At 38.1% G+C, this 109,130-nt stretch overlaps 6 protein-coding genes across 9 annotated transcripts in view; 2 read left to right on the top strand and 4 right to left on the bottom strand.

Annotated features, from left to right (window-relative positions):
• Positions 1-4,968, bottom strand: part of LOC117425108 (NEDD8-activating enzyme E1 regulatory subunit-like) — an 8,664-nt gene extending 3,696 nt beyond the window's left edge. The window contains exons 1-12 of the mRNA XM_034041794.3: positions 4,807-4,968; positions 4,235-4,338; positions 3,745-3,805; positions 3,102-3,132; positions 2,932-3,003; positions 2,651-2,730; positions 2,309-2,418; positions 1,910-2,019; positions 1,326-1,388; positions 1,040-1,103; positions 624-715; positions 436-495 (exon numbers count right to left, since the gene is read on the bottom strand). Of these exons, the coding sequence (XP_033897685.2) occupies positions 436-495; positions 624-715; positions 1,040-1,103; positions 1,326-1,388; positions 1,910-2,019; positions 2,309-2,418; positions 2,651-2,730; positions 2,932-3,003; positions 3,102-3,132; positions 3,745-3,805; positions 4,235-4,338; positions 4,807-4,940 (981 nt within the window). The 5' untranslated portion in view covers positions 4,941-4,968. The remainder of the gene's footprint in view (positions 1-435; positions 496-623; positions 716-1,039; positions 1,104-1,325; positions 1,389-1,909; positions 2,020-2,308; positions 2,419-2,650; positions 2,731-2,931; positions 3,004-3,101; positions 3,133-3,744; positions 3,806-4,234; positions 4,339-4,806) is intronic.
• A 2,737-nt stretch (positions 4,969-7,705) lies between these two features.
• Positions 7,706-17,092, top strand: LOC117425138 (carbonic anhydrase 7). Its single transcript, XM_034041837.3, has 7 exons — positions 7,706-7,856; positions 8,833-9,030; positions 12,460-12,578; positions 13,006-13,101; positions 13,638-13,700; positions 13,985-14,140; positions 15,402-17,092. The coding sequence occupies exons 1-7, from the start codon at positions 7,820-7,822 to the stop codon at positions 15,519-15,521; spliced, it is 789 nt and encodes a 262-aa protein (XP_033897728.3). The 5' UTR covers positions 7,706-7,819; the 3' UTR covers positions 15,522-17,092.
• A 2,777-nt stretch (positions 17,093-19,869) lies between these two features.
• On the top strand, positions 19,870-26,127 carry LOC117425137 (pyruvate dehydrogenase [acetyl-transferring]-phosphatase 2, mitochondrial-like). 2 transcript variants are annotated; one of them, XM_058993752.1, is made up of 2 exons: positions 19,870-20,049; positions 23,298-26,127. In XM_058993752.1, exon 2 carries the CDS (start codon positions 23,369-23,371, stop codon positions 24,992-24,994), a length of 1,626 nt encoding a protein of 541 aa, XP_058849735.1. In that variant the 5' UTR covers positions 19,870-20,049; positions 23,298-23,368; the 3' UTR covers positions 24,995-26,127. The 2 variants fall into 2 exon arrangements, with proteins under 2 accessions (XP_058849735.1, XP_033897727.3); XM_034041836.3 differs by lacking the exon at positions 19,870-20,049 and adding an exon at positions 22,524-22,606.
• Positions 26,128-46,411: 20,284 nt separating this feature from the next.
• LOC117425151 (cadherin-16) lies at positions 46,412-88,359 on the bottom strand. Of its 3 annotated transcripts, none has more exons than XM_058993749.1 (19): positions 88,223-88,359; positions 87,712-87,737; positions 84,162-84,216; positions 82,572-82,664; positions 77,644-77,778; positions 76,525-76,666; positions 73,206-73,364; positions 70,796-70,992; positions 63,172-63,297; positions 62,460-62,610; positions 61,602-61,826; positions 61,190-61,266; positions 60,286-60,477; positions 55,546-55,796; positions 54,090-54,223; positions 52,611-52,862; positions 50,504-50,620; positions 48,279-48,395; positions 46,412-47,554 (listed from the first exon to the last, which is right to left on the bottom strand). In XM_058993749.1, the coding sequence occupies exons 3-19, from the start codon at positions 84,201-84,203 to the stop codon at positions 47,469-47,471; spliced, it is 2,496 nt and encodes an 831-aa protein (XP_058849732.1). In that variant the 5' UTR covers positions 84,204-84,216; positions 87,712-87,737; positions 88,223-88,359; the 3' UTR covers positions 46,412-47,468. The 3 variants fall into 3 exon arrangements, with proteins under 3 accessions (XP_058849732.1, XP_058849733.1, XP_058849734.1); XM_058993750.1 differs by having other exon boundaries at positions 84,162-84,221; positions 88,223-88,354; XM_058993751.1 differs by having other exon boundaries at positions 52,611-52,859; positions 88,223-88,354.
• A 1,425-nt stretch (positions 88,360-89,784) lies between these two features.
• Positions 89,785-93,754, bottom strand: LOC117425921 (GTP-binding protein RAD). The gene is made up of 5 exons (XM_034043239.3): positions 93,592-93,754; positions 92,674-93,050; positions 91,949-92,022; positions 91,342-91,546; positions 89,785-90,622 (listed from the first exon to the last, which is right to left on the bottom strand). The coding sequence occupies exons 1-5, from the start codon at positions 93,717-93,719 to the stop codon at positions 90,345-90,347; spliced, it is 1,062 nt and encodes a 353-aa protein (XP_033899130.2). The 5' UTR covers positions 93,720-93,754; the 3' UTR covers positions 89,785-90,344.
• Positions 93,755-102,714: 8,960 nt separating this feature from the next.
• On the bottom strand, positions 102,715-105,493 carry LOC117425886 (cytosolic iron-sulfur assembly component 2B-like). The gene is made up of 5 exons (XM_034043176.3): positions 105,239-105,493; positions 104,828-104,907; positions 103,740-103,865; positions 103,361-103,406; positions 102,715-103,115 (listed from the first exon to the last, which is right to left on the bottom strand). Exons 1-5 carry the CDS (start codon positions 105,363-105,365, stop codon positions 103,018-103,020), a joined length of 477 nt encoding a protein of 158 aa, XP_033899067.2. The 5' UTR covers positions 105,366-105,493; the 3' UTR covers positions 102,715-103,017.
• Positions 105,494-109,130: the final 3,637 nt, after the last annotated feature.

The raw sequence follows: 109,130 nt of genomic DNA, 5'->3' as shown, positions 1-109,130 counted from the left end.
AAGGAAGCAAAAGGAGACCATTTATCACGCATAGCGGTTTCAACTCTGAATAGTCCACGTTTCTGTTTTTGAGTTCTACATATGATTTGCTTATCAGTCTTGCGTTTGATATTATTGAGGTATTGAGGTTTAACAATTTATTTGCATATGATTTTAAGGTACTATATATGTATTGTAAGTCACCTTGGATAATGAATAAATAAAAATAATAATAATGTTTTGAATGAACAAACCATTATGTGAACCCTGTTGTCCCCCTTTAAAAAAAAAAGATGTTGCATTTCAAGTAGTTTTAACCTGGTAAAATCTATCTATCTATCTATCTATAATATATTTGAAGCAAAATGGTAAAAAAAAGAAAAGTTTACAGCACTTTCTTGGCAGATGGTCAACATTGCTAAGCATTAGGGAGTTCGATCAATACTTTATGATCACCTGGGCTTTAATGTTTTTACTGTTCTCATCCTGCAATAGTTCTTCAACTCCACTTGAAATCTAAAAAAGAAAAAAATAAGGAAAAAAAAAATGTAAGCAATGCTGTGGATGCTATGGGAACCAAATCCCAACACTTAATTCGCATAGCCCTTCTGATTCATTAAATACAAACAAAAGTGTTCTCCTGCCTTTGTAGGGTTCAAGGCAGTGTTGACATTTTTTATGGCTTCATCAAAATTCTCTTCATCCTCTGGAACTCCGTTCTCATTTTTACGAATTCCTATTTTATTATGAAAAATAAAATAAAAATAAGTACAAGATGCTTCTTTACAAACGCTGAACAAGCATTTACAGTAACTAAATAGTTTGTGTCCTATATTTTATTACAGATGGGCATGTGTTGAGAGTTTTTTTTTTTCCTCGGTCTTCTTTAAAAAGATTTAAGCTATGATTGCAAGTACTTAAGTCCCACCAATAAAAATGCACTTGATGGTTGATGGGCTGTGCTCGATACCTTGGACAACCTGAATAACTGAAGATGACCTGTATCTGAACTGCGGTGACATGAAAATCATTGATAATTGATAGCACTGAGAAATCTTACCTTGTCGAATAAGTTCTCGAAAAGCTTCTTTTTCTTTATAGCTCTTAGGCATCTGCTTATTGTGCTGCAATAGCAAACAGAACAAACATGACATTACTATTTAGACAAATGCAGTTTTATATATAATAATATTATCTACACCAGTTAGCTGGTTCTACTACTGCCTCAATTTAACATGCCTGCTTTCTGCAATATCAACTCATAAAAGGCTTGTGGCAACAGCTTTCTCATTTTTAAGTAATGATGAAACCCAAAATGTTTCCAAGCACTTCAGGGCTCAGTTTACCTCACTGCGCCATTTTTCCAGATACTTTGCCATCACGATGATCCAAGGCGTATGGCTATGATCCTGCAGGAGATTTCACATTTTAAAACAGAAAATTATATTTATATAGAAGGCAAGAGTGTTTAGTAGATAGACTAAACATAATAAAGCATGTCTACTTGTAAAGGATTCATATATATTAGCATGTATTCTTAAAAACAAACATTTACAAAATGGTTACCTACAACTCAGTTTGGTCTTGCATTTAGTCAGTGTTCAATTTTCATGTATGACTGAGCAAAGTTATTGTCACTTTTTATTATTGCAGCAAAACCTCTCATCTGAAAGTATCGGTTTCCAGACACATCGAGTACAACAGACTTCAGTAAGAAAGGATGACATGATATACCACATTGTGAGAAGTTGCTAGCCTTAAAAATGCATTTCGATTGTGCAACTGGGGGATAAAGAGTCTCAGACATGGGCAGTTATTCCACCTGCCCCTTGCCATTGCATGACCAAAACAAGAGAGAACCCAACCTGGAATTATGCACTGTATAAAAAGCTAGTATGGATAGTGTCATTGAGGGGCTTTTCAAACATACCCTTTTTTCCATATTTTCCAAGTCGTAGGACTGAATGTGCTTTTTGAGTTCTGGAAATGGATGATCCAGCCTTAGATCCTCAAGTGCATTGTCTGGGTGGGATTCTACAACTGATTAAGAGTAAAGAAAAAAAAAAAAAACAACAACAACTCATAACATTGTTTATGAAACTTGTAGACATTGGTAAGAAACTGCATTCAATTACTTTTAACTGCGAAAAAGTTTGTTTTAGGAAAATACAAATTCATGAGAGTACACGTGGTTCCATTTTTATTTCGCTTCATCTCAGATGATGCGTTAATCGAATACAAATACAAAAAATACTCCAGTTTATTGCATTTTCCTAAAATTCCTTTCCTCAGCTACAACTTCATTGGACTGGGACCCAAGGTTACTAACCTGTGTGCTCTTTCACCACCAGTCTCATATACCCAATGAGCCCGTATGTCCTGCAGACCAGAAGTGGCACTCCAGCACCCCACACAAAAGCAGCTAAACGTAATAATGTACTACAGATGCAAATAAGAAAGAAGTTACCTCAAAAGCTATTGCAATTATGCAATTATTCAGTTTGACAATTAACAGAATCCCCATTGTCACAGCCCCCACCACCAATTTTGACATTTAGTTATCCCAGTAGCTTTTTTGACAGAAATCCAATTTAAGGCCTTAGCGTTTTGATAAGAGTGAATTCATATTAAAAGTAAGAAGACAAAGAATAAATAGAATGATTTTGCATACCTTTCAGGTAAGTGAACTGCAATCACTAAGCTAAACCTATGGAAAAAGTCAGGGTCGTTGTCCAAGAGCTGATCCGGACTCTATAAGCAATCAAACATGACAAAAGTTATGCCTAGAGCTGAACCGTGAAGCTGCAATGACATTTAATATGAGCTTTATATCAAATATTCTTCAGCACCATGTCTTACTTCAAACCTGGCCTGCAGGGGTATGCAGGGTATGTATTTACATTTTATCTGTAAGTTTAAGATCACAGGTTTGAACCCTTTTCAAATACTAACCTCCTCCACAAAATTTCCAGACACATCGCTGTTGAGCTCCTGCAATAGTTCTGTGGCAGCCTGAGCCCGATTCTACAGGGAAAATTAAAAGAAATTGATTTTTAAACTGCTGCATGCAGTACAATGTTTGAAATATTGATGAAGGCGATGTATAATTTACCAGGGCTTACCCTGCCAATGCTGCTCTTAGTAAGAAAGAAGCTGCAGACAAAAATTGACATAAAACAAGTCAGTGAGTGATTAGTTATGCATCTATACCCTTATCTCCAGTTCACTGTACACTGCAAAATGTGTTGTACAGGCACCCATATGTAGTCCAACAAGAACATGCAAGGATATACCTGTAACAAAAACCTTTACATTAAGGTTACTTAGACAAGTAGTAAGGTCCTACCCAGGGAGTGGACATTCTCCTTCCGTTAGCCTTCTCTTATTTGTTCATAGATTCAGTGACATTTTGCTTGTGGGAAGGTGGTTTGGTGCCCTTACTGGTTTTGTAGGGTGATGTTCCCAAAGGAAAGAATGGGGCCGGATCATACAGTAACATTTATTTATTTATGTGAATAAGAATCTGGCTATATATCACTGTTAAGTTGTAAGTCATTTAATAAGTTTTGCAAAACTCTATAAATAGTTAGTAGGCCCATTTCTGTCCCTGTTGCAGAAGTGTTGATCAGACCAACGTATGCATTTTCCAACGCTTCCTGAACATTGTCACCCTGTAATCCATTGCAATGGAAAGATTTACAATGCAAAAAAACAGACCAACAGTACAAAGGGTAGTTTCCAGCTATAAATTAGTAAGGAGCATACTTATTTCCAACATCCTCTCCTCTGACTTTATTTTCATCCACAATGGTGAACGCTCCAATACCTAAGAAGTGAAAAAAAAAAACATTACTGTTAAAACGTGCAGTACCTTCATATTTATTAAATACCTCATCAGTTGTCATTGAACTATTTCTAGATAATAAAAGTCTTTATTATTATGATGAAACACAGACATAAATGATCCAGCACTTTACAAAATATAAGGTACATGGCATGTACATTACCTACCGCTGAAGCAGGTGTGAGAGCAAATGACTGCACATTGAAAACCACTAAGCTTGTAGACATGTACCTGTTATGCTACATTATTTTTTGTACAGTCCTATACTGCACTTTCAAAGGGGACAAATGTAGTTGTATTTCCTGCTAGAAACCCATACATTGGTTCTGAATACCGGTATGTGATGTATGTACGAGTCTAGATGTTGACCTTTCAACTACTGGTTTGTTGTGTACTGCAGAATCCATTTACCTGGAAGTACCAGATTCTTCAGTATTTCTGTCCCTGTTGCAGAAGCGTTGATCAGACAAACGTGGGCATTTTCCAGCGCATCCTGGCCATGATCACCCCACAATCTTCATCATGCACAGGAAAATAATAACACCAATTAAGCAGAGGGTGGTTAGCTATACATTAATATTAACTGCACATATAGCTGCTGGACTTCTTTTATGCAATAAATTATTTAAATAAAGCCCAACATTTATTAAAACTGGATACAGTTCACACATAATTTATAAGATATTTTCTACCAATAACGGCTGTAATGTCTTTATGCATTACTGTATTTCATTTTACCGCGGGAAAAAAAAAAAACCATAAGCATAAAAAACACATTTCACTACGGTATCAACATTTTGAAATATAATTATTGTTTATCTTTTGGTTAAAAAGCACCAAGTGCCTGCCGGTAGAAATGGACAACAACAACATTTACACTGCTGGTATAAATAAGAACACTGCAAAAACGAATCTCAAAAAGTCATGCAGCGGTTTAAAACCCGGTTTGTTGGTCTGTGCTGTATCTGTCGTGCTTTCGGTACCTAAGCTGTCTGTCATATTTCTGCTCTTTAGTTGCTTTTCCTTTGTCGACGCTTGCCATGTCTACGCTACCCGATTTAAACTCATTCCTCTTCCTCTTCCTCTTGCACAAGGCTCGAGCAGATTCGCGAAACATCTGCTGCCCCTTAGTGGAAAGTAAATGTGCAACCATGTAAATCGATTGCACTTTCGCTAATAACAATATAAATCTTGCCGGCAGAGGGAGTAAAAAAAAATGACACAAGTCATGATGAAGGATAGAGAATTGTCTCTCCTAATTAACGTTTTATTGACATTACAAAGTTTTATATCCAAAATTCAAGTTCTTACTCACCCTTCCTATATTTACTTCTTTCAAAATATTATTGTAATTTAAACTCTCTACAAATGAGTAAAACTACATGCGCTAAAAAAAACAAACTTTTAAGAATAATTGTGTTTAACATAATTCGACTGATGTAAAAATTATTATGTAAAAATATTTATTTTTCTTACTTCCATGTGTTTTAACTCCTAGCACAATTATTGTAATAACTGTAATATGTTTTTTTTGTTTTTTTTTAATTGTATTGTTTACCTCTACTGTACTGTAGCTAAAAGTTTAAATACATTATCTTTCACCTTTTATTTAATGTACTGGGTGGTATACCTGCATCACAATCCAGTCCAGAACAATACCCTTTGCTATTTATATTTTATTTCCATGAGATTATTACCGTCCCACCACTAAGAGAGCGTGGGAAAATCACACACAAGTAAGGTGGTGAGGTAAGGTGGTGATTTATCGAGATAGTTTATTTGCAGTGTCTATCAAGAAGTCACAGTAATATGCATTAAATTACGGCTACCATTCAGCAAAAATGCAGACAATAATTTACAGCAGAGTTAAACAGAGACGAGGAGGAATGAAAGCATCACGTTTTAGAACTCCATAATGAAATTAGTGTATATAAATTAAAATATATGAAATCCTTTGGTGTGGTTCTTCATAGAGGAGTTCTCATGAATACGGTATACAGAAAGCCACTTCCAGCATATAACCTATCCGATAAGCGCACTACTAATTTGCATAAATAAAGTGGTCTGGGCGGATTGAGAAGTACATATTTCAGTATGTGAGCTCAAGATGATAGAGGGTTTCTAAGCAAAATGGCATAATTTGGGGGTAAACGGGGTACTTCTTCCCCAGAGCTATATATTTTGCAATTGAATCACACTGTTGTTGTTTGAAGGTTTACCTGTATATACAGTCAGCACTAATCTATCACCTGCTCCAGACAATGATCCCCATGGGAGAGGCACCTTGAATGCTGTTTTTTTCAGGATTCACTGTAGTTTATTTCATAATGTGTCATTATCGTACGTTATTATTATTATTATTGTTGTATGATTTATTTATTTTATTAATGTTAATTTATGTGTTAACTATATATTTTAAGTATATGCTGTGTTTAATATAGAAAGCTAGTGTTATCAGGGCAAGAAATCTACCATACCCCATGCAATAATAGCCCCCCCCCCCCCCCCTCCACCCCGGATTCCCTCAATTTTAACTGCTGGCCCACTGGCATGATCTTAAAATAACACTATTGTTCCCACGCAGTATGTTCCTGTTTTCTAACTAAATGGAAGGTTTCTGTAGGAATTTTTCTATTTCCAGATTACTATCACCTTGCTTAGCTCTTATCAATCGTGCGGCCTATTTTATAAACTGCTATGTATAGACTGCCTAGAGGCGTCTATAAATAGGTGTCCATGAACTACTTGTATCTTTCATTATCACGATTTTATAGTTATATCTTGATAACCATGAGAACGAAATGTTTATGGTCTTTATTTTATCAGTACGATGAAGAGAACGATTTAAAAAATGTTATGAGCACTCGATCAAATGCAATTGCGAGGTTTTGTAGGCTATCGATGTGTGATACATTTTTAGATAAAAGCTGAACCTGGTAAATATGTAACAAGACGTTGGTGGCGTATTTATTGATTGATTGATATTTAAAGAAGGGAATAAAACATACCACACAGTACTGTACGTGCTTTCTAATTCAGAACAGATGAGCGATGTGACAGCTTAACAGATGTGCCAAATAATGTTGCAATAAATTGTATAACCATATTGATTTTATATTTTTATTGTTTTACATTCTTTGTTTTTGAAGATCAGAGAACAAAATTAGTGCATTCACTGTAGCGGAGCAAAATACTGTCTCCGTTTACCTTTTAATGTGTGTAATGGTGTGTAGAATATGCAAATATAGTTCTCACACTTTTTTTTAGAAATATATTTATATTAATAAAGATTGTGTACTATAATATAACTAAAGTTAAGATATATGAAGGTAGAGATACTCAGCAACAGGTTCTTAAAATAATTAATAATGTATTGTATATGTTCAGAGTGCAGTTTTACTAATCACTGCAGACAATAAAAACAGTAATTGTGCGCAGATTTCTCTCTCCCGATAGAATTATACGTGAACGCTTGATGTTTCTGAAAAGTATTTACATGTAATAAAATTAAAATGTGTTTTAAAAGAAAATAAAACAGTTTTATAAGGTTACTTTTAATCAATGGTATATATGTAAATGATAAACTGATAACTAATTTAATAAGGCTTCGTCTAGTTAATTATTTAAATAGAGAGTTATCAATTACATTATTTCTTCATTACGTATTTCTAGTGATTGCTGTATGTTGTAAACGAACCTAAACGAGCAACGTCCTTATTTTTATCATGTAAATTCTACAGGCAGCTCCATTCACCTTGCTTTTCATGAATAACTGTTGCTTTCCGCTTCAAAGGGGGCGGTGTTTAATGGATACTGTAGCACCCATTCGCCGATAGCAGTTTTTTTCCACTTGTTTCATAATTAGGCAGGGCAGTGCCTTAATATAAAAAGCCTTTATAAGAGAGAAACAGATAAGACACATCAACTGCATCGTATAAAGGCGTCAGAAGCATTACGTTCAGCTTATTTTATTCGAGCTACAAAGACACATTCAGAATGCCTGGAAACCATTGGGGATACGGAGACGAAAATGGTAAGGCAATTGCAGCAGTTGTTGCTTTTATGTGCAGAATAACTATATAGCTGGTGAGCATTTTTTTCAATGGGCTCATCCAGCTGATATTTCCCGTACTGCCGGTTGACACGCGCTCATTAACACCAGCAAAAGAGCACGACCCCACCGCGAGCTGTCAAAGGGAAAGGAATTCCAACAGTTGCTAAAAAAATGATAACCAGAAATAAAAAAATAAAAAATACTGCATGAAGTAGTGTGTGATAAATGAGAATGCAATGGCCATCCTCGGGGTGCGATGCATGTATAAATGTAGCATCCCACCCCTCATGTGGGCATTATATTCTCATATCACACACTACCTCGTGCAATATTCTCTATTTATTATACAGTTGGTTAATTTAAATACATTTCTTGAAATTTCCACAAGTATGCATTTTTATTGTTAATGCAATAACTTTAGAGTTACATCAAGCTTCTGTTGGTTCTCTTCTGGGCAGCAGTGCTAAAATTAAAACCTGAGTTAATTCTAGATTAGCACAGTTCCTGCTAAAGCTAGGGAGTCATTTTCTGTCACATCATATAAAACAAAATGAGGCTGAAATATTTAACTGCCTTTGTTTTGCTTTTTTTAAATTTATATTTAAAAGGAGGCACAAGGAGATCCATTACTTGTTTCTAATGAAAATTAGCCAGTGGTCTAGCTGGGGTTCATAATGGGGCACACCACGTTTTCAATCTGAGAAATTAAGTTTGGAGATTAAGGTTTTTGTTTTTTCAAAGTACTGTACAATCATAGAGAGTAATCACATCAAAAAACTATTCCTAAAAAAGATTCCTTAAAACAGTCTTGTGAATAGTGTTCTACTTGTGAAGAAATTACTGAAACAGTGAAGCAATAGATACAAAACAGTGGCATTCTTTTTAATGGTTTTCTGATTCATTACAAACGTTCCCAAAAAAAAATCTTAAATGTTTTTTAAAAAATCTCTTTAAGGTCCCGATAAATGGCACAAGGATTATCCCATTGCCCAGGGAAGCCGTCAGTCACCCATAGACATTGTCCCTTCCCAGGCTGTGTACGAGGCCAGCCTCTCTTCTCTGAACATCTCCTACAACTGCTGCACATCTATCAACATTTCCAACAATGGACATTCTGTCGTGGTGGAGTTCGCTGATGTTGACGACAAGACAGGTGAGCTTTCAACATCAAACTTGTGGGAGAGGATGCTAAGTGTATGTAGGTGTAATTGACTAGGTTATGCCATCACTTTTGCCAGACCTGTATTAGTGTTATCTAACCATCTGAATTGGGGGTAAACATGGATCGCAATTGATTCCAGCAGTCTCTCTATTCCACTGAGGCAACTTGAATTTAATAGTTTCCAAAAGATTTGGTTTAAATGCCATGTGGAATAAAATTAGCACGTCATTTCTACAATGTCAATGTTTGTTTGGGGATCTAAAAAAAAAAAACAGACAGTACAAAAACACGGTAGAGTAAACATGGTGCTGGTGGCTGGATGTAGAGGAAGGAGAATTTGCCTAGTACATGACCTAAAGGGTAGTTTTCATGGCCTTGGTGGTTTAAATCTCTTTGTCAAAACCTGTGGCTTTGTGATGGTTCCGCTGCTTACCAAAACCAAATGAGCTATCCCAGAGTGGTGGAGTGGTGGGGCTGTGAGGGCAGGTCACACCTTTACAAGCACACCATTTTGCTAGGTCCATCATCTGTCATGTGGACACAAGGGTCCTCACAAACTATCTTAAATGACTAAAGCTATGTGTCTTCAAAGAATTAGTCTCTGACCCGCATCTGCCAAAGTGGTACAATATATCAAGGTGATGTTTATTGTGAAACGTAAATGTAAATACTATATATATATATATATATATAAATGATTATAGTATAATATATCTATACAATTGTAGTCAAAAGTTTACATACCCCAGTGGAAATTGGCTACAACAGTCTTCGTCAGGTGATAAATATTATTGTTATTTGGAACACAATCTCTATTTATACATCTCATTGTTAATCGTATTTAATCACAATAAATAAATTCATTAGATTAATTTAGGGCTTAAATCTTAAAAAAAGAGGACCCATATCATAATTATTGCATTATTAATTACTTCTAAACACGGTTCAAGAGATACTCGCAACCTTACCGTCTTTTTCATTCTTAACCACTCAAGTAATTTTGAAGCTTACAAGTGACGAATATTCAGACATTCTAATTGTATATTGATGAAATTCAGAAATACACAATAAAACCCTATTGTGGTAATTGATAGTTACTTACAGACAACACATAGAAACATCTCATACATACCCATATTCAAACATATTTGGAATTCTCTTTTGATCTGATTACAATTAATTAGAACTCACGATTTGCCTAATAAATGACATTGTTATAATTATCATTAAATCTCATACATAAACATTTTATAATCACTTCAATAAGAATAAAATTAAATAAAGCTTACATGTAATAGGCTTCATATATCTTCATTGATGTATTTACCACTTAGATGTCAATTACAGGTGTGGACTAAGATCCATATTTTCATTCAGACCGTGCGGTTCCATTGTTTTCAGTGTAGATATCCAATATGCTTCCTTTCTAACAAGTTTAACCACATTTCCTCCTCTCTCCGGTACTACCACTCTTTCCAGGCCAATACATTTTAAACTAGAAATTGAACCATGTTTCATTGTTTGGTAGTGTCTGGAAATTGCATAATTCAAATGATTGTTACTAATGGCTGCTTTATGTTTTGCTATTCTAATTTTAAGTTTCGTTTTGTTTGTCCAATATATGCTAATATATATAAACATGAGTGCTATTGCAATTAAAAAAACCTTGAATTGTACATTTTTTTTTTTACCTGTATGTGGATGGTTACAATACTTCCTATTTTGAGTATTGGAACAATGTAGGCATTTACCTCACTGGTAGTTTCCATGTATTGTTGTCGTTAGCCAATTGCCACTAGGTGGTGATTTGTACATTAAGACAGTCTGAAGCAAAATCTCAGTGGGGTAGCAGATAGTGAACAAAGATGTGGAGCACATTCTAATATTCTCCAGTGTCAATTTCATAATCTGATATATCGCTGCAAATACGTTTTCAGCGTAAAAATTGCCCATAAGGGATATTAGAAATAGGGGTGGGCACCAATATCAATATTTCGATATGATTTCGATATCGATAATTTCCATATCCCGATATAATGGGATTTTTAAAAAATCATGTACGGTCGCAGAGACATACTTTGTATTGCTAATACTGCTAAAAATACAAACGCAGTATAATCAAGTTTATTTTATATTAACATACAACAAACCCTATACATACCAATCATCGTTAGTCTCATAGGCAAACACCACACACTAAAGTATTTACCCATTTTATTCCATTGATTGGCTTTTTTCTTTTTCTAAGAACCCGATTAACAAATGTATTTAAAACATTCAATAGCTTCAAATCCATAACCTGCGTACCCTCTCTCGTATTTTCTACTCCTGTTTCTTCACCTGTTTCCTCACCAGCCAATCCCTTACCAGAAACGATACCCTGTTTTTAAATCATATACTTTTATATAGTGCTTTTCATGTCTATCATCTCAAGAGCTTTACAAACAAAATGTAGGTGATTGTGTTTTAACATTGAATCCCTATTACTTATACAACTGTCAGTTCTGTGCCTGAAGTAACTTCAATGCAGTTAACAGACATGGTATTTTGTCTAATTTGGCACTCTAGCCCAATTCCAGGATCAGAGTAAACCTCTTCCTTGCCACAGATTCAAATCTCCCAGCTGCAATTAGCATAAGGAACCTAGCTTGCCTTTAATCCTTGACATGTCAAACCAGTATGACAAGGGAGTATGCTCAACCTGCAGTGCCTGCAGAGCAAAGTGGAGACTGTTAAGTGTTTTATTATACATTACTGCACTTTCAATTATTATTATGTAGATCTCACGTGTGCAGTGTTAAAAGAAACACAAGTTATCCCCGACTTAAATAGGAAAAAAAAAAACAAGCACCTAAAAGGCCTGGACATAAGTGGTCATTTATTTAAATCAGAAGTAAATTTAAGGGTGGTAGAATAATGGAATGCAAATGGTCTAGTCCTCCCACAAGGTCCTCATTCTTGGGTGATAGAGATGCTTCAACACTTTTTCTACTGTAGGAAAGTATTTACAAAACATGCTCCTGGGAGGAGTGTGTATCTGTGTGAGTTTGAACCATACTGTAATCATTTAGTGAGGGAGCAAAGGTTACACATCATGGTTAGGGGCGACCAATGAAGTTATTGAGAAATGTCTTCGTTATACTTCATTGCAACACAAGTAAATGTGAAATTCTTCCACTGGGAAGTGTAGCAGTGAATGTATTGGTTTTAATTGTAAAGTATTTTATGAACCTGCAGCGGTTAAAGTTAGATCATTTGGGGGTTGAACTGGATAGTTTTTGTAGTATTTCCATTGATTCTCTGTTAACTTCTAATAAAATTTCTGCATAGTACACAGTGCCATCCAGTGGATGAAGATTGTTATTGCAAAACGTATCTCCAGCGCAGAAGTCTCTAATGAAAGTCTTTGTGCTTGGGCAGTGATCCGAGATGGCCCCCTGGAAGTCCCCTACAGGTTGAAACAGTTCCACTTCCACTGGGGAGGGAAGAACAGCTTTGGGTCAGAGCACACCGTCAGTGGGAAGTCCTATGTCTCTGAGGTAGGAGCAGAATCTCGGATTGATCCACGGGAAGAAGCTCTTGGTCAGCAGAGAGGTTGCCAAACTAGTTCCAGGCTTAGGTCTATTTAAATACTCCCATATCCTTCCATGTGACATTAAACCACCTATTCAATTGCAACTTCTTTCTCCCAAACATTGTTCTTGTGTGGCATCTACTTGGACCTGAGAACATTGTTTACCAAATTTGCAATATTTGAGAGTCATTATTGTATAGGAGGTTGGAATAAGTGCCATGAATGGCCTTCATGAATAGATTCCAAGTTTTTTGTCCAATCCCTACTTATTTTTATAGCCCCTGAGTGTGTGTAAATGCAGGACACACTTGTCTTTGTGAAAGATAGTGAGTTGAAAAGTGGAAAGCTGTGGGGCCGAACGCTGCATTTCCCTTTTCTCTGGTCTCTTGCAGCTTCATCTGGTCCACTGGAACGCTACAAAGTACAAGACCATCCAGGAGGCTGCAGCGGCCCCCGATGGCTTGGCTGTCCTCGGCATCTTCATTGAGGTGAGAGAAAGGGGTTGGTGGCATTAGCATTTCCCTGTGGCTTTTGAAAATCAAGTTGACTACACTTTATTCGTTTCAGTACTATGTTCACTGCAGTTGACCCTTTGCTGTCAAACTAATTTGAAAAGTCTTCAAAGGTACTATGGCATAGAACCGTGCTTTTTATCATGCTGGTCTTTCTTAGTCGTTCCTGCTTTCTTTTCTGGACAAACTCTTACTAGTTAAAACTCCACTTAAAACATGCAATGCCAGCTGCCTTTACTGAAACTGCAGAACAGGCGAATGATGGGGAATATTTTCTCTGCTACATAAAAGCAACAGTAAGATGTAGCTGACCTTTATTGAAGGTAATTCTTGGATTTCCAAAGCAGCAATTGTAGGTTGACCTAGAGTTGTAATGTCTAGGATTTCAGTTTTTGGTATCTCAGAGCAACTGAAATCAAATGAATTTGGTATGTTCATGAGCTTGCGCTAGAGTCTTTCAGCAGGACAGTACCTTCATAATTAACAATAGTATTTCTCCAAATCTTCTTTAGATTGGGGATGAGCACCCAGGTTTGCACAAACTAACAGATGCCCTATACATGGTCAAGTTTAAGGTAAGTTTGCTCCTCTCGTTTTAATGATTTCCAAAAATCTAAAAAAAAAAAAAATCCCTTGTCCAGTTTGAGGTATGAACTTGAAAATAATAATGAACTCCTAACCATCCCTTAAACATCGGAATGAGGTTTCATGAACTGCAAACTCTTAATTAAATGGATTTCATTGTGCTTTAAAACAAACATTGCTTAAATATTGGGAACATAGTATAATATATATTCTGGGAATCGCTATTTATCCTTTTTGCACGTATGCTAATTATTATTATTTTTTTGGCTATTAGGAAACAAAGGCAGACTTTAAGGGCTTCAACCCCAAGTGTCTCCTCCCCAATAACCTGAGTTACTGGACGTACCCCGGCTCCCTCACCACGCCCCCCCTGCTCGAGAGTGTCACATGGATCGTCCTCAAGGAGCCAATCAGGGTTTCAGAGAAACAGGTGGGCACATCCAAGCGTGCAGACCCAGTCCCCCTACCCCTTTATCAAATAGTATATGACTAAACAAGACCGTGGCTATTGATACAGGCTGGCCAATGAGACTGTCGGTGTATAAATCCTGTTTTTTGTTTTAAATTCCTTAAGCTGTGCTGAGATGGTTCGACATGATGGTTCAGCACGATATCCATGCTTGTTGAGGGAATCATCAGAACAAAACGTAAATAGTTATTTATACCATAAACACTGCAAAACTGCCACAATATACAAACAGTGAATCGTTTATCAGTTGCTGAGGAACGTCTGATTATCGCTTCTGATTTCACACGCAGAGTCTCAATCTGGTGCTTACTTTTAGTGGTCAGTATAGTATAGCTGAAATACCAGCCACTTTACCTCTCCCCCCCCAACTGGCTAATTTAATAATAACAGGATCTTAAATGCTGCAGAGTCATTGATTTTACTTTGAAGGTTGATCCTTTATTTCTGAGTGCATGCACTTAAAATATGTATGGGAGTGCATTAATGAATGAGAACTCAGCTGACTTCTTTAAACATCTGTCTAATATTGTATGTTAAATCAGGCCCGAATCGTTTTATACACTTCATTAACAGCCTGTAGAGATAAGCAGTAGTAAATGTTGATGGAGAGGGTTTTTCTTTGTGTGAGTATCCAGTCAGTTTTTCTACATTTTATGCTTACTTTCTGAAAGTGGGGAGACAACCTTTGCATGGATGTTCCAGTTTGATAAACGTTGATCGATAGGAAATGGTGTGCATATCTCTCAGACAAATTGAGACGATTGAATGGTTTTGCAGGCGTGTTGCCTATCCAAAAAAGTAATGTTCACTTTAAAGCATTCTTTATGTTTCTGGACAGGGCCCAGGTGAATACAACACTCTGTGTTACAAAAGACACTTTATGCTAGTTGCGCAATTGCCTGCTATCTACAAGAAATCAATTTGCTGAGGAGGATTTATGGCAGCTGCAGTGTCTTAAAATAAAGTCGCTGTGGAGGATCACTAATCAAACTGTATGGGAATGTACCACTGAAATCTGAGTTGCTTTTTAAAAAGACTCATTTGAATTTTGTTTTTCTATTTAACTAATTTTAGTTCTGCCTAAAAAATAAAACATGGTATATCAAAACTACAATAGTTTCTACAGTAGGGATGTATTGGCTTAGAAGGAAGAAAGACACCCACGATTGCTTTTTTCCTATTCAATTTGATGCATATTATTTTTCTTTCTGCACCTCAACAGATGGAGAAGTTCCGAATGCTTCTGTTCACGGGTGAAGAGGAGGATCGGCTCTGCATGGTAAATAACTTCCGCCCCCCACAGCCCCTCAAGGGCAGGAAAGTCCGAGCCTCCTTCAAGTAATAAAGCTCTTGGACAGTGACACAGGGACCCCACTGAGACACTGCTCACAGCCCCAGAACCAACAGCACTCTGCATTCTCATCTCATCCAGCCCCAAGCCTCCCATTGCAGCCTTGAGCCTCCTGTGTTAAGCTGCATTTCCAAGAAAAATGGTTCCCCTGTGCAGCAAAGGAGCCAATGTGGTCAAGAAGAGGGATGTTTTGGGGGGATGGGGGTGGGAAGTGGCTCCTAATTCTGGTCCTCGGACCAATACCTATCTAAATTCAGCCAGGTTGTTTTGTTTATTTTTCATCTGTATTGTATTGATGCACACTTTATAAACACAACACTGTTATGTGCAGATGTTACGCACTGAAACCTGAGCAGTAGTGCTGGGAACCACCACATTTATCTAATCTCCAAATCTGGGCTATTTTGTAATTTATTACAGGACATAATTCTCTTCCAAGATAGGCAGAATCTGCTTCTCTCTCATCATTGCTTTGAATTTTATACCTTACACAATCCCTCCATTTCAGAACCTGATCACATGCTGTTCTATTTAGTTAATATATCAACAGGCTGATTTTTTTATGAGCTTTTACTGCTAGTGCATAAGCACTGAATAACCTGTAGGACCAGTTGGCTTCCTTCATATAACAACTTTCTTTGTTTCATTTGAATGGACACTGAGCATGTCATCAGTGGTTTTGCTTCCTTTCCTTACAATTAGATGACTTTGTACAAGTTTGTCAAGCAGACATTCAACGATTGCCTTCAGCAATGAAGGCATTATTTGAAATGTTAGTCTACATTTTAATTTCTTAAAATAGTCAGTCGATTATAATAGACTTAGTAGTTGTAGTCAATGATACCTACATATTCAGAACATTTTGTATCTGGATTTGACATACCACCAGCAATGAAGTGACTTTGCATGCACCAGTACTCGGGTGGAATCATTAGTGGCTAAGATTACAGGAAATAAGTTACAGTGATGGCAGCATGGGTCAAATTCTAGATCTAGGGAGAATTGCCACAAATGACAAAGGGAACATGCTGGAACTAATCGCCTGAAACCTTGAATTATTTTTTGTTTCTATTGTCGTCTTGTGCTTGCATTTCACACAGTGGTTTTTAGAATGGTTGATGTTTGAAGGTAAAGGAGTTTAAACTGTATACCAGGCAAAATATATTGTTTTTCAGGAAATGTTATGTATCAGTACGTACTGCCATTCATAGTGTAAAGAACTAGCAATAATAATTCATTCTCTATGTGCAATGCAATGCGACTATGTGTAATCTTCTATATACGTTAATGGTTTATAAGCAGCATGATGCAATTATAGCTAGAAGTGGGTCAAAGAATTCCCAGCTGTCACTGATTGACTTGTCATTTATGTAAGTGCAAGATTGGGTTTTACATAAAACTGTTTTATGGAAAGGTGTGAATGTATTTAACTATGAAATTGAATTGTTTTATTCTTGAAATCCAGTTCTAATAAAGTTATTGAGTGAATGAGAGCTTTGCCTATGCATTCCGTTTCATTTATGTACAATCCTTAAAATTCATGTGTGGTTTATCAGCAGTGTAATTATGTGTGGATTTATACTATATATATATATATATATATATATATATATATATATATATATATATATATATATATATATAATATATGGCAAGATGATCCTCTAACAATTGTATTATTATATAATAAAAGTACAGCTACTTCTTTTATGAGTTTTGTTGATAATTGCTGTGCATTGCCCACCTCCGTTATCATGCAAGACGTTGGAATACATTGATCTATCCAAAATGTAAAATGTTAATTCTACAAAGTGTCTAATGCTAGCAAACTACCATGATTAACAGACAGGTATATGTAACTGTAATGTAATCAATGTCAACCCTAATCTAACCACGGTTCTTGAAAGAGCATAGCCAAAATTACAGGATAAAAGACAGCACTGAGATGTGCAGAGTTGCTGGTGAATGTTTTTAATTGGATCGTTTTAGTTTTATTTTTCACTCTTTGCTGCTAGTGATTTTAAAAACCAATAAATGTGGTGGGGGGCATCATCCCTTACTAATCTCGGTTTCTTTCTACTTATTATATTATCCGATAGATTAGCAACCGGCTTTATTATAATTTAGCATGCAAACAACTCATTGAGTGATCTAGAAGGGGGGTACTGATGCAACATGGTTTGGGTTTCTATGGATAACCAGTTGTAAATATTTCACTTGGAATTAAACCTGAATAGATCTTGATTCGGGGGCTCTGTCACATCAAGGGTCTTTTGAAATCCTTCTTCCAGATCATTGAATACAGAACATGCAAGAGGTGATTAATCTCCTTAAAAGCTTGTTCCTGAAACAAGCTAACGAAGACGAAGAGGTGCCAGCGAAGCTGCATCTCTTGTCTTAATCATGTCCCAGTTATGTCATGTAGGCTATTAATATCTGGTTCTAGATCATTTTAGTAGCACTCAGGACCAGAGTTGCTTCCTATTGAGGACAAACTTTTAGAGCATGTGAAGCAGGGGGATTCGTTTGGCCAAAAATGCTTTTCTTATTAACAAAAGGTTTTCTCAAATGATATTAAAGTGACAACTTTAAATTATTTGAGAAAATTATTTTAAATTAAAATAAACATTCAAAAAAAATTGGCAGTGTATTCTGACTCTCATTTATAACACACTGTATTTGATTGACTTCAGGGATCGCAAGCATTGAAAAACTAAAATGAATCTCATACTAAACATTACTTCTCTGATTATAAGCAACATACACACTGATTACCTTTGTGTGTGAATTGTAGAATGTGAGAGTTATTCAGCAGATGGCAAGGCACAAAGGTACGTTTTATAGAATCATTTCCATACTATAGGTAAAAGACTGTCAAATTTGTGTTCTGCTTTATAATGAGAATACTAGGCTAGAATAATGGCATTACGGGACACTTGCCTTATAACCTGTTCCATGGTATAGAGGGACACCTCATAACGAGGGAGCCCTGTATGTTAAAAGCAGTATTAAAATGTGCATCTCTCAACCTCAACTGGGTAGCCAGGTGGTGCAGTTTATCCACTACTGTAGCTTTCCACCTGTGCCATAAAGACCAGCATTTGGATATTAAAATGAATTACCCAAAACTGGTTGTAGTCCACGTGATCGAGCTTGCAAACTGCCTGTGTGCTATCCATGATCTGCCAATCCAGCACAAAAATACAGAATACCCACAGCCCGAAAATAATCACAACATTCATAATGAATAAGATAAAAGGAAAGTGTACAACAACTCAATCCTTTTTCAGTTTCCAATGAGCAGATTCAGTCTACACTACAACCATGAATACGAGTGAGTTATCTTAAGCTAATGTCATTAGTGCAATTCAATCAAAACATGTCTGTTTTGATTGAATTGCATATCAGTCTTCATTCTAAAATGGGGTTCATTATTTTATTTTTACTTGTTGAAGACTGTTATCTTTTTTAAATGCAGGTTTTACTTTCTGAGTAATAACAATGGCTTGAGGATTTCAAATATAACCCCCTGCTGCTGTAAATGTAAAGCAGCGAGGTTTTATGGCTCACACAGTAGCATGGTGGAATGCAGGCTCCAATAAGGGAGGTAGCTTGTGTTTCTGCTTCTTACTTATAAATTAGAGATCAAATACAGTCATGGAAGGAACTTAAAAACAGGTTCCAAGGGACTGATCACGGAAATTCCGTGCTAGTGTCGCCACCTTGTGGGGCAAATATGTAACAAATCGGATTAAATATCACACTGCACAACCAATTTTGATGTACTGTGATAGGCGCAGATACTGTAGCAGTTAGCGTGGGTTAATATTTTGATGCTAAAAATGTACTGCTCTGAAAAATCAATAGAATTTGAACCTACAGTATAAGCAGCCAACCAATTTATGTTTTGCTCAATATAAAGGATTTGGATACAGGTTACCCATAATGCAATGTTAGATGCAGCTGGTCGTGCTATATTTTTAGAATGTGTTTAATAATCCCACATAAAATTGTAGTGTGCTTTAGTATAGTTAGCGTTTAGTACTGTAAGGCAATAGAAGGCAAAAGTCTTCTGTAAATTAGTACTAATATCTGCATTATTCCAACGACAATAAAATATATAATTATCAAATTACTTTGCTTTTTAATTACCTAGCACCATTAGTGATGGCTCAGTACCAACCGGAGAACGGTACTGAGCCATCAATAATGGTGCTAGATAATTAAAAAGCAAAGTGATTTGATAATGATGTATTTTATTGTCATCTGAATAATGGAAATTGTATGGATAAAACGAGCAACCCGTGACACTCACTGCATGCCCCTTTCTCTTTCTGGACCAGACTCAACATTCCCACTGAAAGCTCTGGCCTGGCAGTCAGTTAATGAATAAGCGCCTAGTGATTTGGGGAACATACGCACTACTCTGCATCGGGCTTGGCAAACAGCCAAAGAAGACGGTCCGTGAGGAGCGGGGATGCAAAGTCTACACTCCTTTTCTAAACCGCAATCTCTCACGGTCAGTGCTGACAGGTGTTTGTTGATGTCAGAGTGAAGCCTACTTGATGGCATTCCCGACCACCTTTATTCCAGAAGGGTTGACGAGGGGCAAACATTTGCTAAGTGGAGATTGAGCACAATGCAGCCTTATCGATAACCATATGAATAACAACCGCACTAAGAGGAGTGTTTACTTGCCAAAGAACTTTGTTTAAAACCAACGAATGTGGAGGTATTCAACAACAAAGCCCTCGTGATCAGTGTGGATGTATGAACTGTGGTGTAGTGTACCATCTCTTGAATGAATACCCAGGCTGTTGTTACAGGTGGTGAGGGCAGGACTGTGTGGTCCTCATGCAGATTGGCTAATCATATATCTTCTAGTTCTGGGGAGTTTCTTTTAGATTTTAGTGCTGTAGTTTCATGCCAGTTTCTAAGGTAACTGAATGTGCTTGGTGGCAAGCCAATTGCAGGTTTTCACCCATGACTTCAAAACTCTCAATCAGAATTAAAACTTAATTGAGACTAATTAGTACACTGAAGAAAGCACTATCCTAAATGTTTGTCTACCACTCTACTAGAATATACTAGATTTAGACATATTTAGTGTTTCTTATGTTGGTATTCAGTTAGTTCCCTGCAAAGCTACATATACATATTGTGATGTTCAATTTAGAAATACTAAAAGTGACTTAAATTCAGTGACAGACATTGTAATTATCTAAACTTGCCTGTGAAATACTAATTAGTGCAATTAAACTGTTATTGTCCCACTGTTCTTTACCTGACTAACCTATATTCTCTTAAAATAAATTCATGCATTATTTGTTCTTATTATTGTATGGACTCTGCATGATGTCTAGCTGTCTGCAAGCCAATACATGTAGGTTAAAATACATTTCTTTTGACATACTAGGTGATCAGAGCTCAGCAAGTTGTAAAAGTATTCACAGCAGGACAGTCTGACATTTAGAACCAGGAGATCCAGCACAGCAAACACAGTGACTATAGGGGGCGCCACCGTAACATCTTAGTTCCAGTTGAACGGCATCATACAGGCCTGTTTTGGACATGCCATGGATTAGTGGCATGACCTATTACCACTTGTAACACTCTTGTATCTGAGCCAGCCATATTACAGATGGTGTCTCATTCATTTAGTTGTTAAGTGTAACTATAAGGAATACAAACCCCGAACTCTACAACCACGAGTCATTTATTAATATTGTTATCAAGAGTTTACAGCAGCATGTTTAATTATATATTCTGTAATATTTTAAAATTATAAACTGCAATAATCACTGTAATATGAGTCCTATAGTTTTAAAATAAATCCATACATTATTTGCTTTATATTTTAGGGCAGCAGTGTGGAGTAGTGGTTAGGGCTCTGGACTCTTGACCGGAGGGTCGTGGGTTCATTCGCAGATGGGGGACACTGTTGCTGTACCCTTGAGCAAGGTACTTTACCTAGATTGCTCCAGTACAAACCCAACTGTATAAATGGGTAATTGTATGTAAAAATAATGTAATTGTATGTAATAATAATATGATATCTTGTAACAATTGTAAGTCGCCCTGGATAAGGGCATCTGCTAAGAAATAAATAATAAAAGTATTGTTTACATAATGTCCAACCATATTATGTGCATAATGTCCAACCATTTTCAATTTACCTTTGGACATCCTGACATGTAGCTAGATGAGTAATAGGATTTGGACCATGAGAATTGTGCTTGTGAAGCACTTTATTCCTCTACAGGGATAAACAGAGGTACTATAATTAATTTGTTTTGTCTTGTCAAGTTAAGCTGTCATTACCAAGGAAAACAACTGATCGGATGTACTAGTTAAACAGAGACTGAACCTGTGATGTTTGCAATGTGACATTGATGGCTCTGCTGGCATCCAATAACTGACTAGCCTGCGGGACTGCATTACCGGTTCCCAGGCCATTTCTGCAGATAAAGTCTTTTCTGTAAGAACTGTGGAAAAAAGAGAAGATTGCACTTTTCAGCTTGAAAAAAGCATTTGGTAAAGCGAAAGTATTGAATAGCACAGGGAAGCACGGTAAAACGTAAAACGTGTGTTGATTTTACAGAAAACTGAGGTCAACACTCCTGTAAACCATGGCAAAGATGCGCTTTAAATGCTAAGTTAAGGAGACAGACACATTAAGCAATCGTATAGAAGAGCATTATATCTTTTTTTAAGTCTGCCTTTATCTATCTTTATCTTAATTATTGCATTTTCACTTACGCTGGTCATATTTCACTTTTGGACTTATCACGCCAGATCGGATGTCTGGTTTGCAATACTTTCTTGCAAAAGTTCTGTAAACACACGGTTACATTTGGTCCAAAGAAATGAATAACATTTCATATCTGACGCTCTGTTTGCAACCAATCGCAGGGAAAGGACCAACAGAGCGTTCTATTTCACCCAATCAGGGTAGAGTCGGTGGGTGGTGCTTTTTGGTGTGTCTCAAATTGTGACAGAGAGGAAGTGGTTCAATAAAAAATAAATAGTACGAGTCGCAGACGGTAGGTAATAGACAGACGTGGATGTAGAAGCAGGTAGGGAAGGTTTTAATTACATGAAATAAGAAAGAATCATTGGAAAAAAATCAGTTATGAACGTTTATGAAACTGCAAAGGTTGCATTTAGATAACTCATTCTATATAACCTATTATTGTACATGTTGGAACTTATAAAGTGTGCTACATTCTTTTAGATAGTGTGCCATTCAGTGGTGTCAAATCAGATTAACAATCGATCATTTAACTGTCCGGATGTACGGTATTGGTACTAGCTGATCAAAAACTTAAATAATTATGTTCTTCAATTTGTCCAAAAACAATGAACAATTAATATAAAAGCCTCTAAATCTCGTTGTAGCCCTACTGTACAAGCATTTTGCGGGGGAATAAAATAATTTCATGTATAAAAACTGGATGCTAAACTAATTTATTTTTAATATTTGCTCATTTGTTCATTTTTTTATGGAGAGTCTGCTATTGATTACATGGTGAAGGCTTTGCATTGAATAGAAGTTCATCAGTAAAACATTTGCATTTGCACAAGGGAGATTTGAGCAAAATACAATGTTTTCTACTTGTGCCTGAAGGGCTAGTAACTTCATGAGTTTAATAGCTGTCAGACCTAGGTTAATCATTCATATATATATATATATATATATATATATATATATATATATATATATATATATATATATCTTGAGGAGCCATTTTTTTCTTTTTCTTTTAGGTCTGCTGATATAAAAGAATCCAAACTGCGAAGGAATTCACTCTGCTGTCGGCACAGTCGACATTTCGAAGATGTCAAGCACTGTGCTGTGCTGGATTTTGCGCCGTGTAAAGAATGAAGTTGTTTGCTTGCGAGGCCAGCACAGACTGTACTCCAGGTGTCTCAGCCCAAACCACAGCAGTAGTAAGGTGAAACGGAAGAGAATGAAGCTGCTGAGCTCTCCGTCGCAGACCGGTCTCAGCAGAACCGATAACAGCGTCTTCAGCATGCGAAAGCTATTCAGACACTCGTCCACAGAAGAGGAGCTTCAGTTCCAGCTCACTCCAGTGCAGATCAACAGGATTCTCCGAGCCAATGAGCAGTCGGTCAAGATCCCAGAATTTGACGGCAAGAACCTCAACCCGGTGCTCAAGTTCGAGAGCAACCAGCTTCCGGCCAACTCCCCAAACGAAGACCGCAGGAGCGCAGCCACCTGCCTGCAGACCAAAGGAATGTTGTTTGGGGTGTTTGACGGGCATGCAGGGTATGCCTGCGCCCAAGCAGTGAGCGAGCGGCTCTTTTATTACATCTCTGTGGCCCTCATGTCTCAGAAGAATCTGGAGGAGATCGAATTCGCCATGGAGCACATGAAACCAGTGCTGCCCATCCTGCAGTGGTACAAGCCCATCAATGATTACATCTACAGGAAGCCTGCTTCTCTCTACTTGGACCACCTTCGGGTTTTCTGGCAGGAGCTGATAGACCATGACAATGCAGAGGGCATGAGCACGGGTGATTCTCTGGCTTATGCCTTCAAGAGACTGGACTCTGATATCTCCCTGGAAGCCCAGGTTCCCCTGGACAGTGACATCATGAGGAACATGGCCATTCAGGTGGCGTTTGCTGGCTCCACAGCCTGTGTGGCCCATGTGGACAATATTGACTTACACGTGGCCAACTCGGGGGACTGTCGGGCGATCCTGGGGGTGCTGGAAGAGGACGGGTGCTGGTCTTCTTTGCCTCTCACACATGATCACAATGCACTCAACCCATCAGAGCTGGCACGAGTCAGATCGGAACACCCTAAATCAGAGGAAAACACAGTTGTAACCAGGGACAGATTACTGGGTCTCCTGATGCCTCTTCGGGCTTTCGGGGATGTATGCTTCAAATGGAGCAAGGAGCTTCAGCAGAGCATCTTAGAAAGTGGTTTTGACTTGGAAACCCTCGACATCTACCACTACGCCCCACCTAACTACCTCTCTCCGCCCTACTTGAATGTGGACCCAGAGCTGACCTACCACAAGCTCAGACCCCAGGATAAGTTCCTCATCCTGGCTACTGATGGTCTTTGGGACATGCTGAGCAATGATGAAGCAGTAAGACTGGTGGCAGAGCATTTAACCGGTATCCACTTAGAGGAGCCTGTGGCTGCCAGTGAGAGGCAGGTGAAGCTTGGGCAGATGCACAGCCTGCTGCTGAAGCGTAGAGCCAGGGCAGTGCCCTCACACGATCCTAACGTGGCCACACACCTGATCCGCAACTCCATCGGTACCAACGAGTACGGGGAGATTGAGCAAGTGCAGCTGTCTGCCATGATGAGCCTCCCTGAGGACCTGACCAGGATGTACCGGGATGACATCACCGTCACTGTGGTCTATTTCAACTCGGACCTAATCAAAGCACACTATAAGGAGAACAATTTACGTTTCCTGTAGTGCACTGCAAAGATGTATTCTTGAGTTGACTGTGGACTGCAATATAATATGTATTAACTGCCCATTGTGTGTATTCAGGGGTGTCCCCTATTAACAGGGATTTGAAAAAATGAAGACAAGTTTGAGTGTAAGTCAGGATGGGGAGAATTTATCCATTCAAAGATTATGACATTTATCAAAACAACAACAACAACAACAACAAAAACATCCCTGGTACCTTTTGTAAAATGGATCATCCTGTTAAGGTCACTTTCTCTTTACATTTTGTTTAACATGACAGTAGTTTCTCTGGCTTTTGATTTTAGTAAATAGTCTCACTATGACACAGCCACTGTAGGCCTAAACCCATTATTGTTCTTGTTTTGATGTTTGTTTTTATTTTGGGTAATGTTTTGTTGATTTTCAGTCAGGTTGTTTCCCAGGGAATATTTTGGGGTTGTCAGTGATTTATCACAGTCGCTGTCATCTTGCTAAAGGCAGTGTTATCTGTAAGTATACAGTGGCCAGCCCCTTTGCTCTTGTTGATGTGCATACTCCAGTTCTGGCCTGTACAGTTTCCTCACTACATCCTGTATTCACCCTTTACGTTTTTGTGAGTCTAGATTGAGACCTTTGTAAAGTGCCACCGTCCTCAGCAGCTGTCTCTTTCCTTGCCCTTTTAAAAGTTGCTTCAGATCTACAGTATCTATCATTTTCTTGCCATTCTTTAAGATTTATTACTTACACCTGAACTTGATTAGACAAACCTTAAAGAGAAAAAACTCTGTTCTTGCAACTTAGATGCACAGTAAAATCTGCTGTTGGTTGAATTGCAATGCAATGGGAGTGTCATTTCGATCCCTGTTAAAGATATCTTGACAATCTCCAGTCATTGATTCTTGGATAAAGATGCTAGTAATAATCTTTCTTTTAGTGGCCAAAAAAACCCTGATTGTGCCAATCTTGCACTGATTTAACAGTCTGCAATGTGCAGCTCCTTCACAGAAAACACTGTATCTGTTAAAAGTTTATTTGTATTGTAGCTTAAGAACTTTCCAGGTCTTTATGTTGTGTCCAGCATTTCAGCCATTTTGTCTGATTCTGTAAAATTGTTAATGGAGTATTATAATAAATATATAGTATTCACAATGTTATGTGAATTGTATATATATATGTATGTTTTATAAGTGGTTTAAACTAATTATCATGTTTGTTTTGTGTTCTCTTCAAATATCTGGCAAGACATAAGTAAACCTGTTACAGTAATTTGCCACTTGGCGGAGCTGTTGTCAAGGAAATGCTGTCAGTATAATAAAATAAATCTCAGCAGTGACACATTCTGTTATAGATCTGTAGGGTTATAGATACGTCATTTCAATTCCACCCAATAAAGAGTTATGTGTGAGATATCAGGTGGGATATGATCCGAATGTCAAATTCAAATAGTCTTTACTCCAAAGTGCAAATTGCATAGATTTTTGGCACCGGGAAATTCATATGTTAATACTGTACAACAAAAGTAGTAACAAATACGTTGCACTTAAATTAACTACAGACAAATTGAGCAATAGTATACTGAATAAACAATAAAGAACTACAAGTAAATAAAATAACAAAAAAACAAAGATTTGTGGGAAAACTAATACAAAAATGTCAAATGCTAAAGTGAATGTGTTCCATTGCTTATTTTTAAATGGACATTTTATGGTTTCGGGGTCGGCTGCTTATAATATTTGTGTAACCTTTGGCAGCAGTGTCCTATGGAGGCACTGCTGTGAGTTATTTTACGGTTTTCCATTTTTGCAGACTGTTGTAACTGAAGAGCCGCATTGATTGTTTGTGTAGCTGCCGAGGTTTTTCCATTTTTGCGTCTGCTTGGATCAGCGGAACACTAAACCTACTTCACCTGTGCCTAAAGCTTCGCTGCTGCAGCCTGGTATTTCCATTGTTTTATTTTAGGGTCTCATGAAAAATAAATAAGCATGACGTATTTGTTTTCCAAGGGTTTGGCATCAGCAGCACTCACTTAATGCTGTGTGTGACCGTTTTTCATATTGTTTTGTTGAGTCAAACCTATCTCACTTCTTAGAGTTACATTAAACCTTATATTGGCTATCGATTTCTGCATCTGCAAAAAAGGGCTTCTTTAAATAGCATCTGGGAGCCACTGAAAACACAGGACTTTGGAGCATGTAGGTTGTTAATGACACCAAACCACCACGTTATGGATCCTGTAACATAAAATGCATTCTGCATTATTAGGACGTTGCAAAAACAGGCAATGACATTTAATCAATTTTATTTAGTAGAAAGAAAAAAAAAATAGAATTCATGTCTGAGTGAATTTAAAAATTACAACACAATTGTTGTCTTATTGGCACCATTCATTTCTGGTATAACAAAAAATAAAGCACACAGACCAATTAGAACCGTAAGACAGTGCACTCAACAGCTTATGAGAACAGTCCCTACAGCTGTCGATACCGTATGTCTGAGTGAGGATTCATTTTTCATTTTTCATTTCAGTCCAGGACTGTGTTCCTATCATGTGATTTAACTGAGCCACATAAACCTTCAAACTGCCCTAAAGCAGATACATATTTAATTATACCTATTACATGTGGAATAGCCCTTCAGGTCCAGAATTGCTCTTCCATGATTCAGACACTAATCCCATAAATATACTTTTCCTTTTTTATTTATGCTGTGCTTTCTCTTTCAGAGGTGTATTCATGCATGCTCCACTTGGAGATGACATCGCTGTGCACAGTATTGAAAAGATTCAAAGCATGGCAACGTTTGCTTAAAGGTACTGCTAATGCATTTCCCAGTCTTTTAATAATGTAGCAGTACCACAAGCAGAATTATTATAATTATTAGAAATATAATAATATTGGCTGGCTAGCTGAATAAAAACAACTACATGAATACTGAAATACGCTGTTTTTAATTATAGGAACACCAGCACTGGGATGCCATAATAAAAGTGCCCTGGGGTGGAATGTGATAGAATCGGGCTAAATGCCACAAAATGTGAGGTACTGTAGTACCATGCAGTACCATTCCTTAGCACACAGTCTTGAGGGTATCAGAGTAGGTTATGGTGACCGACGTTGGCATGGAAAGTCCGGCTCTTACTAAAACAAAGGCTGTATTTTCAGAGATGCTTTTGCAAATTTGGTAACACATAGGATTCACTTTTTTTTTTTTTTTAACATGAGATTAGACCACATGCTGTAGATATACAGTACTGTGCAAAAGTTTTAGGCAGGTGTGAAAAAATGCTGTAAAGTAAGAATGCTTTCAAAAATAGACATGTTAATAGATTATATTTATCAGTTAACTAAATGCAAAGTGAGTGAACAGAAGAAAAATCTAAATCAAATCCATATTTGGTGTGACCACCCTTTGCCTTCAAAACAGCATCAATTCTTCTAGGTACACTTGCACAAAGTCAGGGATTTTGTAGGCATATAGTCAGGTGTATGATTAAACAATTATACCATACAGGTGCTAATGATCATCAATTCAATATGTAGGTTGAAACACAATCATTAACTGAAACAGAAACAGCTGTGTAGGAGGAATAAAACTGGGTGAGGAACAGCCAAACTCAGCTAACAAGGTGAGGTTGCTGAAGACAGTTTACTGTCAAAAGTCATACACCATGGCAAGACTGAGAACAGCAACAAGACACAAGCTAGTTATACTGCATCAGCAAGGTCTCTCCCAGGCAGAAATTTCAAGGCAGACAGGGGTTTCCAGATGTGCTGTCCAAGCTCTTTTGAAGAAGCACAAAGAAACGGGCAACGTTGAGGACCGTAGACGCAGTGGTCGGCCAAGGAAACTTACTGCAGCAGATGAAAGACACATCATGCTTACTTCCCTTCGCAATCGGAAGATGTCCAGCAGTGCCATCAGCTCAGAATTGGCAGAAAACAGTGGGACACTGGTACACCCATCTACTGTCCGGAGAAGTCTGGTCAGAAGTGGCCTTCACGGAAGACTTGCGGCCAAAAAGCCATACCTCCGATGTGGAAACAAGGCCAAGCGACTCAACTATGCACGAAAACACAGGAACTGGGGTGCAGAAAAGTGGCAGCAGGTGCTCTGGACTGATGAGTCAACATTTGAAATATTTGGCTGTAGCAGAAGGCAGTTTGTTCGCCGAAGGGCTGGAGAGCGGTACACAAATGAGTGTCTGCAGGCAACAGTGAAGCATGGTGGAGGTTCCTTGCAAGTTTGGGGCTGCATTTCTGCAAATGGAGTTGGGGATTTGGTCAGAATTAATGGTCTCCTCAATGCTGAGAAGTACAGGCAGATACTTATCCATCATGCAATACCATCAGGGAGGCATCTGATTGGCCCCAAATTTATTCTGCAGCATGACAACGACCCCAAACATACAGCGAAAGTCAATAAGAACTATCTTCAGCGTAAAGAAGAACAAGGAGTCCTGGAAGTGATGGTATGGCCCCCACAGAGCCCTGATCTCAACATCATCGAGTCTGTCTGGGATTACATGAAGAGAGAGAAGCAACTGAGGCTGCCTAAATCCACAGAAGAACTGTGGTTAGTTCTCCAAGATGTTTGGGCCAACCTACCTGCCGAGTTCCTTCAAAAACTGTGTGCAAGTGTACCTAGAAGAATTGATGCTGTTTTGAAGGCAAAAGGTGGTCACACCAAATATGGATTTGATTTAGATTTTTCTTCTGTTCACTCACTTTGCATTTTGTTAATTGATAAATAGAAACTATTAATGTCTATTTTTGAAAGCATTCTTACTTTACAGCATTTTTTCACACCTGCCTAAAACTTTTGCACAGTACTGTAGTTCTCAGCGATCTACTTTTTCATTGTGCCTTATTGGCTGAGCTATTGAAGGCAATATCTTGGAACCACCTGTTCAATTTCGCTGCATATTACCTTGGATATTTTTTTAATTTTTTTTTTTTTTAATGCAAATAGTGATAGTGTTTGGCAATTTGCTGTATCAGAATAATGAAGAAATTGAATTAAAGATCTTTATACAGCACACAGTAGTTCTTTCAAGACAACTTTACATTGATCAACGTTTAAACTGTATTTAAGAAAACAGTAAACAAATGAAAAAAAGTAAAAAGTACACTTACATGCTGAATACAGTAATTACGTGCCCTTTCTCTTGAAAAACATATCCAGAGTAGATTACTTCATATTTTTCGTGCTTTTCTCAATGCATGCTGTTAAAATCTTGTTACCTGAGTCACGCCTGTTGCCATGGTTGCAGTTTGGGTGAAGATGGCAACTGTTGCATATGTCACACATGATTTGCACTACAATAGGTGAATCAGCATTGTCTTTGAATGAGCCTACCAAGGTCTTTGTTTTCACTGAGAGAATAAAACATCCACACTGGAGAAAGTTCAGTGTCAGTCACTACCAAGATCGTTTTATCCAGGTAGATTTTGTAAAAGTGATCGTTCTAATAGGGAACTGAATCACTTCCATATTAAACAGGTCCAAATATAATACAGTGAAACACTTACATATCAGAATTGTGTGTGTAACTCATAGAGCTGCTGCATGACTTTTCAATTCTAAAATTCCAATTGACTTGATCAGTGTGAGACGTTGCCATGGTGCGCTGTACCCTTGGTTACAAACAAATATCAAAATACTTTGAGAGCTCCAAGAACGTTATTCCACGAACGGGTGGGTTTCTTACAGCCCTCATCATGAGTGAAATAAACACAGTACTCCAAATACGTTCATGGAGTATTCTGTTTATATAACAAGTACAATTTATGGAAAGAAAGCCTGTTTAAACCTAAATTAAACAACTGAATTCGGGCGAATCACTTCCCTTCGATGAAGCGCACCGCCTCTGCAGCTGCTTTGAAAGCTATGTGTCATTCTGTCATTGGATTTGATAGATTCCAAACTGATATCTTGTAAATAAATAATTAATTAATTAATTAATTAAATAAATAAATAAGAAAGTTATTCTGTCTGTTGCGTTGAATATGAAAAACACTTGCTGTAAAGTAAAAGGGATCCAGTTACTACCTGCCATAGTCAGAGCTTATAAATGACATCATGCTCTATTAATGTAGAAAAGTCAGTTGCTTTTAAATAAGAAACACAAACCGGTGGGCTTTCACCACACACAAAAACAGAAGGGATATATTCAAAGACATACCAATTCTAAAACCCCACACATGTTGTCTGTGTGAAGTGTCTTCGTCATGAAACTGTATCTGTTTCAGTAAAAGTGAGAAATTAGCATTCCTGGTCACGTCTCATCCACCAATGTGTTCCAGAAAAGAGAGCTGGCACTTTCAGATGTGTATCAACACATTTGGTCTGGTTCAAATGAGTTTTTAAAGACAGTGAAAGTAAATGGGTCCACTGCAGTAACCTTGCATGGGAGATTAACCCACCTTTTAGCTCACTGGTCAATACCACTGTATTTTCTTCTATATATCTAATTATATGGCCATGTTTCTCATGACAATTCCCATACAATAATAAATTAAGCCTTTCCAGAGATGTGTAAGTTGAGCAGTTCGTCAGCCATGCTTGTTGTCCCTTATGTGACCACTCATCTATCTCAATAATTATGGGAAGGTGTGAGGGGATGGGTGAATAGGGTTGCAAAAATAGCTTTTGATTCTGAGCATAGGCGATTGTTTCCTTGCATAGCAACTAATCCCATTGTGTTTATGTGGAATAATGCAGGCCCTTTGGGAATCCCCTGCCTGACTAATGGGAGTCATGTGACCGGCCTCTAGGCTAAACTTACATTAGTGCAGCTAGCTGACTGACTGCACAGGTAGTATTTACAGTAACATGACTTATTAGTTACCAAAGTAAACTGATGAAGGTGTCTGCTAAATAAACTAATAATAATAAACAACTGAGTTGTCTGCCTGTGACTGCCAATGCAGCGATGACGAAGTGTTTAATGAAAAAAAAAAAGCCCAGTGGAGTCTAGCTAGTTTTTAATAGCCCAGCTAAGTCAGTGCTACTTAACTGGATGAAGCAAGGTCATTAGTTTAAACAGGAGCCCTAGCTTAAGGAACCCTTAGTAAAAACCAACCCCAGAGCATTTTCAGCAATGGCAACACAATGGGTATGGAAGAAATATTGCAGTGATACTGATGCAGTAGTATGCTGGTAATGATATGGCACCATGATACTGGCTTACATTACCAGTGTGTTGTGACATACCATATTTCAGTATTACTGCTGCTGTACCATTCTACTGTAGCAATGGCTCATTCCACTGTAGCTGTGATACAGTTACCCCTCATATAAAACAAATGCATTATCACTGTACAAAGAGAGATTTCAAGGACGCCATCTGTCCCTATGAAAGTGCTGTTTTTTTTTCTTTTTTTTTGTTTTTTTTTAATTTAGTCGTTGCCAATTAGTTTTTATTATTTTCTCCCCAATTTGAAATGCCCAATTATTTTTAGGCTCAGCTCACCGCTACCACACCTGCGCTGACTCGGGAGGGGCGAAGATAAACACACGCTGTCCTCCGAAGCGTGTGCCGTCAGCCGCCTGCTTCTTTACACTCTGCAGACTCACCGTGCAGCCGCCTCAGAGCTACAGCGTCGGAGGACAACGCAGCTCTGGGCAGCTTACAGGCAAGCCCGCAGGCGCCCAGCCAGACTACAGGGGTCGCTGGTGTGCGGTGAGCCGAGGACACCCTGGCCGACTTAACCCACCCTCCCTCCCCCCGGACGATGCTCAGCCAATTGAGCGCCGCCCCCTGGGAGCTCCCGTTCACGGTCGGCTGTGGAATAGCCTGGACTCGAACCGGCGACGTCCAGGCTATAGAGCGCATCCGGCACTCTAGCGAGTGATTTTACTGGATGCGCCACTCGGGAGCCCTTGAAAGTGCTGTTTTTAACGTTATTTTAAAGATGGGAATTTTTTTTTAGCATGAAATGTTATATAATAATAAAAGTTATAGGATTCTGCCGCAGGGCCCTGCAGTGTGACTGATAACCAGTCTGTTTATCTTCCAGATCACTTGCTAGAACTGTTGAATGTTTCCATTAAGAACTACACTCAGTGGCAGGTTGCTAGATCTAAAGTTAAACATGAACTTCAGGAATTGAGATAAAATATTTTCCGTCACTTTTCATATAAAATGTCAGGCTCAGCTGCAACGCGTCTCGTGCTATCTCTGAACCGTGGCCATCAACACGTCGAAGGGAGCTAAATTCAGCGGGGTGTCACCCATGTGGTCGGGGGCCATCAAAAGTTTCCAGGTCTACAGGTCAGAAATAGCAAGCACTCTCTTTTAATAATCAAAGATTGTCTATAAAAAGAAGCCATTGACCTATGGTTGCGGCCACGTCACACTGTCATGTGGGATTTATTTCTGTACCCATGTTGACAGCATCACTTAACTCCTCACCAGTCACTGCTCCACAGGTCATGCCCGTATGTCTATCTGATGTATGAATGCAGGGTATTCGGAACATATTGGCATACGGTTTAATCATTACTGTGTATGGCACTGAGGAGATGGTATTAATAAATATTGCCACTTAAGCATTCTATTTTAAACCAAAGTGTTTATAATTAGCACAGCTTACAAGGTGAGTTTTATAATTTAGTATTCTAATTTTCTATGCATACTCTATCCTCCATCAGGGACAAGTGAATATGATTATAACAACTGGTGGTAAATTGTTGCCCACTGGGCCTCTTGCTTAAATATCTTCAATAGATAATCGTACCCACTAGTGCAATGGTGCTACACATAATATTTGTTTTCTACTACAATGCTGCAATTCTGCATTAGTGACTGCAAAGATCGGTTACAAATTGAATGAGAACCCACGCTTGGTTTTGTCTTACAATGGGTGGTGGGCGTTTATTTAAAGAGAGAACTGGGATTTAAATCAGTGGTGTAATTGCATGTTGCTTGCCTAGCCTGAAACAGTGCTGCACTCATTAGGGAGTTATATTATTATTATTATTATTATTATTATTATTATTATTATTATTATTATTATTATTATTGTGTCTAATTTGTGTTGCAGATATAGTCATCCAGAATCATTGTGCAGGTATAAGAAGGACAATTGGTCTGACCCCAACAAACCCAGAAGCAGGTTGCACAGTAGAAACAAGGTATTTTTCCTCCCTTAAAGTACAGGGTGATTAGAAAGTAAGTTTACCACTTCAATGCATCTCTGGACAAACATCCACTCAGGTTTCTCAGCTGTTCTTTTTAGAAAGGCTTTTGGTGCTGTAACCCTTATCCAAGTTTCCAGGGAATGTGTTTGATAAGGGGCTGTGTGAGTACTTATTCTGCAGCTCCGCTAGTGTGAGAATACAGCGACAGCCAGTGCCAGGCTATAGAAAGAGCAACACCTCTAAATGTATAACAGTGATGACACCAGGTCACAGAGTTAATTAAAACATTTGTAAACGCATGTCCTGCAGCTATTATAGGAAATTCCTGCACCCCGGCTGGTAAAAACATGTAGTAGGGCCCCTTTATCAGCACCTGTCTACGTGCCCTGGTAAAGGGCATGTTCTTCAGGTATGCCCTGGGTCCCTTAATTACTCTGGAAGGCCGAACGAGTGCTGCACTTTACTTAAGCATTATGTGGATCAAGTGCTGATGGTAGTGAGTACCGGTGGCCTGACCTGATATTAAATACAGGTCCCAATAAAGTGTCCAGGCATTGTATGTGGCTCAGTAATCCAAAACATGTTTCGTATCAGAGCTGTACATTGAAAATCAGTGTATTACAACAATCTAGCTAAAATACACTATTGTCTGATACAGCCTGTCTGTATCTTGGTATGCATATGTTATATGTGACTGCATTTGCAGGATTGTACACCTTTGCAAACCTTCTAGCAATTTAGCATGTCTGTCTGTAATGCATAGTTTTTTTCTTGGTGGGTGATGTATATAACCTGACCAGCGTTTACAATAACTGCCAACTTAGAATGAAAGATCAGCCCAAAATGTTGGGACTGGATATAGACTCTGTATGCTCAATGCACTGTAATGCTGTAGAGGTGAGAGGTGAAATGAAAATAGAGCATGTATATTGCTAGACACAGGCTCCGTTTTCCAGTTGTCGGTGGTTATATAAGGTTTGAAACTGGTCATGTCTATGGAAAAACCTATTGAGATAATTTATAAACTGCATATTTATCATGTGTTGGGTGTTTTTATTAGAGTTCTGTTAATGCTGTATATTTGGAGTCCATACAGGCTACTGTAATAAAGAAGAAAAAATATGAAAGAAGAAAAAGAAAACAGTACACCAGTAAAAGCAAGTACTGTACAAATGTTAAAGCTTTAATTGGTTAATCCATCCACACATGCTGTGCATGTAGTGTATGTTGGACTTTGCAGCTGCTGTTATTTCACAGGCCAGATCAGAAGGCACAGGGGATGGCTCCAGGGGATGGTTCCAGGTGTAAGCACAGGGGATGGTTCCAGGTGTAAGCACAGGGGATGGTTCCAGGTGTAAGCACAGGGGATGGTTCCAGGTGTAAGCACAGGGGATGGTTCCAGGTGTAAGCACAGGGGATGGTTCCAGGTGTAAGCACAGGGGATGGTTCCAGGTGTAAGCACAGGGGTTGGTTCCAGGTGTAAGCACAGGGGATGGCTCCAGGGGAAGGCACAGGGCATGGCTCCAGGGGAAGGCACAGGGCATGGCTCCAGGGGAAGGCACATGGGATGGCTCCAGGGCTGTGGATGATGTGTGCTGTCTCTGATGTAACTGATGTGGTTCTCTACTAGCATCTGTGAGATGTGTAGGATTGATACAAAGGTCTCTCATGAGTAAAAATGAGGGGAAGTATCTGAGGTGTTTACTGAGGGCCTGTCTGAGCAAAGCAAAACAAATACTACAGTATATTAAAACTGGAGGAGTTTGAAATGAGCTGTTATCATAGGGAATTCTATTTTGTTATAGCTTTAATCTGTTGGCTGGTCTTTGGAATATATATACACCACTGATCAACATTTAGAATTATATCTATAATTTCATCTATTGATTTCACTGTTCAGCTCCATACACCATTTAGCCTTAACAATAAGTTAAAATAGACTGCCTTATAACAATGACATTTTTTGTTTTAACATAATGAACAGATTAATTTACTTTAGGTCTGAAAATGTCATTTTGAAAACAACGATAAAATATTTGATTAAAATAACAGAATAATACAATTGAAATAAAACAAAAAATGTTAAATGATAAAGTCCTACTTTAATTACACAAAACCCCCTTGCAATTCCCCCCAGTCCTCCGACTCTTCATTAGTATCAACGAGCTCTAGATATCAACCGAAGGCTGACAGAGCTGCCAGTATTTAATTCACTGTGATTTATTGGTTTAAGGAGAGAAAAATGCATCTCGCTCTCAACACACTTATTTTTTTTATAGTCTTTCCTATACATGCTGAGCTGTTCATTTTGTCCTAGGAAAAAATAACCCCACAAATAACCTCAGTGGTGGAGACGCAGTGCTTTCCATAGCTCTTCACTCATCCCACTCTCTAAGTCTGATGCAACTCACATTAAACGCAGAAAAACAACTTGACCCTGTCCTCCAGAGAATTAATTTGGTCCCTGGAATCCAATAAGCACTGTTCAATTATGCCCTATTGTTGGAATTATGAGTTTGCCCTTTCTACATTTATCTCCCTTAATGGCACAATAACCAAGGTAAAAAAAAAACGGATTTAGTTGCGTCTTTAGCATTAACATGACAACAGTTTTACCAGTACCTTATCTTCTTGCTGTAGTGGTTTTATTTTTACATTGACAATTACACTTTTAACAATGGTTATGTTTAACCATGTTGGATGATGCAAAATGGTAACCAGCTGCATAATTACAACTCAGCTTCGTAGTCCTCTCTCAAATTGCATGAACTTACATCTTCCATAACAATCAGGGACGGGGTCAATTCCTGTTTTTCAATTCCAATTCCATTTCTAATTCCTTTTCAAAATAAATTCCAATTCCTTCAAATGAATTTATTAGAATTGAGATTTTAGAGCCATAATAATTTGATTGTTCAACTGGTTTCTTTTGCAGCCAATTTAATTGACTAACAAACGGCGACTTCAATTTAAGTCATTTGTTGGCACCTTGAGAAGCTTGTTTTAACAGAATAAAATAGTCTGACCGATTCAAAACTGATACAGTATTGTAACCTGATAAATTACCATCACCAAACTCAAATTTAAATGGTTTATCCAATCTTTTTAAAACGGACTTGTCATTGTAGAGTAATAAAAGCTGCTGCTGCATTTTTTTTAACATGTGCAGGACGGTGCTCTGTTAGTAATCTCTAAAGCCAGAGACTACTGTACTGCAAAAAAGAAAATGCCAGGAATTGACCCCAGCCATGATAACAGTAAAAGAAAACATATTATTTTATAGCATAGTTCTAAATCAAAAAGGCAGCATTCTGATCTATACTGTTGTATTGTGTTACGATACCTTTCTAAAATTGTTCCTATGCAACAAAATTGTGCAGTTATACCTTGTAGCAACGCCTGTTCTGTGGTTTAATTATTTTACCAGGTTATTGATGAACACTTGGCAGGTACTGGTGACTGTATTTGGTCATGGGGGCTATTTAGGGGAAATCAGTGTTAATGATTAACAAAACAAAGCCAACTGCACACACCAACGCCTTCTCCTTTGTCTTACAAGTGTGATTATCTTAACCCAGATCCCACTGCCAGTCCGAGGGATTGTGCTGCCCTGACCTCCTACGGTTCTCCGTCTCTAAAAAATATTATTTAGATCACGGATGCTAATCTGGTTATTCAAGCGTTCCTCTGAAACTCAAAGCACAGTAGCTACTCAAATGTAAACAGACCTAATTTTGTTAGAAGAACTAGGTATTACAAAGGACATAAGCCGCTCTGCATCTTAATGTAATAAGCAAATGTGTCTGTTATTAGCATCTACCCGCAGCTATTAGCATAAAGGCTAACATGTGCAAACAAACTGTAATATTTAACATCGGGGACAATACACCTATGACGTGAGAAACACAGAGAGGGAAAGGGGTTGCATTTCAACATCCCTTTCAAAGGAGAGACAAGAGAATGTAAGACAGCTTTTTTTCCAGTAGGAGGCGCCATTAACAGTTGTGTGGGATCTGTCAGCCTGTGTCAGTGTCTCTTCACCACCCCACTTTCAAAGAGATCATATGACAGTGCCTAACTGCTCTGTGTCTCATTGCTGTATGACAAACTGTGAACTGTACTGAAGGTAACTGTGCTGTGACTGCACTCAGTAGGTGTGTACATGACATTTTCCTGAGTGACATTAAACTTAATTAAGTGTAACAGTGAAATTAAGCATTTGTAAAGCCACCAGTACACATTTGAGTGTTTGTGATTATTAAGGTTATCAATGATGAACCAAATAAATCTTAAAGAAATGATCAGGGTTGAGCAGCCTATTTGGACGTGGATATTGGAGCAGCATTTCCATTGATGCTTGGCTAGCAGGCTGTTCCAAAGACAGTTCTAAACGATATAGCTTGTTCACTACTTGAATTCAGTGTTGGGGTTATTGTATGAATAATGGATTTCCAATGTCAGCCGTTCTACTTCCTTGATGTGGATCGATTGCTTATCTTCTGGGACATGTGAACAATGTCCTGGTCGCAGAGGTAGTGTTGCACACAGACCCTACAATCAAGCCCCTTTTAAACTCAGTATGTGCTTCTGCTCTTCTTACAGACATCTTACTGAGAACCAACTACTCTAGGTTACATGCGTTTTGTTTTCCTCTTATGCCTCCTTTATTTCCTAATAGGTATTTGCAGTTAAAGTGCTTTGTTGAGTTTTGTTTGTGAGAGTGCAAAATGTAGTACAGTGATCAATAAGTTAAGATGGAATGAACATAGTTAAACATGCGTGAAAGTCTTTGGGTGTTCCAGTAATAGAAGCCAGGCCTCCCAGTTACTGGCACTTCTGTGTGGCAATAGGGAGGGTTTTCTACACTTTGGTTTTCTAATATTAATACCAAACTAAACAACAAGGCACATAGTTAAACAGGGCTGTTATTTCATCCAGACCGCAGGTTTGGGAACACAATCTGTGCTAGTCACATGACACATCACTGTCACTTACTGGAAGCTGCATTGGGCATTTCTGGGCACTACAAGAGCATGCTCCTGGAGTCGTGACCCCCTGCTGCTTGATGACAGCTCTGATTGAAAAGGGCCTCATCCTCATGGTGTGCCAACTTTATTTCCGTAGTGTTTCTAATAAAGTGGCCACTCCCAATGCAACCCCCTTCTTCCCCACTGTACTGCGTATGGTTCATGTTGGCTGGTTTTATCATGCACAGGGCTTTTTACTTATCTCATCGTATTCAGTTCTATTAAACTGCTTCCCTTAAGAGTGTTCGGCCACGTGACTGCAGGGACAGTCAACTTGGGTCCTCAAAGGATATGTAACTTCATATGTTATTTTAATGTTGGTTCTTTTTCACCTTCCTGTGAGACTGTACTGTACACTGGTGATGTATAGATGCAGGAGGAGACACCCTAAGTTCAAGTATCAAATGATTTTTCTGCAGTCAGGAAGCACAGAGGCTTCTACAAATGGCCTTATTATGGGTTCAGAAAAGCAGGAATTATCGAAATATTTTCTCTGCTGCCCTTTATGAAATGTATGATGCTGCATTTCCAAAAAGAAAAGCAATCCTAAATGACTTGCACTGTGGGCAGGGTGTGTCATTCAATGACTCACACATTTACATGCATTTAATATTCTTATTAGTATACCTCATACACACATCATAGCTAGAACATTAATATGCTCAGAAGAGCTCAATAATGACATTTACCCTTATGAAAAAAAGAGTGGAATATAATGTCAAATGTATTACAACTGTGACACCCATATTGCAAAATATATATATCAGATTGAAATTTGTATTTTGCAGAATTTAACATTTCATTTACATTGTTGGATATTATTAATATACGTATCTATAGCTATACCTGTTATCTGACATAGTTGTGTGTACTGTAATAGGAATAGCAACACGATGCAGAATGTAGATGTTGTACCCTGAATAAAAATACAAACTGTATTTGTAGCTCTAGCATTATCTTATTTCAAATTGCAGGCAATAACATGCTGTTCCTAAACACTGATTAATACATTGGGAAAATGTATGTGCTCTACCCTCTTACCTTCAGCTATATTTTACGTTGAAAAGATGTCTGTTGCTTAGCAAAATAAATATGTAGGGCATAAGCGTTTCTTAAACAGTCTGTTTATACACTCATGAAGCTGCATGGATTCTTTTTCATTCCCCAAATTACCTAATTGCAAAAACGTCTTTCAGAAAGCATTGAGGAATACAGATTTGTTCATTTTTAATGGTCTTTAAAAAAAAAAAAAAAAAAAAAAAAAAAAAATGAAAATGACATTAATTATGTTCTAATACAGGATATGCAGGAAATGGGGTAAATGTTTGGACCCAAGATCAGATCATCAATTGCCTAAAATGCAGATCAACCACGTGACATTTCATCTTGTAAAATTTAATGTATTACAAAACAAGCAAAACAAGAAAGTGCAGTTAAATAAAGTAACATGGCTGAGTTTTGTTAGTCACAGTGCAAAACATAGCACAATGGTACAATAGTTAAGAGATAAAGCATGGTCAGAGAGCACATATCCTTTTCTGCACCCTGTTATTTTTGTAATATTATCACTGTAGTGAAATTGTACTATTAATTTTTCAGACATAATTTATGAACCCCAGGCTCTGATGCATATCTCAGCTTGTACTCTTCACATTGCAGCACTACCATTACTGGAAGCTGCATTGAGCAAAGTGTATTTCTGGGCACTATGACTGCATACTCCTGGAGCCATGACCCCTGCTACTTGATGACAGGTCAGGTTGAAATGGCCTGTTCCTCAGTCAGTTCTGACTAAACTTAAACGCAGGGAATTCTGAGTAGGTTCTACCAGTCATTGCAGAAGTGTGGTTTACAGCAGTGGAAACCTAGCCGTTGTAGCACTGTGATACTGTATGGTAAATGCATGGCAGATCACAGGCAATCATAATACAACAAATTATCCAATCCACATTTTAAAAAATCCAGTTCTATTTTATCACCTGTGCCCCTTTTCTTTTTTTGGTTCTTTGCTTGCACTGTATTTTGTTCTCCAATTTGAAATATGCAGATATTTCAAAGCCGTCACTATAGATAAAGCATTGCTGTTGCTTACTCAAACCTATTCCTTACATGTGCTGGAGTTCAGTCTCAATGGTCTCGCTGTAATCAGACCATGTAACCAATACAAGAGGTGCCAGCATGGAGCAGATTATCTATAGCGTTGTAGTGTAAAAAAAAAAAAAAAAAAGGGAAGATCCAAAAGATTCTCAGCACACTAAAGGGGGTCCAGTACAAATGTTAAAGGGTACATAAGGACCTTTTTATTTTATTGTGTTACATGTTCCCATGTGTTGCTACAACTGTTTACGTAAGGTTTGTGTATTGTTTTATTTTATTATTGTTTTTTTTTACATTTTGACCATATTTTTTAAACTTTTAAATTGCATTCCCTGCCTCAAGATGGCTTCCCATGTACCCGCATGGACCTCTCAGAACTACATTTCCCATCACCCTCCTGCTCACTGGTAAATCCATCTCAGTTATATATGTGTGCAGGAGGATGATGGGAAATATAGTTCTGAAAGGTCCACGTGGGTACATGGGAAGCCATCTTGGCATTTGTTTCAGACAAATATAGAACAACCAGAGAGGGGCCTTCCAGTGACTAAGCACGGGAGCCAATTTACTGCCTCAGATCACCATGTAACAAGGCTGGGCATCACCGCCAGGAACCCATGCCAGGAACAATGGAATGAAACTGATCTCCAGTCTGTGATGAATCACATTCTCAGAAAGCCTGTTGACCCATATTATATTAATTACAGTAAACACTTGTAAACAAAAATACCCCCTTGTTTCTAAATGTTTCTCAGTCTGGTGTACAAAAAAATAAATACAACACAGTCAAATTCAAGCACTTCATATTTCATTCAGTTTTAGAATATTTACTTCCTTGCCTGTTTAATATCCTGTTATGCATGTCATATATAATTCTCTACAGGTGTTTCTGCGTTGACCGCTATTTACCAGGCTTAACAATTAACGATCAGTTGATCTAAACCATAATAGACATACGTACTGCCACCATATAAATATTAAAAACTAGGACCACACCTGTCATTTTACATTATGTTAATAACAAAGTTATACTGTAGCGACTCACTCACACTGTTGGCTTTGTCAAAGCCCCCTTCTTTTATTTTTTAACAACTTATTTTTGTTAAAAACAACCACTATTTGGATTAGTTGAATATACCTCTATGTAAAATATTTTAACAACCAAAGGAGCTGCTACTGAAAAGGCTGCTGTTTATACAATTTTATAACAGAGCACGTTCAGCATGCAAATTATGTTGCCAGAAAATGGCAAGAATGATGTAAGGGGACCACCAAGACAAATGTAAAATTGGAATATATACATACTGTTGCAATCACTTACCCACATTGTGCTGCATAGACATTAACGAGTTCCCCTAAGATCAGGTGGCATTATAACAAGACGATGTGCTCAAATTAGAAGTGTGCTGGTCACCAGCCAGTAGTTTTTACAGGAAGAGGGCAGGTGTCTCCTCTACCATCAGTACATTTATAGCATTTCTGCTGGAACACACACACAAACAAGACAGAGAAGCCCTTGAATTTACTGTCACCCACAACCCAGTATAAGCTTTACAGCTTCTGTGCATCAATCTTTTTTTACTCTCGGAGCAGTAACAGTTGATCAGTGAGGATACCAACTGATCCCTTGTACATGTTCCATCAAAGTTTGAATATTAGTAACAAAAGCAAATTGGTATTTTGTTACCGTGCAGGAATAGTAATATTTCAAGTGCCCTTCACAACAAAGTGTTATTCAGAACAAAGTGTTGTCGTGTGCTCTGTTCAGAACAGTCACTCACTTTCAGGTACGCAGTCCCAAAGAGCATTGTTTTATTTTATTTTAATTTTCAATTATTATTATTTTTTTTACCATTGATGAATAAAAGTTATCGATTTATTTGAAAATGAAGCAAAGAACAAGCATAACACTCACAAATAATCTTTAAGGGTCATATTGTTTCTGTTGTAAAGGGGTGAATGCAAATGAAATCGGTCCATAAATCTTATATGCCTTGCAATGACAGATTCCATTTGCATGTGTAGTTTTTTTTTTTAGCAAACATGATGTCAAAAATTATATCTGGTACCAAATTAGGTTTGTGTTCCTTACTTTCAGGTAGTCTTGCACTTCCTGGGAATGAAAGTAGACGTGCACAAGAGAGAACAATATTTTAAACCCTAAACTAAACATGTGGTGTTGAGGTAATAATTTTGTGTTCAAAGTGATTATGATTTACTTGTATTCATTTGCATTCATTTGCAAGTTATTGGTTAAGCTGTTTTCTTCATCTTCGGTGGGTTAAAAAAAAAAAAGCTATTGCCTTAGGGCTAAGATTTATTGAAGCTAGATCCTCAATGAACGATCACTGGTACTGTGCAAGCAGACTTTAGACCCAGGCATGGAATTCACTTGTCTTTATTAAGCATTGCTTGTTGACCTGGGATCCATCCCTGCTGACATCACTCATGGTCGACCGACTGAGAATGACTGAGCATCCTGAGGGTAACGTGGCCCGAAAACAACGTACAGTAATAAAGGAAATGGGGACTGAACATTTACAGAACATGTTAATGAAATTGTATCTGCGAAAGAACTTGCAGTTACCACAGAAACTGTTTTGTGTGGGTAGTTGTTTGCTCAGAGAGGTGGCATCTGTTTGTTTGTTGGTCTTCAGTAGTTTTGTAACGTTTTGATGTGATACAGCCATCTGAATTTGCTTTGCACCAGTATAGGTTGCTGTGTAAGATACGAGGTGATTTTCGCCCCACTCATGGTCGTAGTTCACCAGTGGGCAGGCACTCCAACCTCTCATGGTGTACAAACCAGCTTGTATAGGGCAGCACCTGTTGAGATATGCTGTGTACATAGTTTGCATCAGGTGGCTTTTATCAGATAGTTTGTATCACATGGAAGCTATTTAATTATTCTTAATTACTCTATATTGTATAAAAAATATAGAGTTGTTTTTCAACCCACAAGAGGTCAGAGCAAAGTTACCCAAAGTCTATATTACAGCAAAGTCTATATTGTTTATAATATGTATTTAATCATAGTTGTATCAACTTATATTGAATAGCACCCTATAACGATGTTATATATATATATATATATATATATATAAATATATATATATATATATATATATATATATATATATATATATATATATATATATATATATATATATATATATATATATATCAAATAAATTAAATGCTCTGATAGTACATTCCATGACATTAAAAATGCATGTAATTTCACTATAAAACTGTGACATACACCAGCTGAGCTGGCTCAATCACAGATGGTTCTACTGAGAAAAAGAAGGTATTTTATGAACTGTGATATGCTGCTATAAATCCCCACATGGCAAGGTCATCTGATGAAGACAGTAACTGTTTAAAATTGTAATGCCAGCTCTGTACCGCAGAAATCCATTATATTAATGGTTGGAATAATTTAAGCTGGCTAAATCGTGTTCAATTTCCCATAATGAAGGCTGCAAGATGCTTGGCCATGTTTTCAAAGATTAAACACATTTATAAATAGACGGTTGTGAATTCCGTTCAAGTGTGCAATAGATTTATGAGAACAAAGTGGTGAAGAGCAAAGCTCCTGCAGCATTGTCCCTAGGGTGTTATTTAAGGTCAACTGCTTCTATAACATCAACAGGGATTTTTATCTCACAGGCAAATTGTAATGCAAGCCTATGGACTGACAGATTCCATTCAGTTATCTGGCTCTCCAGCTGCAGGTCTGTGTTGAGGTCCCAGTTTCTGTACATTTTGTTGCCGGGACATCCTTTCCCGTGAAAGCTGCCTGTCACAAGATAATTATTTAGGCTAAATAGGCTTCTACCCCAATGCAGGATGAGGTTATAAATGTAACTCCTTATTCAAAGTGTTTAATTATCCAGCAAAATTATATCTAACAAAGTTGAATTGAACATCCTAGATAATTCTCTGACAATTTGATGTGTAAATAAATGAGGCACATGCTATTATCAAGTGTTTACTGACCAAATAAGGTGTTCTACTCTACAATTATTTAATATATGCTAAAAATAAAAAAGGTGGCATCAATGATCCTTTTTATTCTTTGACGAGGAGTGAGAATTGAAACAAAGTTCCTAAAGCCAGGTCTGGCTCATTTCAGCTAGCTGACCTACTTAACCTAAGGAGTCAAATTAAGACAATAGAGGCTCAATATAGACATTCAGACTGTTTGTCTGCAGTCCCTTGGCTCTGAACGGTACACATGGCTGTGTGACTCCACTGCATTGTGAAACATCTTCATTTTTAATGCTTTCTCACAATCCTACTTTCTGATCCTGAAGACTGAGGATCAATGTTTCCATCAGCAAAGCAAATTGCCTTTTTTTCACCCGCCAAACCCAAGCAATGGATGTTACCAAGCTACTGAACCCTGGGAGTCAGCACCTGGGCTAGTTGGGCATCTGACCAGTAGGGGTCAGTAAAGAGTGATGAGGGGAACAATGAGATGGACAATGCAGTGGTGCTTTTCCTAGGTGAGCCACAGGGAACCTGGTAATCTTGAAGGAACTGAGGAGAACTGAGGAGATCCTCAGTGTCAGACACACTTTTATTATATATGGTGTTACAGATTGTGAAGTCGTGGATATCCTAATGGCAGTGGATAAAAATACAAAAGATGTTTAAAAAACATATAGATAGATAGATGTTGTTCGGGGGTGCAGATAAGACTCCCATTGGATATTGTAGCTTTTTAAACCATTCCAGGTTTTACAAGCCTAAGTAAGAATAAGTCTAAGTCGGGACGCCTGAGCTTCACACAAACCAGGCTCAGGTGCAGTACATCCACAATTAAGTTCATAGTAAAATCTGGCATGGCTGAAACTGCTCTTGGAGTCCGTTATCCCTCCCTGTTGATAAGCTGGCCTCCACAGTCCCCCTCTGGTGTGTTCTGGCAATAAAACAATACCTGAGTGAAACTGGTTCTGCCTTGGTACTTCATACTCTAATTACCGAATCAGCCCATCTGCTAACCTCCGCTCAGAAGCACACACAAGGGCTTTTCAGGCTTCTGTCTAAATGGCAAGATAACATTGAATAATTAGCCGACCAAGGATTACAAAATGCTAGAAACCACTGGGTGAAATAACGAGCACAAACAAAACTCAAACAATTAAACAAAAAACTGTGAAATGGGGACAGTAAAACTGGCTTTATTTAATTTACACCTGACGGCATACATCTCTTTTTAGCAGTGTGTTAGCCATCAGAAATCATTCATTTGTCACTAAGCTATTAATCTATTGGGAGCTGTCACAGACTGTCAAGAGCTCTCTATTAATAATAATAATAATAATAATCACACTTTTGTTTTAAGGCAGTTGAATTTTAAAATCAGATGTAAGAAAATACTGTATTAAATACATTAACATTTGATTGGACCACCCCCTATCCCCTTAAAAAGCTGAAGAGGACACCAATTAATATCTTACACACAACATGTGCTGGCTTTGCTCTTTTTATATATCTACTGATATATAACTGGGATTTCATATTGGTTTTAAATACCACTACATTAACTGATGGTTTGTGAGACAGTATGGCATCGTTAGCAGATAAGCCATACTTCAACCACTGTTTTTAACACAGATCTTTTGTTTAAATAGTGTGTATGTATATATATATATATATATATATATATATATATATATATATATATATATATATATATAGTATATTCAGTTTGATATCACACTGTTAAATAATATAACGGTGACCTGTTGTATAAATAAAATGAATCGTGGTCTTCAGTTTGATATGGCACAGTTACATTATTTTACAGTGTAATATCAAACGGAAGACCACCTTACTTTTAATTGTTTAACAGTGCCCTGTTGTATAACTGAAATATTTGATGGTCATCAGTTTAATAGCACACTCATAAAATCAATGAACAGCGACCTGTTGTATAGATAGGAGGCATGATGTTCTTCAGCTTGATGTGCTGGTTATTTTAACTGTGGCTAAAGGCACTCATTAGTTATATATCTTTGTGGATTTATCGTTTAGCAATTAAAGTATTGACACGGAGGACACCCTGACCATTCATCTAGCAGTGTCTTGCCTTTCATCTTTATTGTGTTTTCTTTAGTTAGCGCTGTGTTTGCCACAGGGCTCCTCAGGTGCTATAGGTGAGTACTGTAGGTTTAATGGCAGGCTGTAAAATGTGGGTGAATCCTCTTCTTTGCTGGGCGCTATGCAGAATTGTTCAAAGGGATTTTCTCTGGGTTGTCTGTGCTTTTAGCTTTCAATTTCGCCAAGCCTATCATCACAACAAGGCCTGTAAGAAACAACAAGAATTCACTTTAAAAAAAAATGATATATATATATATCTACTCCAAGTAAAAATACCGTATTTAATTAGATCGAGAAAGCCAAGTTGAACTTTTTTCTCATTTTTATAAAATTAACATAAATAAAAAAATTGCTTGGATAACTGAGGAATGAACTGAAAACACACGGATGGTGGGCATTTACGTATTAATGATGCAAACTACTGTGGGACGACATTGAACACAAATGCAGCACATTCTGTAGTATTTTAAAGAAAATCAATTAAAAAAAAATCTAAATCGTAAGCCAAGCTTTCTGTGTCAGGTAAAGTATTTTTTCTTAGCATATGTGACACAAATCTTAATTTGGTCAGGTGACACTTTAGGGTGGAATTTGGATACTTACAGTAGATGAAAACCTACAAGGGGTTTTCAAATTTGGAAATTCACAAAGGAAAGTGGACCCATTGAAGTTAGAAAACTAAAAACAAATCATTCCTAATTTATTTGGATTCCTGTTTATTTCAAAAGTGTAATAAATATGGTGATAAGGACACCTCGGAGTACTGTAAATAGCTTTGTGAATTTTCCCCATAGTATTATAATTGTGGAACATATTTTAAATTCTCAATGTTCTGCTCATAAAACAAAACAAAAAACAAATGTTTAATGCACATTATTAATGAACAATAACATGGATATACTATGTAAACAACCTGACACAATGCATACCTAACATTCCTAGGGTTCCAAATAAAAGGCCCAAAGCAGACAGAGGAGTTGGCTTTCCCATCATTTCCAAGACTTGAGTCCTGCAGTTCCCGCGTTCAGAGCACTGGCACACGGTCACTGTAATCCGGTTAAAGACAAAAAAATACATACATGAAATGCATTTTAAATTAATTCTAGTTAAATGCATTACAAAATATTTTGAGATGTCCTTGGAGGCACACATGGAAGAAAGCCTAATCCATGAACCCTGTAGAACAGACCTCATTGTGCTGTATTACGTCAGGGAAAGCATGCATTTACTCTCCTGCACCTAAAAAAGAACTATGCAACACAAGGCAAAGCAAAATGCCAATAACTATTACAGTAAAGTGCAGTAAATGCCATCCTTCACTTCTGAAGTTCTCTGCAAAACAGACAAACCCTGCATTCTCTACTTGTTCACCCCCTTCTTACTACTTTCCTCCTCAATATATCCACCAGGTGCACAGGCTGTTTTTAAATTTAAATTATAGCCTCTTACAGTGGTTTCAGAGTACCAAAAAAAGTACCAAAAACAAACAGTGTGATAAAGATAACTCAGTTATATTATAATGCTAAAATGGGTTAAACATAAATCTAGGTTATGTTTGTTTTGTTATGTGGTACTGTACGTCATTAAAGCAGCTGTAAGGATAACTGTACCCATATTATAATGCATTTTCAGTAACTATTTTCTGATACATAAAAGATTCCCCTGTGTGGAATGTTTATATTCACAATAAAATAGTTTGTAGAGGAGTGGTGTATGGATCCAAAATAGGCTTTTCCATTGCAACAACTGCTGTTCCAGAATGTTTCTTAACACTCTGTGAACTATGCCTCAGGGTGTAAAATTCTGTGAATGCTGATGAAGCACCGAACATAAGTATTCAGATTTCCATCAAAAATGGTCTTAAATTTCAAAAGTCTGAAATGTTGTTGAAGGAAGCCTGATCTATAAGAAATAGCTTTTTGTTTTGTCAATTAAAAGCCAGTTGTTGTCATTACCAAGTGAGCTACCAGACAAGTCAATTGATTTTTTTTTTTGTTGCTGTTGCACCAGTATCAGCTGACTATCTTGTTTGCAAACACACGTTTATTGAGCGACTGTAATGGTTTCATCTGTCCTCATTGAAGACGCCCGAGAAAGGACAATTACAGACCTCAGGGGTTTCAAATTACATCATTTTGTTTTCTTCCACTTATCTCTGAAACATTTGCTTTTATGATGTGGCACTTGAAGAGAACCGACTGAAAAGAAAAACACCCTGGAGAGCATTTCAAGTAGGGTTTGTCGAAACAAACTTCAAAACAAGACAAATGAAAAGGACCTGAAGCATACCCGCACAGAAAAACACTCCAGTGGACCTGAAGTGCCAGGCGACCTTACAGTATGCAAATACCAACTCTTTGAAATTACCAGTGCATGCAAATCCTGTATGCACAAAGCAGATACAGGCCAACTGCGACAGGAGGGTTTGAAATAGTGGAGTTACACAGATTTCAAATGAACTGCATAGGTTTGCTCTCTGCAGTTCTGGTGCTGTTTTAGAGATGTCTACAGGGTAAGGTTTGAGTTTTGGTAGTAGTTTATTGCATAGGACAGTGAGGTTCTATATACAGAAGCCTGTTCAAAACCTGGTTGATCTACACAGCAAACACACACATTATTGTGACCTGCTTATGACAGGATACTGGGATTTTGAGTATGATGACAATATAAAACACAACTCCAAGATATACAGAGCAGCTATACTACACATCATGTACTGTAGTTCAACGAGTCAAACCCAGCCAATTGTAGGAAAATACTTCATTTTATTTCACTGCTGTTTAACTCAACTTTTTTTGTTTTTTTTTTACTCATGGAAGTGGCCTATCAAAAAATGAGCTCAAACAGAGATTAAAAAATAGAACTAAATGCAACACACCGTGTCAGAAGTACTTTTAATTTTCTAGTAGCACAGAACTAGTAAAACAAATGTACTGAATTGGCTTCATGCATGTATAAAATCAGCATATTAGCTGAGATTCTGAGTCACTGGCTGAGATCAGATTTTGAATTCTAATTTATGGTGCAGTTATTATTATAGTGACTTTAAAGTCGCACCAAATAACAAAGATTGTGATAAAAGGCAGGGATATCAATTACGAATCAAACATTGCAGCCTTACCAATATACACCACGCTAAAGCTCTAGCATTTACCTGGCAGGTTAAATTGTTTTTCCAGTCTGGGAGTCCCACTGTCTGTGATGATGATAGGCACCATATAGACTTGAGGCACCAAGTAACTGAGTCCCATGGAAAGATAAGCATGTGTACCTGTCAAAACAAGAAGGAGATCCTCAGTTCAAAATGAAGCTGTCCAATTCAAATACATATGCATTCACAACAGAAACCTTATTAACAAATATATGACCATGTAGAAAAAATATACCAGAGAGAATCTGAATAATGTGGCTAAAATCACTTTACCTTTAATTGCAAGATATATTTTTTAACTGGGACATGGATTTTGGTTGTGCATGATTTCTTTTCATTTATTGCTTTAATTAATGCACCCACTTAAGTCTGTTGTTCCGTCAAACCCAGTTACAATTGCATATATCTCAGATTATTTAACTCTGTGCTTTGGCCATATTCACAAAGCTTTAAATTATTTAAAGTTATATGACATAAATGCAGTTTGATAATCATGACACTGTTCTGTGCTGTTGTTAATTAAGCCAACAACAGTTTAATTAAGCCAACAACAGTTTAATGAATATCAGGCTGTATTTTATTCATGAATAAAACATTTTAATATCTAATGCGTTGAAGGTCATGTTGTGTATCTAATATGATGCAAAACAATAGGAAAGGGATATGGAATACAAGGATGTGTACAGAGGAACATACATGCGACAATATACATCAGCAGTGAATTTATGTAATCTGTATTTGGGTTCCCATTCTTCAGAGAAATGTTTATAAAATCTTTTCTTCCCTTACAAGAGCAAGCATTGTCTGTCACTGGACTAGTTTTCTGACCTGGTCCACCCTTATCATGTCCCTGCCTGCCACCTCAGACACAGCTCTCCTTCAGGGACCATTTTACTTGGGTGGGGGTTGGAAGGGTAACAGTTCTGCATGAACAAGCCCATGTTATACTTATACTATTTATTTTGAAAGTAGGTTTCATAGTGTAGTGTATCACAGACTGTAACTGCAGTCGAGAATGTTGCTGTCTGACATTAAAAGCTACGGATGATTGATGTGGGAAGATGATGACTGCAGGCTTGGAAGGTTTCTAAAAAGGCATCAATCAAAACCCAAACATTTAACGCATTTGGAAAACTGAGGGTGTGGGCTTTTCCAAATAAAGTGTCCTCACTTCCTTGTGACTGGATGAGGGTTCTAGGCATTGTAAGGGCTGGATAGGACTAATCAGGGTTATTTTCTACCCACATCAAATTAGGAATTAAAAGCTGTTTAAACAGGCTTGCGCACACATGGACCCTGATTCGGTGCAGGTCTGCTATTGCAGAAGAATGAACTGACATCAGAGATTGTGTCAGCTTCATGAAGGGCTTTGTTCATCTTGTGATCTTGTGACTGCAGCTGTGAAACAAGCTGTGAGAGGTCTTTCAGAGGAGCAATTAAAGTCAAGTCACACCGGTGAGGAGCCCGACCGCCAATCTCATTTACAGTCACAGCACAGTGTAAGGACCCTGGGTGATGTCATTCGAATAAAAAAAAAAAAAGTAATTACACTCAGCTTCTGAAGGCTGCTTCCCGTTCATTCCAAATTTGGTGGAAAGATCACGAACGAAAAGAAAGCCTCAAGGGAATTCAATCTGATGCCAGCATGTTTGATGCCATCCGCTCGACACATTTAGTATAATTACAGTGGCAGGAAAGGGCTACTGTTATTTCCATTTCTTTAGCTGATTCTTTTGTATCAGAAAGTTAAATGGCTGTCACTGACATAAAAGTCAATGGTCTTTAAATGCACTTCAGGAAAATCTGCCTGACTGATTTCACGGTCACTACTAGAAACCATATAGCTATGAATTAAGATCTACAGATGGCCTATTTTAAATGAAATTAAAGTACCGGTACAACTTCAAACATCGTGGCACAATAGATACATGTCATTTAAAAGTGGCTCAACTCTGCTATGTGTTTTTGACTGTGTAAATACGTGACACTGATACCAATGGAAGCTATCTGGACGTGTTTGACTTTGCGCTGCCTGTATCACTGGATGGGGTTAGACGATGAGATAACTCTAGTAACAGAGACAGGTAAGTGGTATTGTTCCCTCTCGTACCGTTGATGGGTCTGAGCCTCCAGTTGCGGCGCACAGTGGGATCGTTGTTGAATGAAAATTGCAGAGCCCCACTCTGCTCCTGCACATCCCTGTCCGTTGCTCCGATGATAATGGACTGGTTCTCACGTTGCAGTGAGCACATGTACTTCTGGGAGTAATCCCCTACCAGGTGAGGGTAGTTGTCATTCACGTCCTTGATATTTATCGTCACAGCTGCTGTCACTGACATAGGGGTGCTGTTAGGGCTTACTGCTAGGAAAACAAAGAGTGATAATAGACTTCAAATAAGGGCAAAAAGCACACAGAATAGTTAGAAACGTCACTGAGGACACTGTTAGAAAGCATATCATTTTTGGGCTCCATCCTCTTTCTGCTATTCTCAGAGTTGCACTTTCATGTCCGATTCCTCAAGGTATTTGTGATTTTAGACAGTGGATACTATTTATTTGATTAAAGAAACACCTGTTTCTTTAAATTTCCACCTGCACCTGAATAACAGACTATTTAGGATTTGAAAGCTAGTGTTTTTATACTACAGTTAATATAATAAACAGCATCAACTCCAATTCCAGATGGTCCAGAATGGTTTTAGTATCAACTGCTTGACCATCCTGAAAAGGCTTGTGAGTGTGACCTGAATACACCTCAAAAGTGAATGTTCAAGGCAGGGCATAAGCCAAATGATTATACGCAAAGAGATGGATCAATAGTCATTTGATGTTTTCAGTGTGTTGGGGGGGGAAGGCATTGTAACATTGTAACAATCTGCAACAGTGCGTGTTTTATTTCCCCACCTTTAAAAATTAAAAAAGTTGTTCACAAAGCCATTTCCTCCAAAGTGTACTCTGCACTATGTTAATGTTACAAAACTAGAAAAAAAGAAGAATATATTTATATCATAGTCAGGTGGTCATTTCAACTTTGAAACTTCATTGGGTGTTGTTTTTTTATGCGTGTGAGTCATAAGTCTGTGACCTCATGCTGGTGTAATAGACTGCTGGTGTGAGATAGCCATTGATTTCCCACTGGAGGTGAACTCCAATGATAATCAGCCCTCTGAAAGAGCAGAGCGTCTTAGTTATGCAGTGATTATGTTCAGCAGCACTCCTCTTTCGTCAATGTTGACGGATGCAGGGGTGGCAGGACTATTGTGGCCAATACCACACTAAGTCACTGCTTGTTCCAATGCTTGGGATGATGCCTTAAAGCCTGTTAGCTTGAAGTGCTGCAGATCCTGCCTTGCATTTGTTATCAGGAATCTTGAAGTATGGCCTGCAGTAATGTTGAATTATGACACTGTCAGTTCTCAGAGCCTTAGCAAGGTTAGGCCTAGTCAGTACTTGGATGGGAATTATCATATGTGTAGTGTCCACCTTCACCCCCCTCCCTCTTTACCTAAAACTAAAACCGTGGATTCATTTTGTTTTGACCCGGTGGAGAAAATTGCTTCCTAGCCCGTCATGGTAATAGAAGCCTTACCTCTCTCCTCTGCCACCACCACCATAGTGTAGGTACCCTCCATCACTTCTCTGTCCAAAACTCGGGCAGTTTTGATCTCCCCAGTGTATTCATTAATGATGAACCATTCATTGGTGTCTCCTTTCAGAGAATATCTATAAAACACAAGGCAGGAGTTTTGGCAATGCACTTGTAGTATCTTTGCCACCTACTCCTTTAATGGAATACACCGAAGGCAATCGCATTCATCTCAGTGAATTATGGCGGTGCTCAAGCAGCATAGTGCAGTCCCCAGGGACCAGGTAACATAGCATTGCAGCTTACAATAGACTGGGGTATTCAGTCCCAGCCCCTCAGGGGGCTAACAATGCCTCATTGCATTTGGCACAAGTGTTTCTCATCTAACCATCTGAGCAGACTTTATAATAGCTGTGCTATTGGTTGTGGCATGCACCTTTCAAAGCTTATCATTCAGATGTGAGCAGATGACCGTGTTGTGATTAAGCAAGCGTGTTACTAATCAGACTAATGCAGCGCCCTGTTAATCCTTGAGGGTTCATGCTTATATCACAGAGCAACAGCGTGGAAGTCATTTTGTAACTGTACGTAATGTAGGCTATTATTTTTATTACTAGGTAACATTATACGCCAGCTAATTCAATGCTATTTTAAGGAGATAAAAAAAAAAACATGCACTTTATATTGGTGGGACACTTTCTTTGTAGTTACCATAAAATGAAAGTAATAAAATGTGTGTCTGGTAAGGTGGTAGATAAATACCGTCTCTGGAGTTCTTTTCAATTCCATTATGAATAGTTGTCTCTAACCTTGCTCCCTTGCAGATGAATTGGGCTCCAGTGACATTTTCTACAACACAAGACCCACTCATTCACAACATCGTCAATATGTACAGCTGTGGGTAATGAATATGACAACATAGGTCCCTCTGCTTGAGTTAGTAGAGTTAGTAGACATAGAAAATGAGATAAAACGGCTCCACTGCACAGTTAAACACGGCTCACTACTAATGAAGGTAGTATATAGTTCCTATTCCGGTGTCATAAATTATGTTAAATGAGACATGGGAGTAGAGGCAGTCTCAGCTGTCCTGTTTAGAGACATCATTTTCATTTTATTACAGCAGTGCATGGGACTCCTGTGACTCTGATAGGCAAAGGACAAGTGCAGATGTGGAGTTAGACACATAGGAAGCACGACACTGTGCATAAACAGATTTCTAAGTGGCTGAAGGGGAGGGTATAGAGAAAGAGGCAAGGTTCTCTGTACACTGAGGTGGTAGAGAAAAGTGCAGAAAGATGGGTCAATTTGCCAGTTCCTTCCTTCAGTACATTAGGAAGTCAATAAACACTGGCTTGTAGTACTTGCTTAAATCATTTGAATCGGTTCCCTGAAAATAATAATAACAAAAAACGAGAAAGAAGCTAAACAAAATGAGCAGCCTGACAGAAGAGAATACCTGAGGGCAATTCCGAGAGGGGTGTCGGGGTCCGAGCCCTGCACGGTGAGCACCACCGTCCCCGCTGGCACCCCCTCCTCCACACTCTCCACATAGACTTCCTGGGACAACACCGGCGCCTCGTTCACATTCACCACCTGAACCAAGACGGTAGCCGTGGAGTCCGAGCCGTAACCACCGGCAACCAGCGCCCCCACGTTCCGAGCACTGAGCACCAGAGAATACTCCTGCACACTCTCGAAGTCCAGCTCCTGACAAAAACACAGTGCAACACACACACACACAGGTCATCATTTTACAAGAGGGTCTTGGTAATGATGAATATGAAATAGGGTTCAGAGATCAAGAACCAATCATGTACAGAACCATCATCTGGAAAGTCTCCTGCATCTACCTTCCACACCAGCTGCTATACAAATGAATGTGTTTTTTTAAAGACCATTAAAAGAATGATTTCTGGAGCGTACTGGTCGGACTGGAAATACATATACCGGGTCAGTCAAAACTGGCTGCTAGGTAAATGTGATGTTCTCTATCAGTAGTAATAGTGCTGTATGCGAAATTTAAAAAACAGCAGATTGTATTTTTGCGCGATTGATTGTTTACTGCCAGTCAGTGTTATGCTTTTGTTTCAGTCCATTACATTAATACTGCAATACAGTATAAGCTGGGATAAGAGAGTCAGGTCACCAGTGGATCAGGGTAGATCAAATAACCAAACATGACAGCTGATTTTATCCCTTGTGTCCTCGTCAGACCTAGACCCATTTGGAGAGACAGACTGAGGATTTAACAGCAGGCCTAGGTTTCTGAAATCCTCTGTGGCACCAAACAACTCCTTAACCCTTTAGTTGCCAGAGATTTTTAATCCCCAGTGCCAGAGCCCACATGGGAAATTGAAAGGAATTTCACAAGTGAATTGTTTAAAAGCGTATTCTGACTCATTAGTGTTCACTTTAGCAACTGTGACCACTTTACCTGCACCAAGCTATTGAAGACACATGACAAGAGTTCCTCCTTTGCCACCTTTCAAATGAAAATCCCAAGTAAAATACTGAAAAATGACAAACAACTTTAAAAGGGACTAGAATTGTAGGATGCTGCCATTTGATTCTAGTTTTGTAAAACAAACAAGTGTTTTTAGCCTTTTAAAATAAACACCCCAAAGTCCTCCCAGTCAAATACAATGCAATCCACTAGGTGACTGTTAATGACGTAGCCTGCAGCAGCAACAACAAAGACTCAAAGGATTCAAGAAGCTCTGAGAAGACTGTTGCACAGGCACAGTGGTGCATATGAGTCACCAGGATGTTTTTGAAACAGAAAATTATGTGCATATAACAAGAATAATAACACATTAGTTAACTGCATTATGTCCTACTCATGCCATGCTCTTTATTTCTGAACAGAATTGTGCAGTAGATACTGGAAGCTTACACATTATTTGTTGCTTGGTTCTAAACCAACCCTTCCACTCTGCATGGAACAAATCAGCATTGAGCCTCAATTACCAATGGTCCTGGTATGCCCTGTTTATCAGTCTCAGGGTATCAATCTCCACGTCTGTTACATCTGATTGTTAGCAGGCAGTCCCTGCTTTTTCTTTCCGTCCCTGACGATAAGGCTTCCAGAAAAATTACCAGTACAGAATGTCCTGTCTCCGGTACTATTTGAGACAATCAGATAAAAGCATTATCAAAATCCCATTGTGTAATCCTTCCTCCCACCCCAGTGAAATGGAATTATTTTAGCACACTTGCTGTCTGCTGCTGCAAACCCAGCTTTTCAGAAAAGAGCTCGCCAAGGATAGTTCATGTATTAAAAGATGAAAGGTTTTCTGCACAAACACCACATCGTCTGCCTACCATTAGCAATACTCATTTTGGAACCTAATTACTTCACCTGTTGTAGTTCAAACCCACTTTAATGGTCTACAGCTATGGACAAAAGTTTTGCATCGCCTAGAATTTTAGGATTGAGAAAATTGAAAAAACTATATTATACTATATACTATATAACACAATTTGATTTTTTATTTAACATCATGTAATCAAAGAAACTGCAAAATTACATTGCAAAAGTCTACATGGAAGCCATAATAGTAGTACAGTATTTCATGTTAGATTTCAAAATGTCACATTTTTCAATTATCACTTTTTAAGTAAGTATATGGAAAACTACAAAGCGGTATGTAATTCAACTTGTTAACGTAACATTTCAGCAGGTTTCATTGGACTTTATGAAGCAAAATGTGTTAATTCTATAGAGGGATGCAAAACTTTTGGCCATAACTGTAGCTGCAATCAGACCGGATCCTATTCTAAAGAGCCACACAGGGGACAGGTGTAAAATAATAAAGTCCACTGTATTGTTGATCTGACTCATCATAAATTGAGAGGTATGGAGAAGAAAGTCAAGTCAAGACAGCTGTTTTGACCAATACCTTCATCTGTGTTATGCATGTCAAGGTGTCAGTGCTATGCGTTGTAAAGCAGCATTACAAGGGTCTGTTCAGGTGCTGTCCCTTGTCTGTATCTTATGTCTGTTGTTAAGGGAAGTTCAATTAGTTGCTTGACAAAAGGCAGATTCATTAGTTCAGCATGTGCTTTAGCAGATTTACCAATACAATTTTGAATCAAAGCCCCCTCCTAATATAATTGGCTGATGGGGGCCCTGGCTTAAGGATCACAGGCCAATTAATAACTTTTTATTAATTTGGAGCATTTCATATTGGCGGCCTGTTCACTTGGTTTTATTAAAAGATATATATATATATATATAATAATAATAATAATAATAAAAAACATTATACAAATGCCCTCTGGTTATGTGATACATAATGTGCTCCATTCCAGACCAATGTAGAATTTGCTTCCTTGATGCTGGGAATGTTATATTAAAAGGCTAAATACTTTAACAAATCATATGCAGAAATATCCGTTCATCCATAGACTCAAACACTCAATTAAAATTCCAAAGAAACACTTCAAGTCAAAAAAAGTCAAGTAGACAAACTGTACTGTACGCTGAAGGCACTAGTCGAAATGTTACTTTTACCTAGTTCCTTGAAAGGAGAAATAAATATTATTTTGTATTGCATGTGTATGTAGTTTTTATTTATTGATTCATAAAATAGCTGAAATACAAAAGCTAGGAAGATGAATCCTTCTCCAGCTGAACCCCTCATCAGGATTCTGTGGCCAAGGCTTGCAGATGACTCACCCTGCCTGTCACCTCAGTGAAAACGTCTCCAGAGTAGCTTTTAACTCCCCCCTTAGCTTTCAAACCACATGTCACAAGCATGCTTCCCTACCTGAATACAGAGCCCCACTCCAGACAGGACAATGAGGCATCTCAACATGCGACTGCACACTGCTGGTGACATCCTTACATCAGGGAGTGAGCATCAGTCTGCATCTCTACTACAGACAGCCAGACTGGTGGGTGAACTCAGCGCAGAGAGGTGAACTGCGTGCACTATATTACCAGAATGTTACTGGGAGCAATTTTGTTGCTTTGACCCCGAGTTCCCTTTTGATGCTCCTGTTCTGTTTTTATTTAAATCTTTTTTATTTCACTCTCAAAGATTGAGCATTATTGTTCATATTATTATTCTGTTCCTTGCTTTGACTATGAGTTCAGAAGTTCTAATTGCTTGCTGCAGATATCTGTGACGTAGGCTAGATAAGCTGAAGTGTCATATTTTTAGGCGATCGATAGCTCCATGGAGAGCACTGCTGTGTATTCTGTTATAAAAGTTTACCGTAGTACATAGTATAACCATTAAAAAGCATGCAAAAACTGCACAATTACTGAAGTAAACTTTAATAAGGGCTGCCAGTAAAACAAAAGGAAAATGTATACAAAGTGTCAGATCCCTAGATTCTGTAAAGGCTGACCTACTAAGTACATGAATCTATGACAGGCAACTCAAAAGCAACTCCTGAATGTACCACGATGCAGATTTAGCTAAAAACGTTCCCTCCTTGTTCCATGCTCATAGGTAACTCCTATGCAGCCAACCCCCCCACACACACCCACACCCACACACGCTAAATTTAGCGTGGTATTTCACGCAGGGCTATCCTGGACAAATAGTTTCTTTGAAGAAAAATCTTGACAAGAAAAAAAAAGCTGTTGTCATTCATCATTGTCCACCGTGCTCATTCACTTTCCACAGGGGAGGACATGTTAATTCATGTGAAGTGCAGCCAAGTAATTAGTCCAAGTATAGCAACTGCCAGCAGCAGCACTGTGAAGATCAGCAGCTGGAAAAGCCTCGTGCGGGCAGGGATTCTATTAGATCCACTTTCTTCATTTGGTATTTATTTATTCACAAGAACCTTTTCAAATTTGCATTGAAATAATGTCTTGCAAATGTAATACTATATATTATTTAAGGCTTTTAATCATCTATAGGAGGCTAGGTAAGGTTTGGTAAAAATTGGTGCAAAGGCAGTTATCGTGTTTACCTTAGAGTGTGACGGGTGGATGGACGGACGGACAGACGGACAATCGCCACACTTTTTGAACAAGGACTCGAAAAAGGGTCACCATGGATAGTTACTGCATTATGGCACTAAAGTCTAAAGTTTAAATTGTTATTAAAGATGATATGTTGACTCAGTAAAAATTATATTGCAATGTTACAGCGCACAGCAACATCAGGTCAGCTTCACTTTAACCATGCAGCTGTTTTGTCTGGAATATTGTTGATAAGTCCCCCCTCCCATACTGTACCTTCTTGAGGATTACGCTGGCTGCATTATTCTCTCTGTCTGCCTGCAATTCAAAGATTTCTCCCTCGTTTCCTGACTCAATCTTGAACTCTACAAGCCAGCTGTCTGTTCCAGGCTTATCTTCATCTGAAGCTGTGATCTTTGTTACCAGAAAACCCGTCTCTGTGTCTTCAGGCACCTTAAATGGTCCATACTGCAGCGAAAAACACAACGTGTTAGAAATGTTACCTGATACATTCACTGAGTCCTGGATGCCCAAGAAACTACTGTCTGTGAGACAGAATAAAGATGTCTGTACATTTTGTAAATACAGGGCTATGCCTATCATCTACTCTTACAGTGCTCTTAATTATCTTTGCAGTGATTTGTCACAATTTCAATATACTTTAATTGCAGTCATTAAATGTGCTCTAAATCTCACTGGTACAAGAGGTTTCTGAAGTGTTGAAAACTTCTGATCAGTTGAACTTGTGAAGTACCTTTAACAGAGACATTCAAACTTTCTTGAAATTGAAATTTAATCCCCAAAATACACATACACTCCCCAAAGCCCCTGTTTCTGATAAACAAGAAAAATGTTATCACATTAATCCCTTTAAAACTCTTTCATAGCCTCCTTCCTAATTCACGGTTCTGGTTAAGCTCTGGATCCATTACTAGCCATAGCATCAGATACACACTTTAATAACCCTAACAAAAATACATTTACAAGAGAAAAAAAGCTGTTCAGGAGAACTAGAAATGTGTTTTGCACATACTAACAAACACATGACAATTTTTTTTTAAGCGTTACTGAAAGACTCAATACAACTAATTGGTGGTCAGTCACCAAAATCACAGCTTGATGGCTTCAATTTTGCGAAAGTACCATATTAAATAAAACATATTAAATAAGAAGATATTACCTTTCTTTGTGAAAACACAGGAGGCCTGTCATTCACATCCACTATGTCCAGGATAACCGTACAGGTGCTGCTGTGCCCTAGGAAAGAGGTTATTAAAAAAAAAGGGTTGTTCAGTCAATTATTTTTGACAAGATTCTCACTCAACGCATTTGCTGTTTGTTGTCTAAATAGTTTGTATTTAAAATAAGACTATCCAAATTCAATTGTTTCCCAGATAGCACTGATTATTTGCTGTTGCCAGTAGTTACTACTTACAAAATGTTAAGGTCAGAGCACTGAAAAAAACAAACAAAAAAATAAAACAAGTGGTACTTATGAACAATACAATACATTCTCTTGGTTTTCTATGAACAGCAACCTATACTCTGGGCACAATCTGGGCAGTGTGATATCTCACCCCTGGTCAGCTTACCTCCTTTCTTCCCGGCCAGATCCTCTGCTATTACTTCCAGAGTGTAGTGAGTTGCAGCACCATGCAGACTAGCTGCCTGCACCGTAATGGCTCCCGATTCCCTGTCCATTCTAAATAAAGACTCTTTGCTTTCTGGTTTCTGACTGGCAATTCGGTAAACAATCTTTGAGTTATCCGTGGCGGGAGCATCTGCATCAGTGGCCTGGACTCTAAGAATTTCTGTCTCTAATAAAAAATGTAAAAGACACACTGTAACCCTAATATACAACTCTCATAAAACAGGAAGGTTAGGAAAACTAAAGAGCTAAGTGCTACTACACCAGATTTTATATTTATATTTCTATATAGATCTGGATTTCGTCAAAGAAGCATTGGGCAAACCACTGGCTTATTAAGCCAAGAATCTACATGATTAGAAGTAGGCATTGAATGCATAAGGCATATCAGTACAAATTAATACAAGAAATATTTATAATTTTGACATGGGTGATATGACACACTCAGCAGAATTATACAGTATTTGTAGTTGCCATCCACTCACCCAGGAGGTTACAATTATTATTATTATTTGTATTTATTTCTTAGCAGACGCCCTTTTTTTTTTTTTACATACAGTACAATTACATTATTTTTTACACATTATTTTTACACACAATTACCCATTTATACAGTTGGGTTTTTACTGGGGAATAAGACCTTTATACTGCTGACTGACCCTGCCAAATAGATTACTAATCACATTGATCTTAAACCATTCTGGCAGGACTCTCCACCGAGGAACAAGGGTGACCCTCCATTCAGACGGGCCGGTAAATGTACGCCCTAAATGAAGCGCTTGAGTCACAAATCAAGTCTCACCTTGCACGGCCAGCTCATTCAGGTCTGCCTGGTACAGCTGCTGGGAGAAGACGGGTGCGTTGTCATTGTCGTCTCCCACAGTGACTGCCAGCGTGAGGGAGTCGGCGTACGCAGTGCCGTCAGGGCTTTCTGCAAATACCTCAATCTGAAACTATCAGGGGGACAACAGGGTCACTGCCAGGCTCCTGCCAAACTATACGAGGGATTTTTCTGTATGGTCGCTTGCAATAGGACCTGGCTTTAACACCGCAGGATTCCTTCAGATATTCACTACAGTGACACCCCTCCATCCTTTATCATCATGACAGTGTTGCTAACCTGCTTTTAATTATTTTTTAAATTAAGCCTCATATAGGGGGGTAAAGAGTTTTATTATATCATATGTGACAGAGTAATAGGAAGCTTTGAGTAGATAAATAAAGAATTGAGTAGGTAAATACATTCTGAGTTATATGGCAGCACACTGTTTATAAATTCTATACAATCTCAGTTACAAATGTCAGAACTCTTATTTTGACATGCTTCAATTTTGCTGAAGTGTTATTACACATGACCACTGAAACCCTCCTTTCAACCAGGACCTTAAAAGAAGACTTTACAATATTCTAGCAAATTTAAAAGACAACACTACCACATTTATGATTTTCAGAATTTGAAGTGCATTTAAGTTTATGTGACTGCAATAAAATCCTTCAGTGTGGCCCTGACTTACCTCAGCCTGAGCTTCTCTATCCAGAGGCCGGGTCACTGAGATGACGCCCTCGCTGCTGATGGTAAAAAGACCCCTAGAGAAAGCTCCCTTCAGCCTGTAAACAGCTGGCCCTCCGCTCCACTGAGCCTGGAGGTGTGGAAAAAACGAAGCTGGTCAAACATTAAACAGAGCAAATAACTCACATTGCCATGGGCAAGGGTAAGGTCTCTTTTCAGGCCAAACCATTAAAAAAAAAAAAAAAAAAAAAAAATGTGTGCAGTTTCACTGAAATAAATAGGTACAGTACTGCCTTGATGTTTCCCAGTTTGATGTCACCCTTTTTGGTAAATTCACGGTTATGCTGAGTAATTTGTACTATACTGTACAAGGGTCCTCACAAATTCACTGTTTTATGTATAAGATAACCAGGGAGCACGGTACTATAGGAACTCTGTCCCTGCAATTTGAGATCACTCTTACCCTATAGTCCAACTACAACATGCTAATGATGTTTGTACCATTTACATTAGACTGCAATATTAAAATAAGTGTCATTTAAAAGTAGAAAGAAAATATTAAACAGGTGTCATTACAGAAATGCCTTATCTTTACAGCTCACTGGGGAAAAGGAGCCATTGTGCCTTTTGTTTTGCAAGGCAGGTTACAAAGCAATAAAGCACTGAAACAATTGTAACGGTATTCAACTCACGAGAATCAACAACAATAACGATTATGTTTTACTTTTAACACAAACTGTGTCTTTTGACTTCATCATTTAGCAAACACTTTCCTGTAAAATAATGTATTTGCAGAATATGCATGTGCACAGTGACTTTATTTTGACACAGCACGCAGTACATAGGTTAACTACCTCTCTTGTAGAGCCATGTTTATTGCATTAAATCTGCAAGATGACCCTGTTCACTATTAAGGTTGAATACCATATTCACATGATCAAATACATTACCATCTGCATAGCAACTAGTTTAAGCAGCTTTTTTTTTTTTTTTTCTATTCAGCGATTCAGACATGTTGTGATTGCCAGGCAAACCTTTCTTCATTTCTGGATAGGAAACTGTTAAACGAGACAGTAAGAAAAAGGATCCCCTGGCTTGTTTATTTTATTCAACAGCTAAGGAAAGCCCAACTAGCACTGGTTTTTATACATGCAAGTGCGATATAAGAAACCGACTGTGATGGGATGGTTGCAAAAGGAAGCCCCCACCACCACAAAAAAAGAGTAATGATAAGATCTATTTCACAGAGTGTAAGCGTATCCATGGAGATTATTGGGAAACTTGTTTGGTTTGAAGCTGATTTCTGTGGACAGCTGCCAGGAGGCTGTGAAACAGTGCCTAAGAAGGAGAACTCCCTGGGCAAGGAGTTACATACAGCACATGTGCTTCTTATCAAGAGCTTGCTGAACAGGGCGATCTCTTTCCAAACTGTATATACAACCCAACTGCAACAGGATTACTTCACTGACACCGTTGTGGACGTTGAAAGAATTTACATAATAGCACGATTATTTTGTTATAAAAAAAACAAAGGATCATGTGTTTTGGTTACTCCAGTTTCTTGTGCTCTACCTTTATGTTCATAATGGTTTCAGCTGAGTCATCTATTATTATAACACTATACAAAACAGCACGTTGAGCAAACTGCACATTTCAGCTAATTACACTTGGAAAGTGTTTGTGTGGGATACAAAAGGAAATGAGTAACAGTGCAGTGTTACTGATCAATTATGTTTTTTTCGTATTGGATGAAAACTGTTTTTACGTGATGTACTAAATTGATGACTGAAATGTACCTATTGTAAAACTGTGCTGGACATACCATTCCAAATCCCCCTGTAACATTTAAACTGCAGTTCAACTGCAGCTGTATTGCACTGTGCATCCATGCAGTGGCACTGCTATTGAACAGAAACGGTTTCTCATATTGTATTGTTCAAAATGCAATATAAATGTAGTTTAAGGGGAAGAAGAAAATATGACATAATTACAGGAAGTGAGATTCACAGTGGAAAGTAGGGTGCATTATAACTTAAACCTGATCGATCACTAAACCTAAAGCCAAAATGCAGTATCATACTGTGGCTGTGCCAGTGGTTTCACTAAACCTGATAAAGAGAGGAGTGACTTGGACCTTATTATCTGCTATAGCCCTGAACATCTGTTTCACTTAAAAACTTTAAAGGCTCTACAGTTACCAGCTCTGAATACTGTAACGAGTAGTGGTAAAGTTGCATATTAATTAGAGTTTATTGCTGTTGTTTGATACTGGGAAGACAATGTACACTGAGGTAAAGTAGCAATGCCTATTTGCTTGTAGCTTTATGTGGAGGTATAAATACTTTATCAGTCTTTTACTTCTAGTGACATTAGAAAAGGTGTTTATGTCCTGACTCACAAGGAGGAGAGCAGAGTGACGTGCATGGCTGTACAAATCTGTGGACAGCATGAGTCTCTCGTATAATGAGGTGCTGGGAATGGAACGATCTTCTGCCTACATACACGTTAAAGACTGTTTCTGGGAAATGTTAAAAATGAACTGGTATGTAGTGTACCAATTTAAACCAATAAGACAGCAAAGTACTCACAGTAAAAAAAAATTAAAAGGTGAAGGAAAGGTTTTTTTATGCATGATGGTTGTTTAAATATAATTAAATGTTTTTTTTTTTAATATGATTAACAATTTACCATACAGCTAATTTTATATTATATTTGATACACATATAAGCATTTATAAAAAGAGAAAAATAAATGCTAATATATACAGTATAAATATATCTATATATATATCTATATATATATATATATATATATATATATATATATATATATATATAGATAGATATATATAATTAATTAATTTATTTATTTATTTATTTATTTATTTATTTATTTATTTATTTTTACAGTGAAATTTCTATTATACAAATGAATTGGGACCAGGGTGAGGTTTGCAAATGTTTTTAATTAACAGCTTTTAATTTTGACCTTTTCATTTAACTGAATCAGAGCATGTGAGCGATTGATTAATCACACCAAATCAATTAAATGGAAAACAAACCCTGTACCTTTAAATGTACTGTATACTGTAAAGTACTGTAAGTAAATGAGATAGAGGGCTGTTTTGCACATGTATCTATATATAATGTACCACGTGGTCATCTCAGATAACAGAGGTGTTAGTAAAATCAAAGTTCTGATACTCTAGCTTTGACCGTACCATGATTACACTCGGGGAAAACCAAGATGTGGAGTGGTCGATGGAGGAGGGGGTTATTAGCTGCCAGAGGAAAATTTTACTGGGATTTGTCTGCATTTATCAGCACGCTTGTCTGAAACAAGCCAGCTTTCCATTTTCCACTAGAGTTAAAAGCCTTTCAGCTGTTAGTCAGCTCTCAACTATGACCAGTCTAGCTTTGTACCAGACATTACTGCAATGGGTCCCCTCACGACACTGTCGCTGCCAGCAGCAATGATTCAAACCCTGCTTCAATTAAAGAACATCAGTAAGCCCCTCAGCTATACCGACTCTGTGGAACCCTACGGGTCAGAACTGCTGCTAGAACAATCAAGACATGAAGCTTTGCTGTTTAATTGTGGTTTGTTTTTTGTCATCATTTTTCATTTATATTTTAAAGTTGAAACACAAACACACACAAAACCCTTTGAATAGTCCTTAGATAAAAAACCTACAAATCCCAATATAAATCCATAAATGTGAACGGCTTCAAAACTGTGATACTTTGCAGCCCTGTTGCTTCCCCAAATACCCAGGACCCTATTTCAGTACATGTATTTTGGAAGAGAACAGTATTACCAAGGGTGACAACAACTGTGGTTCTGCATATACACCCCAATGTACAGCTGGTATTTTTAACAAGTGTGGTGAGAGGTTATCACTGTTGTTTTTGCTGCTGTTTGGTTTCCATGATGGAAAGAATACTTGAACTGGGTTAAACAATTCCAATTAGATTTTTAGCTTTCCAGGGAAAGCCATTTAAATACACTGTATCTCATCAATCTTAACATGGTGTCATAAAAACAATATATGAAATATGGACTATATGAAAAAATTGCCAACAGCAGTCTAGAAAAAGTTTAATAAACAGTAAAATTTATTTAATTAATTAATGAAATAAGACTATAAGCAGTCTGGAACTGCAAAGTATAGTATAGCCTTGTAACCACACAAACAATGAAGCTACTGTGAAGTTAAACTGCAGTTTAATTTTATTCAAGATCAGGGAGTAAGATGTTCTAGAGAAGCTTATCTGCAGTTCAACTACAGACCGCTTTGAAGTTCCTCAATGTTATGCAATTTGACTGCTGTTTCTCTCTGGTGCTGCCACAGCATATCAGAAGTGAAGCAGTCAGATTGTGAGGCCCTCAGCCCATGCTCTGCTCATACATCTTCAATCCCAGTAAGAGCAGTGAAGATGTTCTCTCAAGCCCATGGGGGCTTGCACAACCTTTCACAAAGGGCTTCTCCTAAATAATAGGTCTTGTGGAGACCCGGGTCTCTGCTCAGCATCACTCAGTGTGCAGCCGTTCTGACACTGTTTATCCTTGCCGTGTGCCGTGGTATGAAAAATGAAAAGCTTAAAACGGCAGGAGTTGAAACAGTGACTGCAGCTCCTCAGCTTTCTCGTATAACAAGCTGCTCAGCTGAATCATTCTTTATTCCCTACAGCTTTCACAGACTCCTGACTTCTTCCACATGACAATGCCTTGTCTTCTCAGTAACATGCCTTTGCTGTTTGTATGTCTAAGATAATAACCCGCAGCCAGCACAGTAAGCGACGAAGTGGATGTATTGTTTGGAGAGCAACCTTAATATCTCCCAGTTTATTTTTATTAAAAACAGACTGACCTGCATACTACAGGCGTTGCAGCGTTGAAGTTTAAGAACGTTTAGTAATTTATACAGTAAGAGCCTGCCTCCATCTATCCCCTTGCTCCAGATAAGATCTGCTGTGTGTGTAGCATGCACACTTAAACTAGAGACATCCTTGAGTGGACCCTAATCTGAGACATTAATAACATTAAAGAAAAACCACAATTATCGAGTAAGGAGTCAATATTGTAAGGCTTGGGATCGATTTCAGAGGAAAATGGGAATCACACCCAATCATAAGCTGATTGATTATGCTAAAACAACTGTTATCTTGCAAAACTGTCAGATTATAGTCATGTAAAGGCAATGTAAAGTTTCAGACAAGAACCTTTAAATACACCTTTAAAAACGATCATTTGACAGCAAAATCCCTGCAGCCATCACCAAAAGTCAAGCAGGCTGGACTCAGGTAACTCCCACATTCGTATCATCCTTCATTTAATAGCAGCTGCCGACAGAGAAATGACAATTGCAGTTTGGAGGCTCCGAAAGGCAATGCCAAAACCATGCAAGTAAAAAATGCTGAGATATGTGCTTGTGTCAACTGTTATTAATAAATCATCCATAGTCATCTATGATAAAGCCTTCATCCTGGTGCCATAAAGTTTCTCTACAGCAGTTTCTTATAGTTTTACCTCAAACTCAAGTAAAATCCTATTTGAAAAGCATGATAAATTGCTCAATTACCTTTCAAAATACAGAAATACAGCAAATGTAGCAAAGATGAGTAATGTCTGACATGCTTTGGAAAAGGGCAGCATAACAAAGCAGTACTTAAGACAGACACACACATACACACACACACACACACACACACACACACACACACACACACACACACACACCCCACACACACACACACCCACACATACACACACACACACACACACACACAGATACTGCTGAATATTATGTAGGTGGCGTGGATGTAGGTTGTTTCCCAGGCAGGTAGGCATCAAACCTGCGCATTTCTGGCATTCATACAAATACAGACAGAACTCTCTATTCTGAACTCTCCAGCTGTGTCGGCCTGAACTTCACACAAGCAGCTTTCAAAGACAAAACACCAAGACACAAAGACACCACGAAGATAACAAAGTCAAGACTGCAATCAATATTAGAATGACCTGTTCTGCTTTCAGAACTTCCCCAGGGTAAAGTAAAGTTATACAAGCAGCAGCTAACATCCGTATTTCTGAGTCAGGCTTCCCTCAGAGTAGGTCTGTCCACATCTGTGTAGGGGGTGAGTGGGTGTTAGTGTGTGTGTGTGTGTGTGTACGTGTAGGTGGGACTAGCACACATCATTCAAGGCACTCTGTCAGGAAAGAACAGAATAGAATAGAAAGACCTATACATTCTCTTAATGTGGGATTTTGCTGGGAGAGGCTTGTACAGTTACAGATCAGCTTCTTTTTCTTGACATTTTTTCTTGACATTTATTCAGTTTATATTCTGACTGTAATTGATTTTGATTTGTTAACCTGCTATATACTGTAGGCACATCTCAGACAATGATAACGTGGTTTTGGGATGCAGTATCGTGGTTTCACCTGTTTGTCTCATATTGATAGGAGCAAATGACCCTGCACTCAAAAGCTCAATTTGACATTAACAAGTTTGGATACACTTTAAATACAGGCACATTAACTGCACAAAGATTTACTCAATAATTTCATTTTGTTGTAAGTAATGTAACAAAAGTGTAAGTACAGTGTAGCCACAGTGTTGGATATGTACATTTATTTTGAAGTATACAGGAGGTGTGCTTAAGAAGAACACCTGAAAAATGGGTGTAAAGCTTTCACTTTTAATGCTGCCCTAAGTGAGAGTGCGTCTATTCATATTTTTGGGAGCAGATGAAAGCATTCAGCTGTGACTGATACTATAAATGTTATATAACAAGCTAAAGGTCAGGGAAGCCCCCTGGTGTAAGCAGAGCATGCTGCACACCATGGAGGAATGCAGTTTTACATCATGTGGGGTGGTGGGGGGGAGGGTGGTGGTTTGTGACACCAGAGAGACACAGGAGGGGTGTCTTCTTATGTGGAACAGTTATAGAAACCTTTAGAGGTCACAAATGTGAGTCATACCAAGGGGAATATCCAATGAAGGAGAGAATGACATTAAAAAATGAAAAAAATACACCCTTCCCATGCCATTTAAACATTATCCTGTAGTTGTGTAGACTACAGGGATTGCTGTGTCGAACTAAACCTTGATTCAAAACTGAAGTTAATCAACATGTAATCCAGTCACTGAACCAGAAAGGCAAATTTAAACTCCTTATGATGAATGATGCTATAGTGCGGCAGTGGCTACAGAAACACCATCATTTTGACTGGCGGCCCCAGTGGTTACTTCTTATGAATAACAAGCACGGTTGGTTGTAGTGAAAGCCCTTTGGACAAGGACAAATAACTGAAGAGTGTTGTGAGACTGTAGATTAGCTAGCGTTAAAATCTGCATTGCAGTGTTATAATTTGCAGTTACAGTACATTTATAGTGTATTAGGGGTGTGCAGCTCCTTCTTTAAGTTTTGAAAAATGTGCAATGAGTTTGATTGCTCTTGCAACATAACGTTGTAAGTTTAACCTCAAATTTAGATCATTTAAACATTTTGCACAATATGAAAGGATTTTCAAGTCAAAGTGAACTGGGAAAAGGTGATTTTTTTTTTTTTACTGTAGTTATTTGCCTTGATATACTTTCAGCACAGTTACGTCTGTCTCCTTACCTGGGAGATCCGCTGTGGGAAAGGGCCTCGCTGGTTCTCCTGCAGATTCACAGGCGCTAGTGGGATCCACGTGTTCTCCATGACTTTAATGGACACAATGCCCTCCGCTGTGTGTGCATAGGACTCCTCACCCATGTCCTTGACTGTCACCTTCAGGTGATACATGTTACACTTCTCTGGGTCTAGGAGACGTGCACCTAGAAAACAGGAGCACAAACTTTAAAGGGATTTTATAATATTAATATGAACTATCCCACTATCCGTGTTCTCTATCACTCACGGCTGCTGTTTCTTTTTAGATGAGTATTTACCAGGCACCCTTTTTACCAAGTGGCCAAATATTGCTGAGCCGTTGTTTAACTGAGTCTCCAATATGAGTTATGTATTCAAAGTGAGTGGTGCCTCAACCCCAATCTGACCACCTCCAGGTCTTCAAACTAGGTTAGTCACTGACAGAACAGGGCTTTTAGGGATGTTGTCTATTTCTATTTCTTTCGCTCTGAGTCATCATGTACTACAGGACGCCATCTTTATGTTTGAAAGCTTGTTACAAGTTTAATGGTTTTGAATCTGTGACCCAGAATTAAAAAACTAACCAATGAATGTAAGGAAACCTTTTTGAAGTACAGCAGTTATCATATATTATGTAACAACTTGCCTCCAAAGTAGTAATTAGAATAAAGCAGAAGATAAATATGTTGACCTGTGGAAGAAACACACTGCATGTTTTTTTGTTGTTGTTGTTGGGCTTGTCTCAATTACGCACAGTTTTAGCCAAACCAAGCAAACTCTGAACTGTGTATTTTTTAAAAATTCTGAATTCCCCTGATGGTGAAGTCATTTTTAACTCAATATTTTTACCCACTAGCAGTTTAAACAGATAAAAAGATTATGAATTACGAAATGTACCCAGAATAAATGCTATTCATATTGAAATTCCTTGTAATAAAAGACCCTTTTTTGTGTACATGGAATTCTTAATGATCTCTATAGGAGCGACAGTATAAGGAGCATTCTTTGACTGCACAATTTTCTGATTTCTGGTATCATGGGAGAATCACATAATCACGTGGCTAACAGGAGACACAGCGACTGCTTGGTGCTAGAAACATATCCTAGTATTAACTGTAAATTCCTACAGCATTCAGCATTCTATAAAGTATTATAATTATAATAATTATTATTATTGTCAAGTCATTTTCCTCTCAATGCCTCCACACTCAAAAGTCTTTTTTTATATTTTGTGGAAGGGACGGCAATTTCCGCATCACAGCTTGTCTGCGACTCTGTTAAAGATGTAATCAAAGCTGGTATACATGGTTAGTTGTTAACCAGGTTTAACTTGAAGACCCCAGAGATGTACCCTACTTAGCTCAATCCAGACGGTTGTCATGCTGATGCGCTGGGGAGGCAAAATAAGCTGATCCCTGGAGCCAGCATTACACTTCAGTCATCAACACCAGGCAGAAGGATATCTACATCATCAGATGGATGGAAACGCAAATAGATGGAGACGCAGATGGATCACATTAGTTTACAGTAAAGCTACGTCTTAGTTGGTGCTTATCTTGGCGAGAGCCGAGTTCAAATCAGCATGAAGTTTTAACATCTACTCTCATGTTATGGAAATCATAACATTAAGGAAGCAATCTGCAGATTTTCAACACTGAATGAGTTCACATGGGTCATCCACTGGGGGACAATGACTCCTGGGTGTAATCTCTGAAATGGTTCAGTCAATCTGCAAAGGGGCAGAAAAGTTACACTAAAATAGCATTAGTTAAGCCCTGATTGGTTTTCTCCATGACTGTGCACTAGTTTTACTGTAGCTTGCCAGCCAGCTTCTCTCTTATTAAACATTTCAACAGACTTGCTCGTGATAGCGCCACAAAAGCGGCTGACAAGGGCTTTCATCTGACACTCAAGTGTTGAATCACAGAAATCACAGAGACGCTTACCAAAAGTGATCCAAATGGAAATCACTGGCTCACACTTTCCAAAACAAACGTAAAGGGGAATACTAAATGCTCTGTGTGGGTTTAAAAAGGTTTATTTAGAAGCTCCAAATAATGAACTGACTTAGTGATTTTCTGAGACACAATATATCTTAACAGCTTCAGAGTCATTTCCTTCCCAACTATGTGGAGCTCCCTGAAATCTGTAATATACAACGCCACACAGATTCAGTTTGTTTTTGTTTAACCAGGATCTGTTGAATGCATTTCCACTGCACTAAACCACCACTGTTCTAAAAAATTACTCAAATCAAATAAAAAATGTAAAAAAACAAAACCTGGTAAAAGTGACCGAATGAAACACCAGATACTGTCTGCTCAGTTACCTCACAATGACTTGTTTCAGCAGTGTGAATACTGCAGACTATCCACACTGTATTAATTGTCAGACTTGCCTTCTGCAGTGAGGGACACAGAGCCAGTCAAGGAGTGAATCTGGAACATGTTTCCGGATGGTTCTGCGGGGGCCTGACTGACCAGACTGTAGCGGAGGTCAGCATGTGGGGTGGCGGGGTCATCCAGGTCAGTGGCCTGCACCTGCATAAAGGGAGACCCTAACAGGAACCAGAAAAAAAAGAACAAGGTGAGGAACTTTGGGGTACCCAAGCAAAATCCACACTTATCCCCAGGTCTTAGTACATTAAAGTACATCACAATGTAACCATGAACCTATCCCCAGCAACACTCTGCCCCCAGTGCGTATAAGAAAACCACATTTGGTCTACATGGTTTTGCTTACTGATGTATTTCTTACAGTCCTAGATTTGTTTTTACTACCTTGCTTGCTGCAGTAAGAACATGATTCTAACACAGTAATCACAAACATAATGCAATTGATACCTAGAATAAAGCAATACAAATAAGGCTTTTGGTCATTTAACTTCATATTTATAAAGCACTCTGGGATGGCGACATGAATATTGCTATACAAATGTAAGCTGTATTTTATTGTATTGTAAGCGGGAACTACTTTGCATTGATAGTCTGTGGTACAAAAGGAAAATTACAGTCAGGAGGCAGCAGCTAATATTGAGCCTGTTGAGAAGCACTTTGGAAACAGCAGTCATGTGACTATTTTGTCTAGTTTGCAGCATTATACCAGCTAATGAAGGAAAGTCAATAACTGCTGGTATATAAAACAATGGGAAGGTAAACAGAAACACATTATCCTCTTGTTGGGCTTTCCACTCAGCCAGGTGTATCTCAGTCATGTGATTCACAGACTGCAGCCTGCTGTATTAGTTTTTTTGTTTTAATCTCTATTTGATCCTGGCAATACATATTTATAGATTTTGTTTTATTATATACAAATCCATTCAAATATTCCATGCCTTAAATAGTCAGTCTATATACAGAAGAAAAGAAATGTCCATGGCGTTTAGCCAGATGAAATATTCCGCTACTCAGCATTATGACCATAATTCAGATTGACAGTAGAATGAAAAGATCATGGAGTACAGCTCTACTGGGCACTATTCACAAAATGTAAAGACTGTTTTAAGTTTTAAATCCATCTTAAAAAATGCTCTCAGGTTTGCAGGTCGGAAGTTTGCTAGAAGGTTATCAGCTGTAATCGCCCTTAAAGGGTACATAAGGACCTTTTTATTTTATTGTGTTGCATGTTCTCATGTGTTGCTACAACTGTTTACATAAGGTGTGTGTATTGTTTTAATTATTTTTTTTTTTTTTTACTGTTTGACCACTTTTTTAAACTTAAATTGCATTCCCTGCCTCAAGACGGCTTCCCATGTACTGTACCTACATGGACCTCCCAGAACTACATTTCCCAGCTTCCTCATGCTCACTGGTAAATCCATCTCAGTTACATCTATGAGCAGGAGGATGATGGGAAATGTAGTTCTGAGAGGTCCATCCGGGTACATGAGAAGCCAGGGAATGCAATTTAAAAGTTTAAAAAAGTGGTCGAAATGTAAAATAAAAAAATAATAATAATTAAACAGTTGTAGCAACACATGGTAACACAATAAAATTAAAAGGTCCTTATGTGCCCTTTAAAGTGAATAAGGCCCATTATCAAGAATCCTAAATGCCATAGGACCACTGCAGAGCACCATTTTTACGACCTGTAATAGACCACAAGACCACTACAACAGCTGTCTTTGAATAAAGAAGCCAATAGCAAATTGTTTAATCTCTATCATCCAATCAACAGAAGGTTCCTCTACCTCCTGTGCTCCACACATTGGCGCAGGAACCCGCTGAGTTGTATAAATAAGCCCTGAGCTTTTCTGTGTCATCTCTGATACATTTGTGTAACATGCTGTAGAAGCCAACACTGTCGATTCAGACAATACTGTGAATACAAATCTATCTGAAGGTCAACAGCACAAAAACATGACTAAGTGTGCCATTGCTACAGAATAAAAATTGTGTGTGTTTTTTTTTCTTTTCTTTTTTTTTCTTTTTAGACTTCACATACTTGTCTGGATATAAAAAGATTTTACCTGACGTGATTGTAGCTTATGAAACTCCAAGAGCAATAAAGAGTTTAGAAAAAAAAAAGAATAAAAAACAATGATATTCGTCATGTGTGGCATTTTTAAATGTCGCACAGCACTTTTAAATAACGCAATCAATGCTGTCGATTCAGACAATACTGTGATTACAAATCTATCTGAAGGTTAACAGCACAAACACATGACCAAGTGTGCCATTGCTACAGAATAAAATGTGTGTGTGTGTGTTTTTTTTCGTTTTTTAGGTTTTTTTTAGACTTCACGTACTTTGTCTGGATATAAAAAGATTTTACTTGACGTGATTATAGCTTATGAAACTCCAAGAGCAATACAGAGTTTAGAAAAAAAAATTAATAAAAAACAATGATATTAAATGTCGCACAGCACGTTTAAATAGCGTAGCATAAGCCCTACGGTATTGACTAAGAGAATACCTTAACAGCATTAAATTATTATTATTTATTTCTTAGCAGACACCCTTATCCAGGGCGACTTACAATTGTTACAAGATATCACATTATTTTTACATACAATTACATTATTTTTTACATACAATTACCCATTTATACAGTTGGGTTTTTACTGGAGCAATCTAGGTAAAGTACCTTGCTCAAGGGTACAGCAGCAGTGTCCCCCACCTGGGATTGAACCCATGACCCTCCGATCAAGAGTCCAGAGCCCTAACCACTACTCCACACTGCTGCCAAAATACACAGTATAGTTGCTGCTGATGATGATCTAGGTCTCTGTTATGAAAGATTTAATCGCCAAGATATGAGCTACTTATCAAATTTGGTGCTACAGAAAGAACATCCCCAAACATACATTTAAAGGGAGATGGTATTCAGTACTAAACAAATGGCTTTAAAATCCCTCCATCCGGCACGGTTCCTTTGTAGTTTTCACGTGTACAGTTTAAAAAACATGTCGCAGATATATAAAATATATTTCTGGTATCTCTGAGCTCTGAGTTTGCATGCCTTACTTTCAGGTATTCTTTTACTGTAGTACAAGGTAATTTCATCCCAGCAGTGTTTTCTGGGTCCAAGCATGTACATTAAGTGGCTAAAAAGCATATCAGTCATTAAGAGAAGAAACTGGTTGGTTAACGAGTGAGGACAATTTCACTCTCTAGGTGAAATGACAAAGGAAGTACAGGAAAATACAGGTTTGCTATACGAGTCTAAAAGAACAGCTCTGTTCAGTTTGTATCTCAGAGGAGTCATACATCACTCACCTGATTTTGTCCCCAGACCAGAGAAGACGATTCCTGACATGGATTCCTTTGTAAACTGTGGAAAGTTGTCATTTTTATCCTTCACCTGGATGTAAATAGTGATGGGGTCAATGACTGGCTGCCCTTTGTCAGTCACGCTCACCTGAGATAAAACAGACAAGTATTGAAACTTTTTTATTTTGTTCTAGAGAAAGAAAAATAACTAGTATAATGGTATAATAACTAGAAGGGGGTGTTTTCGGGGACTTCAGTTATAATGAAAGGGAAAAGGCATCTCTGATAAAATGGTTGGTAAAAAGACGTACCGGAACAATTATTTCTGAGAAAATCATACAATAAATATGTTCCAAATGTGAAGACGTTTTTTCTAACCACGTGGGCTGTACCATTGATGTGGACCGTTAGTTTTAACTGTGCAACACTAGTAATGAAACCTGACTGAGAGAACCATGGAATACATCTAAGTACAAAATACAAAGACAAGAACTGAAAATGTGTATTGTCCCAACACAGTAACAGCTATATTAGGACACCAACACATTTAAAATGCAGTGTTTACATAACTCTGAATATACAAAGTCACCTCTACTGCCAGAAAACAAGTAGTTCATCTTGTTTATATCTTGTATGAAAATCCAGATAAAAGTAGTCAAATTGATTTTTTTTAAAGGGGGGTTTCATAAGGTTTAGAACATTCCACAAGCTCTCAGACTGTGTTTAATATTACCACCCCTGCATGTCTGCAATTGAGGTTCAAGCACAGTGCAGATCATTTGAATTCAAGACAAATTAAGGATGCTGATTAGTAAGCCTTATATAATCCGTAGAGTTAAAAGATACAGCTCAGAAATGACTGCTGCAATATGATTTCCATGCAAGTCAAACATTCAGCATGTTATCATGCAACACATTTCCTGGACCAAAATGCTTTTTATTTTTTTATTGCTTAAGTGGCAACACGTCAATGTTACTGTTTTTCCATCGATTGCATTACAAGACAGACCAAAGTTTGGAAGCAATTAAAATGCAAATAGTAGCTGTTTACATGACATTTGGCAAAAAATACATTTTTTCAAAGCTTTTTTGAAATATCGTTTGGGATCTTTTGATGCAACAGACCTGCAGCGTGTAGGAGGGGTGCTTCTCTCTGTCGAAGGGTGCTGTAGCATACAGAAATCCTGAATCCACCCCGAAAACCCCCTCGTCATCTCCAGTCAGAGTGAAATGGTATGACCCTAACGCCTGCTTGGGCAGCTGAAAGAAGAAAATTCAGACAATTAATAAACTCACCTATTTGTGTAACTTTCACTATAAAAAATAGCTATTACACAATAACCTATAAGGTAAACACAAACATAAAGAGAAAGCGCTTCAATATCTTAAAAGTTGAACAACTGTGGCTAGGATATAAAATGAATGCCCACTCTAAGGTGCCCTGGAACTAATTGTGTGTGATTTCACTAAGAATTAACCAGCGCGCTCTGTGTGATACCAGTCAGTCATGCCACTGCAACTGGCACTGAAGAAAGCAGCTGTGTGTTTGGCCCTGGTGGTGCTGCTCGGTTTAACACAATCCAAACTAGCATTCAGCGAGTTACCAGCAGAGCCGTTTAGTATGTTCCCTTTAGCAGTGCCGGAGTGGAGACAAAGATTGTTATAGAATCTGTCTGTAACTGTAGAGTTAAATGTAATTTGCTAGGAAGCTTGCATCTCAAAGTCAAGCTTAATTATTATTTTTCTCTAAGTTTACATTTGTGTTTGTTTGCACAATTACACAATAATGATGTGGTTTCGTGTTTAACTTTAGAACATTTTCTTTCTGGTAATTGCCCTAAAAACAACCAAAATCAATTGAGATTTCTGTTTTGACAACCACTGCTACTCCCAGTAGTTGCAACAGCAGCTACAGTACCACAGTGCAGTTATATACAGTATATGTTGTGTAACAACCCTGTGCTGACTTCTTAAAAAACTGACCAACCTTCATTTAAAACTAATTAAAATGTGAACAACCACTTGCGTGTTTAGAAACAACATCATTTAATGAAAACAAAGATGCGTCACAACGCCGTTTTACCTCAAACCTCAGATACATTACACCACATATAATACAAATGTAAAGAGCTGATCTTGAACTTCTGGAGCTGTGTTTTTGCAATCCTGTTACTCATTTGTACATCCCATTCAACTGTGGCATGATTACAATTTCAAATTTAAATGCCGACAAAATGTTCTCCCGGTCAGCAGGCACTAACTGCTTGCTGTGCCGCAGGGTGTCTAGGCGTAGGAGTATCTCAAATAATAATCTCACTCGCTCTTTCAATAGCTCCATATTTCCATATCATTATAGAAGCACTAAAGAAAAATGTATATCATTTGCATGATACAGTAGTCAAAAGCAGAAAAAACTATTTTTACACATGGCTTAATATAACCGTAGCTTCAGTAGCAATAAGAATGTAAGCTGGCCAATACAGTAGATTTCAGATTTTAAATCAGTGTTCAGCAGAGACAAGGGTAAATTGGTAAACAAGGTTGGCATATTGATTCATAGTGTTTACAGTTACTTTAAAAAATGAAGCAAAACAAAAACAAAACTGTAGGGTTGGGGTCACAATTCATTATCTAGTACATCTATTTTTACTTGTTCAGTTTAAAGCATGGAATGTACCAGTGCTTAGGCCTCCATCCTAGCACTAAAGGCAATGCTTGCTACACTCTAATGCTTTTGTTTTTTCTGCTTATCCAACATCATCAGAGTCACCTGAAAGGTGAATTGAATGTTTAATGGTAATTACGATGTGAGTCATAAGGTAGCATGGATATTAATAGGGGTCTGTGTTTTAGAGGTGTAAATATTAATATTAACTTTATCCAAGCATTGTGTCTTTCAATTAATATTTTGTCAAAATGAATATGACCTTGGTGCTGTACAGAAATGGTAAACAAAACAGAGTTTTGAGTTGAAAGATGGTGATTTGAAAGAAGGCGACTTATTTTTCGAAAGTTAAGAAATGTAAACAAAAGTCCCAAGTTCAGGTACCTAGTTGTGGTAAGTTATTTTTATTTTCTGTCTAACAAAATGGAACATTGCTAAACTGAGTGGACCTGGGTTCTGGTGCTTCAGAGTTAGTATTCATTTTCTCTATCTCTGTCTTTACCTAACTATTACTGAGTCTGCCTGGAGATCCTAATTGCATGCACTGAACTGAATTCCTCTTCCCATTTGAACAATGTGATAAGCTGACCTTTCAACTCTGCTAGCCCCACCTACATCTAGCTCGAGACATGTTGGAGTCAACAGAGTTGAACGGTCAAATTGGCACAGGACTTGAATGGAATGAGGAAGTCACTTTGAAAGGTGCTCCTTCGTTTTTATGAGAACATTTCTGTTTTATTTTTCTATAACTAGAAGTCAAGGAGGGAGGGTGTAATCAGTACTGTGTCGATGCTTAGAGCAGAGCTCATTAGCTTGATGTATTGTAATGGCTCTCAACTCCCCTTGAAAACCTTTTGTAAGATAGTAACCTTGGAGCCTGTTTGCATTCTTCTGTTAGGAAAAATACTGTATGTACTGCTGATGTTTGCCAAGAAATACATCCTGGTTTAATGAGACATTTCAAACTAAAACACTGGCTTTAGGGTTTTAGTCGCTGGTTGTGTACCACATTCTGTAATAGAAGGATAGAGGTTCAAATGTGAATGGAAATAACTACACCAGTGTATGTGTGTGTGAGAGAGAGAACGATCGATTGAGGCCAATTTAATGATACAATCAGGAAAATCAAACAATCATAAACCCTGACGTAAACCATTTGAAAGCATTTACTCCAGTCCCCTATTTGTCGAAAGGCGAAAAAAACCCTGTTAATTTTACAAAACTAGAATCACACAAGAAACAACTAATATAGTAATAGTTCAAGATCTCAGTGTGCAAAATTATATATTTTTCCTTTCTAAACCTAAAGAGTAAATACTAATAAAGAAAGAAAAAAATACCCCTAATGTTGAGTAGACACACATTTCAGCAAGTGATGCATAATAAAGGAATGTGAAGCACACGTTTGCACAAGTGACCTTGCACCAAGCAATCCTTTGCTTTACCATCCTTGGTTATATTACAATTCTGCTTTTTTACCAGGCTTTCAACTATGCTTTAGTACACTTTACATTGCTTTCACAGCGGCCTGCTATAAGCACCCTTTGCTTTCTAGCGCTGACACAAGTGGTTTGTTACCAAATAAGCTTCTTATAGAGAGTGTAATGTGCATGCCCTGGCAATGTGTGCCACTATCAATGACGTATTGATCTAATGAATCACTGCATGTAAACACAATATTTATGGCAGCCGACACACTGTTTGTTCAAGACGGGACAATGTTTTTATTCACTTATCGTTTCTACACCTCAATTCACAGTTCATCAGCCAGCCTTTACAAAACATGGTGGTCTTCTGGAAGTTACTGCCCTGTCTTACACTACCAGTCCTACTCTGAAGCAAGTATAAAGGGAAATTTACTGACAGAAGGGAAATTTACTGACAGAAATAGAACATGTAGGGGGACATGTATCAAGCGTTTGTGACGACATTAAGGCCATAGCACCGAGTTTACGCCGGCCTTAAAATTGCCCCGTATGTATCATTACACTTTTGCCAAGTTAAGGCCGTGTTAGCACTGCCAAAATGAGCTCTGCAGCTCATTAGCCATGCACTTTAAGGTGTGTCAAGCCTTACTTCTATGCATGGGCAAATTGTAGGTGGGGCTCATTTGTAAATGAAGTCTGTGATATTAAAATTAGATTCATGAAGCGGCAGAACAGCTGCGCCGGCCGGTCTGCAAATAAGTCCGATTTCAAATTGGTCTTATTTGGGTACAAAGAAAAAGTCAGAAAGCAGCTGATAGGAAAAAGCATAATGGCAGTAGTCATAACGTATTTCTTATGATAGAGAGTGCAGGCTCCTAACTGAACAACCCAGGAACAGAGGGAGAGCGCTGAGAAGAAGGGAGAGTATTTAGGGTCTGCATTACCCTTGATCTCCCTTAGGATTCAATTATAGCTCGATACCCGTTATTTCAAGTACAATTGTTTGTATTCATTAAGTTATCCTTTTCATTATGTATATTTGGTTGTATCCGTCGTATAATAATAATGTAATATAAAGTCAAGACACTTAGTCAACACAGGTCATCTCTGCCTCTCCAGATGAGCTACCCAGGCTTTTGTGGGTTTTAACCTGTACATTCTATTCAAAACACAGGTTAGCCCATTTTGAATTGTCATTTCTGCCTCTCCAAGTCCTATTGTTCAATTGAGGTAGCCCATTTGGAGGGGAGGCGCTATTTTTCAGATTAGTCTGTTAATCTGTGCTACCGGTAGCCCATTTTGAGCACCGGTGCAGCACATTTAAGCATTTAAATGTGGCAGCTTATACCATGCCACATTAATTTTGGCCCAGTTAATACATTCGGGATGGGGTGAAATTTGCGCTGCGGCAGAGGGCTACTTTACACTCCACCAATTTAGCACTGCGTCGGTCGATCTTGATACATGTCCCCCTTAAAGTGGTAAAAGAAATAACAAGAAGTTATTGTTCTAAATGCCTTCTTTCTAGACAATATTTTCCTCTCTGAAAACTTGCCTTTATACTTACATCAATGTCAGACTTTTTTAATGTATTTAACACCAGGAGAAATGCATTTATTATGACAGTTCTTTCTATTTTCTAGAAAGCAGTTTATAAACAAAAGCTTATGCTAAAATTAAACAAAAGATAATGGTAGTGGAGGAGAACAGCTTTTTGGCCACTAACCCTTGTTCTTTTTGTTTTTATTATTTCAGGCACCACAGCTCTCTGAGCAGACCTGGTGTCTTTTCACTTCTATAGGCCCCCACCTGCTGGACATGACATTCCATTAACATGCATATACGCCTACACCACCTGCTGGACACTAAACAAATGACATGTTTAATGCCTCAACAGCAGATTCACGATAAAGCCTCTTATAGTTCAATGCATAAGAGAAGAAGAGTTGTGTTGAACGTACCTTTACGATATAAAAAGGGAAGTTTCCTCCATAGTTCTCTGGAACTTCTGACTTCAGCACCTCACAAGTCCCCACTGCCAATAAGAGCAGGAACTGTTGGGGAAAGGTAGACTTTGGGTTAGGGGAGTTAGGATTTCCTTGTGTAACTCTTTGTTCTGGGATAGGTGCATGTTATCTTTGTTTATATAAAACTTGTTTGGATACCCACAGTGGCTCTGTTATAAAGGCCTCATTTTATCATTTGAGGAACATTAAACACATTCTGCTTACTACTCATAAGGCCCCCCATGGTACTGGGCCCTTATATTTACAGGAACCATTGGTACCTTATGCTCGAGTCGCGCCTTCAGATCAGTCGATACTGAAGTTTTGGTAGTTCCTAAAATCAGGAGGTGCAAGGGTCTTATTTACCAGGATAGTTCCCTTCGGTTTTTTATGGTAAAAAGCTGCCCTGCTTGACCGCTGTTACCTCAAGGTTACTAATACACAATTACATTATACTTATTACAAAGGCAAACTGCTGAGAGTGTGTTAAGTGTGTTTGTTGTTATAAAAGTTTTCCTCAAAGAGATAGAAGCATAGACATGTCGACAAAAAAGTTTGATTCTTAAATGTGTACTTTCCAGAATTTTAAAATAAATCCTATCATTCAGTAAACCATTTTCACTCTACTTAAATAATATTGTGTAGTCAAAGTTTTTTAATGCTTAAGCTGCATAAGGGTGGCACCCACATCTCACCTGGTCCTAAGTGATGGTGGAGCAGAGAGTAAGTTCAAAGGCCATCCATCTTAAATAACTATATTCATAATTAAAATCTTTCCTAATGCGCTTCATCTACATGTAATAGTCATGAGAGTAAAGGTTACATGGAATGACTTATATCTTGAATGATTCTATCTTGATTTGATAATCTACCATTGGTTAAATGTAAAGCACCATCATAAGACAAACCAGTCTATATATGAGACTGGGTAGATTGCAATTCTATGGAGAATGGATTCTTCCACGGTAAATATTAAAATATGTACCAACCTTGGCATTTTACAAACCCTGGTTCTTTGACGGATCAGAATCCTGTATTTGCAGTCACTGTTTAGGGGAATTGAATAGACTCTGGTTTCTTTGATTAGGACTTAGGCAGTAGCAACTATAAGAGTTTCAGTGCTGCGTACATTTGACCTCATTTGTATAATAACAAGGAGTTTGAATCTCCCTTAAGAGGCCCTAGTTTAAGAGAAGAGGACCATAATTAAGTCATTGCTACACTGATGTGAACAAATATGTAGTTTTGAGCTGAGCTTTTTCTAGACTGGTTCCAAGAATGAGACCCGCTTAAAGTAGGCCAGTTATTTAAACACTGAGGTCAAGGTTCTAAACCAGGGCAAAGGTTGCAAATTTCCAATATAAATCCCTTTCAGCATTCCAGCATTGTTCAGATAAGAACAAGCCTCCACCCACAACTAAAAGAAAAACAATGAAGAAACATTTACAATTGAACAGTCAATCCCCAAGTACATGTACATCTGATACTACTGATGCATCTACCTATCAACTTGTATCTTTCTTGAGGGTGGGGGGAATCACTTACATTTAGGAAAGCGAGCCCCTTTGCAGGTGATGTAGGACACATTCTTCAGCAGGACCTGCACTTAAAGAGAAACTATTAGTTATTTCTTCCTTAAGAAGATGAACTGTGTCATATTAATGATATACTCTGGTATACCGTAGTGAAAATACTAAATACACTGTAAAGTAATTTAAGGTATTTGGGCAGGTGTGATAAAGCATGGTATGGTGAAAGCATGTATGTTTTATATACCAGTCCATTGTATAGAGAAAGACACCAATATAGTTCAGCTCATATTTGTAAGAACTGAGATTAACCCAAAGCTGTACTTTAGTGGTGTGCAATTCAGAAAACTGATTTGACCTTTACCTTAAGAGAAACATTGACAGTCTCTTTAAAATGAAACAGTTCAATTTCTACACCTGGCCACCAGATATAGCTAATTAATTGCCTCTTGAAGGGACAGCGATAAAGCCGCAATTTCTTCTTAACACATTATTATCCAAGTGGGGGGGGGGGGGGGGGGGGGCATTGGGGTTAAACCAGGAAGTTATGATATATCACAGCAGGGCATCTTTTGAAGTATTTTTTATACTCTAGACAGAACCTATCTGATATAGAATCTGCCAATAGCACAAGCCCCTATTGACTTTTTAAAATTGAAGCATGATGGGTTGACACTGTGTGGCACACAGCCAGTTCCGTGCACACACGCTACTATATCACTCCACCACACCAGGCTCATGCTACAACAATCTTTGACCTTTCCTTTGCTTTGCTGTAATGTGTAACCTGCGCTAACCGTGATGCACGCGGACGCATTGAAATTCTGTCTTTGGAATGTTATTTTTGCTTCGCTGACTGTTATTCAAGGAAGCTGTACTTTCTCCCTGAGAAACTGGCTGGTCATTAAACTCAGAAAAGGCGATTTTAGACACAGTTTCCGAAGTGGAACACTGTGATTTGTCTTCATCTTTTCTAAAAATATGTACAGTCTTGGCAAGTCTCTTCAGGTTTTGCCAATTTCTTCTTTAGTTCACAAATGTATATATAAAAATAAACATACTATAAATCCAGTTGTGAAATATTTTCCATGAAATGTGTTTGAATGAGATTATCCCTATAAACAATATATATATATATATATATATATATATATATATATATATATATATATATATATACACTGCTGTGCAAATGTTTTAGACATGTTGCATTTTTCTACTCTGATGCATTATGAGCAGCAACAATTTACTCAAAGCCTCCACTAGTGTTTGAATTGAATTGACAACAGAACTGGCAGAAGGCACAGGTGTCGTTGTCCATCAAATCAACAGTACCTTTGTTAAGAAAGGGGAACAAGACTAAAAGGCTAAAACATGCACAAGAACACAGAAATTGGACTATGGAACAATGGTCAAAGGTGCTTTGGACTGTTGAAAGATGGACAACAACACCTGTGCCTTCTGCCAGTTCTGTTGTCAATTCAACGCTTGTCTTATTTATATTCCTTAAGGATATTATCTTCAAGTATTGCTCATCCTTGTTAAACAGCTTTTTGGGCCTTCCTGGGTTTGTCAATTACAGATGCTGTTTCTCTGTACTTGTTGATTATGCTTTGGATACCACACCTTGAAAATCAAGTTATGTGAGCTATTTCACTCAGTGTTTTTCCTTCTCAAGGTTGTTATAATAGTAGAATACACTAGTGGAGGCTTTGAGTAAATTGCTGATGCTCATAATGCATCAGAGTATAAAAATGCAACATGTCTAAGACTTTTTGCACAGCAGTGTATATAGTTCATAGATAGGTATTAACCAAAAAAGCATTCTCTACTTTATTTATATATAAATAATGATAACTATTACTGCATCTCTAAGGACATTTTCGCTTTCAACCTTTACAACACCCATTATTATAAAATCCAGTACAGCACATACTCTACCAATGCAAAGTATAAAACATGCTGCAAACCTATTAATGTGGTATAGAGTGTTTAATACAGTCAGCAGTAGAGATGTAAGACAAATGAATGAGAATGAGCATACACTGACATACACTGACATAAACTTTTTTTTATATCTAGGTTATTTTTATGCCTGCTATTATAAATCTATTGAATTGAATCAAAGATAGTGAACATCGCTTTGCTATAAAAGTGAATGGGCTCAAGGTCAGACTTACAGTGCAGAACTCTGTCACTTTGCAAGCATACCACAGCCTGCACCAATAATACAGCCTGTGTCACAACAACATTATCCACCACACTGACCAGAACTTAGACAACTCCATTACTGCATTTACAATTCAGTTTGTTTGCATTAACCTTCATTGTGGTTTATATGGTAAAAGCACAGAAAAGTGTAGTGAAGTGAAAGCATGGTAAAGCAATGGCAAGCATGTGTCACAAAGAAGTATGGTGAGGTATGGTCCATTCAGATTGTAGCCATAATAAAGGCATCATTATCTACAACATTACTGTGCAATTTTACAAAGGTAAACTTTTAAGGTCAGATACTATGACCTTTCAATGCATCATTGAGGCATGTTTACACACACACACACACACACACACACACACACACACACAAACCCCTCTCGCCAACCAGCAATATCAAATTGGCTTGAAAGACATAAGCCTGCATTTTACCACTGATTTCATAAGGGCTTTCTATTTCTATTCTTCCCAATTTTTAACTACAGACATAAGACGCAAAAAGAAACATTTTGATGCAACTGGATAGCATGTAAAAAATTTAATTATGAACTAAAGGATCATTTTATTGATACACAACCACCTTAAAACAAAGGAACCTCTTGTAAAGGCTTCTAAGACAGCAAGCCTTAATTTATGAGAATATAACCTTTTTAATGTGTAGACGTTAATCAGACAATGGGCTCTTTTACGATTTGAATCACAGTCCCTTAAATTTTCCATTTAAACCTTATCCATGTCATTCCCCTGCCTTAAGCTTCAGCCATTATTACTGTGACCTTGAGAGAATCTGTGATACAAGTGAACGTTGGTGAGGGTGTGGTCTTTTGCACTTATCCGACTATTAAATAACAGTGGTAAAGGGAGAATAGAGGGGTTTACAAGGTCACAGCAAGTGGTTTAGCTTCTGTCAAAAGATAGGAAAGGAAAACATCTCATTTTATTAAACAATTTATTTTCTACTAATTTATGATTAAACATAAAGCATATTAAAAAAAAATCAGTATAGCAGATCTAGGAGTAAAACATATAGCCTAACACTGAAGTCAAAGTGAATAGTACGGGTGATTTGACATTGAAGAGGCAAGTCGTTCAGAATTAACAGTACTTTATATTCATATTCAGGTACAGTATGTGAAGTCATATTATCCAAAAAGCTGCTAACATAACCTTTTTCAATAACATGTGTGGTTGTCCATTTCTGCTGAATTGGTATTATCCAGAAGGTTTCACATCCAGAAGGTTTAGAAAACAACAATGGTACATTTCTAACTAAATATAGATCATATAATACAGGTTTAAGCCCTTGCTCATTCATTTATTTTGCACTTCAAACACAAACAGTATGTTCTTACCTGTTCTTTGGGTGTCTGTAGTTCTTCTGTGGGGTGGTAGAATAGTAAAATGTAAGGCAGAACTCGTATGTGCGAAACACTTTTCTGACTTGCACGGTTAATTATTGACTTTGTAATTAAAATAGGCACTAATCGCCAACAGAGTCTGGAAGTTTAAAGCATGCTGAACATAATTAAGTTTAAAAGGACACAAAAGTTAAACAACAGGTGGTTTAGTTTTATAGAAGCCTGTGGTAATAGTTCATGAATGCACCATAGAGGTTTTCATCAAATATTGATAGGAGTTTTGAAACGTTTGGCAGTGAATACTGGATTGCAATAACATTATTTTCTCTAGTATCTTTCATCATAAATCACACATAAGTCTTATCGTGTTTAAGTCCGGGTTGAGATGTTCTCTCTCTCTCTCTCTCTCTCTCTCTCTCTCTCTCTCTCTCTCTCTCTCTCTCTCTCTCTCTCTCTCTCTCTCTCTCTCTCTGTTAGACGCATCAGAATTAGAAAAGGTTCCTACCTTTAAGTGTTTTGTGTTGTGTAGTATGGCTTGATCCAGTCACATTTTAATGTCCATGCAGTTGTGGAAACTGGTTGTTTTATACAACAGACTCTGTGATTTGTTTTGCCCTGTGATTACAAAACATGTATTCAAGGTTAGACTACTTGACTTTGTGTAAATGCTGCCACTTCCAACGGTTAGTGCAGTGTCAATGTGTTTAAATGACAAATATTTATGTTGAAAACTTACTCATGTTTATACTCTAAGACCGGTCTGGGGGAGCCATTTCACTACATATTTAACAGCTATAATACAATGAGTAAGTACATAAATACAGGGTGGTCAGTGGTTTAATTTGTGAATTTAATAATTAAGATTTGATAGCAATAAAGACTAGATGGTCCAAAGTTGTCTATGTTTGCAGTTTACCATATCATCATAGTTTTTACATTGCTTTATTATTATTATTATTATTTATTTCTTAGCAGGCACAATTGTTACAAGATATCACATTATTATTTTTACATACAATTACCCATTTATATAGTTGGGTTTTTACTGGAGCAATCTAGGTAAAGTACCTTGCTCAAGGGTACAGCAGCAGTGTCCCCCCACCTGGGATTGAACCAACAACCCTCCGGTCAAGAGAGTAGCTACTCCACACTGCTACTCCACTATTCCACACTGCTGCTCCACTACTCCACACTGCTTATCCACTACTACACACTGCTACTCCACTACTCCACACTGCTGCTCCACTACTCCACACTGCTGCCCTGTAATAGTAGTCTGGGATTTAAACCTTGCTTTCTGTGCTTCACCATGCTTTCAATGTTTTAATAATGCTTTACTACATTGTCCTACCTTTTTTCATGGTATACTGAAGCAATCATTTCATAAGTAATAAGAAATACCTGCCAAGTGTCTAAACTTCAGTGTTCCACTGTAAGTTACCAATCTTTCTATCTTTATTTTTATTTCTTTTTTTCTTACATATGTTCCCAAGTGGCAATGTTTCACAAGAAATAAAAGGGGATGATTCTTCATAGGCCATTCTATAGAGCAGGTTTCGGATTTCCCTCCAACTTCCCTAAAGGAGGCAGTAATCACTGAGGAACAGGCATATCCTTAAAGAATCCTGGATACCATGTGGGGCTTACACCCTATTGACACTGTTATGGCAGGTCATTTTTGTCAAACCCCTGTATGAGATTCATAGATTTTTTTCTTAACAATGGATGCCCAGCGGAAGTAAATCTAGGTGAGTGTGTTCTGTATACTTCCACCAGGGTGAACAGCAGTGATAGCGTGAACTAGACCTGCTGTAATTGAGACAACTACAAAGACTCAGATTGCAAGATCAAACTTTATTATAAAATATTTATGTAAACATGTAACCAACTTTAAATTGAATAATATTAAACGGAAGTGCAAATCAACCTCATTAAAACAATATTAAATCCACAATAGCTATATTTAGTTATTGCTTTTTTTTCTTATTTCCTACGTGGAGTTTTAACATCTAAATAAAATAATCAAAAGATCAACTTTCAGGTAGTAATAACCTGCCCCCCCCCCCCCCCCCCCCCCCCCCTTCCTCCCAAGCCACCCCAATACCCTCAATAATACAAGTACGAACCTGCGCACTGAATTGCACTCTTAAAGGACTGGTTAATGATGAAATTGTCAACATAGTGCCTGTAAAAAAAACTCCTAATTTGTCCTTTTAGCAAGCATGTCAATGTGATACAACAGAGTTTGCTATCTGCTTCACAGCCACCCCATCTCAGCTTCTGGGTGACCATACATTGACTTTATAAAGGGCAATAAACATTTGATATTTCTTTAAACAAGGCACAGCCTTAGCAAACACCGATCGTACGGACATGCCTTGCTGGTATGTACATCTATATACAGAGTTAGGGTTCATAAGCTGTACTTTTAAGGCAGAGAGTAAAGAAAATGTTATGAAAATAAAATTCAGTAAGCTTCATGCAGAACACTAGTTGCCTGTCAGTTTTTTTTTGTTTGTTTGTATTATTATTTCAGAATAATACAGCAATATCAGTCCTCTGGTTATTGACAAAGCTCCAAGCCTGTATCGCACAGCATCCGGTCTGGTGCAGTTTGAGTAGGGACCTCAGAGCACAGAGAGGTCATGGCAGGATTTAGACTTCTGTTTGAAGGCCATTTTCTTGTTTTTTTTGGCCACTAGCCGACCCAGGAAGCGTTTGGCCTTCTTGCCGATGCTCTCCCGTCGCTTGTTGTTGGCCATACGTCGTGCGTTGTCCTCCTTGCTGTCTTTCCTCAGGCGGATCTGCCTCACGATACCCTCAAACAGGGCCTGCACGTTGTGGTGAAGAGACGCCGACGTCTCGATGAACTTGCAGTCGAAAACCACCGCGCACGCCCTCCCCTCTGAAAAGAGAACACTAGCGATCAGTGACACGATCTTCACTCATTCATACCCTCTCATTCATTAACACCCACATTCTCCCCAAGGTGTTGCAGGCTTACTAATCACTGTTAGAGTTTGGGAATGCTACAAATAGGATTATTAGGGCTGATATGTATTCTCCTTTAACATTGTGTTTACCATTACAATTGGATTAGGACATAGTGCCCCCAGTGGTCAAATGCTGTCACTGCAAAACTGCACTTTCCAGTTAGAGGTTCTTGTCTGTGTGCATTTCTTTAAACCCACATGGAGCACATCTAAAGCAGTGGCCAGTTCAAGCAGTATCCTAATCCCAAGCAACATCACAAAGAGATGGTAGGAATGATCCTGGTATTGTGTGACTCAATATATTGCAGAACTGTGGCATACTAAAGTTTTTCAAAAAGTGTTGACTGGTGGATACAAACTTAAATAAGCCTTCTGAGACCCCCTCAGTAAGAGACGGAGAGAGACAGAAGTAAGGGAGGAAGATTTGCATTCTTTCATTCACAGTATATTAGAGACCATTTCTGCACTGGCGCCTCTGCATTTTAATATTCGTCCAGCTCCTGCACTTGTATACATAAGGCTCCCACACTTGTATATGTTATAGACTCATGTTAGCACTAAGCTGTCCTGCCTCTCTCCCTGTATGCAGAGGGCTGCTACAGTAGAAGCTGGCGAGGGCTGCAGCGCTCACCTTCCACAGAGACCTCTCGCGAGCGCACCAGGTCGCTCTTGTTTCCCACAAGGATGATGGGGATATCCTCGGACTGCCGGGCTCTCCGCAGCTGGATCCTCAACTCCGAAGCCTTCTCGAAGCTGGCCTTGTCTGTCACGGAATACACAATGATGTACGCGTCGCCCATCTTCATACACTGGTCCTGCAGCCAGCGGCTGTTGTCCTGCAAAGAATGAAAAGGAAGTGATTAGGAAGTGTGGTCATTATTATACAGCATGATACTGTATTCCTCACATCCCCTCACACTTTGATTTCACAATGTTCTTGGGACCTTTTTCTTTAGTTTTCAGTAGGACAAGTACAGGTTTAAAAACGACTGTATAATATTAAAATAAATATTTTCTCTATAGCAGTAGTACTACTACCACTACTGCCACTACTAGTTGCTACCAACACTGTGTAGGTGTATATTGTATTTTATACTGTGTGAACCAACCAATAATCATTTGAGACAGTGTAGTGATTCGATTTTTGGAGTTAGAGGAATCTGGATATGTTTTATCAGATGGTGGTTGCAAACAGCATCAGCCAGTCTAAATGACACCATTTATTGACAGAATCTTACCTGTTCCCATATATCATATAAAACAATGGAAGCTTCCTCATCATCAACAATGACTGATCTGTCGTATGTGTTTCCTGAAGGTAAAGAAAGACAGATAGGGATGCTGTCAGTGGAGGAACTTGAATTAGAATGAGCTAATGTATCAGTTATAGAAGATCATTAAGCAGCCTGCATCTGCACAAGAGCTGATAACACCTTCAGAGAAGACAGCACCAGCCCTAATCTTAAAGGGGGCTCTGTTGCATGCAAGGTAACTGCATGCGTTTATTTTTCCATTCCTTATCTTTGCTGCTGTGCTATAAATAGCATTATCTAACCTGAGGGGATGGGGCTAAATATAAACTAAGCAGGTCTCTTATCACCTTGCTACCTTCCTAGGTTTAGATAAAAACACATGAAATGTTTATTTAAGTATTGTATTAGTGTGGCATATCATGGTCTCAAAAAAGTTTATTTAGACAAACTGATAACATTTTGCAAATAGTCCAGTGCTTTATTAAAAGTACTCTGTATTTGCTGACGTATGTATACCGGTGTATTCCGTTATGCAACATGTTTACAAGTCAATTTCCAAACTTTTCGTCACTGACTTTTTTGTTGTTATCATACACAGTGGTGGGTTATATGCTATTATTCCAGAAATAACGCGCAAAAAACTAGTGTCCACTAGACTGACTAGAGCATGGAGATTTAAAAACAAAGCCAGATTAAGGTCTGTCTCTCACCTGCTTCTTCACAATCGTGGGTGTCTTCGATCCCACCGAATATCCGAGCCAGGCTGGACTTGCCCACTGCTTGCTCGCCTAAAAGCACCACTTTGTAGACTTGTCCCTCGGTGTCACTGCCGGAGGAGATGACCGAATCTGATGAGTCGGAGACCCAGCTGTCTCTGTGCTGCTCGCCGGGGCTGTATGAGGTACACCGGACCAGGTTGGACAGCTCTCCCAGCTGCAGCGTGGGCATCGCGGACTTCAGTTCCCGCTCGTCTACCGGCATGCTTCTCCTGTGCATATGCTGGTTCATTGGGAACGGCATGCTGCTCCGCCTCTTGTCCAGATTCCGCAGCCTGTCACCTTTATTCAGAGTCATCCTTTTTCTGGTACTATAAAAAATGAAGAATATAAAAAAAGTACATTTTAGCATGCCTGTCCCTTGCACAGCCTTATTCCAGATTTAATGCAACTGAAATGAAAGTCTATGAGGGACATGATAACGATACCATCATGTAGTTCAAATCATTATGTCTGCATATCTCTTTTTAAAAAAGTATTTTTAATATTATTTACACAAACCAATACTTAATAATGTACTAACCCCATGTAAACGGTCCCCTTACACACGTTTACTGTTAAACGTGTTACTGTAATAAAACTATATTTACATCACTGTTTCCAAAATACTGCATTATACAGAAGTTATTTGCAGTAAGCGATACATCTGAATGACTTTGTTTTAGCAAGCTCAATAATACACAAGTTATTGAACGTGCATGCACAACAACTTCGCAGTTTCAAAAATGCACCACGTCGGTCTATAACAAAATATCAGTCTATAATAATACAACTTTTTAAAATAGTTCATTTGAATCAAAACTGCCTGTAAAATACAGCAAAAGCAGATGAAATTCTCGATGAAAAACCTACATTTCAGAAATAAATCCTTGGATTTTCTTTCTAGGATGTATCCTTTTTTGTGTCCCTTTCAATAAAGAAATCGATGCTGTAGGTCCCGTTATATGTATTCTGTGCAGAGAGCAGAGATGTGCTGTCATCGGCTGTCGGTTTCAGTTTAGTCCAAGTGTTGCCCTGAGCCCCTATTTATCTTTCAGTCAGCAGCGTGACGTCAGCTCCAGGCAGGGTTTGCCTGGGAGAATCATATCTGTCTTAATAACAAGCGCGTTGGGACTGAGTCAGCGTAGATAGAATTTCACTGCCTTTCTCAATGAGATGCGCTTCAAAAATAGAGCTCGACCAAAGTGGAGGTAGTCTCATTTACCACACATCTCCTACTGGACCCACATCCTGGTTCGCTCATTGACTGAGTAATGATGCGCTCTCATGGTTCATTCAACCGCGTGCTCTACAAAAGCAGAACCCACTTGAGCAGTCATGGCTCAGAATGACATATTGAGTAAAACCCGTAACAATCCTGAATTTAAATCGTGAATGTAGTGATTATATGGCATTGTTTAACCCTTTATTATTTTTTTATTATGATTTTTTTCTTAGCAGACGCCCTTATCCATGGCGACTTACAATTGTTACAAGATATCACATTATTTTTTCATACAATTACATTATTTTTCTTTGTTAGGTGTTGTATTCATATATTTATAAGCCCCACTTGTATATGGAGTTTATATCACTTGTATTAAAAAAATCTGTCAAACCTCAACTACACAAGAAGTTTTTTTTTTTTTTTAAATCGTGACCCTCTTTTATGAAATTATTACTACAGTTGTCGTGTTGTTTACAGGCGTTAAAACGTGGTACGTTCTGGCCCTACACCAGTATAGTGTTATTTACAGGTATGCGATGCGCTTGCCTAAATAACTTCTGCTAAGAAAGCAGGGAAGCGCCTATTGAAATCTGGCCAGGGCCGGATTATAGACATTAGACAACAACTTTCTGACATTAAACGGGTTAAGTTTTGGAACGCATACGACATTCTGACGGTGTACCACTTCCTTACACTAGACAGGAACTGTTTTGGAAAGGCTTTACATTTAGGACTGTCCCGGTGATGGGGAATAACAGACAGGAAACTACATGTCGTATCTCGGATGCTTTTAGCCGTTAAGCCTAAGGAAAATGTTGGCTCTGCATCAAAAAAGTATTTTAGCGTGCAAATCCACCAATGCTTCTCGCCTTTCACAGCAAGAGTCACTGTTTTGAATACAGGCTAACCCCAAGAAAAATAAGTTAAACTACAATGCAATTAAACCGGATGTCCAAATTATGTCGTTGTTCTCAACTAGTATCCTGATTTTGATTCAGTTATCTGCGTGCGGTGGTTCAATATAAATGGGATATTATTACAGTTATCGCCTAATACAACTGCGATAGAGTCTGCAGGAGATTTCCCCTACACATTTTTAATTCTTTTTTTTGTTTGTTCTCTAAGTGAAATTCATATAATTTTTTTTTAAAAAACTGGAGACTGCGAATTATTTGAGTGAAATATAATCCCAATATTATGTATTCCAGATGTCGTATATGGCAAAGTTTGTTAATTCTGAATACTGGACAAAGAAATATTCAAATGTCCCTAGCCATTTTATTCCTGGCGGTGTCCTCTACCCAAGAACATCAAATGTGTTTGTTTAGCGTTCTCGCAAATTTACATCCACCCTGCTGTTATTTCGTGCTCCCTTTGATTGCACTCACGCTGCGGTTGGGTTTGACTTGACCCGTGTTATTTATTATTATTAGTATTTATCTGATGAATCGTCAGGAATACTTGATGCATGTGCCTCAGGCAACCAGTTAACAAAAAATAACTGTTAAAGTCTATATCCGCAGACTGAGGGTATTGTGGGAGATGTACCTGCCGTTCTGACATATCTGCGTAGTAGGAAAGACCATATGGACTTCCCAAGTGCAATGTATACAGACAATCAACAGAATCTTTGTGCAATGTCGCCATCTGCTGGCTACAAGTAACAACTACAGACAAGGCTTGTCAGCAAGAATCCCATTAATTAGTATTAGATGGTAATCTAGCTCCTGTTTGTTTTTAAATAAGCACAATACACCGTATTCTATATTACATGAACTAGTTATTATTATTAATATTATTATTTTCTGTTATCAATAGAAACATTATAGATCATTGCAAATGCAATTACAAGCACACTAATTGTTTTTTCCAATATCCAATTTATCCCACGTGAAGTAAAGTGATCGGTTGGTCCAAGATGTGAATCAATTGCTGCATTGTTCTGCATCTGCGTGTGTTCTGCCCAGTCCCTACCTGTGTTGAGAAATGCAATTGGTCATAGCTGCTACACCTTTTAACCAGCAGGCGGCTTAACGCTGGGGTTTCTGTTAAAGAGAACTTCACACGGCAGCGACAGCAGGCGCTTGTAACCTGTTAATGGAATGGATAGTTTTGTAACACAGAAGACAGAGCCGAGGACAGATGACCGTGAGTGTGATTTGTTATATTCAGTTCTGTTCAGAAGGTTTATTCTATCGGGGCCCCATGTGTGTTTGCTCTCCACTATACTGTATATTTAAACACAGTGGCTGTAAAATAGCCCAGAGCAAATAGTTGTGATCCAATACAGGTGCAGGCTATCACCAGCTTCGTTCTTATGGCAACAAGGGCAGGCTACAATATAACAGGTCAATACAAAGGGGCATGCTTATCATACGGGTAACATTAAGAAGTAATGTCAATGTGTGTTCTTGATAACATTCAAAACTGGTGTCATAGCAGCAGTGTGGAGTAGTGGTTAGGACTTTGGACTCTTGACTGGAGGGTTGTGGGTTCAATCCCAGGTGGGGGGACACTGCTGCTGTACCCTTGAGCAAGGTACTTTACCTAGATTGCTCCAGTAAAAACCCAACTGTATAAATGGGTAATTGTATGTAAAAATAAAAATGTGGTATCTTGTAACAATTGTAAGTCGCCCTGGGTAAGGGTGTCTGCTAAGAAATAAATAATAATAGTAACTGTGCTGAAACCTTGCACAGTTGATTTCAGGATTGGAGCAAGCACACAAAAATGTATAAAAGAAGTTGATTTCCATAGGACGGAAGGAGGCTGATTCTGCATGGGTTGTTGCATTTGCATAAGTTGAATGTAAAGTATTTTGAGAAGCTTTTCTATAAGTGATGTACTAGTGGGGTTTATGCTAAAAAAGCAAATGGTCATTAGTGTGGTCTGTTTGTCTGGCATAGCTGTAAAGCCTTGTCACACAGGCACAATCCCTTAAATAATGTCTGCTCTTCAGTTAAAGAAGCTCAGGACTGATTTACACCTCTGGGCCTGGCTCGGTTGCTATTGACCAAAACAATAGTCTCTGCTCTCCACCCCCCTCACAAAGTGAGTGATTCTTTGGGAGCAACTTAACCTTCCCATAAATACAATGTATGGTTCTATTTGTATTCAGCTTGCAGCACTGCAGAGGAGTCTTTTCAATTTTACACAAGTGACCTTTACAGCTGCATTTTAATTTAGGGTGTTTCACTGGTACAGTATCTGGTTGCATTATTTCATGTTTACTGGTTAGCCTTGAGAGCACGCTTAGCTAATACTGTAGAACCTCAACAGTCAACACTCACGATGGACAGTCTGTCAGTGACTTTGTTTGCATGCATGTGCCAACATGTTTCAGTTTCTCCTCCTCCAGGTTCCTGTGGCTGTATCTATGGCACTCGGTCTGCTTGTGTGCACATCGCTGTTAACCTCCCTTGTAAAAATCTAAGCTTAAATATTTCACGATGAAAATAACTCCAGTCCCTCAGCAGAAAAGATCCTGGGAATCGTTGATAATTGCTATGAACTCTCACAAATGTAAAAGTTGAAAACTTCCTGTACTTTCTACTGTATTACATAAATGGAAATCTATATATGGTAACTAACTTTGTGTTGCAGGCCTTCAATTTAGGACTTTTTAAAGCCATTTTTATTTGATGTTCCCGTTCTTTTCCATTGGTGCCTTATGCACTTCTCCAAACTTTTATACAGTAATATAATTATATCCTGTAGACCTTTGGACTTGCATATGGGTAAATCCATATATATGTTTATTTTCAGTGCATAATCTTTTAAAACCCTTATGAGTGTGTGCACTGGTCTTATTTAGTAAAGCAACATTCCTGGGGGAAAACAGAATATAACTGGGAAATGAAAGAGAGATCAAAAAGGCAAGTTGTTCAGTGTCAACATCTAGTTTAATTTTTGGTTTAAAATCATGATCTGACAACCAATCTTATCTCAGAAACAAAAGGGTCACAGGAGCAAAGCAAAGAAGAAATGGTATGGGCTAGTTTCTCTGTAATTCTAATGAAGTGACATTTTTCTCCCTTATTCAACAATGAATCTCTTAGAAGTGTTAACAGACTACACACAGCCAAATCTCCAGGGGCCGTTGAAAACAAGAATTTAAAGAAAAGAAACAGACAGCAACTGTAAAGGTTACAGTTAGTTTAAACTTTATGAACTTCAGTCCTTAAACCATAAAATCTTTAACAAGAGGTCTTTGTGTAAGACCGTAGAATTCCCTGCTCACACACACGTTGTCCTTCATGAATCCCAGGCCTGGCAGATCTTTTCCATTGTGCTCCACAAGTTTAAAGAGTGCTGATTTATACCCCTTCTTTGCAATGCCAGGCAACAGTGAAACCGCAGATCTGCTTGACAGTCACCCAGACTTCAGCTACGGGCATGTCCTACGACTGCTGTACTCCCTCCGGCCCGAGATGCGCCTGCTCGCTGGCATCGCCATAGCGACCTTCACCTTCAACAGCGTAACCCGGCAGCGGGCGATGGCAGAGTCCGGGGGTGTGCGCTGGCACAACTTTCAGCCCTTCCTGCGCTGTGCCTCCTCTCGTTTTCAGTGCAGGCTGGAGCACATTTACATTTAAATGCCCATGACAATGCTGAGTCTCTCCACCTCCCCTTTATCCCAAACCCCCTCATCCTCAGCCACTGAGAAGCCTTGTAGCAAATTGAAATCTGCAGTAGTGAACTGAAATTTACTTTGCTCATATGTGGACACATTGAATATATTTTGTATTGTAGTTGTGGAGTTGAATGGTAGTAGATTAGCCTGCTAATTAATTCTAGACTGCTCTTATTTCTAAGTGATGTGACTATTTGAATACCAGAAGTAATATTTTAGCCAGCCATGCTTGCACCTTCGATCTGAATTCAGTCCTGAGACCTTTCATAGAACCAGTCCCATAAAAAAAATAAAATAAAAAAAAATGATGGAATGTTTTTCATGTTGGGAGGTCATATGGAAATTAGTGGTGTTTTGCATTTTATTCTGTGCAACTGAAATCAAATCCTAGCCACAGTTATTGATGTTGATTTGTTAAGAGTAACGCTGCCTAGAAATAGTTTCCTATTTTTAGAAACTGCAACATTTTTTTTTTTTCTTGCAATACAAAACTGCCTGTCATTGTACAAAAAGGGAATACATTGGTAAGGTGTCCTGTTCCAGCCTCTCAATCTCTGGTGAATTATTCATGCAAAGAAACCATGGAAGTGGCTTTGTTGTTATAAAATCGATAAGGGGGGAGGGGGGGGGGAATCTGTTGTTTCTAACAGAAATAGCAAGATATCATTTTGTTGATCAATAATAAGGATGCATTCTGAGGCTTTAAAGACCTGTCTGCTTAAAAGGGGTCAGTGAACCAGACCCAGGTCAAACTAGCCACAACTTACTTTCTAAAAGGAAGTACTGTTTCCAGACTAATGATAATTGTCAGGCTTCTTTGTTCAGATATGTAATTCCTTCCATGTTTAAATTGATTGTAGCTAACAAAATAAGTTGTTAAATCTTACATGTTGTGCAGTTTCGAAAGAAAAGTGTTGACGTGATTCATTCTGATTTCATCATTTCTGAAATACACTTCAGCAGGTTGAGAGGCTGCTTCTTGTATTTCAGTGCATGATGGCTCAGCAGAAATTGAATGACCCTTTTCCTCTTTTTGTGTGGTTCTGTCTCAAAATATCCCTGACAATCAATCTGCTTCAGCATGCGCCCTGGCGATTCAAACCATCGTGGGCACCCTGGAACACTCTCAATCCAAACCCATCCTGGCACTGGCAGCAGACTGTGTGGGGTGCCTGGCACACACACGAGCTGGTGCAGTAAACTGGGAATAGCATTGCTCTAAGAGGAAAATAATATCGGTACTCTCATAGTCAAAACACCACAGGCACAATATCTGGACAATTGCAATAAGAGCCACTTAGAATGATTTCAAACATCACAAAAAAGGTAGAGGAATAGTAAAAATAAAAAATAACCTAGGTAATCGCAATTTGAGGCTATTTACTCTTTAGTATTGATTTTAGGTAATTTAAGAATAGGACGACATCACATGTGATCTCTTCTGATATAAATGTGTTACACCCGTTAAAAAGAGAGAAGTCTCTTTGCCTTCTCCAAATGAGTTTCGGAAAAGAATTCCATACTGTAGAAAAGACAGCGCTCCACTTGGATCACTCGGGTACCTGCTGCTTTGGGCAATGATAAAGGGAAGCCTGTTCTTGTTGCATATTTAGTACCGTTTCTAAGACAATACTGCCACCTGCTGAATATTAGTGTGAAGTGCTCTAATCCTGCAAAAAATAGCTTCATTACCAGAGTATTGCTTATTACTAAAATGAAAATGTTTGATCTAATTTCATACATTTAAATTATTATTATTATTATTATTATTATTATTATTATTATTATTATTATTATAGAAGATTAGCTACAAAATGTGTTTTTTCAAACAGACCGATTTATACTTGTAGTTAAAGAGCAGCTTGGTAAAGATATCAGTTATCTCAGCTCATGTATTCTTGTTTCGAATCCCTTTATCCCCATATCATTTTCTGTTTCAATCATCACATCCTGGTGCCTTTTTGTTTGAGAGTCCTCGTGTGGCTTTAGAACCAGAGATGTATTTGGCTGAATGCAAAAAACAAGGATATGATTGGAACAACGACCTTTGATGTGTGTGTGCAGGTGCATTACCTGTATAATCCAGGAGGGGGTGCTGGGAAGGTTGTTCTTATAACATGTTGTGAGGCATAGCTGGTGCAATACCTGGCCAAACCAAAGCAGCATCCAACTGACAGAGCAGGTGCATGCTGGAAAATGTAAAGGTTTTATTAACTACAGCACAATTTGTTTCTGAGTTGGCCCAGTAGTTAATGTTTTTTTTATTATTATTATTTTATTTTAAATTTGATATGGAAATATTTTCATAACAGGCATATACAGAACATTTGTTTTTGGCTATGCAAAGGAAAAGACCATCATACCACATACTGTAAATGCTCTGTAAATTAAATATTTGATCCAAAAAGAGTTTAGCAGAGGATGGTTTCAATCCATCAACCTCTGGGTTATGGGCCCAGCACGCTACCGCTGCGCCACTCTGCTCCATGCAGAGAAAGGCAGGAATCAAACTCTTTAACCTGCTATTGCTACTCATTGGATTACAAACAGCTTCAGTGATGTACTATACTTTAAAAGAAGGTCACTTACAAGCCTATACTGCCCTGCCAGCTAGCAGAAGTCCATTTTACATTGGGAAAGATTTAGCTCCTGTTTCTTCTAAAATGAAAACTAAAATAATACAACTTTTGAAATGACTATCAGTATGTTTATTTAGAAGTGCCTGTATACACTTTAGTTGCTTCCTACCTCTACCATTACCGGTTTGTTTTACCTGTTACATAAAAAATGATTTGCCATCAGCTTAAGTTCCTTGACAAAAAAATGAAACAATTATTAAATTATCTGTGTTATGGTCACATTTGTCAGGACAGAACACTTTATAAAGATCAGATCTATCAAAAGGTCAGGGTGTCTTTAAAAGTGGTGGGCGCATTCAGATGTATTCAACATAAGATAACTCCGACACAGCAATGTTGTATCAGACATACTTCGCAAAAGCATTGTGTAAAAAGTAAGAATAAAGAGATAACTGTCAACAAAAAAAGTCTTGCTCAGTAAGAAACGTTTTTTGTACAAGAGGACCACAAGTAGAATCAAGATATGTAGTAGTGCAATTGATGAGGTGATATTTTCTACCCATTTCTCTTCGTTCAATGACTCAGGACATGGGACAGCCTTTCCACACTCAGATGAGCTGTAGCGCAGGACAGGCATTGTTGAGAGGAGTTTGGATGGACTCTCCTGATCCTCCACACAGACACACAGCACCTGGAAGACATGACGTCTCTCTGAGACAACACGTCACAGCAGAGGAGTAACAATACTCTCCAGAACACGAGACCATTCAGCTACAGGAAATGGAAAAATACTCCCATTGCATAGCATTTTGAGCTTGCCCTTTTACTGCAAGCTTTACTAGACAGCCCTAGTGACACACCGCAATGCTGCTTCCACACTCCATGAACAGAGCCTTCACATCTCTCCAAAGCCAAATAGGAAAGCTCTTTCAAAACTTCTTATAAAATTTTAATAAAGAATATGTTTCTGTATCTATTATTATACAATAATATATTCTCTTGAGAAATACTTTTCAGAGTTCCTGTCATTCCATTCCACATTTACTTCAAGTGTATTATTGTTCTATTCTTATACTAGCAACTCAGAACAGATTAATGTAACGGATACAGAAATCGAGGACCCTCTTCACAAAACTCATGCGTCCTGTAAAGCTTGCTTGGTATTCATAAACCCTTTCACAGCTATATTTAACACTACCTTTCATAAACCCTTTCATAGCTGTATTTAACACTACCTTTCATAAACCCTTTCACAGCTGTATTTAACACTACCTTTCATAAACCCTTTCACAGCTGTATTTAACACTACCTTTCATAAACCCTTTCACAGCTGTATTTAACACTACCTTTCATAAACCCTTTCACAGCTGTATTTAACATTACCTTTCATAAACCCTTTCACAGCTGTATTTAACACTACCTTTCATAAACCCTTTCACAGCTGTATTTAACACTACCTTTCTTTCATAAACCCTTTCACAGCTGTATTTAACACTATCTTACCTCATAGAGAATGTTAACAAATGAAGTGTGATTGAAAGCAGTACCCAGTGATAGAGATTTAAACAGTTTTATTTACCTCCTACAGTTAACCTAATAAAGAACCATCTTTACAATGTACTTATTTGTTCCCTTATAATAAAAAAAGGATAAAACATTAGTTAATATAAATACTTAATTCAAACTTTTTGACATTTTTGTTTTTAAATCAAAATGCATGCACAAGAGTTTGTAGTGGATATATGAAATGTATCCAGTGTTTCAGCTTTGCTTTGTTTACTTTGGTTTTGAAACTGATATAGCTTGCACTGCGGTCGCGTTGGACAATTTGCTTTAGGGTCTGGTATAGTTGAATCTGGTTAAGTTCTGGATGACAAACACTGGTTCACAACTTCCAGCAGGTGGGAGTTCTCCAAAGCCGCCGCCACTCTTTCTTTATCCCCCAGCTGTTTGTTAACTGAAAGAAAAGGAACCACTGCATTAAATCCAGTATTTCATTTTTACTATAAACATTTACTGTACAAAATGTACTTTTTACAAGCAGGGCAGGCACTGACTTAAATTGGTTAGCAAATACTTGGGGAAACCAAAGAAACCATATATTGCAGGCTAACCATGTCGAGAAATGTGAGGCTCATATTTATTTATTGGGATTGCCCCATCCTCTAGCAAATGTCCAAAAAAAAAAAAAAAAATACTTACCTGCTTGTTCAGAGGCATGGGCACCAGGAGTAATGTGCACATCAATCTATATAAAAGTCAAACAAATTACTAGCGATAACAATAATGAAAATAAATATTATTAACCATGCCACTGAATCTCTCTGTATATGCATTCACCATGTTAAATCAGCTGATAAACTTGTAATCAAGTTATGTATATGTTGTATACATTATTCTCAACCAGGAAGCAGTGGACTTTTAGAAATGCACGGATAATATTTTGGGGTACACCATCACTTGTGAGACTGCTTATTCAATAAAATATTAGGCATATTTGAAAATGGGACATTTATTTGTTCAGGATACTTATTTGGAAAGAGGTCTGATATTATTTGTTTATTTTTAAAAACACACCCACCTTGAACCTCTCAGGTAAAGATCGAAGCAGCTTTACTTTAATAGATAACCCAATCAGGGTGGCCATGCTGCAGTGAGGGATTGTGGGCGTGAACTCCACTGACACTGTGCTGTCATCATCACTCACCTAGTGAAAAAAACAAACACATTTTTATTATTATTATTTTTTTTAAGTTCAAATTTTGCAACCATGATCTTTTCTATCTACTTGGTTGAGAGAATAGTTCTACTAGGTTATAGGTTGCATTGTCAACTGTCTTTATATTCCATTTCAAATTTTCTTTGCTGTAAACTTCGTCAATGTTTTCTATACTCTTAAAGTAATCTACTTGATATAAACCTGGTCTGGGATTTTATAAATCTGCCGGGGTACCTCGCAAGAGGCTAATGAATAAAACCCCCCACCCAAATTCAAAATCCTTATCTTTGCTCAAGATTATCACCCCTACAGACCTGTGATGTTCTTTCGATAGCACAAAAACTCAAGGCCAAGAATTTATGATTAGCAACTTGGATATGTCTTGCTATGGCCTAGGGATGCCTGGGGTTACATCTTCGGATTGCACTTTTATGTTCACTGATGCGTCTCGGAGGCTGACGATTAGTTTTGCATATATATTTGCAAGGACATGCAATAAGATAAATAACATTATTCCAAAGCAAGTCGTGCATCTTGTTTTTTTAGTAACGGAGCTCATGACGGTGTCGGTTTTAATGGCGTTCTCGCAAGCCGCAACAAGGGACACAGTCAGAAACACCATCCAGTCTTGCCTGCTTTGTATTGACAGTTGCACAAGTATCAGCATGAACCAAAACATCTTATCTGATGTATAAATAAAAATAACCATGTTTTTGCATCGAAGGCTTTTTGGAGTGAGATTTGGCCTGGGCTAATGATGTTTACCCACTCTGGACTGAATACTGGGGTGAGAATTATTAGGGTGGAATGAGGATAAAAGCCTATAACACCTGCCAGAGCAAAAGTTTAAACTGCAAAAACAGTACTGACATTTCAGTAGTATTGCGGTGTACTCCACAGCTAGTTCAGAACACGTTTAAAAGTTACAAAGAAAATACAAAAACACTTACCCGAACTCGCACTTGTTCAACAACGTTTAATTCTTCCAGTGACAGTGGATGTTCTGGATCGTTAATCGTCCTGATCAAATGTAACAAGTCAAGGAGAACGTTTTGCAACAGAGCCTCTGAATTATATCGATAACATATCACTGTATATAATATATAATTATCATAGTATTTTAATTTACCACCGTCTAGTGTGCGGCTACTGTGCACTGCTATTCTCTTCATTTACACGGCATATGGATTAGACGAACATTATTACTTATATATATATATATATATATATATATATATATATATATATATATATATATATAACTTGTGCACTCTTGAAAGTTCTACATAACTGTGAAGAACGACATTCTGCTGCATGTAGCTCTGCACAGCATCGCAACAAATAAAAACAAACAAGGATATCGAAAATCTCTCTGTCGTCTATCGGGTCAGCAAACTCCTCATCCTCCTCTTCTGTGGTGAGTTGTCTCTCCCCGGATCGCTGGAAGATCAACGGGTTCGCATTTTCTAATCGCGTCCCTCCTTCCATCTATTAAAATGCCGTAAACAAATGTGTAAAATAAAGGCAATCTCAGCGTGGAAGTTGTGGCTCTGGAAACATTCCTCTCCTACTTCCGGGGAGGTATCCTGAGTGGTTCACCTTCTTTACTACAGAAAGCCAAAAGGCACATAATGCACAACGCTGTCTGCGTATCGGTAAGTGTTGCGCATTCCATCTGTGAGATATGATAAGCGACACCTACAGTACATGTATATTTACTCATTTTGTTCGAATATTTTCACAAACATACCCGAGCTCCTTATCTATTCATGTTTTTGATTTTTATTGCCCATTCCCCCTTCTGTTCCTTATCCATTAATTGATTTTGTGTAAAGTCGAACCCAATCTTCCAGATTTTTTTTAATATGCCGGTACCTCTTTTCCGTTCATAAAATGAAAATGGCAATTCTCACAAAGCCCATCCTTATGTATATTTATTTTGAAAATAAATTTATGATAAAGACATGTGAAGTCTCACGCATTCCGCGTCATACTAACCCATCAGATCACAAAATTAATTGGCTATAACTCCTTTACATGTGTAGTAAATGTGATGCTGTTTATATACATCACATCTTTGATCTGTAAAGTACATCCTTTCTGGTTTGAATTGCGACCTTACCTTTTATAGTGTTTGCAGTCACTCTGAGTGATTCTTATTGTGTTTTTTTAAAAGGTTTATCATTAGTGTGTGTTAAGATTCTTTCACCTGAGTTCACAAGCTTACCTTCAGTTCTTGTTGTCTGCCATACAGCAGATATATAACCTTGACTAAATCAGCCTGTGCTGTCTAGGGATCTCCTTCTTTGGGCGCAGTTTCCTTTTGTTTTGCTGGCAATAGCCTTGAAAAAGATTTCCACAGTATTTTTGAAGTTATACAGACACATCAAGAGATAAAGAATAAAAAGACAAGATTTTAGAATCTCTCAGAATTACTGCAAATGCCATACAAGAGTAAGGTGACAGTATAAAAAAAAGGTACGAACATTAAAATGTTTAAACTGACCAGAAACAGAGACAAAAGGAATACCAACTGAAATGACATTTTGAAGGAGACAATGCTGCTATTCTGTAGATTCGGTTCTTCTTGAGCGAGTCAATGCTGCGTTCAGCCTTTTTATAAAGCCTTTTTATTTATTTATTTTTTTATGTCATTACATGAATCTGTGCTGTGGATGTAGGTCATGGGGATTCACTTTAGCATAAATCCGACAGCTGGAACAGGAAATTCACAGCTGTACTGGGAACTAGATGTTACTAACATACTTAATACCGTACTGTGTTATGATAAAAAATATAAGAGTTCATTTTCTGTTTATTTTTCTTGACATAACATTCCCCCCACTGCAATAATTGTGAAATCGTGAGCGCTCTGAGTATGGAAAGGTTGACCGGAGTACAATTCAGCTGTAAGAAGGACAGTCAGTAATACAAACACTACTTCCCCCATGAAACAGTGATTAACCTCAGAGCTACATACATTCAGGGACAGGGAATTTCCAGACTGCGGCACTATCCTAGCCCTGGGGCCTGCTTCATGCAAATGATGAATCCAGTACTTCAAAGTATTCGGGACCCTCTGGGCCTCACCTAAATGACAGGATCCTCCCCTTCTTTGGAAGGATTGTCCCTGGAATTCCAGTAATTTGATGCCTCGCCTGACAACTGCTTTCTTTGTGCACACCTGAAACTGTTTGTTTGGAAGTTATATAGACATTTAATCCTCTGTAGACTTATTTTTCATGACAACATTCAGCTGTTGTTCGAATTAATAAAGTACATTATTTGGCTGGCAGCTTTTTAATTTTTTATAACAAATTAATATAAAAAAAAATAGAACAAATACATTTGTAATACTTATTTTTAATTTCTAGGCCCTTTTTAGTTTTGTGCACTACATTATTTCAATGTGGCAACTGTCCATGTGACGCATGCTTAAAAACAGTCATTGTTTTGATGCATTAAAATCCTTTAAATAATCAATACATAGAAATTATACTTATTTGTTCTGCCTGCAGGGAAAAAGCATAAGTGTTTCCATGGGTTAATACATGAGAACCCTCAGCCTAATGCAAAGAAGTTGTGTGTTTTAGAAAAATTCCAATGTGACCTCTATTGAGTTGGGAGATCTGTTGCTTTCTGTGGAGATACCAAGAGCAGGCAAGTCTGTTAATTGAGGATCATGAAAGACTGGTAACACCTGTTCCAGTCCCAAGACACTGCATACATTAAAGACAAAAGTGGTTCCTCTTAAAATCAGTGCAATCCAATTGAATTTAATGTCCATTCTCCAAACTACACATTTACCAAGGTAAACTTTTACAAGGACGGCATATGAAAATGTACAAATTGATATATATTGTTGTATGGAAAACAACTGATACTATTGTGTAATTATGTGTTTTTTAAAAGCCTTTTTCTCCTGTTCTCAAGTCACCGCCTGCACTTAACAATGTTGCTGTAACTTCATTCTCATAAACAGAAGCCTGAGTCCACACAGATCCATTACAGACCTGAGAAATGCTTTTGAAAAGTGCTGTGCCAGTTGTTAAGAACAAGGATTGAAACAGCTACTTTCTCACAGTTCTGCATGCCATTAAGATTCATCAGCTCGACTTATCTGAATCGTACACCGCAATAAAAACTGGACTTTGTTCTCTTGTATAATAATAGCATTATTACTATGGCTAGTCATACATCTGTCTGAAGAAACCTATTTAAATTGCTTACGAATAGCGGTTTTACATATTAAAAATATATTAAAAAGTTGTCTGTCCCTTCAATTGCTATTGATACATTGCAATATAGAACTATTGCCAGATTTGATTAAAATAGTTCTTGTATCCCCGTGCGAGTGTCTTAACCACTGTACAAATGTCTCAGACCAGTTTACCCAGTTCCCTAAATCACATTTTGTTTTTTTTCTGTAACAGTACTAAAACATCATTGACAAATGTCTTTTTCTGACACTTTTGTAAAAACATGTTTGTCTCCTCCACTACAAAAGTTTATTTTGATTTACCTACATTTCATGAGGAGTGTTTAAGTTGCGGCTACAATGTGATTGGAATTCAGACAGTGTCTGAGCCATGACACCAATGGAACTGCCAGTGACATCTTCTCCAATACAAAGGCTCAGGATTGATCAGTCAAAGTGTCTCTATAGTAGCAGAAGTCAGTGCCATCCAGTGCACAGACGTGTATTGCTAGCAACACAAAAATAAACTTGATCCTTTCTACCTGTTTACGAGACTCTTCTTTGTATAAATGGGTTACCTATGTCTATGCAAGCAACTAGAACAGAACAGCAGATCCTAAACTCAACTCAAAACGCACAATATTGCAAACATCATAAAATGATAAAGGGGGTAGAAAAAAAGAGACTTTGAAATTGTATTTTGAAGTTACTTATTCTTTAACCATTGTTCGTGGGTAGGGAATAGTGCTGCCTTACTGGCAGGACAGGTGACGGCATTAACATGAATCCCATTGTGGGTAGATTGATTAACTGTAGGTCTGTTAGCGTTGCATGGATGACATAACATCAAAAAAGTGTTTCAGTCTGACTGGAATTTTTCTTTTTCTTTTTATGGAAGAACAGAAATTGAGGTGACGATTGCCAATGATAGCCCGGGGGCTATGACCGGAATTATTGCGATACAGCTTCATAGCAAGTCCAAACGCATTCAGCGCTGTTGGAGAAAGCCAGATTCCTGTGAATAAATATTCAACAAAAAAGAAGGCAGTGACACA

The sequence above is a fragment of the Acipenser ruthenus genome, chromosome 20 (assembly GCF_902713425.1).
Source record: "Acipenser ruthenus chromosome 20, fAciRut3.2 maternal haplotype, whole genome shotgun sequence".
In the NCBI taxonomy this organism is placed as follows: Eukaryota; Metazoa; Chordata; class Actinopteri; order Acipenseriformes; family Acipenseridae; genus Acipenser; species Acipenser ruthenus.
Note: the sequence above shows the minus strand (reverse complement) of the source record. Positions and strands in the feature narration are given on the sequence as shown.

Excerpts from the sequence above, each read along its gene's own strand:
- LOC117425138 (XM_034041837.3), top strand. The coding sequence starts at position 7,820 with ATGCCTGGAAACCATTGGGGATACGGAGACGAAAATG. Across the intron at positions 7,857-8,832 it reads GGGATACGGAGACGAAAATG|GTCCCGATAAATGGCACAAG; the intron begins GTAAGGCAATTG and ends AATCTCTTTAAG. Across the intron at positions 9,031-12,459 it reads TGATGTTGACGACAAGACAG|TGATCCGAGATGGCCCCCTG; the intron begins GTGAGCTTTCAA and ends GTGCTTGGGCAG.
- LOC117425137 (XM_058993752.1), top strand. The coding sequence starts at position 23,369 with ATGTCAAGCACTGTGCTGTGCTGGATTTTGCGCCGTGTAAAGAATGAA.
- LOC117425151 (XM_058993749.1), bottom strand. The coding sequence starts at position 84,203 with ATGTGTCCTACATCACCTGCAAAGGGGCTCGCTTTCCTAAAT. Across the intron at positions 76,667-77,643 it reads ACCCCTCCTACACGCTGCAG|GTGAGCGTGACTGACAAAGG; the intron begins GTCTGTTGCATC and ends GTTTTATCTCAG. Across the intron at positions 61,827-62,459 it reads GAATGAGCTGGCCGTGCAAG|AGACAGAAATTCTTAGAGTC; the intron begins GTGAGACTTGAT and ends ATTTTTTATTAG.
- LOC117425921 (XM_034043239.3), bottom strand. The coding sequence starts at position 93,719 with ATGACAGCACATCTCTGCTCTCTGCACAGAATACATATAACGGGACCT. Across the intron at positions 92,023-92,673 it reads CCACGATTGTGAAGAAGCAG|GAAACACATACGACAGATCA; the intron begins GTGAGAGACAGA and ends CTTTACCTTCAG. Across the intron at positions 90,623-91,341 it reads GCGAGAGGTCTCTGTGGAAG|AGGGGAGGGCGTGCGCGGTG; the intron begins GTGAGCGCTGCA and ends TTCTCTTTTCAG.
- LOC117425886 (XM_034043176.3), bottom strand. The coding sequence starts at position 105,365 with ATGGAAGGAGGGACGCGATTAGAAAATGCGAACCCGTTGATCTTCCAG. Across the intron at positions 104,908-105,238 it reads AGACGACAGAGAGATTTTCG|ATTTGATCAGGACGATTAAC; the intron begins ATATCCTTGTTT and ends TTGACTTGTTAC. Across the intron at positions 103,116-103,360 it reads CCATGCCTCTGAACAAGCAG|TTAACAAACAGCTGGGGGAT; the intron begins GTAAGTATTTTT and ends CTTTTCTTTCAG.